Source organism: Pungitius pungitius, chromosome 12, assembly GCF_949316345.1.
Source record: "Pungitius pungitius chromosome 12, fPunPun2.1, whole genome shotgun sequence".
Classification (NCBI taxonomy): domain Eukaryota; kingdom Metazoa; phylum Chordata; class Actinopteri; order Perciformes; family Gasterosteidae; genus Pungitius; species Pungitius pungitius.
The window spans coordinates 18,384,126-18,486,227 of NC_084911.1; the positions used below are offsets into that span (position 1 = coordinate 18,384,126).

Here is a 102,102-nt window from a genome sequence, read left to right on the forward strand (position 1 = left end):
GAAAGCTGAGACATGTCAGGATTTTTCTACTTTGTTGCGTCTCGTAACAGAGCTGCGGTATCGAGTAATGCAGTAACACCAGAACAATCACATTGGAAGGAAAAGCGAGTTAGTAGAGAGCCAAAGTGAACAATCTAACCAGGGTCTATAGTTTTATCTTATGGAAAGGTTTACCCAACAGTCCTGGGTCGGATTTATAGGGCAAAGGCAAGTCCAGAACTCATCAAAGAACTTTATAAAGGTGTCAAGAGCACCTTCACACACAGGATAGGACGTTATTTTGCCCGTATGATGGTTGTCGCTTGCATTTGCAATTGAATTGCTATTCAAAATCCGGCTTGATTATTGTAAAAGACTAGCGTTTTATGTAGGGTATGTGAGTATTCAGTTTGTCTGTTATTTGTATTGTTTGTAACAATAAATTGCACATCATGCTATTCTGTAGTTGAGATCACAGAAGTGCTTCGTCATTGTCCGTGTAAAAAAGTCGACGCAAACCTGTATTTCCACAGATTAGGAAGTGGCAGGTAAGCACCTGTCATGTGCTCAGCAGCTCATTGGCGGAATGCGTAGAGTGACGTAACTCAGCACGGGTCACGTGCTCTGCCGCTTGGGTATAAATGGAGAGCGCGGCCAGTGCCATTTCACACCAGGGAAGAAAAGCCACTCGGAGTTCTTGCTTCAACAGTGTTTGAACGGAACTTCAGCCTCGTCCCGAGAACTACTTCATCCACTCTGCATTCCGGGCTCCACAAACCTTCACTACTTGAACACCACCGAGAAAGTCGCCGTTAAGCTTCATTTTTTTGTACCGTTTTCCTAAGAAAAAACAAACTCACCAGCTAAAATGGAGTCTCAGGTGCGTCAGAACTTCCACCGCGACTGCGAGGCCGCCATCAACCGGATGGTGAACATGGAGATGTCCGCCTCCTACACCTACACCTCCATGGTGAGCAGCACGCCTTCAGGGCTTCTTTTCCTCCAAGGAAATGTATCTGTGTGCCGAGTATCTGCATCGAATGGTTTTGTCTTTATCTAAAAAGAGAAATTGGTTGACTTCAACTACTTGTATACATTTTTCTAGTAACCTTAATGCAATATGTCCGCATTTCGATGGTGGCTTGCGGGATAATTCTTATTATAACCCCATCCATTACATGTCATTTAGCTGACGCTGAAATCCAAAGCGATTAACAGTGCATTTCCACTGTAGAGAAACTCGGAACAAGTAAAGTACCATTTTCATAAGCAGTTTCAAAACATGTTCTAGGAAAGTGCCATTAGTACAATTTAAGTGCTACGATTTGTTAGTGCTACTGTTTGACCACATGGAGTCAAACCTGCTCAGAACTTCCACTCTAAATGCAAGCTTCTCCGTCCAAACCAACTACACCGTTGACCAATACTTGGCTGCACGACTACAGTTTGTCCACCTTTTCATCCTGGTCTTTCTAAATGATGCTATTAACTGTTTGACCTCCTGTCACCTCACAGGCCTTTTACTTCTCCCGTGACGATGTGGCCCTCAAAGGCTTCGCTCACTTCTTCAAGGAGAACAGCGATGAGGAGAGGGAGCACGCTGAGAAGCTGATGGCCTTCCAGAACAAGCGGGGAGGCCGCATCTTCCTGCAGGACGTCAAGGTCAGTACAGTCAGGAGGACGCGTCCCGCATGTGAAGCTTTTTCCAGGAACTGTTGACCCTTATTTGGCTTGATGTAATGGCCGTTCAGTCTGCTATAACTGACTGTTCTTTCCTCTGCAGAAACCAGAACGTGATGAGTGGGGCAGCGGACTGGAGGCCATGCAGTGTGCCCTGCAGCTGGAGAAGAAGGTCAACCAGGCCCTTTTGGACCTGCACAAACTAGCGTCTGAGCATGGAGACCCTCATGTAAGTGACTCTGCGCCACACATGGAACTGACTAAATCACTCGAGTGCTCTGCAATTATTGTTTTCAGCGCTTGAAATGAACTTTGTCTCATTTTGTTTGTCAGATGTGCGACTTCCTGGAGACCCACTACCTGAACGAGCAGGTGGAGGCCATCAAGAAGCTAGGCGACTACATCACCAACCTCTCCCGCATGGACGCCCACAACAACAAGATGGCAGAGTACCTGTTTGACAAGCACACCCTGGAGGAAAAGGCATAAACAGGAGTGGAAACGCACCCTTCTGCTCATAAGAGTACATTTCATTCTAAATCTAATCTTCAAATCGAGTTGCTGGTTTCTTGATGTAATTTACGAGTGACGCTGTATAAGGATGACTTGCCCTCATTACCTATAAATCTCCTCGTATGACGTGTAAAGAACTGTTGTCACTGGATGTTTCTGATCTGTTAATCTGAATAAACATTTTGAGCTGAACTCCTGCTTCTCGTCTGCCTCAGTTACACAAAAACTTCCTATTTACCCTCGGTCAGACAAGCGTGCCAGCACTCTTAACTGGTGCTTCCGTTTCTACATCCCCATGAGTGACTACCCTTTAATCTCCTGCCATTTAAATAATCATCGCTTGACTCTGGTTTTCCTCTATCACACCCCGGCTACTTTATGAATATATAAATTGCTAAACAAAGGAGTTGAAAGCGGACCGAAGTACAACCAGGGACTGAAATATTCTTTTAACAATGGCACCTTTTTGAAAGTCTGCCCCCTTTTGGAATGGAATTGAAGCTTTTAAAAAAAAAAAAAATTAACTATTTTGTTTAAACCTAAAATTACAAATTTGCCCAGAGGGCTTTACAGTCTGTACACATGCAGCATCCTCTGTCCCAAAACCCTCACATTTCTTATTTCTTATACAGAGTTCCATTAAACGGAACACCAAGTGCGCCCCCTATAGGTAATGCTGTTTACTACTGATATTAGTAGCCCTAATTTCATGAGGGTTTTTTTCATTGTTTTCAACCACATAGGAAGGATGTCTGCACAGATTTATCAGGTTCATCTGATCATTGCTGGTTTTAATGTTTGGACAGGATTTATTAATAAATAAAAGATCTAAAAAGACACCACATCAACATGAATTAATGAATGCCTTGTTTTGTAGAACTTCAGCTCCTTTTTTTCAGCTCCTAATGACCTTCTACCTCCATCTTCTGCTACTCTCTCATTAGTCGTTGAACCTCTGGTTTTAGCTGGCAATTACCTTGACTACATCTTCACCAGAAACTGCTCTACCTCTAGCCTCACTAACTCCACGCCACGTCTCTGACCACTTCATCTACTACTCCCTTCCGCTATCTCTAACTAACAACCCCACCCCATCACCTAACTCTGTAGCTGTTTGTCTCTCTCCCTCCTCTGTGGCCCCCTCTGTTCTATCAGCTCTCCCCTCAACTGACTCGTTCTCACTCTGTCCTCCTCTCTCGACTCTCTCTGTCCTCTTACGACATGGCGGGCCGGCAAATCCCCCCCCGGCTTTGTGGTTGTCTTAGTCAGTGCGTGAATATAAACAACCTGATGACCTGCTTGCGTTTCAATCTCTTCTCTCCTCTTTCTCTGCTGCGAAAGCTATTTCTACAAATCTAGAATTTAATCCTTTTTTTTTCCTAACCCCCCAAAAACTTTTCTATCTTCTCCAACCTCCTCAAACTTAAGCCCCCCCCCCTGCATCCTTCTTCCGGACTATTTTACCAAAAAAAGATCTGACAGACGCTCCTCTTTCTGAAGTCCATCTCCTATTACTTGTGTTTCACTAACTTCACCTCTATCGCCCTCGCTTCCCTCTTTCACCCCCCTGTCTCCTTACCAAGTTCTTACCTTTGTGACCTCTGCCCGTCCCACCACCTGCCCTCATGACCCCATTCCATCCCATATTCTACAATCTATTGCTCCTGACGTTATTCCTTTCCTCCCTTGTCTCATTAACACTTCTCTGTTATCTGGCCAGAATGAACCCGCTCCTGAAGAAACCCACCCTCAACCCATCTGAAGAAACTACAGACTGGTCACGCTTTTTTCCCTTTCTGTCCAAAACCCTTGAACATGCTGTCTTTAACCAACTCTCCTTCTATCTCCACCGTAACAACCTCCTTGACCCCCACCAGGCTTCAAGGCAGACCATTCCACAGAGACTGCTCTCCTCGCTGTCTCAGAGCAACTCCACGCTGTAAACCACCAGATCCTTATTTCCTCCCTTCAGGGACTTTATGCCTCAGGCTCTGCTCTCTCCCTTCTCTCATTCTACCTTGACTGGGTCACTTGGAGAGGAACTCTGTCGGAACCTTGTCCTCTTACTACTGGAGTTCCTCAAGGTTTCATCCTGGGTCTCCTCCTCTTCACCAACTCTCTCGGCTCTGTCATTCGCTCGCATGGTTTCTCCTACCGCTGCTACGCCGATGACACCCAACTAATTCTCTCCTTCCCTCACTCGGACACTCAGGTGGTGGTCTTTAACCTTCCTAAATTCTCCCACAATACTCCACTCCTCCGCTCTCTTCACTGCTACCAGTGGTGTCTCTAGGATGGGTGCCTTCAGAAACTCATTTTAGCACCATGTGTGTTACAGACGCTGACAAAGAACAAAGAAGATTTTAAATTCAGTTAAGAGAATGACAAATACACTGTTTTATTTAACACTGTCATCCAATCCGTCCTTTGTAGGGAGACTTAATGTCGTGCCTGACTTACATTACAGAAATATGAGCATGCACGTGAAAAGGTTGCATGACAGCAGGGATGAGTATGGAAGTAAATCTGTGTCATCGGATTTTAAAGAAAAAGTTGATTGAATTTCTAGTCGTGAATATTTATGCTTTAAAATTATGCATTTGAATGTTTTTCAACGTTAAAATATTCAACTGCAAAAAAAGGAGCCGACGTGAGACAGACAGCCAAAGACATAGACAGCTGACATTAATGTACAAATGTCAGCTGTCTATTGCTGAATCTTGCAGACACAAACCACACTGATGGCATAAAGAAGAGTTAAAGCTCCATTATTGTTGGACATGGCTACAATCATGCTGGACGACAAGCTGAAATAGTATTGTGTGCTCGCTCCTTTTGCTTGACGCAGGCTCCTGATCTTGAATCTAGAATAGCTATATAATATCTAGAATTGCTCTTCCTTGGGTTCACGGATGTTTTTTGCAGTTGAATATTTTAAGGTTGAATATTTAAACGTTGAAAAACATTCAGATACATAATTTCAATGCATAAATATTCAGTGCTAGAAATTCAATCACCTTTTTCTTTCAAAATCCAATGACACATATTTACTTCCATAGATGAGTCTCTTCCACAAGCAAGAGTTTCATATTTATTCTTTTAATTTAACTCACAATGTACTTTAAGAAAGCTGAGACATGTCAGGCTTTTTCTACTCTGTCGTGTCTCATTACAAAGCTGTGGTATCGAGTAATGCAGTAACACCAGAACTCACTTATTTTGAGACAAAAAACAGTTTGAACACAATTGCTTTTCAAAATATGGCCTGATTATTGTAGAGGACTAGGTATTATATGTAGGATTATGCCGTTTGTCTGTTTTTTGTATTGTTTGTAAAAGATTCAATGCAATTAAGTTTATTTTGTAGAGCCCAAAATCGCAAATTACAAATTTGCCTCAGAGGGCTTTACAGTCTGTACACATGCAACATCCTCTGTCCCGAAACCCTCACATCACGCTATTCTGTAGTTGAGATCACAGAAGTGCTTCGTCATTGTCCGTGTAAAAAAGTCGATGCAAACCTGTATTTCCACAAAGTAGGAAGTGGCAGGTAAGCACCTGTCATTTTCTCTGCAGCTCATTGGCAGAAATGCGCAGAGTGACGTAACTCAACACGGGTCACGTGCTCTGCCTCTCGGGTATAAATGGAGAGCGCGGCCACTGCCTTTTCACACCAGGGAAGAGAAGCCACTCGGAGTTCTTGCTTCAACAGTGTTTGAACGGAACTTCAGCCTTCTTATTTTTGTTTTCCTAGTAGAAAAACTCACCAGCTAAAATGGAGTCTCAGGTGCGTCAGAACTTCCACCGCGACTGCGAGGCCGCCATCAACCGGATGGTGAACATGGAGATGTCCGCCTCCTACACCTACACCTCCATGGTGAGCAGCACGCCTTCAGGGCTTCTTTTCCTCCCAAGAAATCGAAACATAGCGTAAAAAGAGAAATTGGTTGACTTGTATGATGTTGTATGAAATAAGTTGTATTCTAAGTAAAGTTAATGGAATATTTCGACATTTTGATATTTGATTTTGATGGTTGTTTGCAGGATTGTTTTTATTATTATAACCCCACCCACCACATGGAGTCAAACATGCTGTGTCATGCTTAGAACTTTGACATCTAAATGTATTCTATGTCCAAACAAACTACACGCCTGACCAATACTTTGCTGCATAACTACTGTTTGTCAATCTTCTCTAAATGATGGGGAAACGTCTAATAACCGGTTAAACTCTCCATAGGCCTTCTACTTCTCCCGTGATGATGTGGCCCTCAAAGGCTTCGCTCACTTCTTCAAGGAGAACAGCGATGAGGAGAGGGAGCACGCTGAGAAGCTGATGTGCTTCCAGAACAAGCGGGGAGGCCGCATCTTCCTGCAGGACGTCAAGGTCAGTACAGCCAGGAGGACGCGTCCCGCATGTGAAGCTTTTTCCAGGAACTGTTGACCCTTATTTGGCTTTATGTAATGGCCGTTCAGTCTGCTATAACTGACTGTTCTTTCCTCTGCAGAAACCAGAACGTGATGAGTGGGGCAGCGGACTGGAGGCCATGCAGTGTGCCCTGCAGCTGGAGAAGAAGGTCAACCAGGCCCTTTTGGACCTGCACAAACTAGCGTCTGAGCATGGAGACCCTCATGTAAGTGACTCTGCGCCACAGATGGACCCGACTAAACCACTCGAGTGCTCTGCAAATTTTTCAGTGCTTGAAATGAACTTTGTCTCATTTTATTTGTCAGATGTGCGACTTCCTGGAGACCCACTACCTGAACGAGCAGGTGGAGGCCATCAAGAAGCTAGGCGACCACATCACCAACCTCTCCCGCATGGACGCCAACAAAAACAAGATGGCAGAGTACCTGTTTGACAAGCACACCCTGGAGGAAAAGGCATAAACAGGAGTGGAAACGCACCCTTCTGCTCATAAGAGTACATTTCATTCTAAATCTAATCTTCAAATCAAGTTGATTTCTTGATGTAATTTACGAGTGACGCTGTATAAGGTGATGACTTGCCCTCATTACCTATAAATCTCCTTGTATGACATTTAAGGAACAATTTTGACTGGATGTTTCTGATCTGTTAATGTGAATAAACATTTTGAGCTGGACTCCTGTGTCTGATCTGCCTGTTGCACAACCATTTCATATTTACTTAGTAATGTTCACACTCAATCACACTGGAGCGTTTGTAGAGTAAGTAGCGTCATTTAAGAGTTATCCTTCTACATCCTGATGAATGACTACCCCTTATTCCGCAATAAATGCCATTCAAGTCATCATAGCTTGACTCTGGTTTTCCCTACTACTATTTTGTGTGTATATATGAATTGCTAAACAAAGGAATTAAAAGAACAAACACATTTGCCAGAGTCGTCTGTATAGCCAGGGACTGAAACCATTTTCTTTTACAATAGTGGAAGCTTTTTGAAAATGAAACCTGTCCCTTTTTGGAATTGAATTGAAGCTAAATAACCGGATCATTAAGTGGCTCTGAAGGCAAACAGGTCTACCCTCAGGGCCCCGCCTGAGCGTGTCGCGCTACGGCCCAGCCTCGACGAGGGGGTGCACGCAGCGCGACGCTCTCCTGCTGCGCCAGGTGGTGCGAGCTTAACGACAGCCGGGGGCCGCCCTCGAGCAGCCCCGCGGACGTGGCGTCGACGGGACGTATCGGATTCTTCTCATCAACCAACTCGGAGGGATCGGAAATCCCGATAGCAACCAGCTGCCAAGCTTTTTTGAGTATACTCAACTAATGGATAATGTGTTGTGTCATCTCACTCAAAATCGTGAATTTCAAATTCGCCCCAGAGGGCTTCACAGTCTGTACACATACGACATCCTCCGTGCCGAAACCCTCACATATGCACAGAAAAAAGACCCTTAACAAGGAAAACCCTTCAATGGGGGATTAAAATGGAAGAAACCTTAGTGAGCAGTAAGCCAGGTGTACGGAAGGACCACTGCAGGGACAATCATCATCAGATAGAACCATCATCCACAGAGGCCTGTGGGGAGGGAAATCTCAAAGACTTTAGGAAAGGGTAATGTTGGTTTATGATGACAGTAATAGTAATATGATTCATATTTAAAATAGTAATAATGAGTACATATGTTTTAACCAGGAGCTCAGCATCGCCAGGCTCAGTGATTGGGCGGCTTACTGTTACAAAGTCAGGGAGGACCTCCAGCGAGGCTTTTTCTATACTTTTCAAAGTTTGTAGGAAAATCGTCTCTAATGATGATCAAACAAAATGATAGTTAGGAAGATTCCTTGTGGTGTTCCTCTCCTGCAGCCCCTGCCACAGTCTGGCTCTGCTCTCTCCCTCCCCGAGGCCCTAGGGGTCGTGGGGATCATCCTCCCAGACAACAGTCCCCTTCTCTCTATGGTGACACTTCTCGGGGCACCGTCGGCAACGCTGTCGTCATGGTCCCCAGTGAGGAGAATCCACTACCAGCCCTGGCATTCGTTCAGGCAAGTAATGAGGTGTTTACCACAAAATATCCAATGTAGAAGTCAAGGGTAATAAAGAAGTGTTTTGACTGCACAGACTGGGATGTTTTAAGGACTGCTTCTGACAATCTGGATGACTTCACAGGGGCTGTAACTTCCTACAGCTGTGTACCATCATGCACCAGGGAGTTATAACAACGACAAACCCTGATTCACAGCGGAACTCAGAAAACTACGTCTGCAGAAGGATCAGGCATTTAGGGGTGGGGACAAAGACTTAGACACAGAGTCTAAATACAGGTTTAGCAAGGCGGTGACAGACCGTGTTCCAGCCTTGAGTGCTGAGGTGAGGGCTGAGCACCAACACCTACACCGATGTTCACATTTACATTCAGAGGAAAGAGGCGTTGGCTTCGAAAGGATTGATAGCCTTTATCTCTGCTCTCTGTCTCCTCGCCAACAGGGCTGTCAGTACCTCCAGCACACCTGCACCAGCCCCATGAAAACCCTGCACCTGTCCTGTCCAAAGGAGGATGGAGGGAAGGACTGGACTCATCCCTCCATCCTGGAGGACATGTGGAGAAGTGCCGTCCAGTGGAAGAGTGTCTGGATTGTGATTGCATGAGATTGCAAGATTTCCACCGTTTTAACATCAGCCTTCAGGGTTAAAGTGTGAACTGTAAGATGTAGATTTGAGAGGAAAGATCAAAAACTGTACTGTGACCATGAAAGTGTGTCAATATGTCAGTGAAAACAGTGAGACAAGAACAAAAATATCTGTTATTGACAGCAAAATGTCAATTTGGTTTGCATATAGGTATTTTCACTGTTTTGTATTCTTTTGAAATCCTGTGAGTGAGAGATTTATTCAGTGGTGGCTGGTCCATAGAGGACCATTGGACGTGGTCCCACCTCGAGCTACAAAAAATAAATAATAATAAAAATACACGTTTTAAATCAACAGGGACAGAATCCAGCACGGACAGATGCATGAGTAAGGGATATGAAGCACTTGTTGGAAAAAAAAGAAAACTTTAGAGAACACCAGGACACACACAAATAACATCCCTACCGTAAGCTCTAGTATAAAAGCCATTAAATAACGTGCAGACTTGACTGTGTTTGGAAGTTGGAGGCTGGCTTGACTGCAGCGATAAGCTCTGTCATATCTCTCATTTATTTAAATCACCAACATCGTCATCTCACTCAGGGCTTTTTTTTCTCACTTTCTTGTTCCTTTATTTCCTCAAACTGGTTCCAGCCAGTCGAGCTCTGAGGTGAAGTTTCCGTCAGACACTCCTTTTGGTCACAAGACTCTTCCCTTGAGTCTGTGGAATGCTGAGTCACCCAGTGACACAGCACAAACCCCAAACCTGACACCACTGTTGTGTGAGGGCCACAGATGTGACACAGCACAAAATGAGGACGGGTGCTTTATGACATGCTGACTCACTTTATTCCAACATGAGAATGTGGGATTTGTCTGTAGTGAACACAACCACAGAAATTGTGCCGTATTGGCAGGTGTTTATCTGGTCAGATTCTGCTTAGCTGTGCAACAGGTTACGGTGTTTTTTTATTACAGTTGATCTGATATAATTTAACTTCTGCCTTGTTTCTAGCCCGTCTCCCTCTAACATTTCTCTGTGTTGTGTTCATTATTTCACAAAGCAACCTTGAGAGATATGAGATGTCTATGTTTATGCATGCTATTCATTTTAGTGGTAGACATGGCCAGTCGTCATGGCGACCGTACTTACCTACTTGCCTAAACAAGACCTGACGTGATCACACGTTAGCTGTCTGGTTTTGGACACACTGCAAACATTCTTTCTATAGTTTCAGCTGATACATAACTGCTCCAAAAACTAATCTGCACTAGCGGCATTAAAATAGGGTTTTAAAGATGAGACCTAATTGTTGGGAACGTTAACCTTTAATTGGAACCATACAAGTGGAAAACCGGTGTTGCTGTTTCATGCAGATGATGTCTTGAATTGTTTCCATAAACATGATATTGAAGTGTACTTGAGGAAAGGGATCATTCCAAAATCTAAGTGTGTGTTTTAAAAAAATGATTTTAGCATCATGTTTGCTACAGAAGAGTTTTAAATTCAGTTAAGTAAATGACAAAAGGACTGTTTTTTTTAACCCTGTCATTCAATCCTTCCTTTTTAGGGTGACTTAATTAAGTGTCTGACTCTCACATTACAGAAATATGAGCACGGGAAAAGGTTCAATGACAGCAGGGATGAGTCTCTTTCACGAGAAGGAGTTTTCATATAATTATTTTCATTAAACTCACAAATAATATATTTTATGAAAGCTGAGACGTGTGAAGCTTTTTCTACTCTGTCGCGTCTTGTAACAGAGCTGTGGTATTGAGTAATGCAGTAACACCAGAACAGTCAGTGAATGAAAACACTATCAGCAGTTACACTTGTGTCTATGTGTTTTACCAGGAAAAGCGAGTTGTGCAGTTTAGGGCCAAAGTGAACTATGTAACCAGGGTCTGGTTTTAACTTATGGAAAGTCCTGGTTCGGTTTATACGGCAAGAACTCATGAGAGAATCACTCTAAGAACTTTATTAAAGTGTCAAGAGCACCTTTACACGCAGGATAGGAAGTTACTTTTTCATTCATGGTGAGACAAGAAACACATTTGCTATTCAAAATATGGCCTGATTATTGTAGAGGACGAGGGTTTATTGTAGGATTTTTCAGTTTGTCTGTTTTTTGTATTGTTTGTAAAAGGTAAATAAAATGCACAATCATCCTGTTCTGTGTTTGAGATCATATCCACAAAGTAGGAAGTGGCAGGTAAGCACCTGTCATGTGCTCAGCAGCTCATTGGCGGAATGCGTAGAGTGACGTAATTCAACACGGGTCACGTGCTCTGCCGCTTGGGTATAAATGGAGAGCGCGGCCAGTGCCATTTCACACCAGGGAAGAAAAGCCACTCGGAGTTCTTGCTTCAACAGTGTTTGAACGGAACTTCAGCCTCGTCCCGAGAACTACTTCATCCACTCTGCATTCCGGGCTCCACAAACCTTCACTACTTGAACACCACCGAGAAAGTCGCCGTTAAGCTCTATTTTTTTGTACCGTTTTCCTAAGAAAAAACAAACTCACCAGCTAAAATGGAGTCTCAGGTGCGTCAGAACTTCCACCGCGACTGCGAGGCCGCCATCAACCGGATGGTGAACATGGAGATGTCCGCCTCCTACACCTACACCTCCATGGTGAGCAGCACGCCTTCAGGGCTTCTTTTCCTCCAAGGAAATGTATCTGTGTGCCGAGGATCTGCATCGAATGGTTTTGTCTTTATCTAAAAAGAGAAATTGGTTGACTTCAACTACTTGTATACATTTTTCTAGTAACCTTAATGCAATATGTCCGCATTTCGATGGTGGCTTATGGGATAATTCTTATTATAACCCCATCCATTACATGTCATTTAGCTGACGCTGAAATCCAAAGCGATTAACAGTGCATTTCCACTGTAGAGAAACTCGGAACAAGTAAAGTACCATTTTCATAAGCAGTTTCAAAACATGTTCTAGGAAAGTGCCATTAGTACAATTTAAGTGCTACGATTTGTTAGTGCTACTGTTTGACCACATGGAGTCAAACCTGCTCAGAACTTCCACTCTAAATGCAAGCTTCTCCGTCCAAACCAACTACACCGTTGACCAATACTTGGCTGCACGACTACAGTTTGTCCACCTTTTCATCCTGGTCTTTCTAAATGATGCTAATAACTGTTTGACCTCCTGTCACCTCACAGGCCTTTTACTTCTCCCGTGACGATGTGGCCCTCAAAGGCTTCGCTCACTTCTTCAAGGAGAACAGCGATGAGGAGAGGGAGCACGCTGAGAAGCTGATGGCCTTCCAGAACAAGCGGGGAGGCCGCATCTTCCTGCAGGACGTCAAGGTCAGTACAGTCAGGAGGACGCGTCCCGCATGTGAAGCTTTTTCCAGGAACTGTTGACCCTTATTTGGCTTGATGTAATGGCCGTTCAGTCTGCTATAACTGGCTGTTCTTTCCTCTGCAGAAACCAGAACGTGATGAGTGGGGCAGCGGACTGGAGGCCATGCAGTGTGCCCTGCAGCTGGAGAAGAAGGTCAACCAGGCCCTTTTGGACCTACACAAACTAGCGTCTGAGCATGGAGACCCTCATGTAAGTGACTCTGCGCCACACATGGAACTGACTAAATCACTCGAGTGCTCTGCACATTTTTTTCAGCGCTTGAAATGAACTTTGTCTCATTTTGTTTGTCAGATGTGCGACTTCCTGGAGACCCACTACCTGAACGAGCAGGTGGAGGCCATCAAGAAGCTAGGCGACCACATCACCAACCTCTCCCGCATGGACGCCAACAAAAACAAGATGGCAGAGTACCTGTTTGACAAGCACACCCTGGAGGAAAAGGCATAAACAGGAGTGGAAACGCACCCTTCTGCTCATAAGAGTACATTTCATTCTAAATCTAATCTTCAAATCAAGTTGATGGTTTCTTGATGTAATTTACGAGTGACTCTGTATAAGGTGATGACTTTCCTCATTACCTATAAATCTCCTCGTATGATGTGTAAAGAACTGTTTTGACTGGTTGTTTCTGATCTGTTAATCTGAATAAACATTTTGAGCTGGACTCCTGCTTCTCATCTGCCTGCTGCACAACCATTTCATATTTACTTAAAAGCAATACATTATCCCCCTGGTTACACTAGAGCGCTAGTTGTACTTGAATAACTCTTAACTAGGGCTTCTCTTGATCCCCATGAATGACTGCCCTTTTAGTCCTCCGAGCTTTACTCTTTTCCCTTATTCCATCCTGGCCACTTTGTTAAAAGCTAACTGACACATTTGACAACCTTCTGTACAGCCGTGGCGTAGAATCATCCACAATGGTGGCACTTTGAAAAAAAATTCTGCAAGTCGGTATTAGAAGTTAGCACTTTAAGACCAAAAGAGAACGTGTCCAAAAACACTGGTTTATAGTGATTCTAAAATCAAACAAACCAAGTCATAGAATAGCATGTAAAAGTAATACATTCAAGACCGTCGGGGAAAAAGTATTTAGTTAAAATAAGTAATAGTCAAAGTTAAATGTTTTATGTGGAAGAAACCATGATAAAGCATATATAGTAGTTAGGGCCGGGACTCGATTAAAAATATTAATCTAATTAGAGGGTTTGTAATAATTAATTGAAATTAATCGCATTTTAACTGCATAAATATTTGACCTAAGAATAGTGAGAAGTAATTTTTTTCACATGGATTTTTATTTTTGTTCAACCAATTCCAGCAGACAAGTGTAGAAATAGCATATTTAGAAATATAGTACTTTCAGAAATTCAGGTAGCCTATAGGTAAGTAGACCTTCTGTAAACTAGGTTTTTTTAAGTAGACCAATACTTTCAAGTACATTCAGAACATTGGTTTAAGGACCAGGGTAACTTAGTCCACGTCTGAAAAAATAACCAGTCATCTGGTTTAATCGTAATTAACGCGCTAAATTCCCGGCCCTAATTTTAAATTAAACAAACAGTGACACTGTGAATCATCGTGAGTTCTGGTGTCTCTAGTGGAATCAAAGCTGACCTTCCTGATCCACATTTGGGATTTGATTCTCTCTCCTCAAGGTGCCGTGTGTCAAACGTGTTTATTTCTTCCGGGATTTATTCTCCACTCAGCTGAGGAGGACCCTCAGACTGGTTTAGCTCCATAGGGGAGTCGGTATGGATCCTCTCAATTCACACGCGGGCATCAGCACACATGTCGAAAAAAGTGAAATAAGGATCACAGCATAAAAGTAGTGAAATCAACTAGGGCTTTATTAGAAATGCCATTATATGACTTTACTTGACCTGCAATTATATTATAACGGTATGGAACGGTTGTGGATTCCAGCCTGAGAATCTATGAGAATTGAGGTTGGATTCAAAAGCATCAACAGGTGTGTGGTGGAACAGTGCAGGGAGATAGCAGGAAGGCTGAAGTGTGGAGGATCCTCAGTTCAAACCTGGTCTCTCAGAAGGAGGGTTTGGTTGCAGTCAGGGCTTCAAACTGTAAACTTTGAAACAGTTTTGAGGTTTAGTAAACAATCCCAAGGTCTAATATGAGAAACGGACACAATGAGGCATGTGCTTGAATAGCACAAGGGAACAACTGAAGGGCTGCAGGCTCCAACCTGCTGTCTGAGGTTGTGGGTTCATTCCCCTTCATGCAGACATCAATTCTGCTTTGAAAGAGGTTTGAGTAGCAATCTCAAGGTTAAATACAACAAACAAAGGGTTGGTCAGTGTCTGGTGATTTAGCACAGCGGAAGAGCTCCTGCCACAAGCCTGCACTGCATTGCATTTGAAGGTTTTGGGTTCAAGCCCAGTCTTGGGTTTGATCCTTTGGCCTTACTTCAGGTTTGAGTAGCAATCTCAAGGTTAAATACAACAAACAAAGGGCTGATTAGTGTGCGGTGAAATAGCACATTGGAAGAGCTGCTGTCATAGGCCCCTGCACTGCACTTGAAGGTTGTGGGTTCAAGCCCAGATGTGGAAATAGTATTTATAAGAGTTTTAAAGTTTAACTCACATGCTCAAGGTTAAATAGGAGAATCAAAGTCCCCAAAATGTGACCAGGACTGGTAGTGTAGGGGTGAGTGCAGGGTGCCAAAATCCTCTGTGCGCACCGCCAGTGGGTTCAAATCCCACCCGCCAAGTCTTGAGCACACTACTGTGGAGGTAGTAGTGGGGGCATTGTGCCCACTGGTTGTTTCAGAGAAGTGAACCCAAGGGGTTATGCAGAAACACAAGGCGTGTTCACTTGAGTTATGATGGCATTGTCAAGAATGATGAAGAATCTTTTGGATGAATTGACTAAATTTGATGTTAATTGCTTTGCTTTTAGCACTTGCCATGCTACATTAGCCACGCTACATAGCCTATAGGGTTCCACCTTTTTGACAGGAGAGAAGGATGAGTCAGTAAAGATCATGAAACTTATTACAGCCTCTGAGGGCCTTTTTCAAGACACATGTTCATGTCACATGTTTGTCTACTTCAGGGCATCCTGTGGACAACCATAAACTGACAGTCTGGCACAGGGTGTAGATTTGTTTACCCTTTTTAGTGCATCCACCCTCCAATTCTCTGTTACATTCAAATTCAACTCACTTGTGCCTTTACCAATGCAGGAAGGATGAATAGCATGGTTGATCCTCCAAGATGCACCAATCCGTCTCTGGGGCAATATCCCATTATGATTTTTTATAAATGTCAGTTACCCAAAACTAAAAAAGGATTTAGGAAGAGCCACCATGTCCCTTGAGGGTTGAACCCAGATAAGGTTTAAAGTACAGACATTTGGGGCATTTGGCATTAGTGACAGGGACGTGTAGGTTGCTCCATCTAAGATCCTTCCAGTCATGTCATGGGAAAAAAAATATTGTGAAAAAAGTCAAAATATGTAGGGTCAAAAAATGTCACAGAAAAGATTTTTTTTAAATAATAGGTAAAAAATTATTAGTCCAAGATAACACTGAGGATCCTTTAATATCTGTTTCACTTCCGGGACACAGCACAGATGTGACGTCACCAGGCGGAAATCAAAGATGGCCGACAGCAAGCCTCAAACTGCTCAAGTTAGCGCAAAGCGTGTGTTAACCCGGAGAACCTCTTAGACGTTGCTGCAAGTATTTTGACTTGGTGGTACACCTTTCTACCTTTGGGTTCGTCTCCCACATGAATTGGAGGTTCAAGTTGGCTTTGTTCGTCTGTAACGGACTCACTAAATTGGACAATAGTCCGCCGCGTTAGCCGCGTTAGCCGGCGGAGCAGCGCCTGCATTTGTTTTTGTCTGGAGGGTGTGATCTAACATCGAGAAGCCTTTTTACTTCACCTTTTTCTTTAGCGAATTGGACTGTAACTTTTCACCTGGACTGCGTCTGTTTGTACCGCGGGTGGGATCCAGCTCGCGGTGTTGTTCATCCGAGGCCAACTTGGCAACAAAGCCGCACTTTGCGGACAACGGACCCGACTCGACTCGAGCCTCCGGACCACCGAGCAGCATGGATCCGAAGCGCGAACGCTGCAAAGCTCAGGCGAGCAGCAGCAGCAGCAGCAGCAGCGACTCGAGCTGCGGCAGCCCGGCGTCCCCCTCCGGCAGCCCGGCTCCGGGGACCGGAAGCCTCGCGGCGGGGCCCGCGGGCAACGCGTTCGCCAACGACGGCAGCTTCATGGAGATGTTCAAGAAGAAGATGGAGGCTGAGGCGAAGAGGAAAAAAGATACGCAGCAAACTGGTGGCGAGGCGAGAGCCACCGAGCAAGGACAGACACCCGTGGAAAAGAAGCCCCCTCCCGTGACCAGCTTTGTAAGGGGTTTGGCAGTTGTAAGATGAGATAGCAGTATTCCAGCAAGCATCCAAAGCGGTGCTCTGACGTCTAAAGTTACTACATCCTGAAATAATGGCCAATACTTCAGTAGTGTTTGCATTTTGGCTATTTTGTAGACCAGCGACCACTAGGGATGCTCCTTCTTACTGGAGGTGGTTTCTCCGGTGGTGGCGTGTAGACCTCCTGCTCTGGTGTAGTCTCCTTCTTTGACAGTCCATCTGCAGGGGCTCCTGTAACGGTTTCAGTCTTCTATCCCCTAACCCAGGTGGGAAAGCGCAGAGGCGGCGTGTTCCTAAAGACCGGCATGGTTGCAAAGAAGCAGAAAGACGAAACCGAAGTGAGTGCAGATGTTGTGTGTGTGTGTGTCGATTTAGAGTTTTGGTTTCTTAAGGTGTACCTGCTGACTTTAATCACCTTGCATTTCCTCTCCCGCAGAGCAAGCCGGGCAAGAGCGATGCCTGGTCAAAGTATATGGCCGAGGTAAAAAAGTACAAAGCCCACGAGTGTGGGGACGACGATAAGACCAGGCCTCTGGTCAAGTAGGGTTCCAACAAAGTGTGTGCAAGGTGGACGACCTTCTGGGAGAAGCTCTGGGACGGCCGGCCAATCCTGGACCTTCTCGTGCTGCCAGTTGTAGTCACGCTTTGCATAACGTACGCTTCTCTAACTGCGTAGATCGACTGGCCCTTTTTGTTTTATATTTTTGTTTTGCTTATTATTTGTTGGGACTCTGATCTGATGTCAAAGAGGTGTTTTTTGGTAATTTGGCATTCATTAAAATGTTTTCTAATTTGTCATGTTAGGGTTCATTAGCAGTTGGATTTGATTAAATAGCCAAACCGTTGTCCATTAAATCTACACTGCCCATTAATGTGTGGTGTTGTGCCTCAGTTGTGTTAGCGCCTGTCACAGACGCCACTTGTGTTGATTTGTTACATCGAGTGAAACGGAGGCCCTTGATATCAATGTGAGACATGAGTACAACCTCAAATGGCTTTTTTTTTCCAAGGGAAAGATTTTAATTAAAAGTAGGCTTGAGTTCTATAGACAATGTACAATGAAAAAAGTGTACAGCTCATTGAGGAAAAAACAAAAGCTCATTCTATTTGCAGTTTACATTTCTTACAGGTATCAGTGATAATTACATGATAAAAAAAGCACCAAAATGACAAACTGACCATGCATCAGAGAGGGAGACATACAGAAGGCACACTTTCAATCCCACCTACCACTCACACAGCTAAAAATCCTACACATCCCTCCTCCCTGTCCACAGTGATATAGGTCTATTTTGTAAACATTGCCAACCTTATTTTGTTGTTTCATTGAAAATTTCTGTGAATAGTATTTCAAAGTTAGCAAAATCAATTTTTAAAAGTTATAAACTGGTGTTCGTGAAAAGTCGATCTCTTCAGATCAAATGTCTTAAGTGTAACAGAGTCCTCATTTCAGACCTGTCCATCTGTCACCAAAAGTCACTCAGTCCCAACACGTCACATGGTCATTTTATTAGACAGCGTCCCCCAAAGCCACCTTGAAGTCCAGGGCTATTATAGAGTCTTCCTCTTAGCATCTCCTCCTTGGCTTTGACTGACATCTGGACAGGAAAGATTTATGGAAATGTCAGTAAAAGGCATCAACGGACAGGAACCATTTCATGGATATCGATAGTAAAAATGAAGAATAAAAAGGCATGCCTCCACCCACAGAAGCAGATAACCGAATAGGACAACCTAGAGACAGACAGCACCAGACACTTGGGAATGGGGAGGGGGGGGAGGGTTAATGGAGCAGGCTTTTGAGGGTGGAGGGAGGGTTCAGATTTTACCTGAGAAAGCGAGCTGCAAGTGAGGAGGCAGAGCAACCTGAGACCCTGCCTGGAGACTCTTATACAGATCTGAGGAGACAGGACAGGGGAACAAGGAAGGGTTGGGGAAACAAGGGAGAGAGAGCCACATGGTACGGAGGTGAAGGGTGGGTGATGACAGCCAAAGGGAGGAGGAGGGCGGGTGATGACAGCCAAAGGGAGGAGGGGGATTGAAGAGTTAGGTGGGTGAGGTGGAGTAACCAACACAAAAATTGGCATTGAAAAGGGGGAAAGAAAGCAAAAAGAATGGAATAATGTAAAAACAGAAAAATCACAAGCTCGCATTTAACACACATGTGATAAAACAAATGGTGCTATGACATCACACACACAGTCTGCAGGGACACCAGAACGGACAACACAGCAACGCCGGCCATTACGCCTAAACATGAATACTAAACATTACATATGGTGCCTGCCACAGATTCTTTAAATGTATGTGTGGTGCGTCATATTCATTCTGGCCGTTACTCTGCCCTGCGTGCGCCACTTACTCTGAGTCAGGGTGGAGAACAACGCGTTACTACTGGCCGCCGAGCCGCCGGCTGTCGTGCTGGAGCCCGCCGTGCCCAGGGGGGGCAGGTTTAACAGTTGGGGGAACTGGAAGGGCAGGGACACGGGCACCAGGCCCCCAAGCATCCCGAACCCCAGGGGGAGCGAGGAGGCCGAGCCCAGCAGGCCGCCGCCTGCCACCGAGGAGGAGGAGGAGACCTGAGCAGAAGGTAGGCGATGAGATGTGCAAACACTAAAAAACAGGCCCACGACCTCCACACGCAGCCTCAACAGATTCATTCCCAACTCCACCCGCTTCATCCGCATCCAAATGAAAAGGATGAAACCACTGTGACTGATTTGCTTTAGTGGGGGAGTTCAAAAACATCATCTTGACACGCTGACGGTACAAACCTGTGGCAACTGAGAAGAGCCAGAGGACGATGGGACAGATGCGACCGTCTTGGCCCCCTGAGGTGTCCCGCCCCCCATCCTCTGACGCTGGCCCTGGTTGGCAGAGACTATTGTGGGGGAGGCACTGGGTCCCGAATGCTTGCTTGTGGTGTTAATAAGGCTGGCGTTGGTGCTGCTGATGTTGGGCGTCTTCTGGCTGCCTGCAGGAGTGTAGCTAACTTGGCCCTGCTTGGTCACTCCTCCTTGGGCACCCGAGAACGCCGCGCGGAATCCGGCCGCGCTTTTGGGAGAGTACTGGTGTATTGGGGGGTTTGCCTGAGACCTTCCGGCTCCGGAGATGGAGGGCGAGGCTGAGACGGTGGTGGCCGCGGACAAGTTGAGGGTGCGCGGCGTGAGTTTGACGATCGGCGGGATGCTGCTGTGGGTCGACTTGGTGAGGGTGGCGTGCATAGGGGTGATAAAGTTGGACTGCGGCCGGGTCTGAACCCCTGAGAGAGTCTGAGTGAGGGATGGGGAGGATTTGCTCAGCGCACTATGGGGCAGGCGAGGGGCCTGGAAGGTTTTGGGGAGCATGTGCGAGGACGACATGAGGGTGTGCGGCCGAGGCTGAGGCGACGCGATGATATGAGTGTTGCCGCTATTGGCTTTATTATTGCTGCCTTTGAAGATTCCTGAAGTGGGGGTCCCGGCCTTTGATCCCGGCGCCACAAGTGGGGACGCCGTGGGCGGCGGACGCGGTTTGGGCGATCCCGCCGAGGCCGGCATGTTGGTTTTGGCCACGCCCACAGCCAATGTCCTCTGAGTGTTCAACAGTGAGAGCCTGTGCGCCTGCGCCGTGCCCTTGACGACCCCCATTGCGTCTGTCCGCACCGGGGGCAGCGGCGCCGAGGTGACAGAGAGGGGCCGGGACAGAGAGGTGGAGATGGACGAAGAGGTAGAGATGTAGTGAGGTGCGTTGGATCCGGTGGTGCTGATGGAGGTCTTCTGTTGCTGCTGCTGGATGAGCGGCGAGACGAGGTGTGGGGTGGGCTTGACGGCGGCCTTGGGTCTGTCGGGGGAGGGGGGGTTGTCGCCGTGGGCCAAGCCCTTGGCCGCATTGCCGAGGATGGCCAGGGCCTGGGAGATGGAGTCCAGGGACGGTGGCGCCAGATCCTCGTCCAGGGAGTCGATACATATGGGCTCGGACGGCGACGGTCGCTTGGCAACCTGGGCGCCGGAGGAGGGAGTGGTGCCCGCTGAGGGCGTAGCCCGCTGGACCCACACGGCCTCCTGGAAGTACACATGACACAGCGACATTGACACACGCTGCGTTTATCATAACCTAAATTTATCAGGTCGAGGGAAAAGTTTGCATTTTTAACATTACATATCAAATAAATATTTATTGACATTTAGTAAATCAGTTCCCTTTCTCATAAGCATATATATTAATAATCCGATTAATCCAAATCCCCCCCCGCCCCCCCCTTTATTGTACCCAGACAGCATTTTGGAATTATAAAATTTTGATTTTATTCTACAAAGAATGAATATCTGAGGAATGATTAAAGAGGCATTTCTTAGACAGAAATGTGAACCTCTGCTTTAAAAAGCATTTTGACATGTTGATCAGCTGTTTGATGTCCATAAATAAGCATTAAAAAATACTTTGATTATAAAATCTACACTTTTATATTGACAAGAGGGTATAGTCAATAGTAAAGTCTTACCTTTGGCTTGGCCTTGGGAGTAGTGACCATCCTTTTCTTTGCTCTGCAACCAAAACACAAAACACACAAAAACGAGTGAAAACAATCCAGACAGAGTTTGATCTGTAGTTAACATTTTCAAAGAGTCACGTGACTCACGTGTAGCCAGTGAGGTGACCGTGAGCCATGATGCTCTCTTTGAACAGCATCCTGCAAACAAACACACATCAGAAAGTTACTACACAGTGAGTTGAAGCTGCTGTTGAAGACATCTTGGCGAATGCCAACCAACACAATGTACCTGGCCTGCATCCACCCTTTAGGCCACAGAAGTTTGACTTCGGTCTCCATGAAGGCTTTGAGGTAGTCCTCCAGAGAGGGCGAGCTCTTGCCCTCCAGCTTGTAGCATCCCAGCTTCACCCGCACTAGATTGCATAGTAGTAGCCTGGAGAGGAAGGAATCAAAAATCAGAAACAAAGGCAACGTGACACCTAATCACGTTCCTCTCTGTGGGAGACAAATTAAAAAGGACGCTTACAATGATGATCGTCGTTTAAATGATGAGAAATAACGACAAAGTTGAAAGTCAACAACCAGCAGCTTCAGCTACAATTTTCCATTTCAGGGGGCAACGTTATCAACTGATAGGCAGCCTGGCCCGGCCCAAGTCCATTCTCACCTGAAGTGAAGAAGGCATTTGACTTTTTCCTAATTTCTCCATTTTTCTTGTTGCATGTGGTCATCACCAGATCCACAAGAACACCCACCTGAGTTTTTCGTCCCACACAAACTTCTTCCGAGGGCCCATCACCCTCTTCCCCGGCTTCTCCTCGTCATCATCCTCCGACCCATTCTTCTCTCCCTCTCCCGACTGCTGCCTGCGAGCCCAGACATAAACATCATTATATCACAACACATGTCTAAAGGACGGAAGCACAGTTTCTTTTTAAATGCAAACGTAGGCCGCGATACACTGCGCGACGCGGCCGACAAGCGTCCTCACTTTGCCACCTTGGCGATGCAGTCCATGTTGTAGCGGGCGATCTGCTCCGGCATCATGCTGCACACCGCCAGCTTCAGCTTCAACAGAGGCATTTTGAGGCGGTCGTCCTGGGCAACAGGGACAAGCACAGTCAAAAATAAAAAACGCACAAGCTCACAACACACTGGCATGCCAAATACAGAATCGTTTCTAAATTGCATTTAGACAAACCGAGCGCCTCGTAATCATCAATTCTGGGCCTTTAGCACCATCTGCTAATCAATTACATTTATACAAACAGAGCGGGGAATTATTCAATGGCCGAACATGTTCCTTCACCATGAACTTCTAACCATTCAATTATTATTTTTTAAAGCAAATCCAATATCCTTTCAAAAGAGACATGTTGTGAGCAGACTGCAGTCACCTGTATGTTGAGGCTGAGCTTCTTGAGGCGTTTGAGCAGCGCTTCTTTATTGCAGGGCACAAACGCCTCCAGGTGGGAGTAGACGACGGCGCGCACCTCCACCGGCTGCTCCTGAACCTGCAACTCAATGCTGCAGAGAGAGACGTGTGCCAGAGATTTAGACCCGTGTTCTTTCAAATATGTGAATCTTATTTAATAGATAGAAGATACTCACTCCAGGAGGATGTTGTTCATGTCCAGTGTAAAGAACTTCTTCCTGCCCTCCGCGTCAAACAGACGGGACGCCTGTGTGAAGGTACAAGCAATGTGTTCATATTTCTGCCGCAGGCTTGACAACAAACACAGCTACGGAAAAGGGGTGAGAATGATGGGATGTTTAAGCTTGTTATGCCAATTACTGACATGACTTTTTAAAGTATTTTACTTTTTAGAATAAAAAAAGGGACATCTTTAGGTCGTTCAGATTGAGGAAATACTCCTCATGGCGCTCTTTTTGTAAACAGAACAATGAATCAATAAAAGGAAAATATTTCTTTGCTGCTGCCCAGATGTAAGCACACGTGATCCGGCCTACCGCTCTCAGGTCTTCGATGCGCTTGCTGAGCGGAGCCGGGAGTCCGTTGGGCAGAGGGGGAGGGGCCATCAAGTTGCCCTGAGACACTCGCCCGCCCCCGGCTTTCTGCCCCATCCCGAAGGCGCCGTTCTCTCCCTGCAGGGGGCTGGAGGGCTGAGGGGAGTCCAGCATGCCGAAGTCCAGGTCGCCCATCATGTCCTGCAGTATGTCGTTGTTGGCCGTGCCCAGCAGCGACATCACGGCCGGGTCGGCGGTCAGGTCGGTGATGTTGCACTCGCTGCCCCCAGCCGCCTTGGACTGGGCGTTAAGGAGTGCGGAGGTGGCGTTGGGCACCTTGGCGACGGCGGGACGCGGAAGACCGACAGCAACTGTGTTCCTCTTGCGCATCTCCTCCTTCTCCCTGGTGAAGCGGCGCAGCATGTTGGCCAGGTGAATGGAGTCCTTCATCAGCTTCTTCCTCTTTTTCTTCTCCGGCCGGTGAACATTAAGCGACGCACCGCTGCCACAACGGGAGCACAAGGGGGAGAAAAGGCAGTTCCATTTACTTGCGGGGGAAAATTGTGTTAAGTTTAGGAATTTGGGAAAAATTGATAACAGGGAACACAAAATATATGTATATTTTTGTCATCATTGTCAGGGTTCCGCAAGAAAAAAAAAAGCAAATCCACATGAAAGAGGCTACAGGTGACATTTTTTTTTTTTTTTTTTACAATCAAAGACTCAAACAATTCACTAATAAACAGATATGTTGATTATTAACTTTCTGTTGTTCAACTAAGCAATTACTCAACTAATAGATTGTTTTCTGGACAAGTTACATGCAAGTGGCGACGTTGGCGCACGGAGTAGTGTGATGCACTGGGAGCGGCGGTTCGAATCCCAGCTCCCCATGTGCCACCCCTAATTACTCCCCAGGCAAAATGCAACGCATGGGTTATGATGCAATGTAAGTCGCTTTGGATCAATGACATGTAAAGTATCAAAGTGTGGCTTTTTATTTGGGGATACAGAGGATACATCTGGGACAACAACAAAAAAAACTCTGAACACTCTGGAGGAGGTATGATCAAATATATTTAAATGCGACAGGACTGTTAAAACTCTAGCTAAAAGAGAAAGAAAGTGTGTGAACATGAACAACAGATGATCTTATGGGAGAGAAAACCAACTCACCCGGCCTTTGGTACTTTGATCTTCCTGGGTTTCTTTTCCTCCAGAATCCCACCATCTTGCTTTTTCCGCCGTTTCTTTATCACACGCTCCTCGCCGTCTTTCGTCTTCTGCTGAAACAAGTGCAAACAGTTGTTCTTAGTCACAGGAATAAAACAATGACAACACAGACACATTGTTTGATGACGTTTACAGTGCTGAGGGGTGAGAACACACCTTGAATCGATTGTCCTCGGCGCCTGCGTTTTCGCCCTCGGAGTCGGACGCGGCTCTGAACTGCAGAGTTCCCGTGTTGATGTAGAAGCCTCCGTGTTTGGTGGTGAGCGAGGCAGGAACCAGCTCGTCATACTGAGGCCAGAAGAGAAGTATGGTTACCGTTTTTACCGCTTAGAATAACAGAATAACTTGTAACTTGGTTTTGATGCAGATACGTGAGCCAACTGCAGCTTCAGACCACTAATAATTTTTATAATAATATTCTATGATTAAACTTAACTAAGATCAACTGTTTTCCCGGGAGTTTTGATATGATGATTTGAGACTTTGCTATTTTTTCAAGCCTCTTCACCAACAAATTTATTTTATTACTTTTACACTCTTGGATGACACGGACCCTCCATTTCACATTGCAGGACTATACTGCTGATTACACAACAAAAAAACAAAAAAAAGAGAAGTGAGAACTTTGTATTGTTAACTTGAGTTAGGTTGAGCCAACAGAAAGCTTAAATAAGCTAAAACCCCTTGTAAATAATGCAGAAAGTGACTCACAGCCTCTGAATTGTCTATGAAAGGGTCCGTGTCGTCGTAGCCGTAGCCAATGTCTATGAGATCCTGCATTCTGTCTTTTTTCTTCTTCTTCGGGACGCCCCCCTGCGAACAGATGCAAAACACAAACATTAGAATGCACCCATCGGACATCCGTCTCTATGCACATCGTTGGTCACAGCTGTAACAACAGATGTGACCATCTTGACAGTACGAGACTTACATATTTGTTCTCAAATTTCTTGGCCATGGCTTCCACCTCCCGTCTCTCCCGGTCATCGTCAGCAAAGGGGTCGTTGGGGTCCAGGGGGGGACTGAGTCCTTTGGGCACTGTTGAACCTGCATGTTTTACCTGAGGGGAAAAAAAGAAATTAGACCTTTTTTTAATGTTTGTATCCAGAGAGCGTTCGTAAAAAAGGCTCTGAACCTCGGGGTGTTTTTAAAAGGGGCAGCTGAATCATCTGGTTAATTAAAACATTATCATAAAGTTAATTACAACAACTACGGAAAAAGTTTTTAAAAGCCTACTGTGGCTCCTGAAGAAGCCATTAAACGTCTGGGGGTGTCCGATTTACTAAATGAGGGTGTGGAGTGTTATTCCCTATCCATGTCATGTCGGAGGCTCGCGATTAAAGAGACTTTCCGACCACACAAAGCTCCACAACTTGGAAACTTTTGGCTGTTCTTAAAGAATCCACTACATCCGGCTCGGCGCTTTGTTAAAGAGGCACAACACAAATCATGCAAACCTGGACGGCTCCCATCAGCCGACGTTCACTCAATCGATATTGGTCTTAAACCAGAGACGACAATGTATATCATACTTCATACATGACTTGACCCCAGCGTGCAGCGGTCAGACAGAGGATGGATTCACTCACGCGAGGAACTTAAAAGTAAAATACCGTTGACTTCCATTAACATAATTTCCCGACATAAATATACCGGCATGTCTTTGGTCCAAGACCATAAGCAATAAATCAATATTTAGCAGAAAGTAGTCGTTAATTGACTGCGTAACAGCTTCGTCGACGCCACTTGCGCGCGCGACTAAACAAGACGTCAAAAGTTTGACACCCCGGCTGCCGGCTCGGGCCCCTCCGGCTCCCATCATGGTGCCCGGCGGCGTGCTCCCCGCTAACCTGAGTGAGAGTTGTGTTGACCAGCTCGCCGTAGTTGAACTCGGAGGACCCGCAGTCACTCGGCTCGGACAGCGGGAGGTGGAGGCGGACGGTGGGTTTCACCTCCGCGGCCTCGGCGTCGCCCCCCTTCGCGTTCACGTTACCGAACGGACCTCCGACACCTCCCGACACCACCGCCGCGGCGTCGCCGCCTCCATCTCCATCTTTCCCGAAAGTGATCTCGACGGCTTCGTCTTCGCGCCGGCGTTTCTTGCTGGACTCCGAGTCCGGCGGCGAGGTACTGAAGGACGAGATGGTGACGAACGGCACCTTCCTCGGCTCTGCCATCTGACGCTGTCGGTCCGACGGTCGGGGAGCACGCCGCGCTCCTCTGAGGCCGCCCGCTGGCTGGAAGGCTCAGACCTGGAGATGGTGGACGAGTAACGTTGGAGCTAGCTAGCCGCTCTTCTAGCTAGCTTCTTCCGAATGTGTGTGGCGAGCAACACAATGACTTTTATCTCCTCCCTGCGCGTGTTAATCCATAAAGTGTTGTCCCCGACAGAGCCCCGTCCCCTACGAGGGACTTAAACGGCGCGAAAGAACAGTTTTGCGGGCTTCCATGAAATTGGAGGTTAGCTACCGCAAGGAGGATTCTGTAGTAGCCATCTTGATCATTATTATCATTATTCAGTGGCTGGGCGTGCGCGTGAAAGGAAAGCGGAAGTCGGGGTGGCGAAGGAACAGCGTTTGTCCAATGGCAGCGCCTGAACACGCCCACCTGACCGACGCGCGCGAATGTGCAGGGGGCGATTGTTCTGTACAGGCGGGATGTCCGCGCCCCTGAACGCCTCACTACTGTTTACTACGGTGGGGATATAGACGTGTGGTGCTTTTTTTCTCCTTCTGTCCTAGATGTTCGTAAAATCCGGAAATTATACCATTCAGAGGTGTGCTTCGGAAGTTTACCCTCGAAAAAGCAGGCCAGATGCTGAGAGTAGGCTTCTTTTGTTGCTTTTAAGTGCAAATTAGCGGCAATTGACTCTTTAAAGAATAGTTAATTGCCTAATTCAGATTGCGTTTTAAGAACCAGAATTTTGCTTTTGAAATTCTGTTCCAATTGTTTTACAAACGGTTACAAGCTACATAGAGTAAAATCTCTAAAATTGTACTTGCATTCAGTATTTGTGCGTACATGTCAAGATACAGCACTAAAACACGCGGATCTATGATCCGTTATAAAATGACATTTTGGTGTACATGAATAAGCTACAATAAATTCCTTTTAAAATAAACAATCTTAACTATGAATTTGGTTATTCGGTTCAGTTAAAGTCTTAATCCAGAGGCAATGGCTGGGAATTAGTCTTTGTAATGTTACCAGTTTGAATTTGTTAAAGTATCATTGAGATGACAAACAGCGATATTTTGCAAATGTAGTGCTTTCAATTACTGCATGTCAGGGACAATCATGTTTCAGGTCACAGCTTCTCAAGTATACATACAGCTGACCCAAACTGTCATAAGTTATTTGCTGCAGTCCTTAGGCCTGTGTGCATCAGCTGAAAATACAACACTGGAGCTCCAGTTTCTTTATTCTGCAATGTGTAGACGCTTTAGGTCAAACTCTACATTGAACGCATGTTAGCTGGTGCACTTTACCTTTATTTGCATTTTTAGCTTTATTTCTTTACCTATAGCATACATTTCACTATTTTTATTCATCTTATTCCCTAAGTGGTATATTGTCATACTGTCTGCAGTCATGCACCAACAACCAAGTCAAATTCCATACATGTGTGACATGGCAATAAACTATTCCTGATGTCATCTCCCAATGTTCACTTAGCTCATTAAACCATGTATCATTTGGGCTCAATTCTTTACTGTAACCAAATGCTTAGTAAGGAACACTTTACGTGTTCCACAAGATAAAAACTATTGCAATGACAGCTTCAGTGTTTTACTATGCTGAAGCAAGTTTACAATAATTAGTCTTTATTGTTCCAGGTTCAACTGAATATCGCATTTTCTCGAGTTGTAATTGATTGAGACTGAAGAACATTACAGCTAATTAACGTTGAGGGAACGCCCGTTAAACAAAAACAGAAACAAAGTTAAAGTGTGAAAACACAGTTTATTGTTGCCAAAGTTGTTGATCTAAGACCAATCGGAAGTAGCGCCACCCCAGTCTGATGCCTGGGCAGTGGGGGCAGTAGACCAGTCCTCTGTGGCAGGCTGGGTGCTCCAGTCCTCTGCAGGAGAAAAAAAATGATTTAGCATCAAGTAGGGAAATGAACATTTAGTGTTTAGCCACTTTAAAGATTTGTTTTAATTAATGGAAAAACAACTCACCTGTCTTGACAGCTGGAGCAGCAGCAGCAGCGGCGGCGGCAGCAGCAGCTAAAAAAATGAAATATAAAGATCAAATTAAGTTGAACTATTTAGTGGCAGGTTGGATTAAGTAGTCTATCGGAAGGAATCTTACTCGCGGCAGGGAACTGTTGGATGGGCACAGATGGCACAGCAACACCCTCAGACCAGTCAGCCACCTCAGGCTGTGTGAACTCGGCGGCGGGGGCGCTCCATTCACCCTGGAACTCCTCCTTTCCAACAGCCTTCTCAGCTGCAGCCTGCTCCTCCTTCTCAATCTATATAAAATATTTGAACGTTAAGAATGTGCAAAACCACCCATGTAACCGTAGCAACCTCAAGCACTAGATTCTTTAAGGTGCACTGGGTTTGTCTTACCTCCTCGGGATCCCTGTAGAAGTACAGATCTGGCATGACCTCCCATGGGTGTTCCCTGGAGATGGTTCCCCTCATCCTGAGAACCTCCCGGGCCAACATCCACCACATCAGACCAACAGAGTGGTGACCCTGCAAACAGTCGCAAATAAGTATACTGTATAAGAAAGGCTTTTTAAAATATTTATTACAGTTGACAAGATGCAGATAAAACATGTAAACTTTCCATTTTGTAGCAAGACCTCTACACTGACCCCCCTGAGTTGCTTAGAGAGGCAGAGTGAGGCCAAGCGGTGTCATTTAGCACACATCCTACACCCAGCACTGCACAGACGAGACAGCGCCGGGCTCTAACGGTGTGCAAGAACTTTATGATAGTAAAACACATAAGCTAATACATTTTAGATGACCTCACCTTGTTGTTACAGGGGATAGCAATGTCCACGTATCTCAGTGGGGAGTCAGTGTTGCACAGGGCAATGGTGGGGATGTTGACATAGGAGGCCTCAGTCAGTGGCTGGTGGTCAGCACGAGGGTCTGTCACAATCAGGAGACGGGGCTCTCTGAAAGCGGCCTGGATCTGATTGGTGAATGTACCAGGGGTGAACCGGCCTTGGAAGGTGGAGGCACCGGTGGAAGAGGCGAACTTCAGCACAGCTCTCTAAACGGGGCCAGAAACAAGTTACTCAGATTTCAGCTAAATTCACACTGATATTCTTATTATACACATAAATGTGGCTCAGGTCACTATCAAACTCCAGTCATGGGACAATTGTCCTAATGGTGTTAGCGAAAACCCGGCCAGCTCACTCTTGCACTCTTCCGACACCGCAACACCGACATCAGTGCCCGGCTTTAACAGAGTGCTTACTCTAGTGTTTTATAATGATCATAACCATTCCTTACCTGCCCGGTGTTCCTTGAGGAGATGACACACACATCAGCTGGGTTTTCAATGGCAACAATGGCCCTGGCAGCAAGCAGAAGCTTCTCCCAGGTCCTCTTCAGGTTGATGATGTACACACCTGGTGATTGACAGACAGAACAAGGGCATAAAGAGCATGTCTCATTTTATTGAAATGTATAACATGTCAAAGCACTACTACAGGGGCAAATGACCATAAAAGACTAAAGTCGGCCTCACTTCCACTCACCGTCGCTTTTTCTCTTGTAGACATACTGATTCATCTGGAAGTCCAAGTTGGTGCCTCCCAGGTGAGTTCCTGCGGCCAGGAACTTCAGCACATCCTCCTCCTTCATTTGAAGGACATCTAGACCCCCGGACATCGTGACCGCTTTCCCTGCGTTACGAGTTATGGGAGAGCTGGAAACAAGATGAAAACATAAGTCAAATAATAGCAGCTGGTTTGTGCATCAATACTTGACGTTAATGTACTAATGATTGGAGTATGTAACGTTAACTGCCATCTACACGCGCAAACGTTAGCTCTGGTATCTGGGTTTGGGAGGATCGTAAAACACCTTAAACAGAAGTGCGTTCCACTGAATTGATATTTTAAAATGCGTAACTTCAGTGTAGTCAAGTTTCCCTAAATTATTTCGGTAATCTGCAAATATGCCCTCTTACAGATACCACTAGTCAAACGCGAGCGGAACACTACGAGATGAGCGCGTGTCAACGGCTAGCAAGTTAGCTATCGTGTTAGCATATATTCTGGATGATCATTTTACATGAAATAAGACATTATAGGTGGGGGTTGTACTGCTTCATTCCGTGTTCTACGGACCAACTATGGTTAGTCTATATTTTAGGGGCCACTTAGTGGTGTGTTATAGAAATAAAAGCGAATTAAAACTCACCACGAAACAACGCCGTATGGAAATCTGACCACACGGTGAAAAAGAGGGCGCTGGGAGGAAATGACGTAGTATAAATACCAGATATCAAACGCTGTGATTGGTTGGTTAATGCAACGGGCGGAAATGGTTTCCCTAAGTCCACCGCCAGGGGGTGGTAGCGGTGTCGTCGCTGTGAATGTGCAGTCGTGATGTGAGCCGAGGTAACCGCAGGTCGGATGAATGTCCCATATTAAGACAACGCCGAGACGCTGACTTTCCGGGAAGGGCTGACCCTGTGTTGCAACTGTGTTTACTGAAGATAAAGACTTCAGGGCATGTGTACACTGTGCCGCATCGAGCGGAGAAATCATTTCAACAAAGTGGGCCTTGTGCGGGCTTATTATACTCTAATTCTGAAAGAACGCCACAGATTATAATTGCGCGAGGACACGCACGCGAGCAGGTGGGATAGGTTGGTTCAAAAATGTAGTTTTTCGGTGGATGTCAAGGACATTAGAGGCGATCGATGCCACAGATAAGGATAACAAAGGGAGTGACGTGTCAAACGGTGAATAACATGTTTTTAGAGTTGTTTTCTGGGCAAACGAAGAGTAATTCTTCTGGTCACTCGCCATGCAGGCCATGAGTCACTTTATATTCAACCAGTCAACAGACTGAAGGGCTTTGCTAAACAGCTTTTTGAAATGTGGCAAATATGAGAACTTTGAGTCAAATTAAGTTTAAAAGACAAAGATTAAAGATGTAAATCCATATATTTTCACATAATAGAGATGTGTAGGTTGCAAATGTGTTCGATGAAATAAATAAACCAAATCGGACGGAAAGATAGAGTCATACAGTTTTATCAGCACTTCTCTAAAACTATATACCATATTCATTTCTTAAATTCTATTGAATGTTTATTTTCATTTACTGGGTCAAATTCCTTGTACGTGCAAACATACATGACATAAATTCTGATCAATTACATGAATGATTTCAACCGATAGCTCAGTCTCTGCAGCTTATTGTCTTAGTTTAAACTTGACAATCCTTCACTGTTTGCCCATATGTCCTATTTCACATGTCACCTCTCCCCCTGAGCAGCTTATCTCTGTCCCACAGCCCTGTGATAACCTTTTGGCCTTTCCGTTCCGTCAGTCTGCTACAACGTGCTGACTAATACATATTCCTTATGAAGCTATTGTTTTGGATCCCCAAATAATGAGTAAAGTAAAGTCCATAAGCGTCATTAGACATGGGTGCTGTTTGGATCATAGACGGACATACATAGACGCTTTATGTATTATTTCATCTGGTGAATTTAGCACCTAACCACGTTAAAAGGCAAGCAAGCCAATAAAGTTGATCAAAAAGGAGGGTACATAATATTTTATTGAATATCTTTAAAACGGTAAATAACTTTGCATAAAAGAACACTTCAGACAAATAGAACATTTGCCAGTGGACAAATGAATTGAGTTAATAAACAAGCACATTATTTGTAGAATAAAACCAACAGTGTGATGTTGAAGAGGCGTTCAAAAGTCTCTCCAGGTATTAAACTGTGCGTGTGACAGAACTGCAACGCTCAAAGTTCTTGCAAAAGTCGGGAGCTGTATCTGGGACCCCGTCCTGAGGGACGGTGCGTCTCTGCCGTCTCAAAGACCTCACAGCCGTCCACAGGAGGCCTTCCTAAAACCAGCAAATACTCGCTGAGGATCACAATCCTGATGTGCGATCCAGGGCATCAAAATCACGCCTGGACATCTGCCATTTCACGGAGCAACGTCTCCTCATCTGCAAACCGCACGCAGACCGTCTTCATTCACCGGTCCGCCCCCCTCTAAACTCTCACGGGACGCTTCCTGTAATCATGGATGTCCTCGCTCGGTCTCCTGTGCTCTTCTCTCCGCCACAAGCCTCTTAGCTACGGTTCCCCTTCAGGACTTGAGCCCAAAGCCGGCCATCATCTGCTCGTACACCGTCCATGCCATGGCGGCTATCAGGGTCCTCCTCAGTGCCCGAGGAACCGCCCCCCTGAAGAACCCCTGGAGTCGGTGTTCCTGAGAAGGAGATAGAGAGGGGGGGGGGGGGGGGGGTTTGAAACGCTACCGGTGCTCGGCGACGACTCGCAACACAGGTTCTGATTGGCAGGGAGACCCTTACCACGTAGATGGTTCTGATGGCCTCGGCCGTCCTCATCTGTGGACTGACTTGGACGCGGGTTTTGACCACGTCAGCAGGCTGGGTGATCAGAGAGGCCAGTATCCCCGACAGGATCCCACAGGCAAAGTTAGCCAGGGGGGCCGAGGCGGACGAGCGGATTTCTTGAAGGCAGACAAACAATTTAAATTTTATTTAAATGCAAAAAGCCACAGTTTCAACCTTCGATTGGATTTAGAGAAACGCTGAGGACAGGCTGCTGGCTGCGGCGTAAGCGGACCTTTCGGCAGCGAGGCCTTGGCCTGGCTGTAGAACATGACGTAGATGCCCGAGAAGGGAACGTCTCGGAGGAGAGTGGCCATCAGGCCGGAGAACAGGGCGCCAGGACCTTCGGTCCGACACACGCTGCGCAGAGCGCCGCTCACGCTGCCGTAACTGTACCTGCCGCACTGAAAAACAGCAAAACTAAGAAATAAACCCAATGGCGCGGGTCTGGGTTCGACCAAGAACATTGCATGGTGCGATTAAGGCAGCATGAAAACTAATTAGAAAGTGAGAAACCTCACTAGTTTGTGTACAATTAGCCAGCAGTAAGATGGATAAAAGCAACAGATAAAATGTTTGAAGTGAATTAAAAAGTAATGACTCGTCCACGATGAACCGATTGGACCAAAGGAAGCTATTGTAAACATGGATAAACCCGTGCTTACTTCAAAGCGCGTCTTGATGACCGTGACCGGCAGCATCAAGACACCCGCCGCCGTGCGGGCGCCGCCCCCCAGCAGCACGGCCTGCACGGCCCCCGGGCTGCTGTCCTGGAGGAAGTGCTGCTTCAGGGAGTAGTAGGTGCTGAAGTAGATCCCCACTCCTGGGATGGTCCGAGCGAAGGACTGCGGGCGTAACGGAGAGGGCAACGTGACACGCTGAAGGCTTCCCACGGGGGCGCAGCAAAGAGGCGACGGAGACCATCTTACCGGCGAGACTCCTTTCCAAAGTCCCAGCAGCCTCTCTGTCCGCACCACGCTCCGCAGCACCGTCACCATCCCCACTGCGCGCGAGCTGAAAGAGGAGCGCTCCGATCAGAGAGGAGGTCAACGCGGGGCGGGACGAACGCTGCCTTCCTGAGCCAAACCGGTCCGGTCAACATGGCAGGGTTTGGGTTTTTTTTTCTTCTTCTGGGATGTCAAAGGGTCACGTGACGTAGTGTCCGTGTGCACGGGACTCACCCGGGCTGCAGGCTGCGGTGCGAGGTCTGCAGACGGGTCTTGATCAGGTCGAGAGGCTGGAAGAGCAGCGTGGAGCAGGTGCCGCTGACGCAGCCACACAGGAAGGCTTTGGTGGCCGGGTGGGCCTGAGGGAGCCAATCAACACGCCGTTCAAACGCACCACCACGACAACAACAACAACAACAACAAACCATAGAGCAGCTGTTGAGAAGTCACATTAAATCCCTCACTGTAGTTAAGATGCAACACGATGCAGGTGGCTGCTGTAGCAGTTTAACTAGCTGTTGTAAAGTGTGCACAATAAATGTTTACATCTCATTTCACTGCAGCCGTTTAATTAAGCCGTGATTTAAATGTAACCCAGGACTTTCTGTCACTTCTTCGCTTGCACTAGAATCTGCAGCTCTGAGACCGACTCTGGACTCACAAAGGGGGGGTAAAACGGTTCTTATGTCAGAATGGTGTCATTAGTCAGACAGGATGCCCTGACCTCGAGCCCAAAAAGGACAAGAAAGTGACCGTAAGCTCTTATCAGGTAAACAAAAGTGTGCATAGCTTCTTCAGGCTGGAAAACCCACCAGGGACAGTTCCATAGTTCTCCGGGATGTGGAATAGCTTTTATCCACACTCAGCATCTCTCGTCTTCCTTTTTCAATCTGTCGCTCTGCTGCCGTCCGCTCTGAAACGTTTGAAGACTTAAAAGAAGAAGAAATGAGGACGTTCAGGTGAGAAGTCGTTAAAACACAGTCGTGGTTTACGGTGTTGGGGATCGTTCTGGATCAATGTGTGGATCTAAATGAATCATTTACATAATTCACTAAATAAATAATGGGGCACCACACAGAGCTAACAGGGTAATCCGGGCCTACAGGTGTAATTAGGGCTGTCGGAAAGGGCAACGCGGAATTAAATCCTTTTTTAAAGATCTGAGTTTTTGGTCATGTGACGGGCTGAAGACGATCTCTCTCAAACCCACAGATCACCTGACCGGCACCGCGCTTCCTATTCTCGACTGCAGGCAGCACACTGCTACTCATTTACTATCAGAGGATCCTTGTGCTACATATTAGGAGAGATGTGATGCACGTGAACACATGATGAACCAATGAAACATTTTGTTCCTTTTCTGTTCAATGTCCCCAAATGGATGTTTGCAGGGTTGAATCAAACACACCTGCTGTTATAAAGTTATAATATATTTTTACTCCATGTGGAAGCGCATTCTGCTGCAACCAAAGAGGTGGAAACATTCAGCAAAAAGAGTAAAAAATGTCCAATAGCAACAAGAATAACACCAATAATCATACAGCTTTAAACAGGAGAAAGACAAATAGCTGCTAACGTTACTTTCCTGCTCGACCCATGATGCTAATTAACGTTCAGATTATTAAATGATGAACAAAACAAATAAAAGAAAACTGCCTGAGACCGTTTGAGAGAGTTTTTCTGTAGCTTACCCACCTTCACGTTGAGTTCAGATCTGACGACCGGTTCCCCAAACGTTTGACAGGGCGCCTCAAGTGTCAATTAAATTACATTTAAAAAGTGGTTCGTTTTTCCTCCGGAACGACAGCGCGGCTCAAATGACACCGGTAAAAGTCAGCGGAACAACCCTCGGGCCGACTGCAACAACCGAGTGAACACCTGAACTCTGCTGCGTGCTGTGACATCAGAAGGCGCTGCGACAGCCACATTGAGACCTCAACCGGCCGGTTCCTGCTTGGTGACGCGGCGTGTCGTCACTGTGCGAAAGTTCCCGCCCATCCCGGAGAAGCTGTATTCTGATTGGTTTAACCGCGGGACATTATGCGAAGTTTAAAGCGGTACGCAAAATACTTAGCAGAGATAAAAACCTTTGAAAAAAAATACAACAAAATGTGATAGAGGATCTTTATTATACACATGTATTATACGGTATAAAAGTATGAACATGAAAACCCTGCTGCTTGTCAGACTATTTCCAAACGTACAAGTTGGACCTACAGAACATTTTGAAGCCTTTCCTTCAGTACAAGTAACCAGAAAATGTTCCTTTACAGGGGAAAAAATGACATTTTACTGGAATGTCAGGGAAGCTTTTAGTAAACAAGTCAATTTAGCTTTAATAGAATCCTTATAAAGCGTGAAACAATAGCACCACTTTCATTCATTTGCTCAATGTTTGTTTTATAAGTAAGAACACAATATTAATAGTTACGATTTAATGTTGACTTGTAACTAGCCATACAACAAAGATTAATTCAAGTAGTGCTTCGTCATCAAATCAAAATTAACCGATGGCTTTCTTAGAAGTGACACACGCAAAAAATAGTACTCACCCAAAAGTCGCCATCCTTGCTTACCATATTTTATTTGGGTGAAACCGGTTTGGACTTGTGTGCAGATTGTCTTTATCTTATGGAAGAAAATCCTGCCTTCTGCTGGTGAAAATACATCACTTCAAACAGGTTGGGTGGAAGAGGCGGCAAGTTGCACTTTGAAACATACAGACAAAAAAATAACTTAAAAACCAGCACGAACCAATAATAAAAACAGGGAGACGACATGTAGCGGTTTAGAAAGCTTCTTTAATTGCAATACCAACATTTCACAATATAAATTTTCCATTCGAGAGACGCAAACAGAAACATTGAGAATCAAGGAGATGTAGTTTCTTCCATGGGGATTTATTGTTATTTAAACAACACATTCCTCTCACTTCCAAGCAGCGGGAGCCAAAAGCCACCCCAGGCACAGCCTGCCAGGGTTCTCCAGCATCCAATATGGCTGCTCATCTTTTACATCTGCCCCATAACCCGTCTCCATTGACAACCACAGCTTCTTCCCCCTCAGCAAGCTGGACACTGAGAATACAGTGTGTGCAGTGAGTAATGCAATACCCCTTCACCCCATTTAAACGTGAACATGGATAATAAGGAATGTAAAAAAAAAAAAATGAACAGTTGTCCAGGAAAAAAAAAAAAAGTGTAAAATGACAGGACCCCATCCAGTAGAATTCAGCTGCATTTAAGGCCTGTGTGTGTGTGTGTGTGTGTGTGTGGGCTTACTGAATTAGCATGTGCACAGAATTTCCAAAACTGCTTAGCTTCTGTCAGTCGTGTCAAAGTAAACACACAAATGCAGTGGTTTATAATGTTTAGGCTTTAAGTGTTTTTTTGTTTAATTTCTCAAGTCAGTGCAAAATTAACAAACTTCCGCAGTCACAATCAATAAGTGTGTCAATGAGTCGCCAATTGTGTGACTTGCAATCCACCTACTTTCAATTTCATTTTTTCGCAGGAAATATGTGCATAACATTAAGCCCATAAAAGCGTAGTCACGGGTATCAACTGCAGCTAAATTGATAGGATAAATTTCCGTGTATAAACCTTCATTTTAAATTGAAGCAAGAGCATAATACACATGAAGCACTTCCATTCTTAACCAATATCATAAAAAAAAAAAGTTCAGCATAAAATACAATTCTATAGATTGAGAAATTACTTTGGTCCGCTTCCAGTAATCGATCTTCATCCACATGTACTATTTTGTTTTCTTTCTTCAATTAGAAAAATAGATCCCAAATCAGGACTATTGTACTTGTTATGCATCCTTACAAAAATATTAGATTTATCCCAGAGAACAAAAAAATGAAGCAAACAAAATACAGATTCGCCCCCCTCCCCAAAAGAAAACATAAAAGTTTAGTCTAGTTTGTCAGCATGGCGATTGTCCGAGTTTACTGGCTTCTGTACGTGTGAAGCGGTTTTAAAAATGCATAGATTGTCAATAGTAAAGAGGTCAGACTGTCACCAGGCTGAACTCTGCCGAGTCTTCGCCTGTGTGTTCCTCCCCCTTCAGTAGGTACATATTGTGTGTGTGTGAAATCTGCCTATTTGTGATGCGGTTCTAACGAGTAGAGAGGCACTGCGGCGCTTCATTCAGGCTTGCGCTCGGGCTCGGGGATCTCGCTCTTGGACTCGCTGTCCTCGTCGCTCTCGATGCCCTGACGGGTGACTGTGCGGCGCACGGTGAAGGGGAAGTCGCCGCGTCTGAAATTTAACAAAAAAGGAATAAAGAGAAGTGATTAAAAGAAAGATTTGTTAGACACATGTGAAGACCTTCCATCATGTGGTTTCCCCATCTTTCCGAGTGAAGATCTGTGCAAAATGGATAAAAACCTGAGCTTGTTCTTGAGGGTGGTGACTTCACGGTTCATGACGTCAGCCGACTCGGTGGCGTCCTCCAGCTCCCGCTGCAGCTTCCTCCGGAGGCCGTTGGCTCTCTGAGCCTCTTCCTCAGCCTCCTCCAGCTGCCGCTTCAGCTGCTTCATACGAGAGTTCAACTTGTCCACCTGCAGATTGGACACAGAGAGTGTTGGTCGCACGGAAGGGTTTGGATATCCGTTCTCCCGGATGTGGGCTGCGACCTCTGACCTGGTCTTTGTACTGCTCCGTGTTGCGTCTCTCGTCGTCCACCTGCAGGATGAATTCCTTCAGCTTCTTCTCCGTGCGTCTCACGATCTTGGTGGCGCCCTGCCTCTCCCTGAGTAGAGAGCACAACATCGGTCAGACTAATGTCCCATAATGTGGGCTGGTGGATCTCTGCAATGAAGCATTACTATCAAACTGTACAAGTATCAGGATGAAAGTACTCCTAGTGCAGATGACCGGTAACAAGGTGCGGCTGGGAGCATGGACCCTGCTGGTAGGTTTTATATTGTTGGGTTCTTATTACTGATGTATCAAATTAATTTTAGTGAACGGTTCATCCACACACTTTTATTTACAGAGTAAAAAAGGACAACCTGGTTTAGCGTAACATAACTGGGTGGAGCTAAGAAGCTAGCGAGCTACCTAGCAGGGGGGCAGTCTAGTAAGGTTGCATTCCAACCCTGCTTTAATGCTACATAGGTTAAAGATAATGAGCAAGTTATAGCTAGCTAACTAAGTAGCTGAATGCTAGCTGGTTAGCCAGTCTGCTACAGAAACATCAGGCTCCATTCCTGCTCACTCTCTACCACTCAAGAGAAGGAAGGAGCTAGCCTGCCAGCCATTCGTCTCAGGAGCTGTTAAATGACCACAGCCAACAATTAAGGTCAGTTATACTATTTCTATGATTGAAAAAGTGGAATAAAACCGTTCTGTGGCATTTAGGAAAACCTATTTGACTTCTTAAACTGTACAAACAAAAGACAAAAAGCCCTTCACCTGGTCTCCATGTCCAGCTGTTCCTCCAGCGCAGCAATCTTCGACTCCAGGGCCGCCATGTTGGCCTTGTACTTGGACTTGACAGTTCCCTCCAGCTCCTGCAGCTTCAGCTTCAGCTCCTTGTTCTGACGCTCCAGCTGGCATCGAGCCCCCTCCACACGCTGACATGTGCTGCGCTCTGCGGTCAGCTCCACGTTCATCTGGTCGGTCTAACAAAAATAATAAAATAAGAATAATAAATTAGACGGAGAGAGTTTGATCAAATTAGCAACTTAAGAGTCTACGTTCTTTTCTGTATAGAGGCTTTAACAAGCAGCCGGATTCTAAGTCCACAAACCTGCAGCACTGCTTTCTTCAGCCTATCATTGGTCAGCTCGGTGGTGCACTGCTCCTCCTCCAGCTCCTCCTCCAGCTGAGCGATGCGAGCCTCCAGTCGTCTCCTCTCCTCTACAACCTGAGCACTGAGGGACAGATCCGAGAAGGGTGTGAAAAACTGTCAACAGGCGATGCACCAGACAGACCGGGAGTCTCTTCACTCCAGCCCGGCTTACTTCTTGGTGGCCTGGTTGTTGATCTCATCCTGCAGTTCGTCCCTCTCCTGCTGGGCCTGTCTCTTTACTCGCTCTGCAGCCGCCAACTCCTGCACGACGAAAAGAGCGACGAGATTCAGTACGCAACAGAGACAGAGGGGTAAATAGAGTCGAGAGCGCGGACTGACCTCCTGCATCTGGATCATCTCAGCCTCCATGCCCTTCAGCTTCTTCTCAGTCTCCTTGCTCTGAGCGAGGATCTCCTCCCTGGACATGCGAGTGTCCTCCAGCTCCCGGATTAGATCCTTCATCTGGGCCTGTGGAGTCATGGTCGAGTCCGTCAAACCGAGTCGGCGGCTTCTTTTGTTGTCATACTGAAGACTTTACGCCCACAGCGGACTCACCTGGATTTTCTTCAGCTGTTTCAGGGCCTCGTCACGGTTCTTGTTGGCCATGTCGATGCCCGCCTCCAGCTCCTTCAGGTCCAGCTCCAGCTTCTTGCGCCCGGCCACGGCTGCGGAGCGCTGCTTCCTCTCGTCCTCAAGCTCCATTTCCATCTCCCGCACCTAAGAAGGATGCCATTTAGAGCTCAGCCACTTCACAAGACACGGCACCAGCATGCCTAAGGGGTGATTATTCTAAAACGCAATCGATTTAAAATTAGTTGATTGCAACCATTTAAATATGTCAATGTACTACATCTACTGAGATAGAGTACTACGATCATGCTCAGTTTTGAATAATTGGAAAAGGTGGCAAAAGGCAAATGTTTTTAAATGTTGCCAAAAATAAATGCTAATTAGACACATTTCCATTGAATGAAAGGCAAATAATCTTTGCTACAAGGGCGCCATCGGATCCAATTCATCTACGATAGGAAGCGGCAAAGGGGAGTTGAGCAAGTTTAAACTTTCTTTTGCATTTTACAGGAACACCAAAGACCGCAGAAACAGCTCTAGTCATATAACCCATGTTTGAATTCACCAGAAGCATTTTCCATTCATTGTACAGAGACAAAAAAGACCAAGCATAAAAACTTGCCAAACTACACAATTGAGAAAATGGCTGAATGTCGCCATTTCAGGAAAACTTGTCTAATTGAGATAATTTAAAATGAGCCTAAAAATACTTGAGTTGGATAAAACATAACAAGTCGTGATTGGAGTTCACCATATTGGAGCCCACTTCCCCGTCCCTACCTGTTTGACCAGCGCCCTCTTCTTCTCCTCGCCCATCTCGTCCCGTCCCGACAGGTCTCGCTCATACTGGGCCTTCATGGCCTGCATGTTGACCTCCAGTCGCAGTTTGGCGTCCTCTGTTCCCTGCAGCTCGTCCTCCAGCTCTTCCAGCTGAGTCTTCATCTCCTCCAGCTGCTGCTCCATTGCACGCTTCGCCTTCTCCAGCTCGTGAACCTGCAGAAAAAATGAAATGGCTTTTGACAACACATTACAGGCACAAGAACACTTCTGAGAAATAGAAAAACCATATTCCACACTCACGCTCTTGCCGACATCGTCCTTAGAGGACACCAGGTCCTCCATCTCGGCCCGCAGTAGTTTGTTGTTGCGGTCCACTTCGTCCTTGATGTCCATCAGAGAGTCCAGCTCGCGGGTCAAAGCCAGCGCCCGGGTCTCTTTTTCGCGGGCCTCGGCTTCAGCCTTGTCGCGCTCTTCTGCGTAGCGGGCAGAAATGGTCTTCTCCTCTGCCAGCATCTGGGAAAAGACGGGATGACACGTGTCAGATCTTTGGATTCCACGTCCAAGCAGAGATAAGCCAACGGTTTCACACAGGTACAAACACACACCTGGTCAAACTTCTTCTGCTTCTTCTCCAGGTTGGAGACAATCTGTCGGAGATGGTCCTGGTCGACCAGCATGTCATCCAGCTCCTGCTGGAGACGCGTCTTGGTTTTGTCCAACTTCTCGAAGGCGGAACACTTCTCATCCATGCGCTGGCTTAGTCCCTCCAGGTCCCTCTGAAGCCTCTTCTTACCCTCCTCGGCGGTCTCCAGGCAACCTGCGTCCTGCTCCACCTTCTTCTTCATTTCTAGAAACTGCACAGAAAAAGGCGCTGTGTCAGTTGAACATTAGATGTTCTGAGGATGAGCCTGATGATGCAGCAATAGTCCAAACAAGGTTTCTTAGCTCAAGTTTGACCAGTGTTTAACTTCTTCTGACCTGAGCCTGAACGGTTTGGAGCTGCTTTTCCACATTCCTCTTTGCCTCCTCTTCCTCCTCGAGCTGTTCTCTCAGGACGTTTTGCTCGTCCTCGAGCTGGCGCAGACGTGTGCTGTTGGACAGCTTCTGGCGCGTCTCTTCCTGGAGCAATTCCTGTTGGAAACAAGCATGTCTATTAGACTTAGACGGATTCCAGGTGCATTACCAAAAAGGTTTTTAAATCCTAAAATGGGAACAATTCAAGTGATCAATAAATTGAAGTCATTTCACATCCAGAAAAGTCTTATTCTCAATATTGTCTCATTTGGAAGTTTGAGCTTCGCTGTGCAGAATCATGTATCATGTATCTGCTAAAAGGGAAAGTTTTATGTTAAATCAGCAGAGGAAGGGAACGTTTCAGACTCCTGCGGTGCCTTCGCTGAACATTCAAGGAGGGTGTAAACGGGGCAGTGCGTACCTGAACATCCTGCAGCTGGGACTCCACAGCAGAGCAATCTTTTGTTGCCTTAATGGACTTCCCCTCCAGGTCACTCAGCACGGTGGTGACGTGCTCTAGTTCAGCCTGTGAACAACAAAATGCAACCACTGAACCAGAGCAACACGAAATCTGTGTTCAATCTGTTTGGACAGTTAGCCTGTGAGACTAGTGTCACAGATACGTAATAGTCTAATCGGTACAAGAGATGTACCTGCACTTTGGCTAGTTTCTCGGCCTGCTCCAGCCTCTGGCGCTCGCTCTCTGAGTGTTTGAGCTGCAGCTCCTGGACTTGGGCTTCGGCCTTTTTCCGGCGATGCTCAGAGTCTCCCTTCCCCTGCATCAGCGTCTGCATCTCAATGGCTAGCTCGTTCCTCTCAGATTCCAGAGCCTGCTTGGCCTTCTCCATGGACACTTTGTTCTGCAGGGGATGGAGAGCATCAAAATAAGAACTGCGCATGAAGGGGAATTCAAAAGGGATTCGGGTTTAAAACGCCTCCAATAGCGACTTACCCTCTTTGCCTGCTCCAGCTGCTCGTTGAGCTCGTCGAAGGCCTGGGCGTGTTTCTGCCTAACCTCAACCAGCTGCTGTTCGTGAACTTTGGCCTCATCGTCCAGAGTCCTCTTGAGATGTGCCACCTCGGTCTCGCGCTTGGTCCTGGGGAGGGTGGAGCAGAGCTCATTTCCTTTGTCAAGATCGATAACGGACTTCCTTTAACAGCATCAAGGCCGGCATCTCTACCTGAGCTCCTGCTGAGCGGCGGTGGAGTCCAGAGTGTCCTCCAGCTCGGTCTTGAGGGCTTCCAGCTCTTCTCCCAGGTCCCTGCGGTGTTTCTCTGCCTTGGTGCGCGCCTGCTTCTCCAGCTCCAAGTCCTCCTGCAGCTCAGAAAGCTGAGCCTCCATCTCACGGATCTTTTTCTGAGCCAGGTTCTTCTGCGCCGCCTCCTCCTCGATCCTAACGGGAGGAGCGGATCAGCAAAAAGGAGGGGTAAATGGACGTAAAAATGACAAATAAAAAAAAGGAGCAGCAAAGTCCAAAACAGACCTGGCCAGAGCAGCCTGGAGCTCTTCCTCCTTCTTGGCGAGTTGCGCGCGGAGCTCAGCAATCTGGGCCTGCAGCTCGGCGATCTGGTCGTGGATCTCATTGAAGTCGCCGTCCAGCTTGCGTCGGTTCTTTTCCAGCTCCTGTCGTTGCTTCTCCTCCCTGCGCAGGCGATCTGACAGAAAAACAACAAATATAAGTTCATAGAAAAGAAAACTAAAAAGGGCAACCCCTGTGGGATGTTTATTAGCGGTGTCCATCCTACCCTCCAGGTCTGTGATCATGGCCTCGTGTTTGGTCTTGAGCTTCTGCAGGCTCTTGGATTTCTCCTCCTCCTCCGTCAGGTTAGTGGTGAACTCAGAGATTCTCTCCTCCATCAACTTCTTCTCCTGTATTCACAAAATACAATAAAGAAAAAAGGAGGTCAACAACAAGTGTAACTGAGTAAGATGACGCTTTCATTTCTTACATTTGTCCCAAGCAGAACTGGTTAAATTGAGCACAGTATTTGTTATTGTCTTTCCATCTCTTGTCCACACCTTCATTAGTTTGTTGTTCTGGTCATCGAGAACCATGACATCCTCTTCAATCTTCTTCATCTTGGCCTCCAAGGTGACCTTCTCCAGCTGGAGCTTCTGTCTGGCCGCTTCCTCCTCGTCCAGCTGCTGCTCCAAGTCCTGCAAGCAAATCGACGTCAGGAGGAGGTTGGAAGGAGCAACTTGCATCGTCTAAATCAGTGGGAAAGATGGAGGCAGGTAGAACTTACTCCGATATTCTGCTGCATCTTCTTTTTCTCAGTCTGGAGTTGTGAGGCGCGCTCCTCTTCCTCCTCCACCCGGGCCTCCAGGTCGTGGAGGATCTCCTCCAACTCCTGCTTCCTGGCGGCCAGACGGGCTCTCATCTCCTCCGCCTCGGCACAGAGCTCCGTCTCGGCCTGAAGCTGCTCCTGGAGGGCCATCTTCTCGGCGCTCAGCTGAAGATAGATGAGTAAATTTAATAATGCAACAACACTTATGATATTCAAGAATTCTCTCTCATTTATGATGAGGAAACAATGAACGTGACAGACCTTGTGGTTTCCTTAAGTTTTACCTGATGCTGTTTTTCCTCCATCTCCTGGAGCTGCTGCTCAGCATACAAATGCTTCTCCTTCACCTTGACCAGCTCGTCATCCTTGGCCTGCATCTCCTCCTCCTGCCTGCTGACTTGCAGCAGAGGCTTCACCTTGAGTACAAAAAGACACAAGTTAGAAAAGACTATAAAATGCAAAAAATAAAGTGGAGGGGTTAAAGTAAGAGACTGGGGTTTACCTTGGTGAAGAGCCTCCACCACTGCCAGTTCCTAAGCTTGAGATAAGCCGCGCAGTTCCTCTGGATCACCTTCATCGCGGTCAGCTGCTGCTGTCTCTTGGCAAAAGCCCTACAAAGAAACATTAGTTCAGAGAAGCAGATCAAATTAAATACATGCATTTCTCTGCACCCAAGCTACTGAACAGGATCCTGCAGTCAGACGGCCTCCTTACTTGCGAGCCACGTAGCCTCTGCACCAGGCCTGGAAACTGATGATGATGTCTGTGATCTTCATGTCTCTCTCCTCCTCCAGGTGAGCGAGGACGCCTGCCCTGAAGAAGACTTTGCTCTGGCCAATCCGGAACAAGTTGGGATCTAGCTCCAGGCTCTTGATCTGAGGGAGGAGGTGACGCACTGATTACATTAAACTGCAGAAGGACTTGGTAGCGCAGACCTTAGGAAGAACTTTGTGGAGCCCTTACCATGAGCACGCAGGCCTGCTTTCCATCCATGAAGCCCTTGGGGATGGCATTGGGAGTGAGGATTTCATACCTTCAAGAGGAAGCAGATAATACGAGTCAGGTCATGTTTTATGACACCAACCAGAGAAAAAATGCATGCTGGGAAAATACTGCCTCACCTCTGTCTGAACTCCTGGAAGACGATGCGGTTGGGGAAGCCTTGTCTGCAGATACGGATCCCCTCCAGCACGCCGTTGCACCGGAGCTGATCTAGGACCAGGTGTGGGTCCAGTTTACCAGCCTGAAGAAGAAGATACAGATAAGCATTGTGAAGAGCTCTATTCGACTCTGTGGGCCATCCAAAAAGCATAAAGGATCCAGAGAAACTAAAAATCAATTTCACACTTGTTTTTTCACCGCATCTAAAGCGCTTTGAGCATGATGGCAGCCTTTTAATCTCAACCTGGATTTCAATGATAATCATTTTCATTTCCACCCGAGCTCCCTCTCGTTCTCTCAGCTCCTTCCCAGTAAACTAAAGAAATTTCTCGTAAAAAAAAAAAAAAAACTAAAGCATAAAGAATAAATAGTTATAATTTGACAAAAGACCAAAATGAACCTTAGTCAACTAGGATGCACCCAAGCATCATTTGTGTTTCTGCTTGAACGACCAGCACACAAGATCAAGAACAAGTCAGCCCTTTCAAATTCCATTTCCTGAAGAATTTGAAGGCTCTAATATCCCGACAGGGACTTTTAGTAGAAACACCCCAAAGAGAACCCTAAACTTTTCAGCTACCTTCTTCTCGTGGTTTGGGATGATGCAACGGACAAAGTTGGGGTTGGTATTCCTCAGCGTCGCCATGAGTTTGGACAGCTGCTCTTTGTACAGCTGGCCCACCGTGCGGAACATACCCTTGCGGGTCTTGAAGGCACCGGGCATGTCAGACATCGACACCTTATCCAGACCGACGATGCGGTCAACTGAGAAGAAGAAACGAGACATTATGTAACAAGTAGGTGGATTTTAAATTCAAGTACTTGAATATTTAACCAGGCAAACTTAAACCAAATGCAAGAACGACTCATGACCGTTGTGTCTCCTTTTCGGTAAACATACATCAGGAGAGAGTGCGGAGGCGGTTCATAACACCAGGACCAGTGAAACACCACACAAAACAGAGTGAATGCTGAAGGAGACGGGAATCAGGCGAAGGACATGAAAGGAGTCACCAAAAAGCTTGTGAAGCGTGGACATTACACACCATGATGGAACTAAACTCAATGCAGTGAATGGATGCAGCTGCTCAACTGTTTGTAGGTTGTCTGAGTGAAACTTGTGTAATGGTTTGATTGAATACGTGTTGGGAAAGTGGCAAACTGAGGCGGTTGCAGAGTGAATGTATTTTTGTTTTTAAAAACACACCAAACCCATGCAGTATATACCCATTGCTGCAGTACCCATGACCAACACCAGGAGTCCCCAAACAACACTATTACACATGGGGAGGAAAAAAGGAGTTCAATGACAGCAACAAGTGCCAAAAAGACCAGAAAGTGTTGTTTTATTGAAAGACCCAGAAACAATATTAATCTACTAAAAAGGTTAGAACCTAAAAACACAAGTCTGAACATTTAGGAGAAATGGATGGATGCCAGTGAGGGGGAAAAGCACAATTAAAAACAAAGCAGGAATAAGCGGGAGGGACTAAATGAAAAAATAACCTTGTCACCTGAGTCTGAATGTAGAAAAGGAAAACGGTGATAAAAATATGCTCTCTGAGAATTCTGTATCTCTGAGACCCAGTCAAAAGAGAACAGACAAAAACAGGGCCGTACAGAGGAAGAAATGGATGGAAAGAAGTTGGATTTGAAAAAAGGTAAAGACAAAAAGGTCGAGACACCAGACAATAAAAGAGCAAAGAAAAAGTGTGAAATACAAGACGAGAAGCAGACCCCAAATACATGAATATTCAGCTGTGAGTCACAGGATTAACTGCCTCAACTCACCGTCCTTCCAGAGCTCAGACACAAACTTGTCGGTGGACTGGTTGAGCAGTGAAGCCACGTTATCGTTCAAGGGGTCCATGTTCTTCATCAGCCACTCATCCGCCTTGTAATCAACCTGAGGAGCGAGGAAGAATGTTGTTAGACCCCCGGCACATTCAGAGAGTTTGAGAACTGAACAGGTGAAAATGTAGAGAAAAATTAAACGTAAAGAAATTACATCTACCTTGCCGGCGTAGTGGATTATGCAGAAGTCCGCCTCGTCCTTTAGTTTCTTGGGCTTAAAGAACTTGGGGTGAGTGCCCTGCTCCTGGAGCACCTTCTCCACAAAGCTCTTGTCTGTGGCTTTGGGAAACCAGCACTCCTCATCCAGCAAGGCGAGGATACCGGGGGGACTGGCCTGCGTACAGAGGGGGGGTGCAGATCTTAAGGCACGAGAAGGACAAGCCGTGGAATGATAAAGAAGCACGCAGGACTTTATTCAGAGTTAGAAGGGGGGGGGGGGGGGGGGGTTCCAAAACTCACAGGTTTCTCAATGAGCTCAATGCAGGGCTGCAGGTCCAGGCCGAAGTCGATGAAGCTCCACTCGATGCCCTCCCTCTGGTACTCCTCCTGCTCCAGGATGAACATGGTGTGGTTGAAGAGCTGCTGCAGCTTCTCGTTGGTGTAGTTGATGCACAGCTGCTCAAATGAGTTGAGCTGTGGGGGGGCGAGAGAAGAACACCATCGATCAACAGCGCGAATTAAAAGAGTAAATAAAAAAAACACTGGTCGATCAAGCCATCAACTGTACTTTAAAGTCGGGATTACCTCGAAGATCTCAAAGCCAGCGATGTCGAGGATGCCAATGAAGGAGGCGCCCTGCCTCTTGGTCTTGTCCAGCGCTTTGTTGATCCTCATGACGAGCCAGCGGAACATCCGCTCGTACGTGGCCTTGGCCAGGGCCTCCACAGCAAACTCCGCTTGCTCCTGGGTTTGGGCCTTCTGGACGAAGTCTCGGCCCACTTTGATGCGGGGCGACAGGATGGCCCTGGTGAAGTCGGTGACGTTCATTCCCATGAGGTGGCACACTTTCTGGGCAGCTGATACGGCAGTGAAGAGGAAGAAAACAAAAGCAAGAGATGAAAGATAGCAGGAAAAAAAACAAAACAAGGTTAATTGACTACTTGTGGAGGTTCCTCCTCCTGGACTTACCGGTGTCGTCGGGCATGGAGGCCTGGTCCGTGTGGCGCTCCTTCTTGAAGCTCATGTTCCCGAGCTGCAGCACAGAGGCCACAACCTTCAACAAGCCTGCACGAAAAACAAACCGGAGAATGAGTGGGGTTTTAATGGTGAACCGAGAGGACGAGAAATAAAAGAACTGGGTGGGGCAGGGGTGGTTTAAAAAGTGATTTGCAGTGTGCTTCACCTATCTGCTCGTCCTCCGGGATACTCATGATCCTAAAGGCCTCCAGAGTCTCCGTAAACAGGTCCTTGTCCTGCTGCCCGGGAATGGTGACGTTCCCGTTGGAGAGGAAGCGGTAGTTGTTGTAATTTTCGAGGAGGAGCTCATCTGAGAAGAAAGAACGGTTGTAGTGAGTCAAGAGGCAGAAAAAAAAAAAAAAGCCTTTGAAAAGAGCCGTGCAATACGTTGCTTACTGCGCAATTTATCTCCGGCCCCGGTGAGCAAGTAGTAGAAGATGTGGAAGGTCCTTTCGTCTTTGGCCTGGCGAATAGCACGGGATTTCTCCAGCAAGTCTGTTGGTCAATCCGTCAAGGAAAAAGCCCGTTTCACCCGCCCTCCCCTCAATACTGTGTTTTCAAAGCATTGCCTCGAGACAATGTAAAAAGAAGCTTTGAGGATACAAGTTTCAATATTGGCACCGACGATGTAACCGTTGACGTCAAAGTTGATCCTGATGAATTTTCCCTGGAGGGGGAAAAGAAACGGAGAAGCACGTGAAAACCGCAGTTAAAGAGGTTTGACTTCACAGAGAACAGGACTTACGAATCGGGACGAGTTGTCGTTCTTGACCGTCTTGCCGTTGCCGAAGGCCTCCAGGATGGGGTTAGCCTGCAGCAGCTGCTTCTCCAGCTCCCCCTGACGGACACGAGGCAACATTTCAAGAACGCTCTCCTTCTGTCCACCAGTAAATCACGAGATACGTCACACACAGAATGTTACCTCACCGTAACAAACCGGGTCGTTTACCTCTTTTGAGCGCAAAAAAGCCAACATACTTACTTGTGAAGAGGAGGGAGAACACCGTGTATCACAACATAAAGTGATTAAAGGAAGGACACCATATATGCATACACACACAGCACCCCGCACCCCCCCAACACACAAATGACTTAATGTTAGTGACCAAATACAACACCTGAAGACCCTGATCAGTAACCCGTCACCCAATGCAAGAATTGTCCAGTGAACCCAAAGCACAACAAACAAACAAAGCAATCCTTCAATTGAACCTTAAACTTCTCATTGGCTGCTGTGAATTGTAGGCTAAATGACCACATCGACTTTGGGTTTAAATACTTCGGAGCGTGATGTCAAACAGTTCTGTCAAAAGTTGTCGGAGAGTCTAAACACCGGCTGAATGAGCTGGATAATCATTTCAAACTGCTGCAAATTTGATTATGGACTGGTTTTCCTACTCAGAATCTAAAAATAATGAAAAAAGAAAAAAGCAGTTGAGCTTTAGACTGACAGTAGCCATACAAATGATGAAAAATTAAACCAGACAAAAACAAGGTCTCAGAACAGAAATTGCTGTGTTTTTTTCCTCCAGCAAAGACCTTCTTTTCCTTCCATTGTCTGGGTGAATTCTTCACAGGAACATTAAATAGGCCACTGATCTGCAAACTTCCTCCCTTACTTCCGATTGGCTGACAGGACACGTCGCCTCTGCCCTCGATTACAAAGTGACTTCCAGCGTAAAAAGGGGGCGGGGGGGGGGAAGACGATGACAGAAGCAGGTGGGGAGGAAGAGCGAATGGAAGGGAGAGAGTTAACTCACATGTGACAGGATCGAGCTGTTCTGTTGATGGGAAGAGAGAAATACGACAACCTCAAAAAAAAGGTGGTTTGATGGATTTTGAGTTGCATCTTATAACGCAGGCAGGCGGGATGACAGCTTTGCAGCTTTTCTAGCTCGATTGCTAGTTATATTTCTGGTAAGAAATCAGCAGAAGCCACGGACTTCGCGTCCGACCTCTGGTTGGTAAAAAAAATGGGTCAGAAGCCTTTCAAATCCGCACAACTGCAGGACTACAGAGAGTCCCGCCCCTTCCTGTGGACCGCCATGTGACCGCAGTCCCCCAGTGGTCAACAGCAAATAAAGATTGAAAAATGTTGACCCATGTAATTGTGCCATGAAATGTTATGATGCGCCTAATGTATGACAACCGAAAGACTAAAAACACTTTACAGCGTAAAATGTATACGCAATTAAAAAGACAACACACCCAAAAGTCAAGTTAGTGTTGTCCCCCCCCTGAATGTGGTGACAAAAAAAGCATTTAGGCAAGACAACGCCATTTGTGTGCCAAATATAAATTTTCTACCTAGTTAACAAGTCAAGGAAATGGCAGTGTTGGAAAGGTACTTAGTGCTAGACGAGAAGCAGTTTCACACAAAACTAAAGACAAATTGCAACTTAGAAAAATTTCACTTTACATTCAAACAAAAATTCTTTAAGCCATTGACCCCCCAAACATATTTCTGATAAGTACGGTCCCGTGGAAAACCCTTGAAAGGGGCGGGACTGTCATCTTGATGCCATCCATTTACCTCAGATTTATATTTATGAAGGACATAAAATTGAGTTTATGGCAGAAAATAAGGTGTTTGGGTGAAGAACAACGAGACGCTGGCTCAAGCGCGTCAGTCAGGAATGGAACAGCTGGACGACCAAGTGTGGGGAAAAAATTATGGAAATTATTGTTCCTGGAATTAGAGATTGGGCCTCACCTGCAAATGAGTTTAATATAAAGCCAAAGGAGGGAGAGGTGGAGGGATGTAGGAAGAGTAAAGAAGGGGGTGTGATGGAGGAACTGTGTGACTGACCTGGTCTTTCTTGGTCTTGTGAGAGGAGGCCACGTGAGCCAGATACTGGATGACCTTCTTGGTGTTCTCCGTCTTACCGGCACCAGACTCTCCTCTACGGGACGGAAGAAAGGTTTTTTTTGTTTTGTTTTTTTAGATGGTCCAAAAAGCAAACAAGGAGAAGAGCAGAGGGGTTACTCTAACGTGTCGTCTGTTACTCACGTGCAAAGAATGGACTGGTCTTCGCGATCTGTGGAAAAGATGCAAATGTCAAAATATGCAAAAACTCTACAGAACAACTACTCCGCCAGCGCTAAGAGGGCATGCTTTATCGCCGTGACGCACAAGTCTGAAGCCTGCACAACAGGAAGTACATTGGTCACAGACAGGAAATCAATATCCGGCTTCCTGGGATGTAAAAGGTGCGGCTGTGTTTGAAATCAAGTTGCTAAATATCCGTCAACTTTACTGAAGCCAAACGCTGAGAAATAAACATACACATGTGTGGCATGCGTGATGATTTTTTACTTTTAAAAAAAGGCCTAAAACAGGGCTGTATTACAAAGCTAAAATTGTAAAAAGGAACATATTACAATACCAAAGCCCTGCAGGAAGCCCAAAAAATGTACACGCGCATTTAACTTTATTATTTTTTTGCCAAGCGATCCTAGAGGAGCTCCATAAAGTTCAGCTGCATCAAAAACAAACTTAACAAGCAAGTATTTTTAGCTCCTCTGCATATTCTCTGTGGCTTAAGAGCTGCACGGGAGTCACAGGCCTCGTGTTTTTAAACACAACATTTCTTCAGAATTGAGAGCGTTGGGTATTTTCTGAGGCTGGTGGGGTGAGTAAATCATGCTCAACACCATGCCAATATTCTGCATTGGTCCCCGTTGTCTACTATTCAATAGCCAGGCTACTCCCATGGATCTCGTATCCTTCCCCCCCTTTATTATTTATTTAAATCGCCATAACTGACTAAATACAAGACATAGCACACAAACTGATGTCTTGGGAGCCCTATAGTCTACAGCTCTGCAGGGAGAACAGTAGCTCATTGACAATGCTACGTTACAAGCTCCATTCTTATACATCTACACCTCAGACTTACCCTGCATCATGCTTCTGTAGGACGTGTCGGTGATGGCGTAGATGTGAGGCGGCATCTCGTGCCTCTTCTTGCCCTTGTACATGTCTACGATCTCCTCAGAGTAGATGGGCAGGTTCTTGTACGGGTTGATGACGACACAGAAGAGACCGGAGTACGTCTGCGGGCCGGATAGAGGGGCCATTTAAACATGGAATGCGAGTGCGAAGTGGAGGTTGGATGGATATTATTGCAAGAAGATAAAGAGTCTAGAGGGCAGATCATGGACTGGGATACTGCCTGTGTTTCAAATACCATTATAACAGTTATTGTTATTTTTCCATGCATTTCCACACTGATCTGAATATGTCTAACCATGTCAGAGTGAGCTTTGGCCGACTCTTACCACCACCCCCCCAAAGTTGTAAACCTAGAGGAACCACTGTATGGAATCTTTCAAATACTGCATTGCAGTAGGCACTGGTTCAATAATAGGCATCCCCACCCCACCCCCCCCCCCCCCATTAAGACCGAACTAATAGTTACTCGTGAATTTGGATGCCATATCATTACAAAATCTCAACCGCACCCTGCTGCAGGTTTTAAAGGCCGATTGGCTGAGGCGCTGGTTTGGTCTAAAAAGGTTTACAGGTCAGAGTAATCTCTTTTGGACGTCAACACACTCCTACATTCCTCTCTCTGATCTTCTATTGTGTATCTAGACTCGTTCTCCCGCAATTAGAACTTTTTGCGTGTGCTGCATTCCTGCTGCTGCACCCCCTCCACTTCTCTGCACCAGACATGTCTTCCTTGAGGAACTGTTAATCTGAAAAGACTACAGAGGCGCTCTAACCAAACCAGGGCCTGGATCTCTGGAGGAGCTGTGTCGATGTGACCGGGTCACACGCACACACCAAAGAGCAAATCACTCCCAGCCCACCACATGGGGATAAATAACACAAGTTGAGGAGGGGGAAGTCATCGCAGTTACAACACCCTTTAGTGTTCCATGTCCAGCCTTCCATGTCTCCCATATCGCTCAAACTCTGGAGTGCATTGTTCCCTGCAGCTTCCTGTTTACAAGCCAACTCCAAACACAAGGCGGGCTCGCATACCATGAGCATGCTCGCAAAGTCACTCTGCAGTAGACTGGGTTGTCTTTCCAAATGGGGCTTAGTGAGAAGACTGGGACGCCGACGTGGCGATTAATTGGTTTGGAGGCTGGCAATGAGCATGAGGGGGAATTAATTAACTTCAAATCATGACAAAAAAGGCTTTTAACATGAGGGGTTGTGAGAAAGAACCGGGCTGCACACTCACGTAGATGAGACCAGAGTAGTATCTCTCCTTCAGGTTGTGCAGCACGGAGGCCTCGTTCAGGCAGGTGAGCTCAGCCATGTCCTCCACCTTGCTGAACTTGGGCGGGTTCATCTTCTGGATGTCATCCTTGTTCACGGAGATCTTCTTGCCGGAGTCGGCCAGCTCGACCACGCACTCGTCGCCGCGCTCCTCCTTCACGCAGCCGGCCTCGAAGCCCAGGCGCTCCGAGGGCACCCACACCAGCTTCTTGGTGGCCCAGTCGGCCTGCGCCAGCGGGTTGTTGACCATGTTGCGGTCCACGTACAGGAACTTGTCTGCGGCGGACATGGTGGCTGTTGAGAGGGAGAGTTTGCGGTTAATATTGGGAAATTCACAGGCAATTATGTTCAACGCTGGAACTCTGGGGAATGAAAAGAGCCGACGGGACAAACAACAGGAAGAGCCTGCTCAGAGCTGGGCCGGGTGGACATAAAACAAGAGCCCGTCGAACAAGCCCAGTGTTGCTTCTTGGCGAAATGCCGTGAACGCACACTTCCAGCTGCTCAACCGTCCCAGGGGACGGAGGGGAAACATTTGCCCTGTAGAGGTGCCTCCAGATTGACCGAGTGCTCCAGCAAATGTGCTGTCCGCTGCTGGGAAGCCTGTTTGCTTGGGGACAGGGCGGGCGGGGGGGGGCTGTATGGAGCAATGTATGACATATGTTCCTTGTCAACCAAATAGTTTCATGGGATCAAACCCAGCAATGAAAACAAGTCTTTGTTTAATGGAACCGTTGGTGTTTTGTCTGCTTCAGAGGAGCCATAAAGATACAGGACCAGAAAGCGGTGACAAGACAGCGGTTTTGTCTGAGATCAAAAATGATACGACGCCCCAATTAACTTTAAACCATTTCCTGGTTCTTACTGATGGAGTCAACCAGAAAATTAAAGTGTTTTGTTACGGTCACACATTAACTCTGAAGCATGCCATTTATTTTTAGGTCACCTTTTGTTCACAGTCAACAAAGGGAGACTTGATTGCTGTAAAGCTCCCCCCCCCCCCCCTTCTCTGAGTGAATATGATCAACTACCACTTAACATTTGGCAAAGGTTTGTGTTCGAGCAGGTAGAAAACTGGCTTCCATAACCGCAGAGAATGTCACAATGCACTTTAAATACGGTCCGTTTGTCAAAGGCTGTGCGGCGTGATCAGGGTGGTTTGGTTTGGTTGTTGATCTCGAGGAAGGTTTCCAAAGAACCAAAGCAAATGGCATCAAATGAGTCACGCAGAAGGTCATACATACAAACCAAAATCTCTGCCCTTTAACACGCCTCTTAAAAGCATGTGGACGACATGTTGTTGACTGAGCGCTGCTGCTTAACCCCCAGAGAAAGTGACCAGACCGGTATTTCCAGTGTGGAGAAGCAAATTACACAATAACTCAAACGTTAATCATTAATAAAAACACAATGTGCTTTCATCAACACGTCAAACTTACCCGCCTTCAATGTTGTGCTCCGCCATCGGAGGATGACACCGTTTTCCTGTCAACGCCCAGTGTCATTGGGCTTTGTCAGTGTTCACTCAGCTTCGATGGGGACGCGTTCATAACAAGGAAAAGGACATCAGAGGCCGGTCCCGCCCGGTATTCCATTTGTTATAGTTTGACATATTAAAAATATTGTCCCAAGAGTCTTTCTGAATTGCAATGCTATCTTTTGAGATGACGCAAAATTCTCAATGTAGTTTAACACTCCCCACAAATCCACAACGGTGCGGGAATGCATGATTCAAGAATGACAAAAATTGCATTTCATAGTGTGATGAAGGATGTTATTACCATGGATGAACCTCAGGTTACCTGGATACTTACTTAAGTATGGCCAATCCGATATGTGGGACAATATTTGGGATCAATATGGAGTCTTTTTGACAAACACGAATATGGATTATACAGACAGTATAATATCTAGTATGATCACTTTGAAAACGTGTTGCTCTCGGTTGGACAAATGACACAACAGCTACGGTCCTTCTCAAGCTCTACGACACCAAAAAAAAGATGAGCACATTAACCCTGATCTGCGAGAACGAAAGCCGAGGGAGAGGCATTCTTCTCATGACCCCCCCCCCCCCCCCCCCCCCCCCCTCGCCTCTGTCTGTCCTCCATCATCACGCTGATGGTTGGTCTGCGCACAAAGCCGCCTCCCAACTCACCTCCCGTTTACTGACCCCATCCTGTAAAGGGACGTAGGGGCCAATTAGTCCTTCTTCACCTCTCAGCTGGCTGCGCGCTCCCTCCTCTGCCTTCCCTTGCCCCTCCCATGTACTAACACACTCCCCCACCCCTCTCTGTTTATCCAGTCTTTTCAGGGTCACATTCCTCCCATGGTCAGCCTTTATCAGGAAGAGATGGCGAGCCACGGCATTCCATACATTTCTCTGCGCCTCCCCTCAGACCCGTTCCCTGGCTTTCCTTCCCGTTTCCTCCGCATACTCCCACACACACAACCATAGATGCTTTGGGACATTTAGTCACCATCAGCGGCCCCCATGATGGTGGAAAATGGGCATAACAGACTATAATCTCTAACTTGTGTCTGTTCTATTTCACTGGTTTTTGACAAACAACAAAGTGGTTTTGGGGCTGCTTTGAGTTCAATGTCCAATCATCATCATCATCATCACAGTGCAGGTCAGCAGGGCCATGTATTGATATTGCTGTGCTACCTAGTTGAAGTATCCATACGTTCAAATAGTATATACGTTTTTAAGTTCACATTTTTTAATGGACTATTTGTTATGAAGTAACAGGTCATTTTATGGAATACAAGGTTCTCGTTGATCGAAAGTGGGGCATACCGTTACAATCATATGGAGGCGTGGGGGGGGCGTGCAAATAGAACGGATACAAAAAGAAGACACAGCGAGCCTCTCGTCTGTCAGAAGCGGCCGTGCATGCATAGGGACCTTTCTGTAATTCTCAAAACAGCAAAGTCATCCGGAGTCAAAGACTCCATTGTTTATGACGTCAAAGTGCCACTATTTCTGTATCAAGTTAATATATACCTTGATTTTAGATTTTTCCGTATCGCCCAGGCCCTGCCAATCATTTTCAAAAGGAATGTTTTTTTAAAAAAAAGGAAATGTCAACCAAACAAATAGGTTTCTGGATGTCTTTAAATGATGCATTTTCCTGTCCAACCAACGGGCCTCAATGGGACTTTTCAGTTTACCAGCTTGAAAAATCATACAGAAAAATGAATGGGAAACTATATTGATAATCAAGTGATCATTTCAGCTTTAATAAGGACCTTAATTGTAGCAAAGTCTGTTGATATCCACCCCGGTGTGACTCACACCTCAGTGACACACATTCAGCCACCTCCAGAGAACAGCTCTAAAATTACTCCAGAAAGGCTATTCTAGTTTGACAAGTGCTGCTCTATAATTGAAAGCTGGGTTGGGGGGGGGGGGGGGGGGGGGGAGTCCCATTAGACAAGGTTTGACGTAGGCCTCGAGGCTGACCGTTGTAGTAACGTGCAGATGTTTGCTCAACTTTGAGACAAAACAGTCTTCACAGAAGGAACCCCTGCTTGGCTCACGTTGCTGGTGCCGCGCTGCCAAGTCCTCCGTAATCCTGTAAGAATCAAACCGTGGTGCTTCACGACACGCTCGGCTGTGAAAAGAGTTCACCATCTATTCGGTTGAGACCCGTTTACGACGAGATTAGCCGGCCTAGATATTCAAAACAAGAATTAGTCATTAATTGAAGCCACGGCAGCTAGAGGAAAACAGTCATCCGTTAAAGACCGCTGAACTGAGATACCATTAAAAGAATTATGTCCAGAGAACGAAGACACAGCCTTATTGAAATAAGCAGTGCATTTTCTTAGAAACCAGCCTCATCACAGGGACCAGAGTGTGGTTACAGGCAGGAAGTGATGCAGCAGGCCAAGACTTTAGAGGAGGAGGTGGAGGAGCAGGAACTGGGAGAGGAGAGTAAAGGTCCTCCTTTTCAGTCCTGCTGGCCTCATTTAGAAAGAAGGTCAATCTCGGTGTCCATTAAAACCGAGGCAGGCAACCCTTCAGTCAGACTCCCTCACGTCAACTCTCCCAGAGTTACCGTAAAAAAGCAAGACAACTTCTACCAAAGCATGACTGTATGCAGTCAAACTTCCACCCGCTCCAGCTAAAGGGAACCCATAAAGCAGCTGGGCCGCGTCGACAGGAAGAATATTAATAGCACGACCGAAAAGTCAATAACGCTGCACTCCCCCGCCAACTGCAACATCCCAGCTGGCCTGAGGTGAGCCGAGGCTGCTCATCCCTACAGTCATCTTTGTCGGTTTGGCTCCATCCGTTTAGAAAACCCTTTCAAAGCAAACAGTACAATAGGGTTCCAGTGTCTGCCTCACTTTCATCCCCATCGCAGAAACAACATCATCATCCTCTACTAATGGAGAGTTGTGCTCAAGTCGGTGCCAGACGGGCTGTAAAAAGTACAACGTCAATCAGAACTCTCTCGCCCTTCCTCCCTCCTTCTCTGGTAGTGGGAAGGGTGGGGCAAGGATGCAAGAGGGGAGGAAAAAAGGAAATGACAAAGTGGGAAAACTATTTTGCCATTTGTGGAACTTGTGTGCAAGTCTTTGAAAAGCAGAGGGGAGGGCGAGAAGGTGGCTTTTCTCTTCTCTCTGTGCGGCTCCGAGAGGCAAAATGAAGCCCTTGCTAGAAAACAGACTCGTCTGGATCACAGAGCCAACGTCACTTTACACATTCCTGCACCGACCCGAGATCCAGTTTCATTTTGAACCCTAAGCTGGTCAATGCCATCTACAACCAGAGGCCCCCCCACTAAGGTTCTGACTGGAGCTCTGCTCTCAGGCAACTAGCAGAGGCTCCCAGCCCCACCACCTCTGTACCAAATAAACAGCATATTACAGCCATTAGGTCCATATTGCAGTCACGTTTTGTACTATTGAACTGTAAGGTAGGTTCAGTTGAACCCACTGACCTGTTTATCCAAAATCAAAGTGAACAGTGTTTAAACCTTCTGAAGGTTTTCTATATTTCAACCTAAATTTGATCAATGGCAGTCAGAAGGCGGACCGATTCTACAGTTACCTTAAAGGACGGCGAGGACAGATAACTAGAAGTGCGTGTCGGCATGATAAGCGCCGGGGTCATAGAACAAATTCCACATCAATTAACCGGTTACAATATTGAATGCACTGGTTGACAGACACCAGCGCGCCCTGTCAGTGGAGCACTCAGCAGGATTTACCATTAGACAAATACATGGGTGGTTACGTAAGCCTTTTGAAGCAGACTGGGAAAGAATGCAGAGGGGAGTGAAGATACACAATGTCAGCAAAGCTTTTTTCCTAAGGAATGCTCAGGCTTTTTTTATTTTACTGGCAACAAACACAGTGAAGAAAATCTGCCATTACCACCTCACTTCTGCCCATTGGTTTGTCCAAATGGGAGAGAACTCAGTTTCCTCCACCTTTGTGACTCATCTTGTGGCTCTTCTCAGCTATATCGCTTCTTATCTACCGTTAATCTCTCCCGTGGAGACTCAGACTCTGGTAAAACAATGCAATCTGTGACCCCCGAGGTCCACAAGGTGGATCGACAATGTGGGCGTCTGGTGAGCAACGCGATTCGCCCGACATGGACTAAACCGTCCAATGGTAGACGGGCGAAAGGCTCATTACGCAGCACGTTCCAAAGTTCACCGTGCCCTTTTCTATGTAATCCTATGCCAGGTGCGAATGACTGAGACACACACACAGTCGTTGTCCTGCACCTCTGCCTCCTCCTCCCCCCCCCCCCTCGTACAAAGTCTAACTGATATGAGTCACCGAAACCTCCACCGAATCTTAGAAAATAGGTCTTTATTTAACATTTCAAATGCATGTTTCCAGTATTACTAGAAGAGAATTAGAACTAACCAAACCTCACCAACAACTATTTCCTTCGAGGGAACTAATGCGGGTTGGGGGGGGGGGAAATCCCCTCATCCCTAAACAAACAGGCTGGATCTTTTGACCGAATGAATGCAGAGTTTAGTAATCATTGATCGAGGATTACCTCATCATTAATGTAACAAAACAGAAAGCCGAATTTCATACCAGGTCACAAGTAATCATTGGGCGAGGTCTGTCTGTATCAAGTCCTTTTTGAGTGTGGTCGGGCCGCAAGCATTTCCTGGTATTGTTTGCCTCCATTGAAAGGTTGCAGGTGCTTGCTCTCAGAGGGAGGAACAGAAGGGGTGTCGGCAGGAAAAAAAAAACAAGCAGAAGAAAAGAGGGAGGGGGAAATAGAAGCCTAGACGTTCAAGGAAGAAATATGCTAGCAATAACTTAATTTAAAGACCAATATTGGTGATATAGGACTCATGCAGGATGTGTGTTGGGTTGGTCTGCATCAAACTCTCTGAACCACGCCCCCCCCCCCCTATGACTACGTACTGAGCGATGTCAGCTCAGACACAGTTGAGGGAGAATCTTAACAGTCTCCACTTCCAGGGAATTTTTTCCCCCGCATGAATGAATCTCAGCTGACTGCGCAGGAAACCAGACAAGACCCGTCGCTGCTCGACCAAATCACCAACCACATGTGGCGCTAGGGGGACGCATCAAAAGAACACGCTGCAGTAAAGCACGCACTCATCAATATATATCTCTCCCAACTAACCAATTATTTAAAAAGATTAATTTGCTTATGATTGACAAATCACAACTGCTTAAGCGCTCGTCTTTTTTCCCCCAGGCAGCGTGATCATCCGTTTCCCTCTTGGCTAAAGAGGCCTATGATTGAGGTTAGACGAGCGCACATACAAAACAATTTGAAGATCAGAAACACCTTCCCCGTGTCGAGTTAATCCCGAAGCCCTCTTGTGCGTCACGTACCATGTCACACTGGCCTCCCTTCGCTGCAATCATATTCGCAACAAAAAGCAAAAAGGGGCCTGCAAATAATCTGGCTCAACCAACGTCATCTTTTAAGACGGGAACGCTTCATTTCGTCTAGTCTACAGTGCAGGGGTGGGGGTGGGGGGGGGGGGGGGTGGGGGGTTACAGTCTGGACATTGCTGACACACCAGTAATGGAATGTAACGATCTCTGCGGGGGTCCTCCATAACCGCGCTGAAACTGGCATCAAGTGAGAAGAACTGGCCCCAGGGAAGCACTTGCAAGTGTTTAATGCATGACTCAAAATACAACAGGATGTGACGTCGTACACGTCACCCAGAGACCCCGCGTGAGGCTACATAGCACACGCCTGGGCCCGTTTAATGAAGGCGTGTAGGTGTATCAGCCGAAGAGATGGCTTTGATTAAAACAAGCAACATTTGACAACACACACACACAGGTTTGTATTTTTTAGCTGCTGTTATCGTTCCAGCATGTAACATCATCTGAACAAATCATTCATGTGTCCAAGTATCCAGTGAGGTAATCTCACACTGCGGTTTCATAGCTTCTTGGCAGAAAGCATCCGTTGATTTGAAGCGTATGGCTCTGATCTCTACAAGAGACCGCTTTCTAAACGAGAAGCAGGTTTCGAGTGCGTGGACAGCAGGCTTCAGAGCCCACACGCTGGCCGACCCTACACTGACCATCAGCAGGGCGGCGCAGGCATACCAGGGGCTGTTTGCCTCCCCAGAGTGCAGCCACAACGATGTGCCGTCTAACAGAGCAAACACAAATTGACCTGACAAAGCACGCTTGTGTAGGTGTGCAGAGACAGGGCCCAGTTAAGCACGATGAGAATGTGACACTTGACGGATGGGAGGGCAGTCCGTGACGGGCCGATGGCAATTATTGAAGACTGGTTTTCATGTACATGGAAACAAGTCATTGGGTGTTCTGTCATAAGGGGAAATAGTGTTATACAATGAAGATGGGTTTATTTCCTTAACATGTTTGTACTTTATTTACACAAGGCTGAAATTCATTTTACAATTGCCACCCATTTACTTCTGGGAGACGGATTCCCATCTCTGTTGCTTATCCTGAGGTTGCTCCCCTTCCTTTATTATGTTCCAGTTTGCAACGCCCTCTCAGAAAGAAATTGTGATCCGTGCGGCCACATAAATAAAACGTCCTTAACTTGATACATCCCATAAAGTCTGCCGTGCTGCCTATGCAATGTCCATCAGAGTCGGGCCGCACTGTAATTACAATACAAACCTGGTCATTTACAGCTGGCTTTCTTCTGGTGGATTCCTTCTGGCTCACTGATGTAACCACCACTGCCCATTAACCCGTGTAAGAAAAATGCTTAACTCGTCACCAGACCAGACCCGTGTGTGCCAAGTTGGTCAAAACTTAAACTGAGCTAAAACTTTATCCTTCATAACAGCCATTCCAATGCCACATGCCAAACGAACACACACGAATCAGAAGAGATCAGAGTGCTGATGTACTTTCAAAATATGCTCTAAATCATGCATTCGTTCCATGAAGAAGCCCCCCCCCCCGCAGGGGGTAGAACTAGTCGGACGGTGTTCATCCTTTGCTGGGGGGGGGGGGGGGCTTCTTCATGGAACGAATGCATGATTTAGAGCATATTTTGAAAGTACATCAGCACTCTGATCTCTTCTGATTCGGGGGGGGGGGGGGGGGATGCTTCACATTTGACATCGGCTCAGTGAGGTTGAGGAGAAGCACAGCGCCGTTTCTTTTTTAATGCAGCCCCCCCCCCCGGTAAAACCAGTGACGTCATGTCGCCAGACAGACTTAACACCGGCGGCCACACACAGCGTCCAGCGAAGTTAAAATGAATCCACACAACACACACACACGAAGTATACGGTGTACACTTGGGTCTAAAACTCACTCCCCCCCCCCCCCCCACGCCACGGCCTTCTTTCAAATGGGGCAAGTCATTGGAGCGAATCACTTCCTGCCTGCAGCGTTACCGTTATGGCTCCCCGCCACACGGCTCGCGCTGTACATGACGCCGCGCGGCACGCGATCAGCGGTAGTTTGAAGTTCGAGAACAATAAAGTGTAAAGTTTAAAAAAAAAAAAAACTTTATAAAAAAGCAGGGATTAAATCTGTCTTTCGGGGGGGGGGGTCCACTCCGCCCTCCGCGGCGGCAGTGAACTCGCGCTTCCTGGTTCGTGCACTTGCCGGAGTAACGGGAGACCGGGACCGTACGTTACGGCGAGAGAGCATGGCGGACAAACGTGTTCAAGTTGAAATAATTACCTGCTCTTTTTTTGGGTGCAGGACGCCTTTTTTTCGGGTGGTCGTAGCTAACAGCAACCGGGTGGCTCAGTCAGCGTCGCCTTGAGTCAAACTTCTTTTCCCGTCGACAGCAGAGAGTTTCAGGCTAAACTAAAGCGCTCGCGTCCTCCCTCTCCTTCTCCAATCACTCTATCTTTGCTTTTTTTTTCTTCTCTCCCCCGTTTCCTTCGGCCCTCCTTCTTCTACTAGCAGTCTACTGGTTCGCGTAATTTCAGTCAGTACGCCGGGGTGCGGCCCGGGACCAGGGGCGGGGCCCCCGTCATCGTGAACAGCCCCGCTGACCAATGGCTACCGCGCTTTGAAAATCCGCACACTTTGGACCAATCAGCGGGAGGGCTGACGACCGCTGCGCCGGCGATGTGCGCACGGACACGCTGAACTTGAAAGCCGTGAGGAGGGAGGGGAGAAGGGGGGGGGGGGGGTACAGATAAAGCTGTGTTTAATGGGAGAGGTATGTGCATACTAAGGATTTTTATGACCATATAAGTAGCAGTCAACTCCCAGGATGCACCGCATCATCCGCAGCCTCCCTCGTGTGTCAACATGGACTCGTCTGGTCACCGTTTGCTTTGAAAACAAGTAGCAGTGATGGCTCCAGCAGTTTGACACGTTTATGCTGTAAGGCTGCCAAATTCACTACTCCATACTGCTACTAATATCATGAATGTAATTGTGTTATATAGTTTATTGCATTACACACATAATGGAATTAAAAATAAATATTTAACTGTAATAATTAAACCTTTTTAAAAACTGTATACTTGTTGAATGTAATAGGGATAATACACTTTCTTTATTAATTATTTGAATTATTTCTCTGTGATTAAAGGTCAGAAGCAGACCAGGGAGCTTATGAAGATTTAGTGCCTGACCCTTGGACACTTTGGCAGGATAGATGTTTCCATCCATTTCTGCCTGCTGCAGCTCTTATAGATGCAAGTTTAAGAAAACATTTGGATGAAATCGTAGTAAACGATGAAGTCATCTTAAGAGACACTTTTAAATAACTTAATTGAACCTTTTAGCAGATTTCAGTTAGTGCTCAAGTACCACCGTTTTGCATTGATTTTCTTGCAGTCTTTTAAATCCACCTGTGCACCTCTCACGCTGACAAGCAGGAGACATAACGAGAGGTGAAGTGCAGAACAGATTTACAGGTGTCCCTCGCTCAAAACAGGTGAGTCTACATTTCATGACTAGACGTGTCGACGCTGCATGGGAACCACCGCGGGCAATCGGGTTATTAATGTGAAGGAGGCAAAACACTTCAGTCCTCACATCAACTCCTAACGGTCGTTGGCAAAAAAAGAAAAAGGGCCTGACTCGTTACAGGAAGTTATGCATGAAGGCACGTTATTCGAGATTACATCAAAGACCAAAGGTTGAGAGAAGTTATGTCTGCACAGAAGTATGGAACATTACAATGTGAACCCGTTTTCTTTAAATATTCTCCTGGGATTCAGACCTGGAGATCAGAGGCTCTGTTGGGCTGAAATTTATGGAAAGATAAATACTAGGTGGTACTCATGCTGATGCCATGTATACGTAGATAGATTGAAATATTGGAGAATTTAAATTCTGATACTGATAGAGAAATAATCACATTTCCGACTTGTGAGTCGGCTTTTAAACTCCAGGCCCCGCTTGTTGTGATTGAGAATGCATTTGAAAAGTCTGAACAGTTCATGTAAAAGCAAGAAATAAATGGTTCGATATACAGTAGGTATGGATGAATGATCGAGATAGAAAACCAATAAACAGTTTGAATGAGATGAAATGTCTGGCCTCTGCAAACATAGAGGGCCTAAATGAAAAGAGCGATATTTGAGCGAAAGGTTTGGATGTCTTTTTATTGTAAAGCAACTCAAAGTGATGAACCGTTGTGGTGTCACAACTATGCAATACGTAGACAGTTGTACAGGTGAGCACTGCGAATGTGTCCCAGTTGTACGGGTGGCAGGGAGTGTGCGTGAATGATAACGCGTGCCCAGACTCATCCCATCAAGTTGCCGTGATACGTCTCTCTCTCTCTCTTGAAATATTCAACTACGTTATTCCCATTGCCGATCAAAGTTAAAGCCTCAAAGCCAGAAACACAGAAGTCGTGATGTCATCAAATATGAAATCTGAACCTGCTCCGTAGACAATGAGTGTTTTTTTTTACCTTTATTTATAACCAAATTAGCTTTATTCCATTGTAGTGTAATCAGAGCTGAAGCAGAAAAGAGCACAAAAATAGAACCGTCCACAGTAATATTCACAATCCACAGTCTGTGGGGCAGCAACACGCTTCATCACAAATTTAAATTGTGGCCCTTTTTGACTGTCTTTGACCTTGAGAATGACATTTACGAATCTTGAAAAGAACGTAAACATTGACCGTTGAAATGAATGATTTGTACATTTGACACTGCTTATGAGTCCGGGTTTAAAACAACCGTTAGGGGTTATGTGAGTTCATCTAAGCGGACTGAAAAAAAGAATAAGCACTGGATGAGAAGAACCTAAAAGGTCATTCCACTCTGGACCTCTTCGCGTTCTCTTCCCCTTCCCACACATCTGGGCGGCGGCGCCCGGAACGAGAAACAGATGCCGCCGGCGGACGCTCCGTGACTTTCGCCGAGACCTGGCGCAAACGCCGCCTCGTCAAATCGGGCCCGCGAGGGGCCGCGCGGCCCCGGGGACACAGAGGGCGACCCTTGACCCGCAGAGGTCACATGATGCCAGGGGCTCAGCTACGGCCGCCACGAGCCGGCAAACATAGGGGAATGGTGTGATTTACGTGTCGCTACGAAAGGAATGCGGCCGTGTGTGGTTCTCCTCCTCGCCAGCCGGGCCTCACACGCACGTGGAGCGGAGCCTTTGGAAAAGCTCAATCAATCTCACTAACTCCCTGCTCTCTTCTCTCCGGGATGGATGGGGAAAATATCAGACATTTTCTGCAAGGGGAGGTCAAAGGTGAGGCCGCCGGGGGGTGGGGGGGGGGGGGGGGTAAAAAAAAGAGAGAGAGGCACTTCAAATGAACAAAGTAAAACAAACGTTTGACAGAAACCATGTGCTGCTGTGAAAAGGACACAAAATAGACAACGACGCCAGGACACACAAAGCAAACACGAGAGGGCACAGAGAGAAAAATGCAGGCATGTTTTACCAAATATGGACACTTCTGACCTCACTGTCTCCCCTCCCTCTCCTTTTCACCGAGACCTGGGCCGTCTCTCTCCCCCCCCCTTCCCTCCGTCAGTGGGAATGGCAGCAGGGTGTGTCTGCAATTCAGGGTGTGTGAGGCCATTATATCGCTCAGCCAGGAAGAAGAAAGCAGCCATTCAGCTGCGGCACGTTGAAAGGGTGGCCGGTAAACTGGTTGACCACTCTCGCTGTGTCATCTGTGCGTGTCCTCGTGCATAGCACACAAACAAACAAACACACACACACACATATGTGCCATGCAAGTAGTTGAGATCGTTGTCGAGTCTGCAGTCAACGGGTTGTTTTTCACGGCTTCGCTGGAGCAGACCCTCTGGCTGTCGCACCGGAGAGCCCCTGTGTTTATTGTTCAACATCACTCCACAGGCATGTACCAAGAGTGTGTGTGTGTGTGTGTGTGTGTGTGTGTGTGTGTGTCTGACCAGAGACCAGAGCCACGGAGAACAATCAAGAGCAACAATGCAACTAGCAATGTCTTCCGTCTTGCTCCCCCACCCGGGGTTTCCAGCACCTCCATCCTGCTCATTTCCCCAGTCATCAACACAGGAAGACACAGAAAAGATGTCGATTGGCTACCTTACAAGCCGGGCCATTTTGACCTCATCTTTAATGCGGTCTATATGCTTCTGCGAGCTGTGTGTGTGTGTCTTTGGTCGGTGTTTTGGAGCAGAACAGACAGCAAACGAAAGGTGGAGAGCAGCATGTGTTTGTAATATAAATACAGCTCTGAATTCACTATAAACACAGCTCCAGGGCCGAGCCAGACCTCTCCTCCCTCACACGCAGAACACAACCATGGATTCCTCTCTCTCACACACACACACACACACACACACACACTCACGCCGTTAAAACATTCAGATCGGTGATGTCATTTCAAACGGACACACACAAATGGTTTCAGGCAGGATAGTTAGTAAAAAAACAAAACGGCAACTCGGGCTTCTCGGCCCGTTTGTTTCGGCGTGTCTTTTTTTGCCTTATATGGTCACAAGAGTGGGAGAGAGAGAGAGGGAGAGAGGGAGAGGGAGAGGGAGAGGAGGTGTGGTCTTGCGGAGGAGGTGTAGGGTTACGTGCAGCTTTCCAACCTTTGGAGCCAGTTATTTGTTCGTAAGGACTTTCGGGCAGCAGCCTGAAAGCTTCACGCGGATCCCATTCACGCAAACACTCGAACGGACAGGAGAAACAAGCGCTCAGAGACACTCGTGAAACCTTCCCCTCTCTCCTCTGACCCAAGAGGATGAGTCAAGGCAAAAAGAAAAAAAAAGGTGCCATTACGTCACTGCAGACATCCAACACAAACCACGGCAGGAATGCCTTTCATCCGCGTTTATCTGATTCACGCGATACGTGACTAAAGAACACATCGTGGGTAATGAGCTAATGAGGTGTTACAATAGGTCGCAGGCGGGCAGGTGGTTTCCAGTCGTGAGCGACCTCATTTGTCTCGGGTGTTTCCAGCGGGGCAATAACGCGGAAATAAAAAGGCCTATAATCCTTCTCGCCAACACGCGCGCAAGGCCTTATGGGTAACTGCGCACAAACAGTACTTCCTGGTTGGGAAATCGCTTATCTTGCTTTTGATGCCTACTATTGCACTGTTAACAATTCTAGCGATATCTCCGCAAACCCTGGACTTTTACTTGTATAATTAGTAACCATAGCAACCAGCGCACGAGCAGCAGGGGGCTCAAATCCCACGTTGGTGGTTAGATACGAACTGGAAATAAAAGGGTTAAAAAGGGGTCAGGGTTGTTTTGAAAGCTATTGTGGACCAAGACATTCATCATTGAAATGCATTCATTTCCCTTGCCGGAAAAATAATTGACTTATTACATGTCATTAGTATCATCTGGGAGAAAATTCTTTGACCATCTGGTTGTTTTTCAGTCAGAAACCAAAAAAAAAAAAGAACATCTCCAAAAACTTTATTAATTCACTTGGTCACAATTCCGGTACATAGAGTTCAGTTGAGTAATAAACTAAATCAAACTCGTATTTCCAAATTCCCACTTGACACGCGTCAGACCCACGCGCACAGCTTCCTCTCCCGCATCATCAGGCAGAACGGTGTAAAACGATGTGTGGCTTTGCGGTGTGAAGAGAAACGCCGCCACCGTGTGGATAAAAGCGGGAACTACAGGATAACACTCGCTAGCCTCATTCAGTATCGTCAGCTTTTAAGAAGAATCCTCTCCACCTGCTAAAGTTTTTTTTTTTTTAAGTTCATCTTACAGTATGTGTGCAATGGCGCAGTTTCCACTCTAGAAACGTGATTGTACGCATAAAGAGCCCGGCTGCTCTCGTGAGGAGTGGAGCGGTCACATTATTGACGAGAAATGGAAAACGCTAGAACAGAAAAATGGTCGCACACACACACCCATCTCTGGACACAAAAAAAGAAAAGAAAAAAAAGACAGAAGCAATGATGCAGACGCGGTTGGTCTAGGGATGGGTGTGAGCGTTCTGAGCGTTTGCCACCACACACAACTGCTACGTGATGGCGTTGAATGGCGGGGTTGGCTACAAGCTGGGTTGCTAGCCGATGACTTTGCCGACAAATGAGTCCAGCTCGTCGTCGTCTTTGATCCCCACAAAGTGGTCGACGACGTCGCCTCCACGAATGGCGATCACGGTGGGGACGGCAGACACCTGGAACGGCCACAGTCACGTGTTAGAACACTGACTATATCAAATAGTCGAGGTGGAATCGGAACATGGCCAGAAACCCGATGGTTTTCAACATTCAATTGATCGGTTATCACATTAACATCAAATTCATTTTCAGTCCAAATGGTATTTGAAAGTATTCAAGGCAACTGTATCAGAAGAAACGGTATCTCACGATATCCATAGCTTGGATATGCACAATGGCATCCTTAGGATAAGTAATGACAATACATTTGTGGATATGAGACATTCAGATTCTATAACCACAGAGGATTTAGGGTGAAGGCAACAATTATGTTATAGATATCTGAAAATAAGATTTGTCTTATTTCCATCAGAAATGTAATTGCAATGTTATCAAAAGTTCAACACAAAAAATAATCTACTACAAAACCCCTAAAAGTCTAGTTCAACAACTGGATCGAATGTCACAAAGGCTACAAAGCTGGAGCGAGTCTCACCCCGTACTCGATGGCCAGGTCTGTGTGGTCGTCGATGTCGACCTTTGCCATGGCAACGCGGCCTTTCTGTTTCGCAACGGCCTTCTCCAACCGCGGCCCAAGGATCTTACAGGGACCGCACCACCTAAAAAATGTAAAAAAAAAATAAAATTCAAATAACTAAAAGACCGACCCAGTGTGCACAAAGTACAGAACTCCAAGAAAATTTAAAAAGTGGAGCAAACCATCCCAAACTTTATACACACTCAGATGAGACACTGTGCATCATGGGAAATTGCCTTCTTTTCAAACGCAAGCGCAAGACAAACTCTTCTTTGAGTATTTGTAATGCAGATGATGAAGAGCGTTATGTTGGGAGCCGTCTTACTGCGTCGCAGAAGCAGAAAGACTTTACATTTTCATAATGAACTTCAGATAAAAGCTTTTTATGTGAACTAAATAAACTGGAAGAGGAAGAGTAAAACAGGTTTGTTGACTCACACTGTAACTCTTACATCCGACATGCTCCGCACACGCTAAGAGTGGAACACACCCGGCTCCGTTACGCACTGCGTTATTTTGAACACACCGTGTAGGTATGTAACACTTGTAGTCATTTAAAGGGCAGCTGTAAAAGAAGCTCCTTCCGAGGTCAGTGCTTCTTTTCAAAACTCAATAAAAAGAAGAAAATTCCAATCCCATATGACATGGAATCACCAGTCCAGCGCGTGTACCTTCGCGCCGTTGAACCGTGGCCTACTAGCTGCAGCTACTCACTGCGCATGGAAGTCAACCAGCACCGGGAGCTCGCTGTTGATCACCCTTTCCGTGAAGTCCTCGTGGTCCTGGACGTTGAAGGAGACGTCCCGGCGGGGGGAGGGAGGGAGGGAGCGAGGCGAGAGGAAGGACGCCCGGCTTGACGCACACTGCAGGGAAGAGGTGGAGGAAGAGGAGGAGAAAGAGGAGGCGGCGGCGGCGGATGCTGCTGGGGGGGGGCTGCGGACGTCTTTGGCAGAGAGCGTCAAAACTCTGCGCAGTAGCAGCCTGTGAGCCATCTGTGAGGGAGAAGGACACGACAAAACAAGCATGTTCAAAAAAAGCAAAACAACCTGTATAGTAGGATGTTGTTATTCAAAATGCATATGCTACATGTCCGGTCTTGAAGGCATTTATGGCGACTTGTTGTTAGGCCATGTGTGTGCGTGTGTTAAGCACAAGACAATAGCAACATCATTCATCCATACGGCAAAGATCCACTTATTAATTAATAAATGAGCTTTACTTTAACCACAAATGGTAGAAATTGTGAATAATAGGGTGTGGGTCTGCTTCCTGTCAGTGTAAATATAATGAGGTTTTTGGTAATTAGACTGATGGACAGAACAATCAAAAAATAAATCTGCCAATTCTTTCTTTAAACAGATTTCTGAAAAGTTCGGTCTTAAAATAAAGTAATTGAAAACCGGTTATTGAACAGCCCAACAGAGATTAAAAAGGCATAGACCAAGTAATAAAAAGAGGACGAGAATGAGTTTTTAATGTGAACTAACTGGGGAGCCCTAGTAGGGGGACATGTCCCGTTTAGAGACACTTCTTTGACTCGTGGGAGACGTTTTGCTTGCACACACCAAGTGGCTTATTTAACTAGGAATGGTTTCAAATCAAGTGCGAGCCCTTTTAGAAGTTACCGCTTGGTTAAAATATCTTAACAGCTCGTCTCTGTCTTCAGCGACACCGCGTTGCGACACTAGAATGTGAACGGTAAAAAAAAATAAAAAATAAACCCTCACATTTTCCTTTTTGAATAGTACCGTCACAGAGAGATGGAGGTCGGGGTGTTCACGGTGTCGTGTGCGCGCAGCTAGCGGCGGCTCGCTGGCTCCATTGCGTTAACCTACGTTACGTAGTAGCGACTTTGCCCTCTTTTGGTCCTCCCTACCTCCCCCCCCCCCCGTCGCCCGCTCTCGCCTCCCCGCGTCGCGTGAGACGGACGCGGAGTCACACCGCACGGTCCCACTCGACCCCCACAGAGACCCACGCAGCATTCACGGTTCATTGAGGCGCGTTTTCCGCGCTTACCTTGCTGCTCAGCTAGCGGTGATCTTGGCCTTGGCTGAACACTTGAAGTACTTCCGGTTTGGAGCGGCGTGCAAGTAAAGTGAAAAAGGGGAGGGGGAGGGGGGGGCAGGCAGCTTTTAATCGCTTCTTCAGGCTGCAGCACCGCGACCAGCGCCCCCACGTGGTCATCTGAGGAAGCACAGGGCGCTGCGTGTGAGAGACGCAACAGCAGTGAGAAAATGACCACGCACATTTACTTTAAAACTATGTAAGCACAGTGTACTTAATACTTACCACACACTATAGATCTACTCCACACTCCACAGTGTTTGTACCTGTTTGCTTTTTAAAATGTACATTTCACAACATGATGATTTTAAAACAATGAAATATATTATTTTAAATGATACCATTGGTTCCCAAACTTTTCCACTTGTGAGCCTTTAGAGAAAATACACGGTGGCTGGTTGGTGGTCCCAATAATAATGTCTATAAGTCATACAGAGTTAGAGCAAAGAGACATTTTCCCTTCCCTCCCCAGACGGTTTGCTTTAAATGGTGAAACGTACAACTTTCTTAAACTTTCAACCTTTTAAAATGAATGCAGATTTGTGTTGCATAACTTTTTTCACAGAAGTACCTGACACCTAAACTACTGGCCAATTTAACTAAGAACATGGTGTGTATTTTCCTAAAACAAGATCTTAAAAATGAATCGCGGAGCTCTAAAAGCGCTGGTGGGTGGATTTTGTCAATCCAGGAGAGGGGTAGCGGTTATTTATTGAATTTCTGGGAGGTGCCAATGGCAGGATGAATATGAGAACATGATGAATATGATAGAAATGCTTTGATGCATTGGACTGCGCCTTTGATGTCAGAAAGGGCAGCAGGATGAAAGAGATTGAAGATGGAGGGGCAGCTTGGAAGAGAGAAGGGTTTCATCCAGGCGCCAGTGAAGACGAAAACCGAGAGTGAACCGAGTTTCTGAACCGGATGCGTAAAAGCAATGAAAAAAAAGTTGGAATCAAACAACCAGCAGCTTCCCAGAGAACCCTGTCCCTGCACTTCACCCCACCCGGCCCATCAGAGGAGGGGGGGCGCTGACTCCCCAAATTGTTCACTTACACATTGGATAGGTTGTTCAGTTGGAGTAATCAAGGTGGATAAAATAACTACATCTGCAGTCTGGTACATTTTTGTTCTGTGCAGATGTTAACATTTTGTAAAGTTGTTTCTGCCTTAAGATCATCTTTTTTTTTGTTTGTTTACTCATTACCAATTTTTTTAAGTTAGAAACTTTACATTTTCCTTGAATAAAACCAATCCATCCAATTTGCATTAGACCATGTGCAGAGATTGCCAGCCAGGGTCATTAGCACCTGTAGAGTAGCAATAGTGAGTCCATTCTATTTTGACAACTAGTTTTCAAAGACTGAATGAAGACATCTAATCAATTAGCTAAATGCATTGGATAAATGGTTGAAATATATCGCAAAACGTACTGGATGCACCTAGCAGATGGATGCGCGTGTACATTAGCTAAACGTAGAGGACACAGGTCAGACCTTGTGGAACGCTAGGCTAACAGATAGCCTCCACTATTTATTTCTCCGGGTGATACATTTTAAATAGCTATGCTATGCTAGTTAGCCTTTTATTGTGAAAAGGCAAACCGTATTGAAATAATGACCACGTAGTTTGGAGCTGCGACTTCTTTTACGTATTTCTTCCGCGTGTCACGCTCTCATGTCTCCATCAGAGGGCGCTGTGCGTGTAACGGAGCGGCGGTGGTTGGTAGGGGGGCGGGGGGGGGGGATGTTTATCAGACTGTGGTCGTTGGGGCCGAACAGAGCGCTGCTCTGTGTCCCTGCTGAGGTGGGATCTGTGTGTCGGGACCAGAACACACCCGCCTCAGTGCTGCTTACCGCTCGCCCTCTCGTACCCCTCCTGCTGGTGTTTACCCTTCCAACGTTGCCCAAACTGTTTGTGAGTGAGAGTCTTTTTTCAAGGCCTGCCGGGCCCCCCTGCCCACTTTCCGCCAAATAAACATTGCACCGGAAATTGCAGGGATATCTGGGATTTTTTGAGGGGTCCGGGTGGAAAGGAGAAGACTGCGAGAACAAGGGCGCTCTCTGTGACACCTCGGGGGTGAGGGGAGGGCAGAGACGAAAGCTGGAGGGGTTGGGGGGGGGACCAAAGGGGAGGGTGTGACCTGGCCTTGGGCAGCATCAGCGTATCCACTGTCAAACAGGTACAGGTGACCCAGTTTCCTTCGACCCCATCAGTGCGCGCTGAGGACGACCTCGCCAGCACCAGAGAGCCCCGACCCCAGGCTAAAGGTCGAGGGCAAACTACACCCAATCTGCACATCCTAACAGATGACCCCCCCCCCCCCACCTGATCGCTGTCCTCCTCACAACAGCCATTTTTTGGGGACATTCAGAACTCCCCCCCTCGGGCCCCTGGAAAAACCCAAGACGTATTCGATTGGTGACGACACCCCGGCGGTGGAAAAGCACGCCGCTCAAAGCCTGATGTTGAGCCGGTTGGATCAAGAAGATGGAAAATTACAGTTGATGAGCTTGTATTTGTCTCAATTAGTGTGAAACTGGATCCGCAGTGATTCTTTTGTATACATGTTGTGACGCCTTTGTGTCGGGCTTCCCACTGGACTGTAATGGACATGTCCTGAGATTTGGGTCCCTTATGTACAACATGTTTAAACGTCATAAGGTAAAATGCAATATTTATATGTATATATATATGTATATACATATATACTGTATATATATATGTACTGCAAAAAAATAGAAATTGACATGGATGCTGTTCTCGTGTTGTCAAGAACGGTGCTGGAGCAGGCGGAAGCAGGACTCAAATGCAGTGGTTCTCGAACAACGTGCTCTTTAATCTTGACAAGAAAACAATAACGTGCTCCAACGGCAAGGGACACATGGACATGGACAATGACGCGACAGGGGACAACAGGCACACAGGGCTTAAATACACAAGGGAGGTGCAGGTGATTGGACACAGGTGGAATCAATCACGCAATCACAAGACAAGGCAGGAAGTGAAGTTAACCCAGGACCACAAGAGACATGAAACTTCAAACTAAAACAGGAAGCGAAGCCAAACCGTGACAGAACCCCCCCCTCAAGGACCGAATTCCAGACGGTCCTAAAGGGGAGCAGAACCGGAAAAAATCAGACAAGGGGAGGGAGGGTGGGGACCCGACGATCCTGGACCGCGCGGGGAACTCCGGGTGATGGCGGCCATGTGTCGGGTCCTTCGGGGGGCCGGCCGGGCCTCAGGGTCTCGGGGGTTCTGGCGGGGCGGCGGCCGGGCCTCAGGGTCTCGGGGGGTCTGCCGGGTCGGCGGCCGGGCCTCAGGGTCTCGGGGGGTCTGCCGGGTCGGCGGCCGGGCCTCCGGGTCTCGGGGGGTCTGCCGGGTCGGCGGCCGGGCCTCAGGGTCTCGGGGGGTCTGCCGGGTCGGCGGCCGTGCGTCGTGGCGGGGGGCGCCGAGCAGTGCGGCTCCGGCGTCGTCGTGGCTTGGGGCGCCGAGCTGTGCGGCTCCGGCGTCGTCGTGGCGGGGGGCGCCGAGCTGTGCGGCTCCGGCGTCGTCGTGGCGGGGGGCGCCGAGCAGTGCGGCTCCGGCGTCGTCGTGGCGGGGGGCGCCGAGCAGTGCGGCTGCGGCGTCGTCGTGGCGGGGGGCGCCGAGCTGTGCGGCTGCGGCGTCGTCGTGGAGGGGGGCGCCGAGCAGTGCGGCTCCGGCGTCGTCGTGGAGGGGGGCGCCGAGCAGTGCGGCTCCGGCGTCGTCGTGGCGGGGGGCGCCGAGCAGTGCGGCGGCCCAACCCCTGACCCCACCCCCCCCTCAAGGGCCGGATCCCAGACGGCCCCCAGGGGTGGGGGGGAGAGGACCAAGGGATGGGAGGGAGGGGGCACGATCAGGGGCCGTGGGGACGGGCCAGGAGACTGGACTCTGGGGGCCGGAACGGGCGGAGACTGGACTCTGGGGGCCGGAACGGGCGGAGACTGGACTCTGGGGGCCGGAACGGGCGGAGACTGGACTCTGGGGGCCGGAACGGGCGGAGACTGGACTCTGGGGGCCGGAACGGGCGGAGACTGGACTCTGGGGGCCGGAACGGGCGGAGACTGGACTCTGGGGGCCGGAACGGGCGGAGACTGGACTCTGGGGGCCGGAACGGGCGGAGACTGGACTCTGGGGGCCGGAACGGGCGGAGACTGGACTCTGGGGGCCGGAACGGGCGGAGACTGGACTCTGGGGGCCGGAACGGGCGGAGACTGGACTCTGGGGGCCGGAACGGGCGGAGACTGGACTCTGGGGGCCGGAACGGGCGGAGACTGGACTCTGGGGGCCGGAACGGGCGGAGACTGGACTCTGGGGGCCGGAACGGGCGGAGACTGGACTCTGGGGGCCGGAACGGGCGGAGACTGGACTCTGGGGGCCGGAACGGGCGGAGACTGGACTCTGGGGGCCGGAACGGGCGGAGACTGGACTCTGGGGGCCGGAACGGGCGGAGACTGGACTCTGGGGGCCGGAACGGGCGGAGACTGGACTCTGGGGGCCGGAACGGGCGGAGACTGGACTCTGGGGGCCGGAACGGGCGGAGACGGGAGTCTTGGGGCCCGCTCAGGCTGGAACGGGCGTCTTGGGGCCCGCTCAGGCTGGAACGGGCGTCTTGGGGCCCGCTCAGGCTGAAACGGGAGTCTTGGGGCCCGCTCAGGCTGAAACGGGCGTCTTGGGGCCCGCTCAGGCTGGAACGGATATCTGGGGGCCGAGTCGGGAGCCGGGACTGCGGGGGTTCGTCGGCTCCTTCTCCTCGGATTGAGGAGGTCCCGGAGCCTGAAGCATTCCTCCTGGTAGCTCCTGGGGCCAACAACGACATTAGTCTTCCATTGAAAAAATGGGCTTCTTACGTCGAGGTAGTCAGGCCCCAGGTCGCTCCAGGAGTCCGCTGGCATGCCGGTGTTTCGCCGGGCAGCCTGCTGCATGCTCCGTGGTCCCCCAAACGCAAGGCGAGTTCCCAAATATTTATCATTAGGGTAAAACCCTGCTGAGTCCTTCCTTGGTCGCGTCATTCTGTCAAGAACGGTGCTGGAGCAGGCGGAAGCAGGACTCAAATGCAGAGGTTCTCGAACAACGTGCTCTTTAATCTTGACAAGAAAACAATAACGTGCTCCAACGGCAAGGGACACATGGACATGGACAATGACGCGACAGGGGACAACAGGCACACAGGGCTTAAATACACAAGGGAGGTGCAGGTGATTGGACACAGGTGGAATCAATCACGCAATCACAAGACAAGGCAGGAAGTGAAGTTAACCCAGGACCACAAGAGACATGAAACTTCAAACTAAAACAGGAAGCGAAGCCAAACCGTGACACGTGTGTCCTTGAAGGTTTGATGTGTTGAATATCTTAAAGCGGGTTTGAGAGTAAAGTCTGACAGCAGTGTGTTTGGACGACACACCTGACAGCTACGTGTGGTTGTCCTGTCTGTGTCCTCTCTTTTTCTTTGGGCTTATATCCATGTATGTAACACACATGTGGAAAATAACCACTGAACTTCACTTTGTCTCCTTTTTAAAAACCTTTTTTACGGCCTTTTTCTTCCTGACAACCATGAGATGTTTATTGAACTAGAACTACCTCCCTGCAGCTGTATGTCTGCACCAACCTGTCATGTTGACATCCATTACTGTCACAGGTGTCGTCACATCATCGTTTTGGACCCACTTTTAGGTAAAAATTCCAATTTATGTCCAACAATGTGTTTTCTGACGCGACAGTGGCCCTTGACACACAAAATAAACCCGTTTAACCCTGAGTTCGATCGGACGTTTGCTCACATCAAGAGACATCACGAGAAGGGGACGTACTTGAGGTCAAAGTGACCTTGACCTTTCACCTCAGAAATGCATTCACTTCGGCCTTGAAAGGTATTACTTCAATAGTGGAAAAAGCAACTCGTTCCAGCCTAAAGAGGTTTAATAGCTAAATCATTGGAAAATACAAGTGTGATATTTTCCAAAACGTCTAAAGCGGGTGTTTGTCCTCTGCACTTGGCAGTGAGTGAAACACGTGTGAACAGATGTTTAATACTTATTGTAGACTTATTGTTGGACATTATGCTTATGTGCTTATGCTTAACCATTGACATACAGGACACAGTTTAAATGTAGGGCGAGAAAACAATGAAAGACTCAACCAGCCTCTCCCATAACGGTTTGGACAAAGACCAATTACAACAACCTCGCCCTCTTGTGTGCCTCCCCCCCCCCTCCCACGAGGTGACAACAAAGACACCTGTCCCATTCCATCTGAGGGGGGAAGCCTCGGCCTGCGACGCTGCCTCGTTGTTTGTTTGTGTCCGTGGCACGTATTGGTCAACATGTGGCGCGTTTTTTTTGCACCCCCGACACAGATGGGGAGGGTGGAGGAGTGTCGCAGGTGCGTCGAGGCGCTCCGCCACCTGTCCCCCGCGGACACACAAAGCCACTTCTGTGAGAAGTGAGCTGACCTCCCCCCTCCAACTCTTGTTCAATCTACTTCCCTTTCCCTTCCTCTCGCTGCCTAATGTTTCCCCTGTTCCATGCATGCGCCCCCCCCCCCCCCCCCCCCCCCCCTTCTTACCCCCCTCAGTCATGTACTTCCAAACACTTGTTTTGTATCTGCCCCCCCACCCCCCGCCCCCCTCTTCTCATAACTCTTTCAAAGGAGATTTCAGCCTGGGGCTTAAAGGTCACCGCGCGGGGGGGGGGGAAACCCCCCGAGTGTCCAGTGTCCCCGAGAGCTAATGAAAGCCTCCACTCTAGTGTGTTTGGAAAAAGCTCTGCGTGTTTGTTTATTATGTCTACGACGGAAGCCACCGGGACCCGAGTGGAAAAGGACACGCTGTTTGATGAGTCAATGGAACTTAAGGATGAATAAACACACACACACACTTCTCTCTGCATGTGTGTGTGTGTTCAGAGAGGGTTAGGATGTTTGTTTCTCGTTCTGGCTCTGTACGTATTGGGCTTGTTTACGTGCGCCTGTTACATCACCCGTGCACACGGACAGAGAGGAGCCCTTTGAGGGGGAAGTGGACGGTTTGGTGGATATTTCACTTCGCTGCGTGTGCAGGTCTCTGCGGGAGTGCCAGCGCGTTCTGTACAAAATATCCGCACAATCAAACTCGAAAAATAGATGCAGAGCCCTGAAAAATAGAATAAAAACTTATTTTACTACTTACTGAAAATTTCCTAGAATCCTCCAACATTCCTTAAACCATCAGAATGAAAATAAATTGCACAGTAAATTCTTCATAAGTTGAAAATCTTTATCAGGACAACATCTTGTTTACATCAATTACTGGATAGATTGCTGTGAAGGTTGGCAGGGGCATTCCTGGTCCCCAGAGGATACAAGCTCCTGAAGATTTATACTTTGATGACCTTTAATCAACAGCAACTGTGGTTATTGGATGGGCCGCAATTAAATTGGGCAGGAACCTAATCAACTTTCTGACTTTTTTTGCATTGCGCCACCATCAGATCACACTTTGCATTAATCTAAAACTGTCACCTGTCAACACCGTGGTGACAGTGTTATTGTAAACATGCAGCCATGCTGATGTCAGCAAATGAACAATATAGACATTTCACGTTTTAATTTAATATAAGATAATTGAATGTGATGTAATTTCATTCAATTGAATTAAAAATAGTGGAAAGTGCCACTGGAAAAGTTTGGTGAAAATCGACTTGTTATTGTGCGACGGACCCGTCACACATTCAATCCCACGGAAAGGAGCCGGGTGCCTGGGGGGCTTTTCACGGCTCCATCAATTGCCTCTGCAGTGTGCTGCTGAAATGTAAATGTGAGAATTGGCCGGCCAGGGGTGTGCGTGCATGACTTTACGGGCCAACTGAAACGCCGTCATGTGAGCGTTTCGGTGCAGTGCATGAAGGGGGGGGGGGGGGGGGGGGGACAACATTTTCCCCGTTGGCACAAACAACAGCAAGAATCCTTCGGCATCATAGGTTGTTGTTCATTGATTACTCCAAATGAACAACCTATCCAATGCGTAAGTGAACAGAGTCATCAGTGTGTGCGTCCGCCACCATCTCAGGTGGCGCAGATGGCTCGGTTCCTGTGTGCGTGTCCGCTGGGGTGATGGGAAAGATTGTCCAGGCGGTGCTCACCTCACCTCCGCTCCGCACCCTTCAATGAGACAACTCAATTCATGTCTGTTTACCTGGGGAGTGTGTGTGTGTGTGTGTGTGTGTGTGTGTGCAGAGTGAGGTGGCCTGGGAACTTTGAGGAGGTAAAAGGGATGTGGCGACTAAAAACAGGATATGGAGGGAGGATGAGAGAACAACCAATTGCCTGGGAGATTACCGAAACCAATTTCAACATTATTTTGACCTCAGACATTCAGTCGCAAACCTGCTTCAAGGTACGCGCCGCTCGCCTTGTGCACTTTATCTGTCCAAAAGTATTTTTATAAACTGGAGGGAAGGAAATTCTTTGCTGTTTTCCATGGCCGGCTCGGAGCATTAATGTAGCACAGACTAGCAGCTGAGTATATTTATTTTGCTTTTCACAAAGCAGCAGCCGGGACAGAGGTATGCGTGTGAAACGGACTTTAAAGCACCGAAAATATTATTTTCGCTCCAACATAAATAAATAAACACGCAGAAGCCAAGTCCTCTTTAGAATGTAGTAATTCTGATGTTTTTTTTTTATGAATGACTACATTCATGCTTGGCCCCGCCTCCCTCCCTGGAGCTCTAAGCCCCGCCCTCCGTCTCCCCTCCCTGCCGGGACACCTTGTCCGCGCGCCTGCTTCCGAATTGGCTGAGGGAAGGTCGGCGGTGGGCGTGGCCGCCATAAAAAGCACGAGGCTGATATAAAACAACCAGCCTCGAACTTTGATGATGAAAACACACAAGTGATGTGAGAGATTCGAGGACGGTCGTGCACGTCGGATTTAATCTCTGTGGACAACTATTTCTTTCTGAGCCGGTGAAGGATTTATTTTCTGTGATCTAAATTGTTTTTTTTTGTTTGTTTGTTTTTGTCTATTGGCTCTTCTCCTATGGGAATCAGCTGACAGCATGGGGACACTGCTGTTTTTCGCCGTCGTGGTGACGTTCGGCTTGGTAAGAGCGGGACGTTTGTCGTTTGTCGCCTTTTTTCCCCACGTAAACACCGCGGAAAGACTCGCGTGGCCGCAGTCTGATCCCACGCGACAATTCACCCGCCATACACTTTATTTCTCCTTCCACGACTACATGTCTGATTTTAACCCTTTCCCAGAAGGAGTGGTGATATGTGGTGGCTTTCAAACGGTGGGTTCGGGGCACACCAGAGGTCCGGGAGGGATGACTCGGGGTCACGGGCAAAAATAGAGTAATAAGTCCGTCACCTTTCAATGTCAAACGAGATAAAGTGTAAAAATAGTTCCAGCTGAATTTACTGCTTTTAATGAATAAAAAGTAAGTGCTATATGATCGGATGGTTGTTACTCATTTGTAAGCATGTATGAGTTCATTGTTGATGTTGATCAAGGTGATGTTGAACAGTTTATCCTTGAATTATGCTTATGCTCAATCTCTAAAATCGCCAGCTGTCAGATTAAATCAAAGGAGTAAAGAGTACCCATGAGCGGTGTGTACTTTCAATGCACCTCTGTATCCACAGTTTAGACCCTCCCTTCAATCTAAATAAACTCAATGTTATTTATTATTCAACTGGTTCATTAAACCCGCCCACCCCCCACAAAAGATCCCCAATTCACTCTTTTACAAATAGTTGTTTGTTGATACGAATGCAGATGAAAATGAACTCGCTGCACACTTCAAGTGTTATGGGACTTTTAGTGGGGGGTGTTTTGAGCACCAGCTCAATGCCATCAATGTAACTCTTCAAAATGGACCGCTGTGCTGCCGCACCGCATAAAGTCACATCCCCCCCCCCGCGCACATAACGGCAGCAACACCGGGAGCTGGCCCGGGATCAGAGTCAGGAAGGGGTCCCTTTAAGTGATCTGACTGTGGACAGCCTGCCTCTGTGATCTGAATACCTCGTGGCTGCTGGAGAGGCTCTGGTGTGTGTGTGTGCGTGTGTGTGGGGGGGGGGGGGGGGGGGGGGGACGTAACTTTCATCCTCCTCCAAGCTGAAGGCGACAGAGGGTCACAGATATCCCCGCGGGGCTTGGGACTCTGCCGGGGGATCCAGCAGATGTTTAACCCTCGCCCCCCTTGGAGGACTTTCTATGATCTTGCGTAACACGAGTCAAACTATTGTCCTGCTTCGGTTCCAGTGCCTCCTCACACGGAAAAACGTCGACTTAAGTGCTCAACGCATGTAACCCCTCCTGTAGGTGACCGCCGACTGCCCGGTGGTGTGCGAGTGTGCTGCGGGGCCCGCGTCCTGCCCCCCGGGGGTCAGCTCGGTGCTTGACGCCTGCGGCTGCTGCAAGGTGTGCGCCGCTCAGCTCAACCAGGACTGTCACGAGGGACGGCCCTGCGACCACCACCGAGGCCTGGAGTGCAACTACGGCAACGACGTGGGCCACACCCATGGCATCTGCAGGGGTGGGTTAGCACAAAGAGGAAGAAATATGAAATCTATTTTATTTTGAAAAATGCTTGCCCCTCTTGACACGTCCCAAGCGTTTGCAAAGCCACTCACACCGCCCCCCCCCCCCCCCCTCCTCTCTTGGTTTATCCGCCAAGGTTGGGCACCCCTGGGTTAGCACACAGGGTTGGTTTGGGGGGTGGGGGGGCAGGGGACGGGCCTTTGGGTTTAGGTTGGGCGTCAGGGTTTGGGCCTTAGCACAGGGTGGGGATGCTGGTTTCCGGGCCAAGTGGCTGGGGCTTCTCTTTGATGGGGGGTGGGGGGGCTTTGGGGTTCGAAGCCCCGTGCCGCGTTTCAAAATACCCAGGCCACCCTTCCTGAAACCCGGCCAGCACCGGCGATTTCCGTAAGTAGTTCAGTGTGTACACAAACTGCAGGACTAATGTGTGTTTATTTGTGGGTGTTTCTATGTAAAGGGAGGAGGTATCTGGGGGGGCGTCGCACTCAAGAGGGAAGGACGTTGAAAACAAGTCAAAATTCCTTTTGGATCTAAGAATAGAGCTTGCTTCATGAATTTGGAGATAGTGTGTGTCCCGCCCTCTAACCCTAACCCTCTCATGAGCCACTTCCTGTCGGATCTCATTTAGCATTTGATATCTGGTCGTCGTGCTTACTGACCAAACTTCCCGTCTTCGTCCTTTCCCCTCAGCAAAGGCGGAGGGCCGCTCGTGCGAATACAACGGGCGGATCTATCAAAACGGCGAGAATTTCAACGCCGGCTGCAAGCACCAGTGCACCTGCATCGACGGAGCGGTGGGCTGCGTGCCGCTCTGCCCCAGCCACGTGCCCCTGGCGTCGCCCTCCTGTCCCGCCCCACATCTGGTCAAGGTGCCGGGCCAGTGCTGCCTCACCATCGACTGCCACAGGGGCGCCACCGCCGTGACCCCGGTGCACCGCCGGGCCCGGCCACCGGCCTTCCTGCCTTACCCCTTCATTCCCTACCGGGCCTACCCCTTCCCCAAGCCTTACCCCAAACACTACTGGAAGCTGTACCACTACAAACCCAAAAAGGAGAAGGACGTCCTGGGCAACGAGCTGGTGGACGTCGGCCGCAAGTGGGACGAGCAGCGTGGAAACAAGCACCTGGCGGGTAGGCGAGCGGGTGCCGCCGTGCGTTTCCTGCACGCAGTAAAGCATCTTGTTTACGTTTTTGGCAGTTTTAGCCCCCCCCCCCCCCCCGTTGACGCACAAACGGCCTCACTGTGAGCCTTTTGCTCTGCATCGACGCGTGTCTGTGTGTGTGTGTGTGTGTGTGTGTGTGTGTGTGTCAGCATTTATGTGAGGCTGGTTTTCCACTGGCTCCTTGCACACCAGAGGTGCTCTCACACAGCACATACCTCTGTCACCCAGCTTTCCCCTCTCTGTATCGCCCTCTCTATGCGTCAGTGTTGCCTGTTCAGTGAATGAGGCTAGTGTGCTTTGCATCTCCGGACTTCTCCTCTCTCTCTCTCTCTCTCTCTCTCTCTCTCTCTCCGACTCGCCCCCCCCCCACCCCACACATTGGCCGCCCCCGCTCCTCTTTCTCCAAATCACCATGGTTTCGCACCACCGTTTGTCCCCTCACGCGTCCTCTTTTTTTCCTCCCTCGTAGACTGGAGAAAGGTGGGAGATCAGTGCGCGGTTCAGACTACTTCCTGGTCCCAGTGTTCTCGGAGCTGTGGGATGGGCGTGTCGTCTCGCGTAACCAATGACAACGCCCGCTGTAAACTGATCAAAGAGACGCGTCTGTGCAACGTTCGGCCCTGCAGCTCGATGTCCATCCCCGTCAAGGTGAGGAACGCTAAGATTCTCGTTATGGGAGGGGGTAGCGTGAATCACGCTGACCTGATCCGGGAAGGGGTCAGATTGGTATTAATATCACCGCATGGTTACAGACCGCCGGCCCTGGATCACGGTCTGGTGCATTGGTTCTGTTCACGGTTCTGTTGCTGTGTGGGAAACTTTTTCACCTCTTATGCCCCAAAACGGAATATCTTGTTTGTTTAAACCTAAAGTCTAGAACTGACACTATGCCATTTTACGTGGGGGGGCCACATGATGGACCTTTTCTTGGCCGGGTGGCAGTGACCAGGCGAGACATGCCTTGAGCCACAATCCTCAGAAACCCAATTTGTTTGCAAAAATGACTGTCGGCTTGTTTCCAACATGACAAAAAACGGTCAGAAAGAATCTCCCCTCATTTGTGAGCGCGAGTCTGGAGGAAACCTGTCGCCGGCTCTTTGCCAAGTGATTTTGGGGGAGCACTCGATTCGCCTCCTCTGGCCTCTTGAAAACGCAACAAAAAACGCTCTCGCCACAAGGGGCCACCAGCAGTGAGGCCGATGGGCCGTTACGCACCTGTTACCCCCAATGTCTGCAGAGCTGCTGTGGGTGTCGATCCTCAACCTTTGCTGGCATGTTCCTCTCTGTGGCGCTTTGTTTTGTTCTCGGTAATTAACTGCATTAACATTGTGTTCTACGCCCATGGGCTTGAGTTGATGAGTCCTTTCATTTTGCTATGGATTAACTAGGAAATGTAAAACCCATTAAAGACTGAACCGACCCCCTATATTTTTGTTTTGTTCCCCCCCCCTGCAGAAAGGAAGGAAGTGCTCCCGCACCCACAAGGCCTCTGAGCCCCACCGCCTGTCCTACGCCGGCTGCAGGAGCACCCGCCTGTACAGGCCCAACTACTGCGGCGTGTGCAGGGACGGCCGCTGCTGCTCGCCGCGCCGCACGCGCACCGCCGCCGTGGCCTTCGCCTGCACCGACGGCGAGCGCTTCAGCCGCTCCGTGATGTTCATCCAGTCCTGCAAGTGCAGCGACGAGTGCAACCACCTCAACGAGGCCGCCATGCCCCCCCAGCAGTGGCTCTACGGAGACACGCACAAGTTCGTCGACTAGCGGCGGCGCCGCCACCCGCTCCCACCCTGACCGACATTCCCTCACAAAAAGACAATCAACTCCCCCCCCCCCCGTAGTGGTCCCCAGTATAGAATAGCTGTCCATAGTGTATCTATATGTAGACGCAAGCGAGGTGAACAAGTCCAAACGCTCTTTTCTTTGTGATTATTTCGGGGCGGAGGAATCGGACGTGAGCGAAGTGACCAGCCTGCTTTAGTGTAGATAAAGAGTTGTTTCTGGCCCGGCCAGACGGCTACGGACTGACTAGAGACTTGATGCCAAACGTGAACACAAACCAGTCCTTAACCAAACCAGCCACCGCGTTGCTGCCGTGCACCAGAAATGTCCCCTGAACTCTAAGACTTTTTTATCAGGGACTCTGGAGAAAGAGCTCTCACACACACACACACACACACACACACACGACTGTCTGGAATCATGTGTGCCTGCAGTATTGATAAGCCAAAGGAAGGCTGCCGGAGAAGACCTGGCGGTGGAAAACTGGGCCGGCCGAAAGTGCAGGAGCATCCGAGATGCGTCTCCCAGAGCACAGCGTGCGTCTTTTCATGGTATTTATTTGCTGGTATTTATTAAGACGGACGCAATGACACCACGCAGGAGCCGAGCTGCTGTGTTGGCTCTACGGCAGGGGACGGTGTCCAAGAGAGGGACAAAACAGCTGAGAGCTGTCAGCGGCGAAAGGCCCCCCCCTCAGATCCGCTTTAGGGTCACGCCGGAGGTCACAGAAAGCGGGCTGTTAGGATCAAGGATGAATAAAGTGTGTACTTGGACCTGGGTCGAGTCCTCGTCCGCATTAGTGGGGAATATGGTGATGAAGGTTTTTTTACCCAGCAGGACTCATGCCACGCCTCCGCCGGAAGGTGAGACATTTAGCAGAACAACAAGACTGGGAATTCTGGCAAATTCCGATCCTGACTGTGGACGGCGACGCGCGAGGGAACATCGAACGGTTTCGCCGTAAAAGAACACATTGTAAAAATTGCCGTGCAAGAAGGTAAACGTGTAATTTGTGTCTGGGCCTTTTATCAAGCAGCACGCCAGCTCGGAGTAACTAAACGCCAAGTGTTCATGTTTATAGTGGCGTCTATTTTGAGGAATGCCAACTGTCAGAAGAGGCGTAAGGGGCGTAAGGTCAATAGAGACCCATCCCAAAGGAAGAGATTCAAGACCTTTGACCTCATGAAAGGTAAAATTTTTACTGAATACATATTAAGAGTAATTCCAAATCCTACGATGTTTTCTACCATAATTGACTTATCAGTTTGCTGTGTAACTGGAAAATGTTTGCATGGTCTACCGTTGCATGGAATAGAAATCAAAGTTTGGAAAGTGGTCCCCATGTTGGCATTGCTATGGTCCTTTGTAGATGCTGTGGTTTTGGTATTGTATGCCTAGTTTTGTTAAAGGACACTATAGAGCAGCTATGTACAGATCGTTACTGTCTTTGTAGTCCCACCTGCTGTGTAAGGGCCAAACCAAACAGTTAAACTGAAGTAGCCCATGTATAGTTTAGCACTGGACAGAGTGAGGTTCAGATCCTTTGAGCGTTAAAGTGCCAATTTTAAAGCATGATTTATGCAACATCATCTGCGATGTCATGTCTTCTAATGTTTCATTAAAAAACTAATTGAAACAATTCCTCATGTTTCTGCAATTTGTTCTCAAGCACTTGTTTTGACGTTTAAAATTTTACTGCACTGAACATTTAACAATGTTAGCGGAGAGTATCTGAATGTGTTTGAGCTACTTTAAACTGCTAGGTTACAATAATAGCATGGTAACCAAACTAAACTGTACAGATCATTAAAGTTAACTCATTAAAAGGATTTTATGACAATAGGATCAAAATTTGCAAACGCACCACTAGTATTCTTAGTGACTTCATTTATTGGAGGCATTCAATTGGAAATTCAAAGTAAGAGCTGCCATGGTGAGCAAAAATTTGACTTGTATTTAACTACATAACTTTAAAAACCGACCGTTTCAGAGGGGGAAGACAGATCACCAAACCTACTATACAAACTAGTTTGAACAATAAGGGATAGAAATCACTTTCAAATGTTCCTCAGAACTACTTTTCTACACGTTTCCCTGCAGCTCTGCTTGAGAATAAAGTTAATTAATATTGGGTAGAGACAATAGCCTCGCAAGAGACCACAACAGTAAAAATGGCATTTTATAAAAAGTTTTAATTCCATTAGCAAAAAAAAAAGAAAAAAAAAGACAAACAGTAAAAGACAAATTTAAAATTGACCATAACCTCCCTCCATTCCCCCAAAACTGACAATAAAAATAAAGGTTTGGTGAACATTAGGAACGAGCAGAGCTTTCAAATCAATGGTGAAACACATCTACTTCCAAACACAAAATCCATGAAGAAGTGCCTTCGGCTTGGCTGGAGGACTCATCTGGACTGCTCAACTAAACGGGGACAGAGGAGGAGACACGGGTGAGAATGCAAGATCGACTCGACCAGCGACAGCTGAGCATACCAACTTTTCAGCGACCGGCTAAGTCTGTGTGGGTCTTTTCCATTTGAATGAGAGCCCTACGCTTCCATGGCAACACCAACCGCTGCCTCTAGCTGGCAAGATGACTAAAAACGTATTGTCCGTTGGGTTCTCTTTAGCTGGGAAGAGCGCACTGCACTAAAGTGTTCTGAGCACATTCATCCACAGATCACAATCATTTGATCATTTGAAACAGCCAATCAGAAACGGGAGCTTACTGTAAGAGGAGATGTCAATCTCGTCCGGCAGCTCGGCCACGTTGACCTCGAAGCGGTCCTGCACGTCATTCAGAGTCTTGGCGTCTGTCTCATCCGAGACGAAGGTTATAGCCAACCCCTTTGTGCCAAACCTACCGGCACGGGCAACCTGGCAGGGGCAGAGAAGATTAAACGCCTGACAATGACCAACTCATAAAACACTTTATGGCAACACTAGTGAAACTTGAAACCAACCTAGGACGCCACACAAGACAAAAATGAAAAGCAGGCCTCACCCTGTGCAAATAGGTGTCAGAATCTTCCGGCATGTCGTAGTTGAAGACAATGTTGACCCGCTCGATGTCCATCCCTCGACCAAAGAGGTTGGTGGCCACCAGGATCCGCCTTTGGAAGTCCTTAAATTGCTGATAGCGAGACAGCCTGTGGAGTAACAATGGGCAGAGGGAGTTATCCACACATGTTTAGTTTGCTGCGCCATGAACACTCTGCATCCAGAGATTAACGGAGCACACGTTTAGGAGAGTGTGAGAGTCAACTCACCTCTCCTCCTGAGCCATTCCCCTGTGGATGGCGATAGCAGGGAAATTCTGTTCCACCAGAAGCTGGGCCAGAGCAACGCAGCGCTGGACTGACTTGACAAAGATCACCACCTAGAGGCAAAGCAGGGGCATTTCAATATGGCTGCTGAGGACTCGTGTGGGATGGATCGTTTATTGGTATGGCGTGCAGTGGCTCCGCTGCTTTACCTGGTTGAACTCCAACACGTCGAGCAGGTCAAAGAGCTTGCGGTTCTTCTCGCTGTCCTTCAGCTTGCAGTAGTATTGCTGCAGGCCATGGAGTGTCAGTTTGGTCTCGTCGTCCACAAATACCTCCATGGGCTGCACAGGACAAGAGGATCGATGTATAGTTATAAAGAGTTTATAGTTTCATCACCAAGCAGGCAAAACGCATACCACTCAAATGTGCTGCAGCTTTAACGCAGCACGGTTTTCCTTTCGCGTTCTGGGAAACCTTGAGTACTTACATCCTGCATGAATTTGCGGCAGACTGGTCGTATCTCCTTGCTCAGAGTGGCGCTGAACATCATGACCTGCTTCTCATGGGGTGTGATCTTAAAGATGTCCTGGACATCACGCCTCATGTCTGATTCAAAGATGAGAGAGATATACACAATGTAATAAGAGTAACCAGATCCCGAGGTGGAATCAATGGGTTGAGTAGAAAGTAAATATCGTTTGCCTTTTTAAAACTCACCTAGCTGCTCCAACATTTTATCACACTCATCCAGGACAAAGTGCTTGACGTTCTTCAGGGACAGGGTCTTGTTGCGAATGAGAGCGAGCATGCGGCCCGGCGTTCCCACCACGATGTGAGGGCAATTCTTCTTCAAGACGTCCTCGTCCTTCTTGATGGCCATGCCGCCAAAGAACACGGCCGCCTTAACCGAGGACATGTACTTGGAGAAACGCTCGTACTCCTTGCTGATCTGGAAGGCCAGCTCTCGTGTGTGGCACATGACTAATACAGACACCTGGGGGGTGGAGGTTGACACAAGATTCAGATACTTTGCAACATCTACTAGTCAATGCAACAGGACATGGGCGCTCCTTAATGCTAGGCATGAGTTTTATGCTGAAAACAGTCCAAGTCAAGGCTTCCATCACTTAATCGTATACATCAAAATAGTGTATTAAATATGCGTACTGACCTGTCCATCGACAGGTTCAATCTGCTGCAGTGTCGCCAACACAAACACAGCCGTCTTGCCCATGCCAGACTTGGCCTGGCACAGGATGTCCATGCCCAGAATAGCTTGTGGGATGCATTCGTGCTGGACTAAATGGAGAAAAAATAAACTTTTATTAATAACCGTTTTATTAGTAGTACATATCACAACAACCGACCACAGGGTGCAGGTATGAGGCAAACCTGCTAGTGTTATTTCATTATTCTTGGCATTTATTAGATGGAAACAAATTTGATAAAATGTCCCTCACCTTCAGATGGATGCTCAAAACCACAGTCTATGATGGCGCGGAGCAGCTCTGGCTTGAGCAGAAAATCTCTGAAGCCAGAGCTGTGGATGGAGACGTAGGAGCCCTTCACCTCCTTCTTGCCTGCGGGTGCTGCACTCTCTGGGGCTCCTTGGGGCTCCTCATCCTCTTCATAGTCGAGCAGCTCGTTATCAACATCATTCTCTGCCATGTCGTCGGTCTAAAAATAGGGCAAACAAAACGGTTTGATCATTAGTTGGCTCCTTGATCTCTTACCACGACTCAAGCTTTTAACTTTTTGCCAGCCTTTGTGCCAGGGTCCGTTGCACGTTTTAACCAACGACCGATCTTTGTGAAATAGCGAGTTTATAATCCAACTTTGAGTTTGCGTGAACACTCAGGTTAAAGCCGCTGTAAACAGTCCCCCTAAACACCAACGTTGTTGTGTTCACACAGCAAACCCATTGTAAGCCTTGAGGCCATTGAACGAGCTATGCTAGCTGGTTTGGCAAATGAGAGGCTCGATGTATTGTCCACACTGCATGTAGTAACTGAATATACAAACACAAGGTAGGACAAATAAGAACAAATATCGCGTACAAACCCGACCAAGCGGTGCCTCGGAGTTTACGTTAGCAGACGCCAACCGGTTAGCATCGGGAGCGTTTAGCTGCAACACTGGAAAGCTATTGTGTTGCAAAAGCTAACGTGGCAAGCTAACACGGAAAGCTAACGCGCTAAACGGCATACACTTTTTTGATAATGGATAGGCTTCACCATACATGTCTCTTGAAAATTAAGCAATTTCAAAGGCTTTAGGTTGAGTTTCAAAAAGCTAATACAAATATGTACCGTACGCACTCGGAGCATCAACTAATACACGAGAGCTTGCTGGGCTGGCGAAGCTAACTAATGTTTGACTACAAAACGCTAGCTAGCTCTGTTACGGTGAGAACTATAATGTACATTAGGAAGGAAACTTTTACATTCCACGCCAATTTCTTTCACGAAATAAAGTAATGAGTGACTTTCTGATACCAGTGAGTTTTGAAAACCCTCTAGATGCAGAAATAAAACCAGATTTGAAATTCATACCTTGTTGGAGTTAGCTTCGCGTCAACCTGAAGATCAAAACCGCATGGAAAGGCCTTGGTTCGTTTATAGGAGACACCGGACGTCCCGCCCATGCTAAAAGGCGTTAATATCATTGGTGGATTCATGCGACCGTGGAAATAGGCAGCCGGTGATTGGACAAAAAGTGTGTCGCAGCCCACCGCAGTATAAAAAAGCGGGATACGGCGTTATGTATGGAGGACCACGGTAGTGAAATACAGAAAAAAAATACAGAACAAAATAGAATAAAATTTTCTGGTGTACAGAACATAGCCCGCTAGAAATGGTTATACCAGCGTCAGGTCAGACTTCAGAGCATATAAACACTTTTGGTGAGCACTTTTCACAATACAACGACCAAACAGGAGCATCAAAAATAACATTTCTATTGTTAGTTAATGGAGACAGTCAGCGTTATATTATTTAGTTGGAGTAATACATATATGTCTATACTGTGGATAATTATAATTTAAATTGAAAATAATTTTGTAATAATATTTTTGTTCATGTTAAAAGAAATTTAAGTAACTTTTTCATTAATGATGTAAGCTTTGTTATCAACAACAACAAAAATATTTGTGTAATTTTATTTATAGAGAAAATACCACCTTGGTTTTTTCCCCCTTATTTATTCACAATCATTATTAAACACTACAAAAATTACTTTAATAATTAATAATTTTTTAAGCACAAAAAATGACCCCCCCAAAAAGATTGTAGTGAGGTTAACAGGTGTATTTAGTATGTTTCAGTGTATTTACTACATATCATGGTCTTGCGAAATTCACACAGTCTATTGCTTTGTACATTTCTGAATGCATTATTGAATTTTCCTGAAAAACTTTGGTTGACATTCATTCACAGTGTGATGATTATTGGGGTATAAAAGTCAATGGGCAGAAGGTATTCAATGAAGCAACGTGCGCTAATAATGGTTATAAAAGCCAAACAATCAAATGACCAATAGGAAAGCTGCCTTCTAAAAGAACCGCTGGTAAACATTTTGCCAAATGCATTGCAAAAGCATATCCTGGCAATAAGTGTTAGGATACTTATATCTGTGATTCCAGAGCAGAAGAGAAACTCCACTGTGTTGGACAGAAGTATGGGAAACTATCAGAATCTGGGCGGGAATGATCTTCTGAGGGAGTACCACTCGGGGCGCAAGAACGGCTCAGCAAGTCCCTGACCTGTGTAGGCAAAGAAAGGAACAGCCAGTCCTCCACGAGAAGACCACCTCTGTGCAGCCCTGTGCAGCAGCCCAATTCAGCAGGCAGTTCCTCCAGACTGTTACTGCGCAAGTCCAACCTGCACAACCGACCTAAAGCTGAGATCCCCCTGGGTAGTGAGCTAAGAGAGTTGCGAGCGACATTGAGGATGTGCAGCTCCAAACAGCTGCTAAAAAGCTGAGTGGGGAGGCTGTCCAGTCTGTTCCCACTGAGGTCCAGCTCTGTAAGCAGCTGCAGTGCCTTTACCTCTGCCGGGAGCTCTTCCAGAAGGTTACCAGCCACCAGGAGCCTGCGAAGGCGCCGGAGAGTAAAGAGCGCTGGGGGGAGGCTCTGAAGCTGGTTGTTGGATAGATCCAGGAGCTCCAGGCCTCGCAGCACACCAACGCTAGCCGGCAGCGCCAGAACACGGTTGTAGGCGAGCCTGAGGCAAGAGAGACGGCGCAGATGAGCCAGGCCGAGCAGTTCCTCCAGAGTCCGCAAGTTGTTGTGCTGCAGGTCGAGCGTCCGCAGGTTGCCGAGAGCCAGCAGGGCCGAGGGCAAGCGCTCCAGCCGGCAGTCCTGCAACAGCAGCTCGGTCAGGCCGACCATGCGCTTCAGGCCCGTCAGCACGAGCAGCCTGGCGCCCTCGTTGTAGATCTCCAGTCTCGCCAAACTGCCGGCCACCTCGCACAGCTCCCCGGGGATCCGCTGAAGCATGCCTCGGATCACCAGCACACGGAGGTGACGCAGTTGCCGCAGGCTGCCCAACGCCCAGCCGCGGCCCAAACCACCGTCACTGCTCAGGCGGCCCGAGAGGTGCAGCTGGTGCAGGCTGCGGAGGGAGAGCACCCAGCCGGGGATCTCTGATGCCTGAGTAAAGGTGAGTTGGAGAACCTCCAGATGTTCCTGGAGGACTCGGAGTGCGCCGGGATCCACAGCTGCTGTGCAGTGATAGAGGTGGAGCTCCCTGTTGGGTGAACAAACCACTAGACTTGTGTGTGTACAGCGTTATGCTTTTTTAAAAACAAAATATAACGTTTGATTTGCATTGTTTAAAATGTGTGAAGCGGGACTACACCACTGCAAAACCCACCTGAGCGAGGTCATTTTGGACACTTGCTCGGTGAACCTGGCATCTGCGATGAGCTCCAGTTGGAGAACCTGAAGCTGGCTCAGAGTGAAGAGGGCCGGAGGGAGGCGAGGAAGGGCCACCAGCTGCAGCCTGGAGAAGCCCTCCGCGTCCACGCTAGTCATGGCACGCAGCTTCTCCTCCCCCCATCGCCTTTCCAGGCTTTCTCCCAGGAGCCTGCTCTCACTAACAGGGGACATGAAGACGGACAGACGCTGGGCCAGCAAAGGGTCATACTGGTCCAACATGTGCAAAAGAAAAGCCAGGTCGTTTCGGAGATCAGGAACATCTCTCAGAGAGCCCAAGTCCTTCAGGGAGTGGAAGGAATACTGGCGTAGAGAGCTGAGAAGGGCAGAGGAGGAAAAATATATTACACAGTCGCCCAAACACAGCTTTTCACTGTAATCCTATTAACAGGCCTCTGGTATGCTTTGAAGGGCCTTTCAAGGATCACTCAGTACAAATTCACCATTTTATATTTGGTACTAAATGCTATTAATTGATCCTAATATATAAATTTATATATATTTATATATATAACATCTATTATTTTAAGGTATTCATACAGATGTCTCTGTATACTGTACACCAATGCGCTGACCTGTGTAAAATCCAGCTGAAGGTGTAAAAGTTGAGAATGCCGTACAGTCCCAGTAGTGACAGGTAAGCCATCAGCAGCTTGCGTAGGAGGGAGGAGAGCACATGGATACACTCAAAGGTATCGTAGCCCACCAAGTCCGTCTCCTCAGGGTGACAGGTGTGGGTGAAGGAGAGGGAGCTGAGAAGAGGGATGCTGTAACTCAAGATCAGCGTCACCATCAGCAATTTCAATACTGTCTGAGCGAGGTAGACCTGAAAAGACGACAGGGAGGTGTAATGAACAAACTGACATCATTGACAAGGAGTTGTTGTTTTATGCATGTCCAGTGTGTAAAATTTAGCGAAATACTGTTCCTGTGTGCCAAGCATGAAGTGCAACTATTGTAGCCGACACAAAGGCAGGGAAACGTAAAAGGCCCTACCTAAAGCCAGTGTTTGAATTGACCGTGTTGATTACCTTAACGAAGACTTGCTCCGTTTGTCAATATAAACGGCACACGGTAACCCACAGTAATTCTAATTTCCTTGTGATTATACAATAAGAAAACATACTTGCAATACACTTGACCTTTTAAATATAAAAAACAGCAGGTTGAGATAAATATAAAGCTTTATACAGTCCTCATCAAATCAAATTTGTGGATAATTGAAAAACTAAAAGGAAATGTTTTAACAGTCCAAAAATAAACCAACTAGACTAGAGGGTCTCTCACCTTATAGATGACATCTGAGCTTTCGCTGTGCGACCGGAATTTCCTCACCCTCTCGAACAGCGCCCTGGCCTGTTCCCCGTCACTTTTACCTAAACTCATGACCTGCCTGGGACGGTCATCCATGACATGGCTGGAGGAAGGAAAGGGCACCTGGGACCCCCGGGACGTAGACGACAAGGCGGAGTTACAGGAGAGTGTGGAGGGGCACGGGGAGGGAGGGCAGCCAAAGGACGCACCACCTGACCTCTCCAAAAGCGGGCTGTCTGTGCCCGAGTCTCTGCTCGTTCGTCTGGCGAGGGTCACGGGGTGTGAAGATGAAGCTGAAGGCAGAGGAGGCTGTGGCGGTCGTCTCTCCTCCACCACTGACACCACCTCCTTCTCCCGGATGCTGTCTTGGCGGGCGGCATGAGACAAGGCCTGAGACGTCCAGGGTGATTCGCAGCACTTTGCCAAGATGGCCAGGAAGTGCTCGATGCGGGCGGAGGTGTGGGGGAAGTGGAGCCAGAAGGAGCCGCTGGCCACCAGTACCAGAGACTGCAGCATGGCCATATACGGGAAGAAGCGGGAGCACAGAGGCAAAGCCTCATGGTAGCACACCTAGACGGAGAGAAGAGAAGCCACTTAAACCTACAATGACTTTTTTTATGTCCACTTTTGGGTTGTGAACCCAACATTTATATTATACATCATTATACACATCATTAACATTCAGGAAACGTGTTAGCGTAACAGTTAAAATATATAAAATAACATAAAATCTGTTTTTTTTTTCATTTTGTGGTGGAAACAGCTAGCTCTTTAGCTAGCAGCTAATTTGGTCTGTCGGGGCTGGCAGCACTTTTAGAACTTTGTTTCTGTACAAAAAGCGCCTCCTGCGGCCTACATAGACACCAGCAGTGAGATTAGACCACAGGCAGAAGAGTTACAGGTAATAAAGAGCCGAGAGCAGCTGTAATATCAGATAATAACGCTCTGAGCTTGTCAGTATGAAAAACTTAGGCCTACTTGATTCGTTGTTCATGAAGTGATAACAGTCAATCATTTAATCCGTTTCCCATAATAATTAAAGACTTTGTAAAGAGTCAGGCTGGTATTACACTACCTGGCTAATGTAGACATACTGCTGGTGGGCCAGATGTGTGCGTCTTCCCCGGCCTACAGAGGGGAGTTTTGGGCTGACGTTGTGTGGAACATGAGTTGGGGGCTTTGAAGATGGAGTCAATGCTTGCCCACGGGTTGAGGGACCGTTATTACTGGTGTTCGCACTGGTAACTGGATCCATGGGAATGCACACCACTCGATCCCTGGACAGCTGCTCTGTACAAGCCAGCACAGACACCATCAGCATCAGGACCACCAGGTAGTCCATGAAGACCTCCCACCAGGGCTTCAACAGTTTACACCGACCCTGATGCTGGTTCAGAGGCGCCAGCTCGGAAAGAGAAAACATGGCAACCTCTGGGTCCCACGGGGATGACTGTAGGAAAAAAAAGTGAATTAATGCAGAAAGATCTGGGCTACGCAGTTAAAGTGATGAAGTGATGTACAGGGATGAGTCTGGCTTTCACTGTCCACGAGCTGAACATGAAACATCCCGATCAAGTCACAGAACGAGGGGATCCTGCCCAAAAAACTTTTTTTTCACATGAGATTTCTGGGTTACTGAGTCAAATCAATCAGGCATTTGCAATAATTGATCACAGAGTGATTTGTGGCTGTGATGTTGTTTGCTCATGCTGCCTACCAAGTCTAATCAAACCACACAACCGATGAAAACGTTTGGACTGACAGCCATTCTACATATCCATCAAAGAGCCAATTTAAAATTGCCATTACTTCATTCTTTAGTTTTCATATTAGCGATCACAGTTGGACCTTGAAATATTGTTTGACCAGCAGTCAAATTAAGCTAATTAAGATTAAACCCCAAACACAGTTTCTATTGTATGCCAGCTTCTCTCAAGTCTCCTTCTTGTCACAAAAACAAATCCCAATCGAACGGCTCTTGGATTAGTTTTCACATACCTCGTTAAATAACTTGCTCCTTTCCCCTTCTCTCCTGCGATCAGCCCACAGCCGCTTTATAGAACCTTCATTCCGGCGCTGTCTGGTTCTGCCGCGAAACTTACAACAAACTCCTCCTCAGCGGGCCCGACACGCAGCTTTTCAACGGTTGCTGTGGCAGCGGAGGATGTGGGGCTGAAAAATCTAATTCAGCACTAAAAGCCCTTTCAGGACAAAAGGGGAGAGGGGGGGGGGGTTGCCCTTTTGTTATTTCTTTCAGAACGGACTGAGGAAAACATCAGAGGAATATTAGACACAAATTACCACCACAAGAAAGGCGTTTATTAGAAAAACTATAGTAAATAGTAAAAATACTTTCTTTGCAGAATTGCCTCTTTCAGGTTGTGAAGTTCCGAAAACAAATTCTTCATGGCGCCTTTTTGTTGGCTAGCTTAATCTCTAAGCTTTTGTCATATTTTATGAAGTCATTACATTTGATTAACCACAGCTCCAGCCTGTTTTCATGGACCCTAAATGTTTCACAACACTGTGTCCAGCATTATCAGCATTATCCAACAGGTGGTGCTGAAGTTATTGTACTGTGAGTTCCACAGAACTTCTCCACACAGATCAGGAATCAGGAAGCGTTTATTGCCATCATATGTTAGACATACATGGAATTTGACTTGGCGAATGGTGCATGACGGAAGACAGTACAATAATGACAACATAAAAATTAAATTAAAATATAATAAAATATATGCTATGGCTTAGTAAGTTGAGAAATAAAGATAAAACAAAAAATAAAGTGCACCAGCTAAACAGAAAGTGACAAGGGAAAGTGACAAAGTGAATTTACATGGGAGTGAGAGTCAGGAGGGGGGGGCGGGTTCTGTTGATGATCCCGAAACTGTTAGTATGGCGGGAGGTCTTAGTCCTGATGGACCTCAGCCTCCTGCCGGATGGAAGGGGCACAAACAGTTCATGTCCGGGGTGAGAGGCCTGAGGACCGGTGTTGTTATATTGCAGTGTGTGTTGTGTGCATGTCATACATAGGTAAGGGTGCTGTCTTCTTTGTATTTAGGTCAAGAAGAATCTGGAGCGAGGACTCAAACTGAAAAGAAACCACATCATGATCTACTCTACCAGCTGGTGTGTGCATTTTGGGGGGGGGGAGGCAGGGCCACCTAACTGAAAAAAAGAAGGAGGTTTACCAAAAAAAAATCACGTTTTATTCTTCCACAAAAAACAAAGGGAATCTCTTCAAACTGAAACGTCCATCAACAAGGAAATGTGTCCCCGAGGAGAAAAATAGTTCCTTAAACAAAAATCTGGTTTCTCTAGTCGACTCAATTCAGCGGCTCCAAGTTACCAGCTCTTTATCCAAAGCGACTTACAATAAGTGCAACAGCTTGGCAGATGCAGAGCGGAGTGTGCGGGTTGGGATGTAGGGTTTCACCATGTCCTGGATGTAGACTGGACCCGATCCATTCACGGCATGGTATGTGAGTGCCAATGTTTTGAACTGGATGAGGGCAGCCACTGGTAACCAGTGAACAGAGTAGAGTAGTGGAGTGGTGTGGGAGGATTTAGGAAGGTTAAAGACCAGTCGAGCTGCTGCATTCTGGATGAGCTGCAGTGGTCGTATGGCGGCAGCAGGGAGACCTGCCAGCAGAGAGTTACAGTAGTCAAGGCGGGAGATGACAAGAGCCTGAATCAGTACCTGAGGAGGTGTGGTCGTATAAGACCTGGGGAGTAATCAGCTAATGAGCTGGTGGCCTATATAACCAGCCTGGTTGTTGAAAGGAAAGGAGAGGCTGTGTGTTTTGTATGGCCTGGCTAATATTGTGTTGTTTTGGATCTTGTCAGTGAGACCCAGTTGTACTCTACCTCAGTTCTGGAGAAGGGGCAGGTAGTTTTGCCCATGGGTGTACATTTCCATCACGTAGGTAAAACGTTGTTACACACACTAAGTTAGCTGGGCGGGGTCACCCCTGTAGTTTTTGCAACAGAGAGGTGAGCTGGTTAGGGATAGATTGTGTTAGGGAATGAAAGGTGTGTAGAACAAAAGTTCAACAATCCCCTTCTCTTCCCTTACTTGGTTGTGTGTGTACCTTTTGTTTTGTTTGGTTTTTGTTTGTGTTTCCTACTAAATGTCCCACGAGGACCAAACAATAGTTTTGCGTGTCATGCCTCTTTATTTGTGTCAGCTAAAATGTCAACCAATTATTATTATAATCATAGATAACAAATAGTCATTTAGGCCCCCTACTACATGCAAGGTCAAGCCTACAATTGAAGTTGGATTATAGTGTTGAAGCTAAAAGTGCAATCATCATTGGATAAACAGATCCATTGACTTGGATTGTCTGTGTGTGCATGCAGTCATTCACGTGGGTTCAGAATGTCGGCTCCATCGTGATGCCAGCTCTACTCTCAGTTGTTCTGTGTGTGTGTGTGTGTAATCAGCTGGAATCTGGGCTCCTCACTTGTGGATCATCAGTACCCCGGCTACTAGTGGTATCTCCACCACAGTGGTAGATACACTCTCGGCTCCTTTGAGTACTAAAATCAGTTTGGTACTTTGCTAATGCTGAACCTAACCAGTGTGGGGTTTTTTTTTCCACTTCCAACCCAGTGGATCTCCAGGCAACATTGCCGGCCAACCAGAGCCTCGGCACTGCAGACTAGGCTGGATAAACCTCCCTTCCACCCATCCTGCCGTCTCTGTCTCTGCATCTGGGTCCCGAATATTCCGACCCTAACACAACAAGCTGCTTCATCTGAGAGGTTGTGCTCAAGCAGAATGGTGCATTGAACTAAATGCTTACAACATGCAGGTACGATTTAACCTAAGTGCACAATACACCAATGAAGGCTTTTTTTAAAAATGGTAATCTCTTAGGGGAAATAAGACACATCAGGGCTGTGGTGTGGCAAGCTCAACATTACAACGGACAAATATCAACACCCTCCGGTTGAGAGGTCTGCTGCAAAGAGGCCTGCGGCTTCACACCTCTTCATTTGCAATACGCAGTGACAAAACCTTGCCCGTACACAGGGATGCTTTGGGTGGGGTCGTGTTATGTGAAAGTTCCTGTCATAAAACTTCACAACCTTTTAGAAGCTCGTAACAAAACCAATGGCTAATATTTTTAAACATGAAACGCTTGCACACAACTAACTGGTTCATGCCATATCAAAAGTTGATCCAGTCAAGATGTTTTTGATCTGGAATTGGCTTTCTTAAACTATTAACTAAACTAATATAAACACTTCTCATCAGATTTTAAAGTTATCGTTTCATGGCTGTGGGCACAGTTAAACTTTAATGTTCAAAACACGAGCCAACATACAGCATGACCACTATTGTGGAAAATACGTATATATGTATTATTATTTTTGGAATATAAATATACTTTTCACAACTTTCACAAATCAAAAATATTTTAGCTAACACCATCATCCTTTTGAATGAAATGTACGTGAGTGTGTTTTGTAGTTGTGATACCCGCTGTCATTCTGATACAAGTACAACTGTGTTTTTTTTCTAATGAGCACATTTCTGCATGATGACACGTGTTAAACATTCCGTATCTCCACTGCCAAACATTAGCAAGTTAGCAAGTCATTGGGCTCATGCTAGCATGCTGGTGTTAGCATTTACCTTAAAGTGCTGCTGTGCTCAGGTAGCCTTCAGTGTAATGGAGCTGTTGCACACACTCTCTCCTTTGACCCACACGTTGGGTTGAATTTAGCAATAAGAGTCGGCCTGCTGTAATAAATAAGTTAGTCATCAGGTCAGTCATTTATAGAATTCATTTACAGTATAGGCTCTCTCTCTCTAGGCCTCCACCATTGATTATGCAAACATAGGCTGTGGCTTTCTTGGGTACTAGGTCCCTTTGGCTTTCTCACACCTCCTTAGTTCTCTGACACCCTACATTATGATGCACATCTGAGAATTGCCTGTCTGTGTGGGAGTGGGGATGTGCATCCATGGACTGAAATCGAGAGGTGTCGTCATTTACTTGATATGATGTAATTTCTTGGTATAGCCTGTGATGGATGTGATACGCCGTAACAAAAGAAAGGAAAGCTTCCTCAGCAATATACATGTTTCCTGTTCAGTGGGAGGGAGTGTTGTGGCTAATGGGGGGGGGGGGGGGGGGAAGGAAAGCCCAGCACTGTCCTTCAACGAAAATTAGCGAAAGTTGCAATGAGTGTGAAAGAGGGTGGGTGTTAACAAACTGGTAACAGCGGGAAAGAGAAGCTGCTGGCCGTGAGAAAGTGGCAGAGCGCTTCACTTGTTAATCCGTCTGAAACCAATGCCAGACGCCACAGCAGCAACACACACGAACACAGACTGTGGCCTGACAATTTGTTGCATATCCTACACACGAGTACAAAAATGGTTGTACAAATATCAGTTAGCTAGACGTGGTTGTAGTATAATAATGTGTCTGCGTTGTGGTGGTTTCTGTCCATGTGTTCACTCCGTTCCTGCCGTGTTTAATCATGTTCTACGTCATGCTTTGCAAAAAGTCACGGGTACACTGGAGAAAAAAATCCAACATTTTCGCTTACTTTCCCAGAAGACCATCATGAGGACTATTCTTTTGCAAACTTTGAGACAGCTTTCTCCATCACCACAACAGACGTTATAGTCCTGTGTTTTCACAGGCGGAGCAGTACTACCCATGATGGGTAAAGATCTAACCTTTGCTGAGCAGCAGCCATGGTGGCGTCAACTGCAAATTACAGGATGTCTGTAAGTGCAAAAACACACTACAACCTGCAAAAGGAGAGTCAACGGTCTCAGTAAAACACCAATTTCCTCTTTTTTTGGATTACTGGTTTAGAAGCAAAAGTTAGTGGAACAGATCACGAGCTAATACTTGTTTTGAAGGGGTTGTTTGTACTTAAACAACCATCATTTGTTAAGTAGTTAATGTTAGTCTTTTTTGATACTTGGTTAGATGGCAGCTATTTTCTATCCTAAAAGTAGCAGTTATTCATTCATATATTCAACTCAACAGGCTACATTCCTCTCCACTTGATAAACAGTCTGATTAAAAGACTCAAACTACCCCCCCCCCCCCCCCCCCCCGCCCCCTCTCCTCCTTCTCCTCCACGAGCGTCGGGTTCGGGGGGAAAGAAGAAGCCCATGAACCCCCCCCCCCCCCCCCCCAAAGCAAATGAGGCAGAAACCCACCGAACCCACCAGCCCGTCTCAGCTCCCTGCGCCACTCTCGCCTGCTTTCATCGACAGCCCCTGGGAGAAGGCTGCGAGCCCCCCACCACACCGACCACACTGCACTGACATGCCTCTCTTCGTGCAAAGCGAGGCGAACTCGGCTCCGTTTTGATGCTTTCGTGA

At 47.3% G+C, this 102,102-nt stretch overlaps 12 protein-coding genes and 1 non-coding gene across 16 annotated transcripts; 5 read left to right on the forward strand and 8 right to left on the reverse strand.

Moving 5' to 3' along the window:
- The first annotated feature begins 627 nt into the window (after positions 1-627).
- LOC119221000 (ferritin, liver middle subunit-like) lies at positions 628-2,362 on the forward strand. Its single transcript, XM_062566236.1, has 4 exons — positions 628-949; positions 1,495-1,641; positions 1,763-1,888; positions 1,993-2,362. The coding sequence occupies exons 1-4, from the start codon at positions 848-850 to the stop codon at positions 2,146-2,148; spliced, it is 531 nt and encodes a 176-aa protein (XP_062422220.1). The 5' UTR covers positions 628-847; the 3' UTR covers positions 2,149-2,362.
- A 3,468-nt stretch (positions 2,363-5,830) lies between these two features.
- LOC119220997 (ferritin, middle subunit) lies at positions 5,831-7,277 on the forward strand. Its single transcript, XM_037477388.2, has 4 exons — positions 5,831-6,049; positions 6,413-6,559; positions 6,681-6,806; positions 6,907-7,277. Exons 1-4 carry the CDS (start codon positions 5,948-5,950, stop codon positions 7,060-7,062), a joined length of 531 nt encoding a protein of 176 aa, XP_037333285.2. The 5' UTR covers positions 5,831-5,947; the 3' UTR covers positions 7,063-7,277.
- Positions 7,278-11,540: 4,263 nt separating this feature from the next.
- Positions 11,541-13,276, forward strand: LOC119220999 (ferritin, middle subunit). The gene is made up of 4 exons (XM_037477390.2): positions 11,541-11,862; positions 12,408-12,554; positions 12,676-12,801; positions 12,904-13,276. Exons 1-4 carry the CDS (start codon positions 11,761-11,763, stop codon positions 13,057-13,059), a joined length of 531 nt encoding a protein of 176 aa, XP_037333287.2. The 5' UTR covers positions 11,541-11,760; the 3' UTR covers positions 13,060-13,276.
- A 2,924-nt stretch (positions 13,277-16,200) lies between these two features.
- trir (telomerase RNA component interacting RNase) lies at positions 16,201-17,886 on the forward strand. The gene is made up of 3 exons (XM_037477392.2): positions 16,201-16,993; positions 17,281-17,352; positions 17,451-17,886. Exons 1-3 carry the CDS (start codon positions 16,691-16,693, stop codon positions 17,556-17,558), a joined length of 483 nt encoding a protein of 160 aa, XP_037333289.2. The 5' UTR covers positions 16,201-16,690; the 3' UTR covers positions 17,559-17,886.
- A 92-nt stretch (positions 17,887-17,978) lies between these two features.
- ubn2b (ubinuclein 2b) lies at positions 17,979-27,201 on the reverse strand. Of its 3 annotated transcripts, none has more exons than XM_037477367.2 (17): positions 26,540-27,201; positions 25,621-25,749; positions 25,401-25,502; positions 24,846-24,977; positions 24,633-24,742; positions 23,460-23,958; positions 23,100-23,170; positions 22,886-23,015; positions 22,480-22,586; positions 22,244-22,354; positions 21,778-21,921; positions 21,636-21,686; positions 21,498-21,540; positions 19,789-21,057; positions 19,377-19,593; positions 18,844-18,912; positions 17,979-18,612 (listed from the first exon to the last, which is right to left on the reverse strand). In XM_037477367.2, the coding sequence occupies exons 1-17, from the start codon at positions 26,864-26,866 to the stop codon at positions 18,566-18,568; spliced, it is 3,558 nt and encodes a 1,185-aa protein (XP_037333264.2). In that variant the 5' UTR covers positions 26,867-27,201; the 3' UTR covers positions 17,979-18,565. The 3 variants fall into 3 exon arrangements, with proteins under 3 accessions (XP_037333264.2, XP_037333265.2, XP_037333267.2); XM_037477368.2 differs by having other exon boundaries at positions 17,980-18,612; positions 24,633-24,739; XM_037477370.2 differs by lacking the exon at positions 18,844-18,912 and having other exon boundaries at positions 17,980-18,612.
- A 1,431-nt stretch (positions 27,202-28,632) lies between these two features.
- Positions 28,633-31,195, reverse strand: rpsa (ribosomal protein SA). The gene is made up of 8 exons (XM_037477385.2): positions 31,085-31,195; positions 30,418-30,587; positions 30,170-30,288; positions 29,679-29,924; positions 29,267-29,395; positions 29,004-29,166; positions 28,871-28,918; positions 28,633-28,770 (listed from the first exon to the last, which is right to left on the reverse strand). The coding sequence occupies exons 2-8, from the start codon at positions 30,548-30,550 to the stop codon at positions 28,676-28,678; spliced, it is 933 nt and encodes a 310-aa protein (XP_037333282.2). The 5' UTR covers positions 30,551-30,587; positions 31,085-31,195; the 3' UTR covers positions 28,633-28,675.
- LOC119221165 (small nucleolar RNA SNORA62/SNORA6 family) lies at positions 29,994-30,133 on the reverse strand. The gene has a single exon (XR_005120667.2). It is a non-coding gene; the product is annotated as a small nucleolar RNA SNORA62/SNORA6 family (small nucleolar RNA).
- Positions 31,196-32,444: 1,249 nt separating the features above from the next.
- On the reverse strand, positions 32,445-36,162 carry LOC119220996 (mitochondrial glycine transporter B-like). The gene is made up of 8 exons (XM_062566081.1): positions 35,915-36,162; positions 35,034-35,149; positions 34,456-34,580; positions 34,204-34,288; positions 33,940-34,119; positions 33,510-33,678; positions 33,233-33,393; positions 32,445-33,129 (listed from the first exon to the last, which is right to left on the reverse strand). Exons 2-8 carry the CDS (start codon positions 35,088-35,090, stop codon positions 33,007-33,009), a joined length of 900 nt encoding a protein of 299 aa, XP_062422065.1. The 5' UTR covers positions 35,091-35,149; positions 35,915-36,162; the 3' UTR covers positions 32,445-33,006.
- An 840-nt stretch (positions 36,163-37,002) lies between these two features.
- Positions 37,003-63,506, reverse strand: LOC119220985 (myosin-9-like). Of its 2 annotated transcripts, XM_037477365.2 has the most exons (41): positions 63,263-63,506; positions 54,063-54,394; positions 52,767-52,923; positions 51,878-51,905; positions 51,677-51,770; positions 50,628-50,648; positions 49,613-49,705; positions 49,471-49,534; positions 49,264-49,362; positions 49,034-49,177; positions 48,820-48,915; positions 48,436-48,707; positions 48,151-48,324; positions 47,852-48,025; positions 47,629-47,743; positions 46,418-46,602; positions 45,798-45,919; positions 45,640-45,709; positions 45,391-45,551; positions 45,179-45,287; positions 44,961-45,092; positions 44,635-44,841; positions 44,408-44,545; positions 44,134-44,257; positions 43,872-44,043; positions 43,569-43,781; positions 43,340-43,484; positions 43,041-43,247; positions 42,809-42,913; positions 42,352-42,504; positions 41,979-42,227; positions 41,674-41,886; positions 41,374-41,586; positions 40,579-40,740; positions 40,363-40,491; positions 40,196-40,284; positions 39,982-40,105; positions 39,645-39,853; positions 38,871-38,979; positions 38,616-38,788; positions 37,003-38,486 (listed from the first exon to the last, which is right to left on the reverse strand). In XM_037477365.2, the coding sequence occupies exons 2-41, from the start codon at positions 54,387-54,389 to the stop codon at positions 38,372-38,374; spliced, it is 5,886 nt and encodes a 1,961-aa protein (XP_037333262.2). In that variant the 5' UTR covers positions 54,390-54,394; positions 63,263-63,506; the 3' UTR covers positions 37,003-38,371. The 2 variants fall into 2 exon arrangements, with proteins under 2 accessions (XP_037333262.2, XP_037333263.2); XM_037477366.2 differs by lacking the exon at positions 50,628-50,648.
- Positions 63,507-68,908: 5,402 nt separating this feature from the next.
- On the reverse strand, positions 68,909-71,564 carry txn2 (thioredoxin 2). The gene is made up of 4 exons (XM_062566020.1): positions 71,409-71,564; positions 70,396-70,673; positions 69,640-69,763; positions 68,909-69,160 (listed from the first exon to the last, which is right to left on the reverse strand). The coding sequence occupies exons 2-4, from the start codon at positions 70,671-70,673 to the stop codon at positions 69,047-69,049; spliced, it is 516 nt and encodes a 171-aa protein (XP_062422004.1). The 5' UTR covers positions 71,409-71,564; the 3' UTR covers positions 68,909-69,046.
- An 8,927-nt stretch (positions 71,565-80,491) lies between these two features.
- Positions 80,492-86,869, forward strand: si:ch211-106h11.3 (CCN family member 1). The gene is made up of 5 exons (XM_037477382.2): positions 80,492-80,849; positions 82,073-82,286; positions 82,979-83,419; positions 83,921-84,099; positions 84,907-86,869. The coding sequence occupies exons 1-5, from the start codon at positions 80,805-80,807 to the stop codon at positions 85,210-85,212; spliced, it is 1,185 nt and encodes a 394-aa protein (XP_037333279.2). The 5' UTR covers positions 80,492-80,804; the 3' UTR covers positions 85,213-86,869.
- A 533-nt stretch (positions 86,870-87,402) lies between these two features.
- LOC119220992 (ATP-dependent RNA helicase DDX39A) lies at positions 87,403-91,200 on the reverse strand. Its single transcript, XM_037477381.2, has 10 exons — positions 91,051-91,200; positions 89,959-90,175; positions 89,670-89,797; positions 89,216-89,492; positions 88,986-89,104; positions 88,708-88,839; positions 88,502-88,611; positions 88,237-88,381; positions 87,962-88,109; positions 87,403-87,654 (listed from the first exon to the last, which is right to left on the reverse strand). Exons 2-10 carry the CDS (start codon positions 90,164-90,166, stop codon positions 87,638-87,640), a joined length of 1,284 nt encoding a protein of 427 aa, XP_037333278.1. The 5' UTR covers positions 90,167-90,175; positions 91,051-91,200; the 3' UTR covers positions 87,403-87,637.
- A 481-nt stretch (positions 91,201-91,681) lies between these two features.
- si:ch211-106h11.1 (volume-regulated anion channel subunit LRRC8D) lies at positions 91,682-96,830 on the reverse strand. Its single transcript, XM_037477372.2, has 6 exons — positions 96,744-96,830; positions 95,821-96,195; positions 94,719-95,315; positions 94,007-94,257; positions 93,370-93,747; positions 91,682-93,243 (listed from the first exon to the last, which is right to left on the reverse strand). The coding sequence occupies exons 2-6, from the start codon at positions 96,166-96,168 to the stop codon at positions 92,121-92,123; spliced, it is 2,697 nt and encodes an 898-aa protein (XP_037333269.2). The 5' UTR covers positions 96,169-96,195; positions 96,744-96,830; the 3' UTR covers positions 91,682-92,120.
- Between the last annotated feature and the right edge of the window lie 5,272 nt (positions 96,831-102,102).

Coding starts and splice junctions, on each gene's coding strand:
- ubn2b (XM_037477367.2), bottom strand. CDS start 26,866: ATGGCAGAGCCGAGGAAGGTGCCGTTCGTCACCATCTCGTCCTTCAGT. Junction 24,743..24,845: donor CCGAGGACAATCGATTCAAG/GTGTGTTCTCAC, acceptor CACTTGTTTCAG/CAGAAGACGAAAGACGGCGA. Junction 18,613..18,843: donor CTTGCAGCTCGCTTTCTCAG/GTAAAATCTGAA, acceptor TTTCCTGTCCAG/ATGTCAGTCAAAGCCAAGGA.
- LOC119220997 (XM_037477388.2), top strand. CDS start 5,948: ATGGAGTCTCAGGTGCGTCAGAACTTCCACCGCGACTGCGAGGCCGCC. Junction 6,560..6,680: donor TCTTCCTGCAGGACGTCAAG/GTCAGTACAGCC, acceptor TTTCCTCTGCAG/AAACCAGAACGTGATGAGTG. Junction 6,807..6,906: donor CTGAGCATGGAGACCCTCAT/GTAAGTGACTCT, acceptor TTTATTTGTCAG/ATGTGCGACTTCCTGGAGAC.
- si:ch211-106h11.3 (XM_037477382.2), top strand. CDS start 80,805: ATGGGGACACTGCTGTTTTTCGCCGTCGTGGTGACGTTCGGCTTG. Junction 82,287..82,978: donor CACCCATGGCATCTGCAGGG/GTGGGTTAGCAC, acceptor CTTTCCCCTCAG/CAAAGGCGGAGGGCCGCTCG. Junction 83,420..83,920: donor TGGAAACAAGCACCTGGCGG/GTAGGCGAGCGG, acceptor CCTCCCTCGTAG/ACTGGAGAAAGGTGGGAGAT.
- LOC119220985 (XM_037477365.2), bottom strand. CDS start 54,389: ATGTCCGCCGCAGACAAGTTCCTGTACGTGGACCGCAACATGGTCAAC. Junction 46,603..47,628: donor GTCTGAGCTCTGGAAGGACG/GTGAGTTGAGGC, acceptor TCTTCTTCTCAG/TTGACCGCATCGTCGGTCTG. Junction 41,887..41,978: donor AGCAGAAGAAGTTTGACCAG/GTGTGTGTTTGT, acceptor GTCTTTTCCCAG/ATGCTGGCAGAGGAGAAGAC.
- trir (XM_037477392.2), top strand. CDS start 16,691: ATGGATCCGAAGCGCGAACGCTGCAAAGCTCAGGCGAGCAGCAGCAGC. Junction 16,994..17,280: donor CCCCTCCCGTGACCAGCTTT/GTAAGGGGTTTG, acceptor CCCCTAACCCAG/GTGGGAAAGCGCAGAGGCGG. Junction 17,353..17,450: donor AGCAGAAAGACGAAACCGAA/GTGAGTGCAGAT, acceptor CCTCTCCCGCAG/AGCAAGCCGGGCAAGAGCGA.
- LOC119221000 (XM_062566236.1), top strand. CDS start 848: ATGGAGTCTCAGGTGCGTCAGAACTTCCACCGCGACTGCGAGGCCGCC. Junction 1,642..1,762: donor TCTTCCTGCAGGACGTCAAG/GTCAGTACAGTC, acceptor TTTCCTCTGCAG/AAACCAGAACGTGATGAGTG. Junction 1,889..1,992: donor CTGAGCATGGAGACCCTCAT/GTAAGTGACTCT, acceptor TTTGTTTGTCAG/ATGTGCGACTTCCTGGAGAC.
- si:ch211-106h11.1 (XM_037477372.2), bottom strand. CDS start 96,168: ATGTTTTCTCTTTCCGAGCTGGCGCCTCTGAACCAGCATCAGGGTCGG. Junction 95,316..95,820: donor AGTATGTCTACATTAGCCAG/GTAGTGTAATAC, acceptor CTCTCCGTCTAG/GTGTGCTACCATGAGGCTTT. Junction 94,258..94,718: donor GCTCAGATGTCATCTATAAG/GTGAGAGACCCT, acceptor TCGTCTTTTCAG/GTCTACCTCGCTCAGACAGT.
- LOC119220999 (XM_037477390.2), top strand. CDS start 11,761: ATGGAGTCTCAGGTGCGTCAGAACTTCCACCGCGACTGCGAGGCCGCC. Junction 11,863..12,407: donor CCTACACCTACACCTCCATG/GTGAGCAGCACG, acceptor GTCACCTCACAG/GCCTTTTACTTCTCCCGTGA. Junction 12,802..12,903: donor CTGAGCATGGAGACCCTCAT/GTAAGTGACTCT, acceptor TTTGTTTGTCAG/ATGTGCGACTTCCTGGAGAC.
- LOC119220996 (XM_062566081.1), bottom strand. CDS start 35,090: ATGCTGAGTGTGGATAAAAGCTATTCCACATCCCGGAGAACTATGGAA. Junction 33,394..33,509: donor CAAGGCCTCGCTGCCGAAAG/GTCCGCTTACGC, acceptor TCTGCCTTCAAG/AAATCCGCTCGTCCGCCTCG. Junction 33,130..33,232: donor CCATCAGAACCATCTACGTG/GTAAGGGTCTCC, acceptor TCTCCTTCTCAG/GAACACCGACTCCAGGGGTT.
- rpsa (XM_037477385.2), bottom strand. CDS start 30,550: ATGTCCGGGGGTCTAGATGTCCTTCAAATGAAGGAGGAGGATGTGCTG. Junction 30,289..30,417: donor CTACAAGAGAAAAAGCGACG/GTGAGTGGAAGT, acceptor GTCAATCACCAG/GTGTGTACATCATCAACCTG. Junction 29,167..29,266: donor TCTACAGGGATCCCGAGGAG/GTAAGACAAACC, acceptor TATTTTATATAG/ATTGAGAAGGAGGAGCAGGC.
- txn2 (XM_062566020.1), bottom strand. CDS start 70,673: ATGGCTCACAGGCTGCTACTGCGCAGAGTTTTGACGCTCTCTGCCAAA. Junction 69,764..70,395: donor CTGGTTGACTTCCATGCGCA/GTGAGTAGCTGC, acceptor TACATTTTTTAG/GTGGTGCGGTCCCTGTAAGA. Junction 69,161..69,639: donor ACCTGGCCATCGAGTACGGG/GTGAGACTCGCT, acceptor TGGCCGTTCCAG/GTGTCTGCCGTCCCCACCGT.
- LOC119220992 (XM_037477381.2), bottom strand. CDS start 90,166: ATGGCAGAGAATGATGTTGATAACGAGCTGCTCGACTATGAAGAGGAT. Junction 89,105..89,215: donor TAAAATGTTGGAGCAGCTAG/GTGAGTTTTAAA, acceptor TCTTTGAATCAG/ACATGAGGCGTGATGTCCAG. Junction 88,840..88,985: donor GCCGCAAATTCATGCAGGAT/GTAAGTACTCAA, acceptor TGTCCTGTGCAG/CCCATGGAGGTATTTGTGGA.